This window comes from Mytilus galloprovincialis, chromosome 11, assembly GCF_965363235.1.
Source record: "Mytilus galloprovincialis chromosome 11, xbMytGall1.hap1.1, whole genome shotgun sequence".
Classification (NCBI taxonomy): domain Eukaryota; kingdom Metazoa; phylum Mollusca; class Bivalvia; order Mytilida; family Mytilidae; genus Mytilus; species Mytilus galloprovincialis.
The window spans coordinates 70,152,470-70,296,648 of NC_134848.1; the positions used below are offsets into that span (position 1 = coordinate 70,152,470).

The window sequence follows — 144,179 nt, forward strand, 5'->3', positions numbered from 1 at the left end:
GCAGAGGATATACCTAGAAAACTATAGACTATATTCTTTTTATACTTTAAACGACAAAATTATATTATGTCTGTACCCCTGTGACGTTTACATTCTGACGTCAAACGTGCGATTATACGTCAGAGTTAATGTTAATCTAAACCATTCGGTGCAAGTACTTAAAATCTTTCAATCTTTTATGCTTATGGGTTGATTTAACATAGTTTTTTACATAAATAAAATTTTAAAAATACGGAAGCAATGAATGAGGTTGTTAAATTTGATATAATGACTTGTTGTGCTTCTTTGTTAACTATTTGTTCGTTTTATTGTGATTAAGATTATAACACAATGTTGACAGCTGTACCCCTTATTTTGACATTTATACCCATTATGTGAGTTTGTTTTGTTCACCATCGTTGTCAATATAATGGAATTTGATGCGACTGTCGTAGAAGTGATTAAGCGCTATAAAGCCAGATTCAATCCGCCATTTTCTACATAAAAAAATGCCTGTACCAAGTCAGGAATACATTATATGACAGTTTTTATCAATTCGTTTGATGTGTTTGAGCTTTTGATTTTGCCATTTGAGTTAGACTTATATCTAGAAATTGACTATGAGGGTCGGTAAAAACCAAAACTGTACGACAACAGTGATGATTTCAGCTTCCCAATTGTGACCTTTTCATTTTTAAACCAATATTTCCAAATGATGAAGTTGAAATCATAACTTCCTAAATTTTACGGACGCCACCACGAGTTGGTTGACCGTTATGGAATATCTGTTATAATGATGATATCGGACATGTTCCTTATGTCGTAACTACAATTCCCTTCCCTTTTCCCGAATGTGACTTCCTGAATTAGACTATTTACCGGCTTTGTAATAACATGAGCAACACAACGGGTGTCACATATGGAGAAGGATGTGCTTACCCTTCCGGGGCACCTGAAATCACTAACAGGTTTTGGTGGGATTCGTGATGCTGTTGCATCTCTATGACATTTTCACCTTTTGTGTTAGTTTGTTTTGTTCACGCATCGTTGTCAATAATATGGAATTTGATGCGACTGTCGTACAAATGAGAAGTTTAGCGCTATAAAACTAGGTTCAATTCACCATTTTCTACATAGAAAAATGACGGTTCCAACAAAGGAACATGACAGTTGTAATTCATTCGTTTGATGCCTTTGAGCTTTTGATTTTGCCATTTGATTAGGGACTTTCCGTTTTGAATTTTCATCGGAGTTTAGTAATCTTATGATTTAACTTTGTTTACTTAAATTTTACTGTTATCGTAGTAGGATATTATTGTTATTGGCAACATAAATAATATACTGTACTAAAATATTGAAACGTAAATGAACAAAATAAATATGGTGTTTAACACAAAACAGTAAATCAATCGTACTATTGTATTTTTTTTTGTATTTTTTATAAAAACGAATGGACAGGTTTTTGTCATTATTCTTCTTTATAAAAACGAATGGGCAAGTTGCTGTGACGTGTCATTTTGTGATTTCAAGCATATATATCATACATATGAAATTTACGATGCATTCATTTTATGAAGTGTTCTGCGCATGAAGCTTTTGTGTATGTACCTTTTTTTTTTAAAAATAAAGATAGTTAAATGTGCCATGGTTTGTTTCTAGAATTTCAACCATAAGTATAAAGATTTTATTAGTTTTTAAGTAAGATTTTCAAAAAAGCATACCCGAGTGACATTCAAACATCAAGGATTTGTCGTCGGGAACCTCGGACAGAAATTACATCTATATTCCAAAGGTTAAGCTAGCCATAAGATCCTGTTTTAACCACCATTTTATACTTGTTTACCAAGTCAGGGGTATGATAGAGGTTTTGCATTTGTCAGATGTGTAACAAGTAAACAAAATTTAAAAAAGCCAAACTCCGAGGAAAATTCAAATAGGAAAGTCCCTATTCAAATGATACAATCAAAATCCAAAACACATCAAATGAATGGATAACAACTGTCATATTCCTGACTTGGTACAGGTTTTTTATGAAGTAAATGGTGTTTAAAACCTGGTTTTATAGCTAGCTTTTAGTTTTGCCATTTGATATTGGACTTTTCAATTAGAATGTTCTCTGACGTCGGAATAAGTTGTTATTGAACTTTCTTTCCAGCATATTACACACTCTCCAATTGTAGTTGTATTCCTTATTTCTCGCTTTAGATATCTAATAATTTTAGACCTAACATGAAGAACCTACCCATTGTAGTATTTGTTCGTTGGTGTTGAGTTGTAACTTGTACTGAATATACATGCAATTTTTTTTATTTAGACGTTAAAGGGGCACTGCGGTTAAATCATATAAAAAAAAGTATATTCAAATAACGGTACGTCTGAAATATACAGTTAATACTTTACGTACTTGATAATATAAAGATATAAGAAGATTCGGTACGAATGTCAATGAGACAACTCTCCATCCAAGTCACAATGTGTAAAAGAAAAACCATTACATTTTCAAAGTACGGTATTCAACATGGAACCTTGGCTCACACCGAACAGTGAGCTATAAAGGGCCCTTAAAAAGACTATATAAAATCATTCAAACTTGAAAACCAACGGTATAATCTATATAAAAAAACGAGAAACATTTATGAACCACATCAACAAACGACAACTACTGAACAGCAGGTTCCTAACGTAGGACAGTTGCAAAAAAATGTAGCGGGTTGACACGTTTTAATTGGTACCAACCTTCACCATTACTCGAAAGTGTAACGTCACAAAATAGAAATAGTTTCGTGTGTATTTTAGTCTAGTCACCATCTAATTAACCTTCAAGATGACCACCGGAGGCTGCCTTTTGTCATATAACCCGATATAAATATAATCATAAATATAAATATATACCGATCTCATTTAATTGAATTTTTCATGTTATAAGTTAAGTGTTACGTTTTACCTGTATAACAATGATTTTCTTTTGTAGATCAAATCAGTCAACAAAATGGTTCACCTTTGTTTCGTTTTTGACATTCTTGTCCTTTTAATGGCTGAACACGATTTATACACGATTTATACACGGGTAACCAATCTTTAGCTATTTGGTTGAATTGAAGGTCACATGAATACGGATTCAATGAAGTCACTTGCAAGTGAATAATTCATCAGCAAAGTTTCTTTGCTTTGTTTGACATAATTGAACCAAATTAGTTACTAAAACGAAGGATTATTTCTTTATTTCACTTATATTAATGTTTGACCTAACAAAATCATATTCTATTCTCTTTTGATATGTCTTAGCTAGTGCATATCATATGACCAGTATGGGGTACAAAATTATCTTTTTTACTTAAAGTTTGCGGTGCATGTTTGGTTTGTTTAATGCAGTATGTGGAAAAATAAAGTTTAATACAAAATATTAAAGATGCATATGGACTTTGTTTCAATTTTAGTTTAAAATTTATGTTATTTGTGTTTAATAACAAGTTAAGACGCAGACAAACATTACTGACTTTCATGCCAGGTCTTAGTAGATTGCCATAAATTGATTTCTGACGTTTACTATGAACGTACAATGTAGCTCATCTTAATAAAGACAAAAGAAAAACAAATTGAGAAACGTATTATTTAGTTGTATTTTGTGTTAAATATTTCTTATCTTTTGATAATTGTTATACACTTCTCTAACGCAGTAAGCAGAAATCAAGCATTGATGTGTAAAAAATAATAACTACATTTTTTATGGTAACTCATCCAAATACTTAAATTGAAAAACAGAAAACACTGATAGGTGCAAAACGAAATGGAGCTAGGTTGTTATATGTCTGCCTAAATATTTCCACATACCATTTGCCATAACCGTTGAAAGAAGACACTAAAAATAAATATGTTCGTTAATGTTTCAAGAAAATTGTGTTCTTTATGGAAACGTGTGCCTGTTAAATCAGTCACATTCTGTTTTTAAAAAGAAGATGTACACATTTACAGGAAAAAACGTCACATTTTAATATAGGTTAAACTGGTTAAAATATGTCAGAGATAAATTTTGGGAACAAAACAATATGACTATAAAATAAGTGCGATTAAGTAAAATATTCCTTAGAATGTTTAGATTAATATACAACACAATTGACAATATGTGTGTACCATGAGCTAATCATGATTGTATCATTTTTCATCGATCACTATTCTTTTTGAAATAGGATTTTTGTACAATAATCGAATTGACAATGAAGATGGGAACATTATTTTCGTTAATTATGATTATATACAAAATACATCAACATACAATATTCGTTTTAGAAATGGATCAAGAGTAATTTACGAAAACGCTGAAATCGGTGTATCTTCGATTATGATAAGAGTACTTTTGCGTTTTGATATACGTAAGAGTCAATGTCATATAGTATTCATCGGTAGAAGTGTATTAAACGGAATGCATATGTCTTTTAAGGATAAAGTTTTGAGCACATTACCACATATTTTTATTCGTAAACGGTGCATATTTTGCACGCCTGATTTACGTGCAGATATGAAACGATTGACATTGTATGATTTGGACGTTCTTCGTCCAACTTTTCAATGAAAATTGTTTTTAGTATACAGTGTGCTTTTTCTCATTTACTTTTTGACCGATCTAATATACTAGTGCATTAATCACTAGATAATACACAAAAATAACTATTTATCAATTTTCACTAATCGGCAAAGCTTCAAGGTGAGCAGGAGATATGTTTTCCAATATGAGTTGGCAATATTGGCACACACAAATACTAAATGTTATTTTTTTTCTTTAATAAAACGGAATGACTTTGAAAAGTGATTCAATGTACATAACAAAATATACATCAACATCTTAAATAACTTATATTGGTTTAAAAAAGACATAACTAAGTTAATCATTAAAGTATCGTATCAATTAAAAGTAGTCATGATAGGTTCCTTAGATTATGCTAGTAAGCAACGTCGTATATACACAAATGTCGAAGACTGTATATTGGATTGCTAGATAAACATTAGAACAGGCAGGATCTTTTTGATTGCTTGGAAGAAACTATTGCAAACTGGCATAGAACAGACACAGTGATAAATCTTGTTATAGCTTCTCACTACAAGATAGCCACTAGATTATCAGTATGACTAAATCGTTAATATATGATGACGAAAAGAAATATCTAAGAGTTATTGCGTAAATTTGGAAGCTTCATGAATGAGTTGAACGTAGAAAACTGTATGGGCTTAAAATGCAATTGGGTATAGTTCAAAACCTTCTTTAGAACAGTCCGAATAATGTGTAGTAGACCAGTTCTTTATATATCTGCCCTGTGATTCGAAGAAAAGTGAGGTAAGGTAACTTCGGGGTATTAAAACTCATAATTCGAAGATTAACTAACAACACCAATTGTAAAAGAGATGAAAAAGGAAAACAAACAATTTATACTCTCACTTTTAGTAAACAAAAACAAAATAAAATCACCACCAAATTTTGGACGAGATCCATCCTCCTCCATACAGATAATCAGATTCTACTCAAAATGTATATATTCTTTTGTAACAACGTTAACCGTCATCAGATACATGTTAAAACAGCGCACTAGCATTCGATTCTTAAATGTATCTAACCCTATAAGGCATCTAAAAATTAATCAGCCAGCGGTAACAAAATATATCTGTCATCAACTGTTCTAAGGTAGGACTGTTAGGATCAGTTCTAGGAGAGGGCTGTCTATATAGAGAATAACAAGTCAAACGGTAAGTTAAGGCAGTGGAACAAGTGTGAAATTCGTACCTGACTAAGTCATCATTACACATTCGGCCCAATCGACTTGCGTATTTAATGAATGTTCCAACCGATAAACCACAGAAACATGTGTTCGTTTCTCTTACAGTGGAGATCACTTTTAACCTCACATTAAAACTGTTAGAAAAATCTGTCATAGAACTTTTGCATCAAAATTAAAAAGCAGCAGAAAAGTAGTCATCATCCTGCTAGACTCTGCAAAACGTTTGACAAGGTACCCCATCATCGCCTCCTACACAAGCCGGAATACTATGGTGTCAACCCTAACACCAACAGATGGACTCGCTCTTTCCTACATAACAGAAAGCAAAGCGTAATACTAGAGGAAGCTGTCTCCACAAAAGTACCAGTAATCTATGTAGTACCCCAAGGAACATGCAGTCCGTGGTTCATATTACTGTTCCTTGTCTACATTAATAACATGCCAGAAACAGCATTTACATCAGAGACCAAATTATTCATCGGATGACAGACTACTCTTTCGTACAATCCCCAACCAAGCAGACAGTGAATTTCTTCAGAAAGACAGGGAAAACAACAGGCAGATTAGATTCAATGCAAACAAAATGCCTTGTCATTCGAAATATCACCATAAAATCGACCAGTGATACAAACATCATATCAACTACACGTTCATACTCTAGACGCAGTAGTAGTTGAAGCAAGCAACTATCTTGAAGTGACCTTCAGCAACAACCTAACCTGAGATAAACACATAGACAATACAGTAGGCAAAGGTAATAGAACGTTTAGACTTATACGTAGAAAACTTCAAAGGTTGTACATCCCTGTATATAAAGGCAGCTGAAAATGTATATCCATGGTAAGACCTGCAGTGGAATATGCAAACAGAGTATAGGACAAAACAACCCAAAATAAATTCAAGGCAATTGAACAGGTACAGAAAAGAGAAGCACAATTTGTGAATAACAACTACACAGACTGAACACTTGGCTGCATCACAAATATGGTCAAAAATCTAAAATTGGAAAGCCTCGAAGAACGGAGGAAACAAACAGACTATGCATGCTATTCAAGATCCAGCACGATCATATAGGCATAGACCGTCAACAATGTTTAACCCCAAATGATAACCGGACCAGAGGTAAAAACAGCTTCTACAAAGAAAGAACAAGTATAGACGCCAACGGCCAATCTTTCTTCCCGAGGAGAATTAGGGATTTGAAAAATTACCAACATCATTTTCATCGGCCAACACCATTGAGGGATTCAGAGCTGTCATAAAAGCTTGCTCTGAAAGGAAGTAGGAAACACCAGTTGTACATTATTTTAATTTTATAATATTGCGAACGTTTTAAATGTAATTTGTAAATAGCCAAGAGAGAACTTTCTGTGTAGTCCAACACTGCGTAAAGTTTTCGCACGGAACAAATAACATTCAGTTTTGAATCCGGTTCCTTACCTGGAAGAAGAAGAAGAAGAAACTTTCCTAGAATAGTTCTAACTAGAACAGTTCTAGCCTAAAACTGTTCTTAGTAGAACTGTCAGAATGAGAACTAGGTAAAACTGATAAATAGTTCTAGGCATAGAACTGTCAGGATCAGTTCTAGGCATAGAACTGTCAGGATCAGTTCTAAGCATAGAACTGTCAGGATCAGTTCCAGGTAGAACTGGAAGGATCTGTTCTAGGGTAGAACTGTCTTAAACTGTTCTAGGTAGAACTGTTCAAATAAGTTCTAACCGTAGAATTGTCAGCAGAACTGACTAAATCAGTTATAACCGTCAAACTGTTAGCAGAACTGCCTAAAACTGTTCTAGCCGTAGAACTGACCAAACGTGTCAGGATTGTAGAACAGTTATAAATGAATTCACTGCAGTTAGGGCAGTTAGATATTTTTTTTTATTATATATTATATTCTTTTGACTTATTTATATTAAAGACAAAGAGTTCTCAAAACTATTCTATAGATAGCACTGACTAAATCAATTCTAGCCGTAGAACTGACTAAACACATTATCATGTTTCTTGACTGTGAGATCATTATACATGTTATACATGAATTATCACCAACCTTTCCAACTTACAATGACCAACACACTGCACTTCAAACATGAACGGTTTTGACTTCCAGAGCGCATTACTCGTGTTTTTTTTTTTTTATCAAACTATAGACGACTGACCGTATAGAAATAAATGGTTATACGCATCATTAAGGTATACCGTTAGAACTGTAGATTTAGCTTTTTAAAATAATGAATCTCCCTGAAATATCTGCGTCGAACACGGATTGATTATTTTGCCACAAAGAATTTTTGACAAAATTTTAGGTATAAATTTTTTGTTTCATTAATTAATATAATTTCTCTGAATGTCATGATATACAACATACGAAAAATTGAATGGTAAATACGAGAAAACATATAGAAAGGATATAGCTTTTCTAGTCATGACACAACATTAATACATGTACCAAAAGGCTTATGTAAAACGCATGCACTGCTGTTTTTCTACTTAAAGTCACTGTGAGCTAGTCGAAATAGAGCAATATTCGCCGGTCCTAAAAATATGACCGAATTATTCTTATAAAATAGAGAAAAACGTTCTATCTTGTTGATTGCAATAAAAAAAAATGTTACCTTACATAGTTTAAAAAACATTTGCGGGGTAATATATCATCAATTTATAATTATATTACCGATTCTAATATGTGTTGATAGAATTAAACGATCAGCTGAGACATCCAATACCCCACGCTTTTTATGTATTTTGAATTATAGTAATATACCCTGTCATATACTTTTTACACAATAAATGTATGCTGAGCCTATTTCAGGAAGAGAAAAGTGTAATTGAAAAATATCACAAGAATGGTAAAGTATAAAAACTGTGATTTTAATTGCATCTATGGAAAATATCGAAATTTATATTCGCTTTGAACAGAAACTTTTGATTTTATCAGTAAGCTGATGATTAGCAACCTTCAGATATATACAATCTCACCTTTTTATCTGGATCTTACCATACATTTTTAAGCTCTTATCTCTACTACTGATTCACTGTGTATCATCGCCACCGGAAATTGGGTACTAACGAAGCGGAGAGAAATAGAAAAAAAAGTAAACAAGTTAAGAATTCATCCAATTTAAAGCATTTCCACTCATTTGATGAGGGTGCCGCTTAAGAAATGATTTTCTGATATATTATTCTTTAAATTATTAGGCCGATAAGAACAAAATTAATTCAAGATTTTGTGTAATACCCCAAAACTTGCCACTTAGTACCGGAAAATTTCGAGGTCGATCGTCCTCTGTCGCTCCATTCTCAAGATATTGAACTGTTTTTCATTATTTTTCTAGACACATTTTTAGATTATTATAGTGTGGCATTATATTTACTGAAATTTGTTGTCAAAAACATGTTTTTTTAAAGAATATGGACAAAAACATTGTTTGTTTGTTGTACGGCGAATTGCAGGACGTTGTACGGCGAATTGCAAAATAACAACTTTTGTGTGTACGGCGTCTTGCAATATATCATATTTTTAAGAGGAAATTAATCACTGTTTAGATAAAATCAAGTGACGATATTTTGTTGATATCAAAGCTTTATAGGCTTATAAATATACAAAATGTCAAATATTATTAAATACATGCCGTTAATTCAGTTCAGAAGGCCTCTGTTGCGTACCGCTTTTCGATTTTGTACAAAAAGGTTTTTTCAACCATATTATCCTAAATACATTTATATATCGTTATACTACTAGCGACTGTTGTCTTTTTGTTTTAGTGTAAATTCAATAAAATAAACCGTCCATTCATCGTTTGTTGGTGCTAGCTTTAAAAAAACAGTGGAGATGTGGTATGATAGCAAATAAGATAACTATCCATCAGGATAAAATAAAGTATATGCTATCGTACGGCCTTCAACAACGAAAACTCCTACGAAAACTCGTACCTTATATAGCTGAGACTACTATAACAGTTATAGTAGTCTCAGCTTGTAGTCTCAGCTTGTAGTCGGCTATAAAAAGCACTGACAGAAAAATGTGGAAGGACTCAACAAGAAAACTAACGGCCTTACTTATATACAGTGTAACACTGAAACAATTTATGAAAACAACAAATAAGATAGAGATGAAGCAACGAAAATCACCGAACCACAGGATCGAAAATTCGGACAGGCAAAATTAAGAAAATACTTTGTTTTCATCGAAAGTAAGGAGAAAAAAATCGTGAATTGCATTTCGAATTAATTTTCTTGTCTGTTTCTTTTTGAAAATATATAATTTGTATACATCTTAAATGCTGTGAAGCAAATGGTATTTCTATCTAATGCATTTTATCTAATGCATAATTAGATGGGGGGGGGGAGGGGTCCGTTAACATGTTAACAACACCTCGATTTTGGCAAAAACTGTTAACAACAAATTTTAAATGCTGATAAGAGTTAACAGCAACTTTAATTTACTTTTTCCAAACGAACTCAAAAGCAATGAAAAGGGGAAGTGCATATATTTTCAATGTATACAAAAGTTTGAAAACCACTGTACAAAGTCGCAGAAATGCCAAGCTCCATAAGGAATCTTATATAAAGCTGACTAATTTTCAGAAGACACACGCAAGTACCATATTTTTTTATTGACACATGGACAGACAATTAAACGGATGGAAAAACAGACGGAGTGATTGACTCCAAGAAAAAGGACCATGTCATGAATAATCGAAAATGCTTCAAAAAGCAAAAGGGAGGCTTCTTCTGGTTATGTATATTGTTGAGTAAATGTTTTATGTCAATCAGTCGTAGCAACTTGGGTTATCGTCATGACGTAGGAAAGTAAAACAGAATGAGTGAATACTATAGGGCGGGGCTCTTATAAATTATGGTTACATCTCAGTCAGGGTTTTTCATACGACTCATTGCTTACATGATTTTATTAAAAGGAATTACATCTCCAAGTCCTAATTAAGAACTGTGAGCTAAAATAAAAATCTACATCATTAGCAATTTGACATCAATTTGAGAACCAAGTCCTCATTTTTCGGCCTCTTCTACCAGGCCACACTGTTCAGTTATTTTACGAATTGCAAATTGAAAAGGTACTTTATTTTTCACAATTCCGTCCAGGTACTCTGGGTCAATATAACTTATCAAACATTTCATATACATCTCAATTATTTTCATCATAGGACTGACCACGGTTTCAGCTGGATAAGAAGTGGCCTTTCCTTTTAACGTTTTGGATACATTACAAATAGAAGCCAGATATAACTACATTGGTTAGACGTATAAAGAGGGGCATGAGATATCCCTAAACATGTTTAACACTGCCGCATTTGTTGCACCTGCATGTCCGTAACCTTTGCTACATTTGTATATAGTCTTGTATTTATTTCATTTTTTAAATTTTGGTTCATTTATATGTTTCAAGAACAAACATTGAACTCCTACCCCCTTTTTGTAGTTAAATGATTGCTCACTTAGGAGACAGCTTCAGGTATATCAATACACAAGTACAAGTTTAGTTTCGCATTATAGCCATGGTGAATTTTCTAAATATGAAAGTTTTTGTACAATTGAATTGATTTTGGATATTTGGATAATAGTATATCCTTCCTAGTGGGTTTATATGAACATTTAGATTGTTTTTAGCATGTTTTATAAGCCATTTTTCAGTTTGAACGTCCATACGTTCCTATCCGTACCGCCATAGATTTAGAAATTTTGTATTGTTTTTCAACAAAGATTTGACGCTCGATCTTTTCAATTTAATTTTATGGAAAAAACAGCAGAAATGCATATGATTTTTTTTTACCTTTTGATAGATATATGTCTATGGTTTCAGGAAAGGTATCACTCTTATTGATTGAAATTTTCCTTCGGACCAAATTTTTGAGATCTTTGTGACATGTTCAACCCCCTATTTTGCAATATTTGGTATCAAATAAATGCTGGTTGTTGCCATGGTTACACAAAAAAAAAAGATTATATTTCACCATTATTACTATTGGAAATCAAATTTATGGACGATTCTCTTTCCATAAATATACACATGCATAACTCAAATAGTAAGCCTTATTTATTAGGAAGGAAGGGAAAGAGGGTGTTTAAAAATTATGAGTGTTAATTCTAAGTTTTTTGTCCTATCTGTGAATTAACACCACACCCTAGTGCATAATTTTCTCGTTGCGTTGGGTTGTTTCTTCTATATATTTGGTCGGGCTTCTGTTTATCTGACATTTTCCTCATTTCCATTCTCAATTTTATCAAGGATTTACTATACTCAAATATTTTTTAAAGATATGTACAGTTACATATATGCTGTTTGTCACTCCTTTGTGAAAGCAACAGAGATGGACAGCAAATTTTAATGTGATTCTTGTAAATAACAGTTAACAACATTGCAAATTTTAACAAAACAGATTACAAACAGTGGGTTAAAAACAGTTAACAGTTTTCAAAATTTATCAGTGAAATAACAATTTAAAACAAATTAAAACCTTGAAAGGACAAAAACAGTTGAACATAAAAGGGTACCCCACCCCCCTTAAATATTTGAACTTAATACTTTATTTTCTTTGAAAGGACGGTAAATAACTATTCTATAATTAGCAAGTTGCCATACAGTTGAAAACAAGTTGCCATACAGTAAATTTGTCAACACGAGCAAGTTGCCGTACACTAGACTTTATTTCTTATGGTCTATATTCTTTAAAATACATCTTTTTGACAACAAATTTCAGTAAATATGATGCCACACTATAATAATCTAAAAACGTGTTTGGAAAAATAATGAAAAACAGTTCAATATCTTCAGAAGGGGGCGACAGAGGACGATCGACCTCGAAATTGTCCGGTACTAAGTGGCAAGTTTTGGAGTATTACACAAAATCTTGCATTAATTTTGTACTTATCGGCTTAATAATATAAAGAATTATATATCAGAAAATCAATTCTTAAGCGGCATCCTCATCAAATGAGTAGAAATGCTTTAAATTGGATGAATTCTTAACTTGTTTACTTTTTTTTCTATTTCTCTCCGCTTCGTTAGTACCCAATTTCCGGTGGCGATGATACACAGTGTGATTGCATAGTAAGTTATATCAGCTTTAAATAATCCCCTACAAATAAATACAATATACAAATTTTCAAGATGACAGCAATTAATATATATAATTCAGTACAATATGAAAATATATACAATAAATATATCATGTTTTTAAAAACGGTAACAATTGGTTACGAGTACACGTTAACATGTTTAAGATATAGTAGCTATATTAATCAAAGATTTTTTTATATAGCGTATATAACCATGTACATTTCTGAAAAGGATTGTTTTGTTCACCACTAATTTCGTCTGTTCCAAATAAAATATGTTCTATGGAAATAGCAACTACAAATGTAAGTGTTGAATACTGGTTTCAAAGAGCTCATGTAGTGATTTCTTAAATTTATGTAGTGGAAATTCTAAGAAAAAATGAATCGAATCTTCTAATGGACACCCACATTCACAACTTGGGTCATTTACTAAATTGACTCTGTATAAATCAGCTTTTAAAGGACTTTAAAAAGACATATATAGTTAGTGCCTCGAGACACCCTTCTTATATATCAGGTATTTCCTTAAAGTATTCTCTGAATATACAACATACGAAAAATTGAAAGGTAAATACGAGAAAACATATAGAAAGGATATAGCTTTTCTAGTCATGACACAACATTAATACATGTACCAAAAGGCTTATGTAAAACGCATGAATTGCTGTTTTTCTACTTATAGTCACTGTGAGTTAGTCAAAATAGAGCAATACTCGCCGAACCTTAAAACATGACCGATTTATTCTAATAAAATAGGGGAAAACGTTCTATCTTGTCGATTGCAATAATAAAAAAACAAATGACCTTACATTGTTTAAAAAACATTTGCGGGGTAATATATCATCAATTTATAATTATATTACCGATTCCAATATCTGTTGATAGAAACAATCAGCTGAGACATCCAATACCCCACGCTTTTTAGCTCACCTGGCCCTTTCTCATCACTTGGCGTCCGTCGTCCGTTGTCCGTCGTCGTCGTCGTCGTCGTCCGTCGTTAACTTTTACAAAAATCTTCTCCTCTGAAACTACTGGGCCAAATTAAGATAAACTTGGCCACACTCATCATTAGGGTATCTAGTTTAAAAAATGTGTGGCGTGACCAGGCCAACAAACCAAGATGGCCGCCATGGCTAAAAATAGAACATAGGGGTAAAATGCAGTTTTTGGCTTATAACTCAAAAACCAAAGCATTTAGAGCAAATCTGACATGTGTAAAATTGTTTATGAGGTCAAGATCTATCTGCCCTGAAATTTTCAGATGAATCAGACAACCCGTTGTTGGGTTTCTGCCCCTGAATTGGTAATTTTAGGGAATTTTTGCTGTTTTTGGTTATTATCTTGAATATTATTATAGATAGAGATAAACTGAAACAGCAATAATGTTCAGCAAAGTAAGATTTACAAATGAGTATACATGACCAAAATGGTCAGTTGCCCCCTTTAGGAGTTATTGACCTTTCTAGTCAATTTTTAACCATTTTTCGTAAAGATTAGTAATCTTTTACAAAAATCTTCTCCTCTGAAACTACTGGGCCAAATTAATCCAAACTTGACCACAATCATCTTTGGGGTATTTAGTTAAAAAAAATGTGTGACGTGACCTGCCCAACCAACCAAGATGGCCGCCATGGCTAAAATAGAACATAGGGGTAAAATGCAGTTTTTGGCTTATAACTCAAAAACCAAAGCATTTAAAGCAAATCTGACAGGGTAAAATTGTTTATTAGGTCAAGATCTATCTGCCCTGAAATTTTCAGATGAATCAGACAAACCGTTGTTGGGTTGCTGCCCCTGAATTGGTAATTTTAAAGAAATTTTACTGTTTTTGGTTATTATCTTGAATATTATTATAGATAGAGATAAACTGTTTACAGCAATAATGTTCAGCAAAGTTAGATTTACAAATAAATCAACATGACCGAAATGGTCAGTTGACGCCTTTAGGAGTTGTTGCCCTTTATAGTCAATTTTTAACTATTTTTCGTAAATCTTAGTAATCTTTTACAAAAATCTTCTCCTCTGAAACTACTGGGCCAAATTAATCCAAACTTGGCCACAATCATCTTTGGGGTATTTAGTTTAAAAAATGTGTCCGGTGACCCGGCCATCCAACGAAGATGGCCGCCATGGCTAAAAATAGAACATAGGGGTAAAATGCAGTTTTTGGCTTTTAACTCAAAAACCAAAGCATTTAGAGCAAATCTGACATGGGTAAAATTGTTTATCACGTCAAAATTTATCTGCCATGAAATTTTCAGATGAATCGGACAACCCGTTGTTGGGTTGCTGCCCCTAAATTGGTAATTTTAAGGAAATTTTACTGTTTTGGGTTATTATCTTGAATATTATTATAGATAGAGATAAACTTTAAACAGCAATAATGTACAGCAAAGTAAGATTTACAAATAGGTCAACATGACTGAAATAGTCAATTGACCTCCTAAGGAGTTATTGTCCTTTATAGTAAATTTTTAACAATTTTTATAAAATTTATAAATTTTTACTAACATTTTCCACTGAAACTACTGGGCCAATTTTATTATAGATAGAGATAACTGTAAGCAGCTAGAATGTTCAGTAAAGTAAGACGTACAAAAACACATCACCATTACCAAAACACAATTTTGTCATGAATCCATCTGTTTCCTTTGTTTAATATTCACATAGACCAAGGTAAGCGACACAGGCTCTTTAGAGCCTCTAGTTTATGTATTTTGTATTAAAGTAATACATGTATACCCTGTCATATACTTTTTACACAATAAATGTATTCTAAGCCTATTTCAGGAAGAGAAAAGTGTATTTGACAAATATCGTAAGAATGGTAAAGTATTAAAACTGTGATTTTAATTGCATAGATGGAAAATATCGAAATTTATACTAGCTTTGAACAGAAACTTTTGATTTTATCAGTAAGCTGATGATAAGCAACCTTCATATATATACAATCCCACCTTTTTACCTGGATCTTACTATACATATTAAGAGTGTATTTGTTTCTAACCCGAAATTTTGTCATCGATGACTATCGTTTAGTAAACGTTAAGCTGCTAGAAACAAATACATCGTTTAATAAACTTTATCGACCCCACGTTGTCAGACAAAAATAGATTACACTCACTTAGGCAGCAACCATTTGATTTTCGGGGGGGGGGGGGGGGGGGGGGGCTATGGTTTATTTTCTGGACAAATTTTTTTTTTTCGCCTGTAAAACAATCTATTTTTTTTGCGACAAGTCGAAAACAATTTTTTTCTTTCAATTTTAGCATTACATATAGTGGCAGCTGCGGGTGAAACAAACAATTTTTTTTTCTCAGAATCAAAAACAAATTATTTTTTTCTCCAAAAAATGGAAACAAACTTTTTTTTCCAAAAAAAAACCATAGCCCCCCCCCCCCCCCCCCCCCAGAAAATCAAATGGTTGCTGCCTTACTGTAAACAAACAGGTAAAAGTGCGGGAAATAAATAACCAGGACTTTGCGAAAACAACACGTGCTCGTAATTATTTAAACGACAGATGCAGAAACAAATTTATCGTTTACACGTCTCAACGATAAACGATCAACGACACGCGACTATTTTGCGCGTACATCGTTTATGTAAACGATGTCAACGTTGACCAAAAAATGTAAGAAACAAATGGATTAAACGACTACGCGCGTAATTGTTTACTTCGTTTAGGTTAGAAACAAATGCGCTCTAAAGCTCTTATCTCTGCTACTGATTGCATAGTAAGTTTAGTTTAAACATATCTTTTTGTCTAAATATACAATATGATTGGATACAAGTTATATAAAATAATCCCCTACAAATAAGTACAATATACAAATTTTCAAGATAAAAGCAATCAATATATAATTCAGTACAATATGAATATATATACAATAAATACATCATGTTCAAACTTAATTGATTCTTCTAATGGACACCCACATTCACAACTTGGGTCATTTTCCTAATCGCCTCTGTATAAATCAGCTTTTAAAGGACTGAAAAAAGACATATGGGTCATTTTCAAAAAATGTCGAATTTTGAAATTGAAAAAAATATTAAAAGTTACTTATTTAAACAACCCTCTACATAAGCAAATCAAAACAAACAGTACTTTAAGAACAACATATTAAAAGATGCAATCTTAATGATGTCATACAAGAATATGTTGAAACATTTTTTGATCGGTGGTACATTATTTTGTCTATCCTGTTACCATTTTCAAAAGATATTTTGGGTTATTAAGAAAAGGTTTAGATCAAATGTTAAGCTTGTTTTACGTAGTCTATTAGATGGTTTTCAAGAGAATAAACTTCTATATATATTCATTCTGTAATATAATAGATTATTTGCCAATATTCCAGGTTGTACTGAAAAATGCCTCTAAAAATTGGTTTTCAAAGGTTGTAAAAATTACCACAAGTAATGCAAGTCTAAGATAGCAATTTATATTGTTCGGCATTTTTTCACCATTTCAAATAAACCCAACATCAAGTAAACCTTTCATAAGTTAGTTAACTTTTCTCTTTATTTCATTGGTAACAGGAACGTACGTTTCTGATATATCACTATACAAAAGTCTATCCTGTTACCTTTTTGTCTATCCTGTTACCGATATCAGTATTGCACTTGTGAATGCTTAATTGGGAAGATAAAGACGTTATAACCTTAAGATGAGTTCAAACAACGAAATATTTCATTCGTTTTGCAGCTATATGTTAAGATAAAGAAATTAACGACGTTTTTGTCTGCAATTGTCTATCCTGTTACTGTAACCATAGCAACCATAGTAACAGGATAGACATAACAGGATAGACAAATTTCTTCGTTTTTGATTGCTGTTGTGAAATAACTACTCCCTTTGGTGAAGTGATTATGTTTTTCTATTGTGAATTTGGTTTCCAGCACGTAATTGCACTTTTTACAAGTATAATGTTGGTGTAATTAATCAAAATTGGTGGTTACAGCATAGACATGAAAAAAAGTACGCTCTATTTTTTTTACTTAATGTCTTGAAATTTCTTTTCTCTACAATACCGTTCAAGAAACGAGGCGTTTTAAATGTAAAGATTACTTTGCACTTATGAGATCAACACTGACTGATTCAATATTCATAGGGAGAATAATTTAATGGCTGATTTAAGTAGCGGTAACAGGAAAGACATGAACCTCCTGTACGCTGATTCAATTTAGTTTGTAGATAATATGTTACATACAATGATAAAGAAGCTACGATTTTTCGTTAGTGTAATATTTAACGTTCTTAAAAAGTCCCTTTTGCAGATATCAAGGCGATCAGAAAATCGCAAAAAAATCATTTGAAATGTGTTTTTCTGACAATGTACGCAGACAAATACCCCTAAAATCGGTCTTAAATGCAGTTTAATCTTATCAAAATAGATGTAAGGTGTGTTTATTATTAATGTTCTGAATCACAAATCCGACAAGCTTTCATTTAAACCATTACAACTGAAATTTCCATTAGAAATAAAAAATTTAGCATGGGTGTACTGAAAAATCGACATTTTTTGAAAATGACCCATATATTATAGTAAGTGCCTCCTCCCTTCTTAAATTACCCTCCCCTTTCTTGAGAGCGTTTGTAATAATGCATACCCGTAGCCAGGGGGGTTCGGGGGGTTCGGACGAAACCCCCCCCCCACTTGAAAACAAATAAGCACTGTTAAAGTCGATGCTTGTTAGAATTGTGACTGTTAAAGTCGAGTTTGTTAGTCCAACGAACCCCCCTTTGGAAATTCCTGGCTACGGGCCTGTAATGTCACATGATTCTACAGTATTCGCTACATTCATCTTAGTTTTACTGTACATATTTTAATAACCTATGCATGCATGTTTTTATAATTTTATTTTTTGCCATCAAGTCCAATATATATATATCAGGTATTTCCTTATTTTACAACCGTATTAATCTATTTTTAACAAACAAAGGGAGATAACCTTTATTGGATTATTATAGATAAGTTAAGCATAAACAAAGTCAACATTTCCTACCTACTGTACCATGTGTACTGTATTGACGTGTCAACATGTTGTGTGATTGATATCTATGTATTTCAAAGGTATGTTTTATTACTATTACTAGCTGTTTTTACACTTTTAAGTTGGTGCGAGCACCAATATCTTTACATATAAAAATGTCCAAACATAGGTAAACTTAAACTACGGATATAAAGTATTGAGGCTCAAGTTGGGTATTTTCATATTGAATGATTAAACATTTAAAATCAATTAAAGAGATACATGTACATTGATATTAACTTTATACGAGACAAGAAGTACATGTATGTTTACATGTACTAAGTTGCTGATTGTACATGTAACATTATTAATATGATACATAGATACATGTGTATTGCATTTCCTTTTAATGTGAAAATTTATAATGTGCTATAAAATCATACTGCAAGGTTTGTGTGTGAATGACACGCTGTCCACCAATGACCATAATATGAACAATACACATTCAATTCAAAATAAATCCATTATGCAACTGAAATGTTTGCTGCAAGCTTGCGGCAAACAAAACGTTTGCAGGAACATAGAAAATAGTGTTTGCAGTTGTTTGCCTTTAGCTGCAAACTTCCGGCAAACATTGCAGCTTTTTGCGGCAAGCTTGTGGCACGTTTGCAGAAACATGCTTGCAGAAACATCAATGTTTGACGTCAGATTGCCAAAAAGTTTAGATGATAAAGAATGTTTGCCGCAAGATTGCAAAACACTATGACTATTCTATATGTTTGAAGCAAGATTGCAGAACAATTTGACCAATCTATACGTTTGCCAGAAGATTGCATGAATTACAAAATATTGACTGGGCATTCCTAGTTTGCACTTAATTCCTGGAAGCTAACAATTTCAAATTGTGGGCTAGGTCATGTTGATTGCATTTCATAATTTCATGTCACATATATAAGAAAGAGATCAAGGAGGCATGTTGGTTCAATACTATAGGATATTCAATACGTAATTTTGTAAGTACAAACAATTCATAGAACAGCATGTTTTAATAAAATAATTAATATCACTATCATACATAATTATGTAAGCTCTATGTGTGTTTCAAAATATCTAGCTATTATACGTTTGAATTTTGTAACTGATTAAATGAGTACTGTACCATGTTTATCAAAATTAAGTTCAATTCTGTAATTTGCAATTATTACCTAGCTTTATACACAATACACATTTGAGATTTATCCTTTTTCATTTTTTAATACAGGTAAGTGATGTCATTTTAGAATTACTCCTGCCCCCTTTTTTCAAAACTCAAATGCATTTATGTATTTCCTTAATTCCAAAAATTTGCAAGTATTATTTCAATGACTGTTTGTATACAGGCAGGATTTTTTTTAAAATTTGAGGTGTAATTTGAAAGAGAGTAAATAGAAGGTGTCTAAATACATGACATTGGTATATGTGTAGTTCCTGCAAGTTTGCCGCACGTTGCAACAAACAATTGCAGCAAACAAAAAAGTAAGACTATTTTCATATTACCGGAGTATTGCTAAGGCGACTTCTTAATTGCCATTGGCCGGGGCATTCAAAAAGACGAAAGACAAACAACTTTTATACACAACACATAACATAGAAAACTGAAGACATCTCAAGACGAATCTCATGAAACCTGCGGGGTATGTTTCAATTGCTCCGGATGAATTAGCATGCAGATTCTGCTCAACATGTTTCGGTACAAAAGCAACATAATGTTATAACATTTTCACAAACGTATAAAACGTATAACTATCGATCAACAGGAAAAGATAATAAATATTAGAAGCAACCAAATTAATTATTCTTCAATTTTTCTCCAAATTTAAATTTTCAGTTGCTATTTTAATACTTTTCAATTATAAAACTAAAGGAATATTACCGTATATTACAAGGCTTTTGACCATGCAAAGTAAAATACAATTAAAGCATTAGGGCATGCAGTAACAAAATACATTTACCGTTGAATTGAAAAAGAAAATACATTTTATAACAGCTGTCACGATGCATTTTACATGCATATGACTGTTGCCTATGTTTTGAATGAGTGATTCCTATAAATGAAAAAAGAAAAAAAAAAACGTCTGCTGAAAATCGAATAAAACAAATGTTAAAAAGACCAAAATAAAGTACGAAGTCGAAGACCATTGAGGACCACAAATTCATAAAAGTTTTCCAAAATACAGCGAAGGTAATCTAAATGTCTTTTAAATGAGAAGCAGGAAAGTGTCATGTTTAAATTATTGTTTATAATAATTGATTTTATATAGGAAGTATGATGATATGTATATGTATCCCATAAGACCATGTTTGCCATGAGAATGAAGAGAACCATTAACTGGACCAGCATGGGTTTTCTCCGGAAGTTGTTGATAACTATACCACTGCTAGTAGTGTGTATACTTATCTTCAGGACACAGTACTTTAAAATGAGAAGGTAACAAATTATTCTGGTTTTGTCTCGCCTTGACGGAGTCAAAAAGCGTGACAAACATGACTAAGGTACAGTTTACAATGAAAGTTAACAACGTGTTATTTTGTGATTAGGTCATTAAATGGAGACCACTAGCAAAATGACTAGTGGTAGGCCAATGATTTTTGGCATACAGTTGTATTAGTTTTGGCACATTCGATTTCCATAGATTTGTCCCTGCCCCTACTGTCATGGTCTATTGGTTTCGAAACTTTCCTTACTTAACATGTATTTGTGAATAGGTTTGTTAAAAATGAACTACTAGTGTTAGGGCAATGATATTTGGTGTGCAGTTGTTTAAACTTTATAATACATCACATTTCCATGGGGATTATGAAGCCCCACCCCCTCAATCATGAGGTATTGACTTATAAGTCTTTCCTTACTAAACATTTATGAGTTTTGTGATTAGGTGAGTTCAGAGACATATAATACAAGTATATGTCTCTGGTGAGTTTAAAAGAAACTACTAGTGGCAAGTCAGTGATATTTGGTATGCACTTGTGTTAACATTGGTGCATCTCATTTCCATGCATATCATTTAACCTGACATCCTCAATCATAGGTAATTGACATAGAAACTGTTCCTTCTTTCTTAACACGTACATGACGTAAGAGTTTCTGATTAGGTCAGTATAAAGGGAACCACCAGGGGTAGGTCGATGATATTTGGTATTCCTATTTTTTAGCATTTGCAAGTCGCATTTCAATGAAGATTTATCGATTACGCCCCTCATTTACATTTATATTCTTTTCACTCTTAAAGTTTTCATAGTTTACAAGGTACAAGTATTTTGTTAAGTCAATATGTAGTACCTGGCAACAGTTTTATAAGAATTTGCGTTTCTCGTTCCCTGGGAGATTAGTCGGTCATATAATTTAAGTCCTGTTTCTAATGAAATCTAAATATATATAATCAACAACAGAGTAGCAGGCATACTCGGAATAGTCATACATAGAATGTCACGAGGTTAATAATTTCTGTTAGCACTTATTCCTCTATATTACATCGGAGAGTGGATTGACACCACGAGATAAAACAGTAATATTTGTAAGCGCGTGTAAACAAACCCCTTTAATATATGATACATATAAGTAAAGACGCTTTTGATATATTTGATATTTACAAGTGCGTATTCTGCTTACCCTGAATTACTATACCTAATACCTTATCACATTTTATTTATTATTGTTTGTTATGTTTATGTGTTATAAATCATATATACATTATACAATCCCGTGGTGGATCCAGAAAGGTGTGGTGACGGGGGTCGGAACCTCTCCTTTAATGACGATCAATGCTTTTGAATGGGGACATATGGTTGGAACCACCTTATTAAATTGATGGATCTGCCCCTGCAATCTGATTAAAAGCATTACTAGAGAACACTATTTCAATTATATTGATACATTATAATATACATTCATTGTATATATTTTATTATTTTAGCTCTGTAGCCAGGACTGGTGATGCTATAGGTAATAGTTTCATTATATACTCCTTTGAACGATTTAGTATAGACATACATCTATATGTACATTTAAAGCTATGTCAATATTCTGCATCTTTGTCTCTAAAGATGTCTCAGACATCTATATAGTGATGGCGATGTCGATGTCCGTCCGTTCGTCCGATTTCATTTTACATCACAACCAATTCTACAATACATATATTTTACCAGCAAAATTATAATGTTTTCTTTGAAAATTGAAGAATAGATATTTTAAAACAATTAAACAGAAACATAAAGATGGACATCTTGGTGCATTAATGCATTAATGGAAATGACTGTGTATAGAATTTTTCTCCGATATGAATAGACGTTTGAAACCTCAGTTTTTTAAAAATCGAACCTAGCGAAACGGTGTACAACTTTGATATTTAACTAATTGTAATAAAAAAAAATATCAACCTTGTTTTTTTGTTTTTTTTTGAGACTTACGGAACAGTGTAACATTTTATTAATAAACTTATTATATTAGAAATATATAGTCAAGAGTATATAAATACTAAAAGGGACAAAAAAACAATATTGAGTGCAATGCTCTGCATGAAAAGATATGGTTGTACATTGTACGAAATTAAACCAAATTGTTGTGAATTAAAAATTGTTTAAACTTTTTAATTCAGTATTATAGAGTTAATGGCTTAAGTGTTGGTTCTTGAAAAAGAAACCATGAGCCCGGACGGCGAATGGTTTGTGTATTGAAAGCATACAGAGACACTATAATATTTGCTTAAGACAACGTACACATAATTTCATGATATAAATTTTTTTAAGCAGATTATGAAACACAACAAGGAAAAATAGACTATATTGCTCAATATCTAGATGTCCGATGGACTGTGAAACAAAATCTACATACGTATGCCAAACATGTGTTAGTTTTCAAAAATACTGGAACACACACTATTGAAGATAAATCATGGAAAATATATTTTCATCACATTCGGATTGTAGAACCGAAAATTGACATGATTGACGATCGATATCAACATAATATTCTTCTTGGACAATCAGGCTTGAGAGTTTCGCATGTTTCCGGTTTGTTGTATAACATATTTCCAGATGAAGACCTATATAAACCATTGAAACCTTCTGAAGAGTTATCGGTTCCAATAATGTCATCACATTTTCAACTATCTAAAACTGACTCATTTCCAAACTGGTACGTTACCGGGCCTAATTTAGCACCCCAAGTTATAAAAAGTACCGAGGGAGAAGAATTGGAATTTGTTTCCTCATTTAATCACCCAGATCAGTGGAAGAGAAGTAAAGAAGATGAACACAATCCGTATACTGCGAAAGATCGATACAATATGAGTAAACACAGTTTTAAGGATTTAGCTAAAACGAGGAAAACTATCATACCAACTCCAGAGGAAGTCCGTGTGTCGGAAAAGTCCGTTGTATTTGATGCTTCCGAATGGGTTATATTGAGTTCTGTTGATTTTCCATCCGAAGTTCAGTTTCTAGCTGGTAAGCAAACTAATAATAATTTAATAAAAAAAAACTTCGTTATCATCATCTTGCATTCAGATCAAAGTTTAAAGCAATACTTTTATAGGTTTTGCTTTGTCTTCATATTGACCTCAGACAATTGCCTCTGTAAATATGTTGCATTATTATGCCAACCACATTTTAAGTAAGTAGAATATAATGAGCGTAAACGAGGAGTTAAGCAGATACAATTAGGTTTATAAGGGTATATACATGTACAGATATATCTAGTCTGGCTTTGTAACAGGACTATCAATATATATGGGAGATGCCTTTTTTATTATAACTTTTTTTTGTATTTCGTTATGCACAATGTACATAGTGCTTGGGGTATTGAATTTTCAAGTTATTTAGTACGGCTTTCAATTTTTAAATTCATTGAATTATATATTAATAGTATTTCTTTAGATAAACTTGCGATGAAAATTGTACAGAAAACAGATAAAGACAAATTCATTCAGTTTTCAAAAGGATCGCCAACATTCCATAAGCATATCCAAGAACAAAATGATGAAGCCTACGAACTGCGAGTCGATGCCGAGTTACAGAAAATATCTATTACATCACCTACAAGTCATGGGGCCTTTAATGGTTTACAGTCATTACTTAGCTTGATAGACGAATCACTCCATTCCAAAGAGAAGTCTTTACATGATGTACATATAAAGGACCGACCAAGGTTTACATATCGAGGTCATATGGTTGACTTGTCCAGAAATTTTCATGGGAAAGAAACAATAATGGAATTACTGGATATAATGGCTATGTACAAACTAAATAAATTACATCTTCATTTGTCAGACGACGACGGGTGGAGATTACAAATTCCTCAGATACCTGAACTGACAAAAGTGAGTCCTGCAACATTATTTGTGTATATATTCCAAGTCAGAAAGTTATAACCCAAAAGTCGTTACAAAAGATTAACCCGTCCCTCTTCCAAGTCAGAAGAGCAAATTTTTAATCCGTCCTTCAACATTCTTTGTGTACCGATCCCACTTGAAGTCCGAAGGCTGTAACCCAAAGGTTGTCGTTGCAAAAAAGTTTGACCGTCCTGCAACATTATGTATGTATCTATCCCAAGTCAGAAGGCTGTAATTCAAAGGTTGTCATTACAAACGATTACTCGCCCCTATCCCAAGTCAGAAGTCAAAAGTTTAACCCGTTCTGCAATATTCTTTGTGTACTTATCCCAAGTCAGAAGGCTGTAACCCAAAGATTCAATTTGTCGTTGATGGCCGTCTTTCATAAGAAAAGTATAGTTAACTTCTGAAAAGCACATTTGTTGAATTCCAGAGAAACACATAAATCATGCTATATATACCTTTAACACTTACTTTAATTTTGCGTCTATCACTTTGAACATATTTCATGTATTTGTTTATGTTGTAGCTTGGTTCAAATAGATGTCACGACGAAAAAGAGACTACATGTCTGATGCCGTCACTTGGTTCTGGACCTCATAAAACTAGTCTCGGTTCTGGTTATTATACTGTCAAAGACTATCAAGAAATCCTAAAATATGCCAATCGACGACATATTCAGATTATACCGGAAATTGATATGCCAAGTCACATGCGCGCTGCACTTAAATCGATTACACTGCGTCAACAAAATCGCAAAGATGAAGGAGACTTGTATAAAATGACAGACAGTGAGGATGGGAACAATTATCGGACTGCTCAAGGATTCAACGACAACTCCGCGAACCCATGTCGTCAGGGTCTGTATAACTTTATTGATGTAGTCCTAGGAACACTCGTATCCATACACAAGGATATACAACCTTTGACCTTGTTTCACCTTGGAGGGGACGAGGTACCCGCACGTGCGATGAGAGATATGAAATGTTCTGTAAATCGAAACGATATAAAGCAATACTTCATTGAGAAGATTGTTGGCAATACAAAATTCAACGAATTATCGTATGCTGTTTGGGAGGATGGACTTTTGAAAAACAATACACCATATTCTCTGAAAAGTTTAGGTGTAAAAGAAAGGTAAACTATTTGAATAAACTACTTATTTTACATACTTAATTCTTATCTAAATACAGTAAACAGTAAAATCACAAAAATACTAAACTCCTAGGAAAATTCAAAACGGAAAGCCATAGTAATCAAATGGCAAAATCAAAAGATAAAACACATCAAACGAATGGACAACAGCTGTCATATTGCAAGTGATCACTGCCTCGGTGGTCTCGGGATGCACGTAGCGTGCTCACCTCTGGTCGGCTAGGAGTCCGAAAATGTGTTTGAAGGATCGGGAGTCTGATAAATGTATCTGAGAGGTCGGAATCTGACCAATGTATCTGAGAACATTGATATGTATTCTGCGGACTGTTACTTTGTGAGCTGGAGGAGCGAAAACTACTTGGAATCCAATACAATCAATGTTTATCTATGATGTTTAGGACATAGTCTCTTACTTTATCATTATAGTATAATGTCTCGGTTAAAACTTTTTATCTATTTTTGTGTATATCGGTCTGAATCTTTGTCTTGTTTTTGAAAATTAACGGTTAAGACAAAATTTTACAAGGGGGGGGGGGGGGGGGGGGGGGGGGGTCCAGTAGCCAATGCTACTCAAAATTTGTTTGGGCTCCTAGCTTTTGAAAAGAATGTCCTCATATTGCCAATGCAAATTTCCATATTTTGTCTGTTGGGCCCCCGGAGTGAAATTTTTAAGCTTATGTTCTTTATTAAATATAACCGTTTGAATTAATTCGGCGACATGAACGTGGTATTGGGGAACAAATGAAATTTATACATATGTACTATGTATATAATACCAAATACTCTTCTGTCTTTCTTGAACTTCCAATCACACTTTTACATTCATAGATTTATACATAATTATATTAAGCAGTGAGTTTACATTTATAATGTTCTATTTATATTTTCTTTTAGAGACTTGTATGCCTTTGTATGGACAGAACATCATAAAGCGTTGTTTAAAGTAGCAAATGCAGGCTACAAGGTAAGACTGTTAATGAGAGTGTGGATGGGGTTGTATATTGGGGAATAATGCACCAAAAAAATAAAAATAAAAATAAGATAAGATAATATAAGAAAACTTTACTTTGATTCGGCATAAGTACAAATAAGCAACACAAGCTCTAAGGAGCTTTTGACCGAATATAAAAACATATAAATAACATAAAAACAGTGCATTTAGACATTTAAAACAACCTGTAATACAAAGTTGAAATCTCACATACATAGCATGCAATAAAAATAAGCAACAAATTTTCAAATGAAGTAAAAACATACTTGACCAGAGCAACCTAAAGCAGCATAAATAATAAACGGCTCAAGAAATTAAAAAGAAAAGGTAATTTTGAACTTTCTTTATGTCAACAGCCACTGAAGTCCAGTAATACATGGTAGATTATGTCTTGACGTATAATTTTAAATCGTTATATACATGTATGTATAGCTTTTTTAAAATAGTATAAACAGTCTAATGGTCTGTATAGCATTTCATAATGTTTTAAAGAAAACACGAAGTTCTACCGTTTCTTCGATGTTGGTACAGGTTGTTTTAGGAATGTTTAATGAAAAACGACATGGTCATTTTATTTCAGGTAGTTAATTGCCGAGGAGCCTATTTATATCTTGATCATCCTTACGAACCAGATCCAGAGGAAAGAGGTTTATACTGGGCTACTAGATACGTCAATACTAAAATGGTATTTGGGTTTGATCCATTCAAAGGCAAAGAAGGTTATGGGTCCCTGGACAAACCAGAAAATATTGTAGGTAAGTCAAAGGCAAAGAAGGTTATGGGTCCCTGGACAAACCAGAAAATATTGTAGGTAAGTAGTTGGTATTAAGTATAAAATCATATGTATTAATACCCCGCTTTAAAAAAAAACTTTACCTCTGTCCGTCCCTCTGTCATATAAATATTTTTCGTTGCATCTTTCTCAGGAACTAAATTACAAGGATTTTCTAAAATTTATTTTCAGTGTTTACATGCGTTAGCTATGGTGATGTATTTCTAGATTCATCACTCAAAAACTCCAGTTTACCTTATTTTTTTAGCTGGCAGGGCATCATTAGTGAGAAGTAGCTCACAAATTCAATTGTTCATTAATAGTTTTGTCTCCCTCGTTTGATGTTTACGAAGGTTTACCTAAAATAATTGTATTCACGAGTACTAACGGTAACCTATAATTGTTAACTCCTATGTCATTTAGTCTCTGTTAGATAGTTGTCTTATTGGCAATCGTACCACATCTTATCTACAAACTTATATGTTGTTTATCAATTTATGTATCAGAAAATTCATAGAAAATAATTGGAAAAGCTAAAGAGGATTCTTCTTTCACAAGCAAGTAGCGTATTTAAACGACATTTGTATTTTGGTGTTTGTCGAAAAAGGTAAAATCACAAAAAAACTGAACTTAGAGGAAAATCAATTCGGAAAGTCCATAATCACATGGCAAAATCAAATAACAAAACGCATCAAAAACGAATGGACAAGAACTGTCATATTCCCGACTTGGTACAGGCATTTTCAAATGTAGAAAATGGTGGATTAAACCTGGTTTTATAGCAGTAACCCTCTCACTTTGATGACAGTCTCATCAAATTCCGTTATATTTACATTGATGAGCTTACTAAACAGACACAATAAATAAAATAGTCAAAATATGGGTACATCAGTCATCATGAGCTTGATGAACAGCTCTAGTTGTGGTCAACTGAGACCAAATAAAAAAGTATGTGTGGTTCCAGTTACATCTGAATAAAAGTTAGGGTAGGTAGGTAGGGATATTTTTTTATTTTATGTTTTTTTTTACATTGAGTCTATGGGAGCAACATTCTGACTTTAACAGTGCTTAATAAAAAATGACAATAAAATCTTTAGGGTAGGCTATTTTTAAGCCGAAAAAATAGAGACGGTGGGGTTACTGGAACCACACATATATTTTTTTTATTTGGCCTGACAATTTAGATGCAATGATCAAATTTTTTTTTTACAAACAACGGTCTTGTGTAATTGCATGTGAATTAATGTTTATATTCTGGAGTTTAGTATGACGTTCGTTATTACTGAACTAGTACACACTTTTATTTAAGGGCAAGCTAAAGCACTTTTGCGAGTGCGGAATTATTCGCTGTGTTGAAGACCTATTGTGGCCTTCGGCTGTTTGGTTGGGTTGTTGTGTCTTTAACAAATTCCCCATTTCCATTGTCGGTTTTAGTTATGTTTTTCAGTACCTCTTGGTGTGTTTCAGTCACTTCACGTATTAGATATTTCTCACAAAAGGATATGAACGCTTTAAATGCATATTGAAATTGAGAATGGAAAAGGGGAATGTTTCAAAGAGATTACAACCCGACCATAAAGCAGAAAACAACCGAAGGACATTGAACAATGTAGCGAGAAAATCCCGCACCCAGAGGCGTCCTTCAGCTGACCCCTTAAAAATATGTATACTAGTTCAGTGATAATGGACGTCATACTAAACTCAGAATTATACACAAGAAACTAAATTAAAAATACAAGACTAATAAAGTTAACAAAGGCCAGAGGCTCCGGACTTGGGACAGGTGCAAAATTGAGGGAGGGTTAAACTTGTTTTTGGAGATGTTCATATAAAAAGATGTGGTATGGAATTTCACCAAGGGAAGCTACATCCACCGTACTGAAAATCAAATGTCAATCAGCTAGAGACATAGGAAGAATTCCTCCAAAGCTAAAAATGCTAACCGGCACATACATTCTGCAGTCGCACAGAATCAAAATGTATGAGCATGAAACAGACCCGATGTGTCTTATATGCCACCAAGGGGACGAAACGCTTGAACGTTTATCTAGAATGCGAAGGACTATCCGGTATCAGGAATTCAATTATGGGTAAGTTAGTGCCGTTCTGAAGGGTTCAATAAATGTAGACTTTCATGAGCAAGCATCAAAAGTAAAGATGCAAATTCTTCTAGACATTACAATGCTGCGGAAAAATCTGAAACTGGACACAAAATTAATGGCCAAAATAGAATACTGTAGCCGCCGACTTCTCTTTTTGTTCCACACCACCAGATATAGTTTCCTGTTAAAAGGATGGAAATAGGACAAGAACAACGTAAAGGTGTAATAACCCAACAACTGTGATACGGAAAATTAACACAGTGTAAATAACCTGTATATAAAACGAAAATTCAATGGTATTGGACTGTTACTGCACTATATATATAGCACGCAGGTGGAGGACATTTACTGTTAGACACACTGGTGCCTATGAAGACACTGGTATGGTTTTCCTATATAGGAGGTTAAAGATACAGAGGTAAGGTAAAGATTGCCAATTAGACTACTCTGCACAAGAGACAAGATGCCACAGAAATTAACAGCTATCTTTACATTTGTTTATATTAGGCATGCAATCTCAGCTGTGGACTGAATTAATTAGGACGAAGGAACAATTTGACTATATGACATACCCACGTCTACAAGCAATGGCTGAGCGGGCATGGTATAGGGCAGAATGGGAAACAACAGCGGATCAGACAGAGTTTGAAAGGGACTGGATAAAGTTTGCCAACAGTCTTTCATTTAGGGAACTCCCTAAATTGGACAGAATGCACGTGAATTATCGTCTACCCCCTCCAGGTGCAATGTAAGTATTAGAACAATATATATTGATAAACACACATCCGTTGAACTCTTTTCAAAACAGGGAAACACTGATCACTCGTATATATGTGTCAATTTCCTAGCAGTGAATCAGCAGTGAATCACTTAACACACACACATTTTGATTGTATCCAACACGCAAACATTGAACACACGTAAATGTAGTGTTTCGTTTGCCGATTTTCCCAACATTGTCAATGATTTGATTTGATTTTTGGTGTTTTTACGCCACTTTTAAGCACCACATTTAGGCTATTTCGTGGCGGCCAGTATTTATTGGTGGAGGAAGCTGGTTTCCAACATTGATACAGTGCACAAACATCTTGTTTTGTTTAGCATTTCTCCTATAGTGAAACAATAACACTCGTATTGTTTTGTTTTGGATTAAGTCATATGTCCGATAAGGAATGATTGCATTTTAAAAGGATATAATTTATTGTTACTATTAATAAACGTCTCAATGTGTTCATTTTCGTCAACCTTGGTTAACAGATTGTGGTCTGTTTAAAGTGTAAATCAATTAATTCACTAAAAGCTTAATCATGCTCTGATACACGTACTTTAGAATCAAAGACGGAATCCTGCATGTGAACTCTGTGTTCCCTGGACTTCCCATAGAGTATAGTGTCAATACAGGAAGTCTGCCTCTAGTATGGAACAGGATAAAAGGAGGAGAACGAATTACCGAAACAATTAGTTTACGAACGTTGTGAGTATCTTTAACTTGAAAAAAAACATGAATAAGTGAATAAGGGCAACAGTAGTATATTACTGTTAAATAGTCATAAATCGATTAAGTAAAAATCCATCTGGATTACATAATAAAAACGACGGAAAGTATTAAACTACTAGTACAGGTCAGTATAAGAAGAAAACAACGTAACAAGTACAACACAAACACTTAACTGAAACAAAGACAAACGCCAGCATTCATAAACGGACTATTTGATAACATCTACCATCTTCCATACTTGGTACAGGACATGTTAAGAATAAATGGTGGGTTTATTAAACCTGGTTTTAATGCTAAACAAACCTCCAGCTTAATATACAGAAATGTTACAAATCTGTACCACAAAAATGGAAACATCACGGTACAGGTATGCAACTTACAAATAAACGGAAGAACATTCAGGACAGAGAAATACATAAAATGTAAGAAAGAAATGAAAGTGATATAACTAACCGAAATGATCAAATGGTCATTTTCAAGCTAGACTCTGGGACAACAGACTGTAGCAGGAAACATAATTGAGCACTGCCATACAATTAGACAATCATACTTTTCTTAGAGGTAATATTGGGATGACGTCTAGCAATACAATGAGAATTTGTTCAATGTGTTTTCAAAAACTTCGTGAACACTTTCTTATGTCAGTTATTTTTCTTTACTTAGATCACCTGATGGTAAACGTCACAGCAGAGAGGTCTATGTTCGTCCATAAGTCCTTTATATGAATGATAGAAGGAAGCAATAATACAATGGAACAAGAAACAAAGAGTCTGGACATGGAAAGATGGAGCATCTTCGGGGGAAATGCTACTGTAATTAATCATGTTCTTCAACGAAAAATGCTTTCAGGTGCAATACAACTTTAAACATTGCCATATGCACATTGTTATGATCATGAATGTGAAATATAAGTATGCTTTTACATTTCTACAAACATTTCTACAAATGATAGTGAGGGTATATATTGGATGCTCATATGTATGCTTTGCATGTAATATATGCTAATATGTATGTTATGCGTGAATGAATGTTAAATATTTATGTATGTTCTGCATGTAATATATGTTAACGTGTATGTATGAAATGCATGTAATGTATTTTACGATGTATGTGTGCTATGCCTGTTATGTATGTTACAATGTATGTGAGCTATGCATGTAATGTATGCTTATATGTATACTTAGTATGCATGTAATGTATGTTACAATGTATGTGTGCTATACATGTAATTTATGTTACAATGTATGTGTGCTATACATGTAATTTATGTTACAATATATGTGTGCTATACATGTAATGTATGTTACAATGTATGTGTGCTATACATGTAATGTATGTTACAATGTATGTGTGCTATACATGTAATCAATGTTGCATGTAATGTATGCTAATATGTATGTTATGCATGTAATGTATGTTTTATATGTATTTTATACATGTAATGTATGTTGATATGTATGTTTAATATGCATATAATGCATGTTATGTCTGTTATGGGCAAGTTACTATTTTGTTTGATTCTAGAGTAACTAGCACAAGTATGTTATACATGTATGACCATGTATATTTATGTGATGTTAAAAAATCATTGTCCTCAAAATATAATGTGGATAATATTTAGTGCATTTTTATTTTTAAAATTTTTTTTTTCACATTTCAATTGCTATGCAAATTTTTAATCCTATCCATTTTCACACTAGTATGACACTTCGGAGTATTTTGCTTGATTGCATTTTCATTGTCATACATTTGTGTACAAGCTTGAAGGTATAAGGGTATGTAAAGGTAATTGTTGTGTAAGTCAGTTATTAAATGTGTATATATACTTGTATATTTTTATATCCTCTATGCAGAATAAAAAGGGTGGTTGATTGAAACGTTTAGTATATATGAATGTGCTAGGTTTTAAAATACATTCCAATTTATTGTGCTATAAAATGTTATGTTTAATATTATATGCATTCCAATTTATTCTGCTATAAATATATTATGAAGAATACATTTATAAAGCTTGTATTTTGTGCTGTTTTGTAGTATTAGTTTGTTGGTAATTTGGTCGTCTTTTTATTCTTTTGACATATTGTCTCTCTGTATTTTTCTCTCAAGGTTGGTCAGAGTTGCTAGGTCTGAGTTGTTGCCGTGTATTCTTTCAAACCGAGGTCTTTAGATAGCATACATTTGTACTACAACGGAAATAATACTGTCCTTTCCGTAATAACCTCATTTCAATTCGTATTCGGAATTATCACCCTACATTCCTTTCAAACAATTATGCAGAGTATAAAATAGCAATTGAATTAATTGTTTACTTTTTTTCTCATCCTGAATTTGCAAGGACAGAACAATTCAATGAATGTACTTACATGTATAAGTTATAGTTTTGGGTTGCCTTGTTATCGGTTCTCCTTCTTCAAAATTGTTTCTTATTGAATTTGCTGAAATAGTTTCATAGGGGGTATGTCTTAATACATTATTGGCTATTATCTTATAAACCGGTTAAGATTAAGAATTAAAATCTACCCTCGCAAAACAAAAGAGGAAAATTTACTACTTATTTCCCAATTGTATTAAAAAGTTTATACTTTTCTTCAAATAAACGAGAAACCTAATCAAGAAAACCTGATCAGCAGGACAACATTGTCAATTGTAACTTCATCCTCGGGTATTACTAAAGTTGTTCATTTAATATGTGTAAATAGGATCGGTACGTACCGGAGAACGCATTGCTTAGTTCAAAAACTTGGGTGTGCAAGCAGGATAAGATCTTCAAAAACGTATCTGAAATTGTGAGTCCATTCAGTATGGTTATATGGTTGTTATGTACTGCTGATTCTACACATTATAAAAGAGAGAAATCAACAGCAATGTTGATAAAAAATATGCACAACAATAAATGGTTTTCTACAAAAGAGAGACGAAAGTAGCCGAACCAATAAGTCAGAAATAAACAGAAAAAGACACACAAGAGTACACAAAACACAACATTGAAAACTAATATAACGGCTGAGTAATATTGAAACCACCCCCTGAAAAACATGCACCACATGTGACATCCCCAAAGGAGGTTCAAGATAAGTTGGAGTATATTAGTAAACAACATAAATAGTACCAAAAAAAAAAAGAATTTAAATTCAATTTTATATGTAATAATAGGGAGTGGCCACTGTTGAAGATTCAGTATGTCAGCCTTTACCTAGTTTAGCTATCTTGACAATGTGTTGTTCTTTGTTGGTTTTTTTCTGGAGGGACGGTTGATGGTGGTTAATGTGGTATGTTGTTTTTACAGACAAAGTCAGTCTTGGTTTGTTGTGTCATGATTTCCATACTAATAAAGCCTCACTAGGAACCAAATGATGTAGAGCATGCAAGGGGTGGTAATTGAGCAGCTGAGAAACCCATTTCATATACATTGAACATTTGAATAAATACCCTATCATGTATTGCTTGACATACAATAGGCCTATAGCTGTCTTGTTATACTTCATAAACCTTTTTTAAGGGATAAATTTATTTTACAAATACGATGCATATTTGTCAACCGCTGTCGTACATATGTCGCATCTTTGAAAAAATATAATGATAATTTATCACATATACAAAGTCCTCCCCCCCCTCATTTTCCCCTTATTTCTTGCGAAATATATATGTCTTTAAGAAATGTATAAAATTCACTTAAAATATTAATATGCCAATATTTATTGAGAACCAATATTTCTAACTTTCACTTGGTACAATGAAATAACAATAATATTATGGAGATTTAAAATACGATTGCACACATTAAAATCAATATGAATATTATTGAATTGAATTTACCGGCGAGTGTTCCTAGCTTTGAAAGTCTTTTGCAGAAACAGATATCGTTTACAAAGTTTCAAATACATATGTAGTACACAGTACACAAACCCCCTAAATGGCCTTTAAAAGGGGTGGATGATTGAATATCGGAAAGATTTACACATTCTAAGGTAGGTAATCGCTCAAGCAATAACTTATTTAATTTTTCTGCTATATTATTTAGTTTATTGAACGTGATCACCATCCGTAACTATAATATAACTTAAGTTTATTTATTACCTATTCCTGTCTAACATGAATATGTTTGATAATCATTAACTATGCAGGTAAGAGTTAAGTCGATATTATTAACTGGCCGGATATTTTCTGTTGATTTAATTACTGAGAATTCATTTATTTTCGTGGGTACCAATGTTCGTGGATTGAGAAAAACTTGCATTTTCGTGGCTTTTTTCCTAGTTTTGCCAAAGTCTGCATACACTTTTATCGAAAAAAAATAATTCGTTTCACATTGGAATTCGTTGCTCCTCTGTAACAACGAAATCGAAGAAATTGGTATTCAACGAATATATATTAGTCTATAGCAGTGAAAGAAAATGCGTATGTGGACCCTTGTGCCTCTTTTTTTTTACCTGTACCTAAGTCTCGTGTACATGTAACACTTTGATATATCAACCCACTCGTGGGGGTAGCAAATTATTTTTTAGAAGTTTAATTTGAAGTTAATACGTTTGCATTTAAATGTAATAAATTTCCAAGTATGATTAGACAGACGATTGCTATTTAAATAACTATATATTAATTGTTTTCTACCTAGCATGCATAGTAAACCTTGGCTACACATTAGCATTTAAATAAATGTGTTACAGAACACGGAAGTTAATTCGAGCTGGAAAACGAGCAAAAGTTCAACTCGTGGCAGCACACACCAAATTTACAACAAGTCAGGTTTTTTTTCGAATGAGATTCAATGCGAATGACTAAATTTGGGAGATAATCGAGAAACTGTGTAGGAACTCTAAGACTTATCTTGGATTTATTCAAAACACAAAATTAATGTGAGATGACTAGCATATTTAACATGTTTTCTTTTTAGTTCTAATTATTGACAATTTTTGTATTTGTCCGGTATAAATGTGATAGAATATAATTTAGCCCAAGTCCAGTGGCAAATATAACAAACACTTTTCGAGAAAATGTTTTAACAAATAATAAAATAAGTAATGTGAATACAGTGAACGGAGCAGGATGGAGTGTGCAAACTTTGAATAGTCACGTGATGAGGGTTGGATTTGTATCAGGCTACAAAACAGCTCAGTCAACTCAAAGAGTTTGTACAATGTTCTGGTAAGTCCTTTCTTAAAAGTTACACACACATTAACTCAATATTTAGTTTGTAGAATGCCAATGAGACAACTCACCATCCAAGTCACAATTTGTAAAAGTAAACCATTATAAGTCAAAGAACGGTCTTCAGAATTGAGCCTGGACTCACACCGAACAGCAAGCTATAAGGGGTCAAAAAAAAAATAATGCAAAACCATTCAAACGTGAAAACTAACTGTCTAATCTATATATATAAAAAAAAAAACAAGAAACGAGAAACGCTTATAAACCACATCAACAAACGACAACCACTGAACGCCACTTTACACCATATATACTGAACCACAATCGCGATGCAGAAAGGTATCATTCAATGACGAAAGCCATATGTGCATAAATTATGTGGTTTAGTCTTTAAGGTGGTACCCAACACTTTCACTAAAATTAATTTGGCTCGTTTAATTTTCATAAAATTTTGACAAAGTATTTACTTTGACCCTTAAACAAAAATATAAAAATTTAAAAAATTTTGAACCAACCGTTTTTTTTTAGAAATATTACACTGGTTATATAACAATTTGACAACCACCAATTTTGATCATTGAGAAGCTTAATATTCCTTTAACAACGCAACGTAATTAAAACGTTTAGCTGACTTTACAGAGTTATCTCCCTGTAGTGTTAGGTACCACCTTAATATGCAGACAAGGTGTCACTTTTGCAACATGCACACTAATATAAAAATCAATAGAAATATGATAATCTTGTCGAAGGAAACACATCAACTCATGATATAAAATGCTTCTAATCGACATGTTAAATGTTCTACTTATAATGTATACGAATATACTTAATCTTCACATGCAACTGTCTCTACCCTTGTATATGAGGTGGCTCATTTCTGGCATTTAAGGGTATAAAATATCTCCCATATATTTCAGATGATGAACTACAGACTCTGTGTAGCTGTAGGTGAGAAGGATTACTATGGGTCTAAAACTGACACAATTTCGGAATCTAGTGATAGGAGTATTTGCCATAGCAATCTCTTTACATTTCATTAGCATTAGTGATATTTTTCATTACCCCTGGTAAGTTAAATTTATAGGAGGATATGAATGGGATTTACTGAGAAAAAACAATTAAAAAAAATTGGGAATGGAAATTGGGATTGTGTCAAAGAGGTAACAACACGACTAAAGAGCAGAAAACAGCCGAATGCCACCAATGGGTCTTCAATACAGCTGGGGTGTCGCATCCGGACACGTGCTTCAGCTGTCCTTAGACAAAAGTGTGTACTTGTTCAGTAATCATTGACGTCATACTTGTCTCCAAAATGTAGAAACGAACTAAAATAAAAAAATCATACAAGACTAACTAAGGCCAGATTCTCCTGACTTGGAGACAGGTGGAAAAATGCATACAATTTTAGGAACACAATATATACAGAATAGAGAATAATGTGGAGCTTAAAATAAAGGAAAGTTTAAGAAAATAATGGGCTTGATATACAAACAAATTGATATCATTATTGAAAAAAAAAGAAAAGAGATAAAAACGGTGTATGATTAGATATGAGAAATACAGAAATGAATCCCCCCAACCCCCCCCCCCCCCAAAAAAAAAACCAAACAAACAAAAAACGGTCTCGATTATTCTTCGAAACCTTCTTTTATATATATAAAAATGGATAATATTATATCATATTCACTTGTAAGTCAACCTCTTTGTTTACATATGGTTTAAGATTTTACCTTTCAAAGTTCCAAATTGAACAGTAGATGAGTATTATAATTATATAATTATGATAACAATGCATCTTCGAAGGGTCATAGTATAAGTACTTGCTAATTTTTTTAGGACCACTCAACCAAAGTCTGCAGAAACAAGGTAAGTAGGGTGTGTTTGAAATAATTTTAAAAATACACATAAACACGTACACACACATAATGCTTGCTTGTTGTTCGCTATAGCTTTAGACTGGTTAATTAACAAACAAAACGCAGAAATAGAAATTCTTACAACTATTAAACTAAAAAAAATGCATAAACAAAGAGGGGGGCAAGGGGTTTAGCTGTTATGCTGTTATTGGACATTTTAATTCTTTGTTATCTGTTATTCTGAAAATATGTTTGCTGTTAGCTGTTATTGTCTTATTCTTTGTTAGCTGTTATTGGGTTTTTAGTTTTTTTGTTATCTGTTATTGTGATAATGCATTTGCTGTTAACTGTTATTGAAAATTGGGATGTTAACATTTTTGGGACAGCCAAAATTCGGTAGAAATTGAAGATATTGGACATTGGAGTCTACCACTACTAATATGTTGGTCCCATATTCGGAGAAGGGTTCCATTAACATATACCCATCACAAAAGTGAGGTCCAGGACAATTCCATTATATATTATGATTATCCTTCGTAAAGCTTTTATATTATATGGTACATAGACTCAGCTCTTTTCAAAGCAGAACCAAATACATTGTACAATGAAAGTTCCCACCATGTACTGGGTTCCAAAGCTGCACAAAACTCATTACAATTAAAGATGTATTTCAACTTCAAGCCATAGTTCCCCTATTGAATTATGTATTCTACTTACTAGTAGACTTGGTACATTCAAAAACCTGATAAAAAGTGTTCAAATAAGGACTTTGAAAATAGTGGAATAAATTACTTTTTGAGTGTCAAAATTGGTCCTACTTGATAAATTGCATGCTTATAATTGGTGCTTTTGATTTTTCTACCCTATATGCAACTTTGCCTCATAGTCTTATTCAGAAAAATTCACACACCTCATTAAATGGGCATTTAAAAAAGTCAGAATGCGAATATATATATTCAAACTCTTTTAGATCATTTTTTTAATAGCAACAAACACAAGAACTATGTCAATTGGACCTACTTTGATACCATAATTGCCCTTGAATTTTTACTAGATATAATTTTTGTCTCTTTGACATATTCCTCATTTCTATTCTCAATTTTATTACACATTATTTAAATTACAAACATGTGTGAGTTTCGATATTTGTACAAAAATAAATGCTGAAAAAAGTATTCCATAACAAATAAACAGCTACGCCATGAGTGCATGATACGCCCGTCACCTTTTTGAAATATTCGATAACTTCTCAATGTCATATCAGATATTTATAAAAATCAGTCAATATATATCATGTATATAAACAATACATCAAAGTTTCATGAGAACTGCAGAGAACATTTTTGAGTTATTGTCCGAAAACTGGAAAATACCATCTTTTTTAATGAATAAACCCCTTAACTGAATAACATTAAATCGGAAATAAAAAAAATCGAAAGGGCGCTTACAACAATAGATATAAACAATTCAGCCAAGTTTCATGAGAACTGCTGAAAATGTTTTTGTGTTAATGTCCGAAAACTAGAAAATTACCCTTTTAATTAGTAAAAATCCTTAACACGGAAACGTAAAATCTAAAATTTATAAAATTGAAAGGGAGCTCATGTCAATAGATATAAACAATTCACCAAAATTTCTTAAAAATTTGTGAAAGAATTTTTGAGATATTATCAGAAAACTGAAAAAAAAACACTATTTTTTTAAATCAAACCCCATTACTCAGAAACTTAAAATCTAAAATTTAAAAAAAAAAAAAAACGATAGGGAGCTCACGTCAATAGATATAAACAATAAACACCTAATTAAATGGGCATTCAAAAAATCAGAATGTGAATATATATCATGTATATGTTCAAACTCTTTTAGGTCATTTTTTAGTAGCAATAAACAAAAAAACTATGTTAATTGGACATGCTTTGATACTATATATGCCCTTGAATTTTTACTAGATAACATTTTTGTTCGCTTTGGGGATTCCGTATATCGTCAGATTATCGGAATTCCAATGGGGACTAACTGTGCACCACTTATTGCGGACCTGTTTTTGTATTGTTATGAGTTACAATTTATGACAAAAATAAGCAAAGACCCATCGAAACAACATCTGATAAACAAATTTAATAATACTTTTAGATATTTGGATGATATTTTGGCTCTCAATAATGACGACTTCAGTATGTATATTAATGAAATTTATCCTGTTGAACTTACTTTAAATAAAGCTAATACTAACAATGACCACTGCCCTTTTCTCGATCTTGATATCTATATCACTAATGGAAAGCTGAATACTAAAATTTATGATAAAAGGGATGATTTTTCATTTCCTATCGTTAATTATCCGTTTTTAGATGGTGACGTTCCCTTGTCACCATCTTACGGTGTTTATATATCTCAGCTTGTACGATTCGCTCGTGTATGTAACAATGTTTTAGATTTTAACGAGAGAAATTTATGTATTACTGAAAAATTATTACACCAGGGTTTTCGATATCACAAACTAGTCAAAACATTTACTAAATTTTATCATCGGTATAAAGACATCATTCGTAAATATAGCTCAACATGCAGACTTCTAATACGTTCAGGTATTTCACATCCAATTTTTTATGGTAATATTCTTTATAAAGCACAAAGGTATCAGTATTCACCTCAGAAACTTACAAAACCTTTGAATAGACTTATTAAGAAGGGATATAATTACCATACTGTTGTCAAGTCATTAAAGATTGCATATTTTGGCGTTAATATTGAGTCACTGATAAGGTCTTTGCATCGGAACTAAACACATTTATTCTAAAAACAGTTGTTGACATGACACGGGTTATGTTCTTCTCATATATGTTATGATGGTATGATACTAAACCCCTAACGGGAAGGATTGTGCCTGATGTTCATATGATGAAATCATAATCTTTCAGTCAGTTTAGTTGAAGTCTGGAGCTGGCATGTCAGTTAACTGCTAGTAGTCTGTTGTTATTTATGTATTATTGTCATTTTGTTTATTTTCTTTGGTTACATCTTCTGACATCAGACTCGGATTTCCCTTGAACTGAATTTTAATGTGCATATTGTTATGCGTTTACTTTACTACATTGGTTAGAGGTATAGGGGGAGGGTTGAGATCTCACAAACATGTTTAACCCCGCCGCATTTTTGCGCCTGTCCCAAGTCAGGAGCCTCTGGCCTTTGTTAGTCTTGTATTATTTTAATTTTAGTTTCTTGTGTACAATTTGGAAATTAGTATGGCGTTCATTATCACTGGACTAGTATATATTTATTTAGGGGCCGGCTGAAGGACGCCTCCGGGTGCGGGAATTTCTCGCTACATTGAAGACCTGTTGGTGACCCTCTGCTGTTGTTTTTTATTTGGGCGGGTTGTTGTCTCTTTGACACATTCCCCATTTCCATTCTCAATTTTAATTTCCCAAAATTTTATGTAAATTGGTTAAAGAATGTTTGAGTTAATGTGCGACATGTTGACGACGGACGGACAAGAATATACCAAATACATATCTAGATACATAATTTTGAAAACCATGTTCATAGAAAATGGAATTCATTACAAAGGATTATACTAGTAATAAGAAATACTGGATTTGTCAAGGACACGACTTATTTTAATATTTTATTTACTGTTATCTGTTTTTGTCCATTTTAATTCCTTGTTATCTGTTATAAGCCAAATCAATTTGCTGTTTTGCTGTTATTGGGACCCCCCTTGCCCCCCTCAACAAACTATACAAGATTTTGAAAGAAGAAAAGAAACTCAGTTTTTGGAAATAAAAACTTTCTTGAAATAATTTTCGTCGGATTTTGTAGTCCGTTATTTTCTGTTGCTGGTCATTTTGTTGTTCTTTACTATACGTTGGTGTCGTCCTTTTTCGTCTTTCGTACACTGTTTCAAAACATCTTCCGAATCCTGGAGAGCATACCTCAGACTTGGTAAGAATGTTTCTTAGACCGTTTAGTTTATATTGTTTAGATGGTATTAACGCGTGTACAATTATAGTATATTTACTCATGAGATAATTGTACATGTTTGACCTCGTATATTACCTTTCGCGTTCACTATACCTTTCGGGTACTTCAGTAATCGAATTGGTTCACATGCACAGACAACCATAATTAGTTATATTTATTGCTCTAACAGTATTTCCTGCCAAGTAAACTTATATCTGTCTATATATGTTCGTAGGATCTGATTTGCTTACGCGTTTTTATTCTACAACAGAAGACGGTATCGCGGGTTATTTTCGCGGGTGTAAAATTTCGCGATTTTCATTGAAAAAGGTATAAGAAATATTTTGGCGTTTATTGATTTGCCGGATTCAAAATTTTTGTCTATAACTTTGCATGTATACTTTTAAATTGGCGAAATTTATTTTCACGATTTTGTTCTATCCGCGAAAATTTACACCCCGCGAAAATACCCCGCCATACGATATTTCACAGATTATAAAGTTGAATTATATTGAAATGTGACCACGAACGTCTGATCGTACAATGGTATTCTTAAGTTCAGTGTGGTTTGCTTTATATAACTCTATAATCTAAAGATACACTATAATATATATACAGTTATAATCTATTATAATTGTTTGTAGTCAAATTCCACAAAGAAATGACATCACCAAAAGAGACATCAAACAGGAATCGCAAGTAAAACAACAGAATGGTTCATGTAAGTTAGTAACTTAAGAAACATTCATACAAACACAAAAAGTAGCAAGCCATGCATACATTAATAAACAGTATTTGATCTTTAAAATGTAATGGAGGCGTGAAGGCAATTTGAGAGAAAGAATGAAAGAAAGAAGGAAAAAGAGAGATGTGAATTTCGACTTTGGGCTCCTTTAATCTGGTTCCACATCAGTGCACAATGTTTATTAAATGTGTTTTGGAGTAAAAGCAGTGGGAACTATCTGCAATCAAACATACGGGATATTAGGTACAGGGAAGGCATGATTTGTTATAAGTCTATTATGGATAACAGCCTGTTACACAATTCCAAAGGTGGACTCAGTACCTTGTACCAAAACAAGGAACGCAACAAAATCGTTTGACATTCAACAATGAGCAAAAACACATAGTAAGCTCTAACAGTTTTACTCAGTTGTATTTATATGATGTCAAATGTGATTATCTTTTATATATAAGTCTATGGTTTTTTTTCATACATTTTTTTATTTCATTTTTTTCTTTTCTTAGTGAACGTTAGCACTGACCAAGAGTTAATAAACTACTTAGCAAATTACCTAGATGTGATATGGACGGTCAAAGACGATCCACATTACAATACTGAGCACATATTATTCTTAAAAAATACAGGACCAAAAAGGATTTCACAAACAGATTGGAAAATCTACTTCTCTCAGACGAGCATCCTGAATCCGAATCTGAAAAATATAAATGATTCATATCCTAAAAATGTTGCAGTCGGAGAGGATCAAAATTTCATTTTGACGCTCGTTTCCGGTTCACTCTATTGCATTTATCCACGCAACTCATTTTTCATATTTTTCGAAGCAGGTAGAAAAATAAAATTTCCACTTAGAGCCACCAAATTACAAAGATCTAGGACAAATTCATTTCCTAATTGGTATGTTGTCGGTTCAAAATCAAAACCACAAATTATCGAAAGCACCAAAGGAGAAAATTTAAATTTTGTAAAACCATTTGGAAGTCAGCTGACATCGAAAGAACGATATACAATAAATAATAATCACACTGACTTAAAGGGGACTCACAAATATGTCGTCCCTTCACCGGAGGAGATAGTTGTAATATCTAATAATACCATAATGTTCAAACCAGAGGAGTGGATTATACAGAAATCTGACGAGTTTCCAGACGAAGTGAAGTATTTAGCAGGTATACGATTTATATAATCACTGATCTATATACATCATTCTATACATCTCTTTCTTATCAGTTCAACTTGCCGCTTGTGTATACATTTTGTTTCAATCGGCAATCCTTGGGTAAATCCTTTACTCTTCTAGATGGAGGTAAAATCCGCTACTCTTCTAGATGGAGGTAAAATCCGCTACTCTTCTAGATGGAGGTAAAATCCGCTACTCTTCTAGATGAATGTAAAATCCGCTACTTTTCTAGATGGAGGTAAAATTCGCTTCTCTTCTAGATGGAGGTAAAATCCGCTACTCTTCTAGATGGAGGTAAAATCCGCTACTCTTCTAGATGGAGGTAAAATCCGCTACTCTTCTAGATGGAGGTAAAATCCGCTACTCTTCTAGATGAAGGTAAAATCCGCTACTTTTCTAGATGGAGGTAAAATTCGCTTCTCTTCTAGATGGAGGTAAAATCCGCTACTCTTCTAGATGGAGGTAAAATCCGCTACTCTTCTAGATGGAGGTACGGAATCCGCCGAGTTATGACTGATGCAATTTTAGATGTTTTAAAACTCCTAGGTAGGACAACTTTATGCCTGTCTATAGGGTATGTTGTATTGTGCTGAACCTACTAATTATTTGACCTTGTAATTACATTCGATATTTATAATGTATATTGAAATTCGATTGAATGATAAGGGAATACATAGAAAATGCACAACCGCTTACATTGTACATACATCAAAACATTCTCTTTACATACAGTTTGTAAAGACATGAATAAAATATGTGTTGCATCCCCTAAACAAATGAAATTACTTATGTAGGAGAAAAAGTCAACACAAATAAATAGTAAGAGATACCATCACCAAAAGGACAATCAGTGGAGGAGTAAAACCAAGAACGAAGATCCACAAATTACTACACAAAAAACTTAATATTGTCAAGACAAAACTAATCAAAATCCATGGATTAAATCACTTTTCGATAATCTTTACTACGGCAACTTGATTAGCTTGATTATCGGATAAAAAATCCTAATACACAACAATAAAAAACTAGTAACGTGTTAATAAATTGGAAATACGCTATTATATATCAGTTGTTAGGACACAAAACTACCTAATTACGTACTAAATTAACTTTGCTACTATTATAGATGCTATAAAAGTAAAAGTTGCTACAACCCCATCTCTCAATAAAGTGATAAAGTTGATTAAAGGGAAGCCGATCTTTAAGAACACTAAACCAGCAGAAAGTGATGAAGCATACGAGCTAAAAATTGACACCAAGTCGACACAAATTCAGATAACAGCTACAACCGGTCACGGTGTATTTAATGGAGTTCAAACGTTACTCAGTTTGGCAGACAAAAGAACAGGATCTGGTCCTATTTTAAATAGTGTGACTATAAAAGATAGACCAAGATTTAAATACCGTGGTGTTATGTTGGACGTTGCTAGAAACTTCCATCCGAAGGAAACAGTCTTAAAACTTCTTGATCTGATGGCTATGTATAAATTAAACAAGTTTCATTTTCATCTGAGTGATGATGAAGGCTGGAGGCTAGAAATACCTGATATACCGGAACTAACCCAGGTACAGTGTATTTTATTTCAGAAGCGTTGGTATGTTTCAGAACCGTGTTATAGAATTAACATTTTTTATATGAATTTGAAGACAATTTAATTAAGTTATATATATAGACTACAAAATCTTCTGAGCCGTCATTTTTATCTTAAATATCCATCTAAGTCTTTGAAAATGAATTTTCAATGTTAATACTTTAATACCAGTTTGCTTGAAACGTTTTGCCTGTGTCAGTAAGATAATGTTTTCCCGCTTAATGAAGACCTATGCGATAACCTGTTATTGTATGCATGTTGTCTGTTGAACTAAATGGATTGTCTCAGAGGTAATCATATCAGATCTCCATGTTTTTATAACAACTTTGATTTATTTTGACAAAAGATTCCCTTCTTCTTGTTATAAATCAAGAGCCTGTTATTCAGTGGTTGTCGGTTATAGGTTTGGTTCATAGGTGTTTCTCGATCCCGTTTTTTGATATGAAATAGACCATTGTTATTCATGTTTGAATTGTTTTACACTTGTAATTATGGGGGCTATTATAGCTTGCTGTTCTTTGTGAGCCAAAGCTTCGTGTTGAAGACCGTACTTCTACTTAAATTGTTCACTTTTTTATACATTGTGACTTGGACTGAGAGTTGTCTTATTGGCACTCATTTAACATCCTCTTATTCATATTCACTATATTTTTTTATGTAGTGTAAGGTTCGATTTCAATTTAATTTTTAACAGTTGACGCTATGTAATTTTGCTAGTTTTTTGTCTACTCTCAGCAAACTACTTTTAACTTGTTTGACTTTCATATTTTAATTAAAGAAGCTGTTGTACAACATGCAATGTTATTTTTGTAGTTAGGATCTAAAAGATGTCACGACGAATCAGAAACGTTATGTCTCATGCCTTCGTTCGGATCCAGGCCTAATATTGACGATCAGGGTCCTGGATTTTACAACATAAGTGACTACAGGGAAATTCTCAAGCATGCAAATGAACGCCATATTCAAATTATACCGGAAATAGATATGCCAAGTCACATGCGCGCTGCATTAAAATCTATTTCCCTGCGTGCAAGCCACAAAGGAACACCACGTGACCAGTACAAAATGACCGACAAGACTGATGGTAACAACTACAGGTCGGCCCAGGGATATAATGATAATATTGCTAATCCATGTCGTGACGGGCTCTACGCTTTTGTAGATACAGTTATAAGAACTGTTGTTGAAGCACACAAAGACATACAGCCATTAACGTTGTTTCATTTTGGAGGAGATATAATACCTAAACCAGCACTACAGGGTATGAAATGCAAAGACAACAAAACTGATCTAATGCAATTATTTATTCAGCGTTTTTTTCAAAAGAAACAATTTACCAATGTCTCTTTTGGAGCATGGGAAGACAGTTTTTTGAAACCGGACAAAACACCGTATACTATAGAGAGCATGGGAAATATTGCACAAGAAAACAGGTAAAAATTGGTTTTCAGAGACAATTTTCATTTTTAGCTCACCTGGCCCGAAGGGCCAAGTGAGCTTTTCTCATCACTTGGCGTCCGGCGTCCGTCGTCGTCGTCGTCCGTCGTCCGTCGTCGTCCGTCGTCCGTCGTCGTCCGTCGTCCGTCGTCGTCCGTCGTCGTTAACTTTTACAAAAATCTTCTCCTCTGAAACTACTGGGCCAAATCAAACCAAACTTGGCCACAATCATCATTGGGGTATCTAGTTTAAAAAATGTGTGGCGTGACCCGGTCAACCGACCAAGATGGCCGCCACGGCTAAAAATAGAACATAGGGGTAAAATGCAGTTTTTGGCTTATAACTCAAAAACAAAAGCATTTAGAGCAAATCTGACCGGGTAAAAATGTTTATCAGGTCAAGATCTATCTCCCCATAAATTTTCAGATGAATCGGTCAATCGGTTGTTGGGTTGCTGCCCCTGAATTGGTAATTTTGAGGAAATTTTGCTGTTTTTGGTTATTATCTTGAATATTATTATAGATAGAGATAAACTGTAAACAGCAATAATGTTCAGCAAAGTAAGATCTACAAATAAGTCAACATGACCAAAATGGTCAGTTGACCCATTTAGGAGTTATTGCCCTTTATAGTCAATTTTTAACCATTTTTCGTTAATTAAAGTAATCTTTTACAAAAATCTTCTCCTCTGAAACTACTGGGCCAAATTAATCCAAACTTGGCCACAATCATCTTTGGGGTATCTAGTTTAAAAAATGTGTGGCGTGACCTGGTCAACCAACCAAGATGGCCACCACGGCTAAAAATAGAACAAAGGGGTAAAATGCAGTTTTTGGCTTATAACTCAAAAACCAAAGCATTTAGAGCAAATCTGACATCGGGTAAAAATGTTTATCAGGTCAAGATCTATCTCCCCATAAATTTTCAGATGAATCGGTCAATCGGTTGTTGGGTTGCTGCCCCTGAATTGGTAATTTTGAGGAAATTTTGCTGTTTTTGGTTATTATCTTGAATATTATTATAGATAGAGATAAACTGTAAACAGCAATAATGTTCAGCAAAGTAAGATCTACAAATAAGTCAACATGACCAAAATCGTCAGTTGACCCGTTTAGGAGTTATTGCCCTTTATAGTCAATTTTTAACCATTTTTCGTAAATTAAAGTAATCTTTTACAAAAATCTTCTCCTCTGAAACTACTGGGCCAAATTAATCCAAACTTGGCCACAATCATCTTTGGGGTATCTAGTTTAAAATATGTGTGGCGTGACCTGGTCAACCAACCAAGATGGCCGCCACCGCTAAAAATAGAACATAGGGGTAAAATGCAGTTTTTGGCTTATAACTCAAAAACCAAAGCATTTTGAGGAAATCTGACATGGGATAAAAATGTTTATCAGGTCAAGATCTATCTGCCCTGAAATTTTCAGATGAATCGGTCAATCGGTTGTTGGGTTGCTGCCCCTGAATTGGTAATTTTGAGGAAATTTTGCTGTTTTTGGTTATTATCTTGAATATTATTATAGATAGAGATGAATTGTAAACAGCAATAATGTTCAGCAAAGTAAGATCTACAAATAAGTCAACATGACCAAAATGGTCAGTTGACCCGTTTAGGAGTTATTGCCCTTTATAGTCAATCTTTAACCATTTTTCATAAATCTAAGTAATCTTTTACAAAATCTCCACTGAAACTACTAGTAGCAACAAGAATGTTCAGTAAAGTAAGATCTACAAACACATCACTATCACCAAAACACAATTATGTCATGAATTTATCCATGTCCATTGTTTAATATGCACAAGACCAAGGTGAGCGACACAGGCTCTTTAGAGCCTCTAGTTTAGCTGACCTGGTCCAAAGGGCCAAGTGAGCTTTTCTCATCACTTTGCGTCCGGCATCCGGCGTCCGTCGTCCGTCGTTGTCCGGCGTAAGCTTTTACAAAAATCTTCTCCTCTGAAACTACTGGGCTAAATCAAACCAAACTTGGCCACAATCATCATTGGGGTATCTAGTTTTAAAAATGTGTGGCGTGACCCGGTCAACCAACCAAGATGGCCGCCACGGCTAAAAATAGAACATAGGGGTAAAATGCAGTTTTTGGCTTATAACTCAAAAACCAAAGCATTTAGAGCAAATCTGACATGGGGTAAAAATGTTTATCAGGTCAAGATCTATCTGCCCTGAAATTTTCAGATTGAATCGGTCAATCGGTTGTTGGGTTGCTGCCCCTGAATTGGTAATTTTGAGGAAATTTTGCTGTTTTTGGTTATTATCTTGAATATTATTATAGATAGAGATAAACTGTAAACAGCAATAATGTTCAGCAAAGTAAGATCTACAAATAAGTCAACATGACCAAAATGGTCAGTTGACCCGTTTAGGAGTTATTGCCCTTTATAGTCAATTTTTAACCATTTTTCGTAAATTAAAGTAATCTTATACAAAAATCTTCTCCTCTGAAACTACTGGGCCAAATTAATCCAAACTTGGCCACAATCATCTTTGGGGTATCTAGTTTAAAAAATGTGTGGGTTGACCTGGTCAACCAACCAAGATGGCCGCCACGGCTAAAAATAGAACATAGGGGTAAAATGCAGTTTCTGGCTTATAACTCAAAAACCAAAGCATTTTGAGGAAATCTGACATGGGATAAAAATGTTTATTAGGTCAAGATCTATCTGCCCTGAAATTTTCAGATGAATCAGTCAATCGGTTGTTTGGTTGCTGCCCCTGAATTGGTAATTTTGAGGAAATTTTGCTGTTTTCGGTTGTTATCTTGAATATTATTATAGATAGAGATAAACTGTGACAGCAATAATGTTCATCACAGTAAGATCTACAAATAAGTCAACATGACCAAAATGGTCAGTTGACCCGTGTAGGAGTTATTGCCCTTTATAGTCAATTTTTAACCATTTTTTGTAAATTAAAGTAATCTTTTACAAAAATCTTCTCTTAAACTACTGGGCCAAATTTAACCAAACTTGGCCACAATCATTATTGGGGTATCTAGTTTATAAAATGTGTCCGGTGACCCGGCCAACCAACCAAGATGGCCGCCATGGCTAAAAATAGAACATAGGGGTAAAATGCAGTTTTTGGCTTATAACTCAAAAACCAAAACATTTAGAGCAAATCTGACATGGGGTATTATTGTTCATCAGGTCAAGATCTATCTGCCCTGAAATTTTCGGATGAATCGGATATTTCGTTGTTGGGTTGCTGCCCCGGAAATGGTAATTTTAAGGAAATTTTGCTGTTTTTGGTTATTATCTTGAATATTATTATAGATAGAGATAAACTGTAAACAGCAATAATGTTAAGCAAAGTAAGATCTACAAATAAGTCAACATGACCAAAATGGTCAGTTGACTACTTTAGGAGTTATTGCCCTTTATAGTCAATTTTTAACCATTTTTTCGTAAATCTTAGTAATCTTTTAGAAAAATTTTCTCCTCTGAAACTACTGGGCCAAATTTAACCAAACTTGGCTATAATCATCATTAGGGTATCTAGTTAAAAAAATGTGTCCGATGCCTCGCCCAACCAACCAAGATGGCCGCCATGGCTAAAAATAGAACATAGGGGTAAAATGCAGTTTTTGGCTTATAACTCAAAAACCAAAGCATTTTGAGGAAATCTGACATGGGATAAAAATGTTTATCAGGTCAAGATCTATCTGCCCTGAAATTTTCAGATGAATCGGTCAATCGGTTGTTGGGTTGCTGCCCCTGAATTGGTAATTTTGAGGAAATTTTGCTGTTTTTGGTTATTATCTTGAATATTATTATAGATAGAGATGAATTGTAAACAGCAATAATGTTCAGCAAAGTAAGATCTACAAATAAGTCAACATGACCAAAATGGTCAGTTGACCCGTTTAGGAGTTATTGCCCTTTATAGTCAATTTTTAACCATTTTTTGTAAATTAAAGTAATCTTTTACAAAAATCTTCTCTTAAACTACTGTTTAATATTCACATAGACCAAGGTGAGCGACACAGGCTCTTTAGAGCCTCTAGTTTATTTTAACGAATTTCAGATAAAATATTTCCCCCTATTCTGATTGCTATTGTGGCCCAAGTGGTAAAACATAATTTCTTCGACACCATTTCAATCGTTATATTTCATATAGTCTGCCTATAGGAGTAAAAAAAACCAGACACAGTCGAAAGGCAAACATAACTTTGTTGAAAGCGCTTATAAAGGACGATATACATTGCATAAATTATACAGCTATACTTTTTTTCACTTGTGCATGAACACTAAGTAAAATAGATGTGTAAGCATGCAAGAATTGTCCCATTGACATTGGCACTCATACTACATCTTCTTATTTCTAAGTATAGCTGTCATTTTCTATTTTTCAGAAGTGTGTATGCCTTTGTATATCAGGAAGAAAATACAGCATTGTTTAAACTGGCCAATTCAGGATACAAGGTACATGTAAGGGTTTACCCATGAAAATTACAATTCATTCCAATGTAAAGAGACTTAACCACCTTGTCAGAGTACGTACATTTGAGAGTGTCTGTTCCTTTACACTTCAATATGTGTATGAACATTTCAAAAATTGTTGATGCACAAAATTATTCGCCATGAACATTTCGTGTCTTATTTTATAATTTGTAAATTATGAAGTATAAAGCTACATACATGTATGTGCAATGTAATTTAGTAGATTTTTCAAAGTTTGCGTAATTTTCGAAAATTGAGTAAGCAGGGCATTCTTTATCAATACCAAAATTGATCTGCATAGGAACAACTAAAGGTCACTATACGGATAATATTCATTTATACATATTTTAAGTACATGACGTGTACTTCTGCGGTATATTTATGTTGATTGTATTTCATTATCTGACAGGTTATAAATAGCCCAGATTCCCTTTACCATTTTGACCACCCTTACAATAAAGACAAAGACGAAAGGGGATCGAAATGGGCTACTGAATTCATCAACACTAAAATGGTATTTGCATTTGATCCATTACAAGGAAAAGATGGATATGGAGAATTAAAGAAACCCGAGAATATTGTTGGTTTGTCAACATTTATAATAATTGTATGTCAAAATTTGTTTTAGGGCCCTTTTAAGACGTTCTGTTTTTGAATTCATGTCAGATATTCTTTTATTTCCAATATCTTATAACATATAGTTTCAAAAACTATATTCGAAAATCTTATAAAAACTAATCCTTGTTTGTTTTCACACTTTTTATAAGAGGAAAGGCTGTCAATACGTAAAGTTTGTAAAATAAGCCAAGCAGACGTACTTTAGGGTTTTTTCATATTGTACATCCTTGGAGATTTTATTGGGTAAAAGCACGAGGAGGTCGATCACCTCACCTGGAAATATATTCCTGATTCAAAATATATCAATCTCTTCGAAGTGGATGAAAATAAAACTGCTCAAATGTATGATGTGATCAGACCAGGCCTTGAAGTCATAAAACTTTCGAGTCATTTTTTTGTACTCATACTCCAAAATTAACCAATCAAAATGCTGGATTCCATTTTTCTAGCAAAGTTTTAGGACTTCAATCCAGGGATCGAACTGACGACCTCCCATATTATGAATACGCCTTCTAGAGAACATCGATGCGGTTAAAAGGAAAACAAATAATAACATAAAAATCTGTAATATTTTAAGATCAGATAGTTCTGAAAACAAGTCTTCTCAAACAGAGTTAACCTTCTTTAACAATCTTTCAAGAAGACAGTTCACAATTTGATGCATACCTTCTGAATACCAATTAAGTTTTAACTGCTAGATTTATACGAAGTAGATCGACAAATAAATACATGTATTGCTATAATGAATGTAAAGATTGTTTAAGATCAGTTTAGGTATACAGTCCCACATATTATCATGTTGAACGATCGCGAACTGTTACTACACTTATCTAATAGATACTTATACGACGATGCAGAAATCCTTATTGATTTAAAGTTCCTTTTTTACATTGTTCGTCAGCAAAGACTTTTTCTATGAATGCAAATGTCATAAGAAATCTTATCACATATTTGTTACGAATACGTTGGGTTTTGCATATGCAATAGCCTCAAAATTGCCCGGGGCAAAAAAGACGATATTGATATTGTGCCCTGATTCCAAATGACGTCACGTCATTGCGTCCTTAACGACACTTTTGTGATACAAAATTTAAAATTTTACCTGTTATGTTTCATTAAATTGTAATAATTGAACTTTGTGTCTCTATTCTGCAGAACTTAGATATGTGATAAATAGATTATAAAATGGCCTTTTCCATATTGGCCCTGGTATCATCCCTCGACCCATATCGGCCCTCGGCTAAAGCCTCGAGGCCGATATGGGAGTCTCGGGATGATACCAGGGCCAATATGGAAAAGGCCATGTTATAATCTATACGTATTACCCTACCAAAAACACATATACCTGACTCCTCGCCGTTCAAACGATATACGTGCCTGAATGCCTGTTGGTCTCTCATTTCAGTATTCTTCGATTTTTCTTTAGTTTTTCTGTATTTCTTTTTTTTTAATTTTTGTCTATTATTTTCCATTCTTTATATTTTAGCACCTTATTTTTTCATTCTCTACCCTTTTTTCCCTTCATTTTCTCTCTATTCCTTTTCCTTTTTGTCATTTATTACACATTTTGACTATATTATTTTCAATTCTTGAAACCCCATTAAATCTTCCTATATCGTACAATAAAAATTAAAATCACAAAAATACTGAACTCCAAGGAAATTCAAAAAAGAAAGTCCCCAATCAAATGGCAAAATCAAAAGTTCAAACACATCAAACGAATGGATAACAACTGTCATATTCCTGACTTGGTACAGGCATTTTCTTATGTAGAAAATGGTAGATTGAACCTGGTTTTATAGCTAGCTAAACCTCTCACTTGTACGACAGTCGCATCAAATTCCTGTCACCGATGCGTGAACAAAAAAACAGACATAGTATTCACTATAATAGTATTCATAATCTTTAAGGTGTACAGGCTCACATGTGGACAGCACTGGCACAAACAACAGACCAGCTAGAGTATATGATGTTTCCCAGACTGATTGCCTTTGCAGAAAGGGCGTGGCATCATGCTGCTTCATGGCATGAAACAAACAACGTGACAGATATGGAACGTGAATGGATAGAATTTATAAATCATCTAGTCTATAAAGAATTTCCAAAGTTAGATAAATTAAATGTTCATTACAGAATACCGCCACCTGGTGCAATGTAAGTTTGATTTACATGCATCTAAATATGAATTTAATCAGCTGTAAAAAACAGTATAAGTTCAAAAATTCATTGTTATCATAATTATAATACTCATATTGTACTGTTCAATTTGGAACTTTGAAAGGTAAAAAACAGTACAAGTTTACTGTTACATTGTAAGTAAATTCAGCTATAAAGTGTCTTAAAAAGTAGATAGATATAGGAAGATGTGATGTGAGTGCCAATGAGACAACTCTCCATCCAAATAACAGTTGAAAAAAGTAAACCATTATAGGTCAATGTACGGCCTTCAACACGGAGCCTTGGCTCACACCGAACAAGCTATAAAGGGCCCCAAATTACTAGTGTAAATCAATTCAAACGGGAAAACCAACGGTCTAATCTATATAAAATAAAACAACGAGAAACACGTATAATTTACATAAACAAACGACAACTACATGACTACTGTACATCAGATTCATGACTTAGGACAGGTGCAAACATTTGCAGCGGGATTAAACGTTTTTAATACATTTAATGAAAATCAATATGCAAATGGTGGATTACAGTCATCTTAATGAAGGATATTATTGGATGTATTCTATAACAACCAAAATATTTTGATGTTTTATATAAAAAAAAAAAAAAGTAAAACGAGGGGCCAATATAAGGGGACATAACTCAGATGATTAAATTGTACAAGGAATGTATTTTAAATGTTCAGAATTATTCCTGAATGAATAAATGCAACAGTTGTATACCGGTGTTCAAAAGTCGTAAATCGATTGACAGACAACAAATCCGGGGAAACATTTAAGACAAAAAAAAAACAAAAAAAACACGAGAAAACTGACCATATTATATTTTTCGATAGCAAATGATAAAAGATATCTCCAAATTGATCAAGTTGATACGATATTCCTGTGCTTGTATTTTCTATCATGATTTCCTTGATAGAAGATTGCTACTCACAAGGAACGTAGCTATTAAACCAAGAGTTCTAAATGGTGAACCTCCGTAAATTTTACGGACCCCATCACGAGTTGGTTGACCGTTATGGAATAACCGTTTCACAGATGATATCGGATATGTTCCTTATCATGCTTATGTCGTAACTACAATACCCTTTCTCTTTTCACGAATGTGATCTACCGAATTAGACTATTTACCGGAGTTGTAAATAAAATAAGCAAACACGACGAGTGCCACATGTGAAGCAGGATCTGCTTACCCTTCCGGAGCACCTGAGATCACCCCTAGTTTCTTGTGGGGTTCGTGTTGCTTAGTCTTTAGTTTCTATGTTGTGTTTCCTGTACTATCATTTGTATGTTTGTCTTTTAATTTTTAGCCATGACATTGTCAGTTTATTTTCTATCTATGAGTTTGACTCTCCCTCTGGTATCTTTCGTCCGTCCTTTGCTATTTCCTATTTCAAAGTAAAAAAAATATATGTATTGTTCATGTTGCTAATTATTCACGAAAATACCAAATATGAGAAGTTTGAAAAACATGAGAATTGATAAAAACAAGTGCAAAGGGAAAACTTGATCTGAATTGAATTCGGTTTGCATATTATAAAGCCTTTATAGTTGTTATTCCGTATCTAATTAAGATTGGCTTTTCATTTAGAATAAAGGGCGGAAAACTACATGTAAATACCTATTACCCTGGGATGACTATTGAATATAGTGTAAATAATCCAGGTCAGACTAAACAGTGGTATAAAGTTACAGACGACGAAACCTTATCGGAACCGATTATACTTAGAACATTGTAAGTCTGGCTCATATTTATATTTTTTATTCGTCATTTGCTGTTTCAGAACCTAAAGGACTTTACGTAAATTCGTTATTCACACCCAAAATGGAAATAAGTTACATGTAACGTCATTGGTAATTTCCAATTAATATATCATCAATCACGAGCTTCGGTGTTCACTTTTGAAACAGTTCCCAAAATGTAATTTTGATTCTGAAACGGCTAATAGCATTGGTACTTTTTCTATTAGAACATGTTAAAAACTTTTGATAATGCATTTCTTCTTTTGTAAAATTAGGTAGTTATTTATATCTATCGTCAGCTCTCAGATACGCATCACATACAATCGGGGGAGTATTGCCACATTTTCATGATCTTGAAAAGTATCGCTTACACAATTGACTAAGTCACTTTGTTTTACGGTATGCATGACTGCAATTGCGAGAACTAATATCGTCAGATAGTTAGCAGGTACAATATATATCCAACAATCAGAACAAATATATATTGACACCAAGTAAAGACAATCGGTTATCCTCGGGTGGATCCGATACTCGAAGGTACGGAATCGTCCGAGTTGTGACTAGGCTGGTCTTCTCCCTTGACACGTACGGGTATTAAAGCCAAACAGATAAAGGACAGAGAACCAGTCTAGAGTTGTGAAGAATACAAGAAAACAATGGTAACTCTGTTTCCCTGAAGTTGCCAATCTCTATGATGAACTTATCCCAACTAGAGCTCAAATATGACCGTAAATTGACCTATAATGGTTTACTTTTATAAATTGTGACTTGGATGGAGAGTTGTCTCATTGGCACTAATAATCATCTTTTTTGCTTATGTGTCCGTAGATTATGAAATTACTGAGGTAATTTTTCTCCTCTCTTTTAGACTTCAAAATATTCTCTGCTGATGTTGACATATTCTTTTTTAAGAATGGATGATGTTAACGACAATATCTTCCTTTCATTCCAATCAAACGAAACTTTGAATACCAGAGGCAACTATTGGTATTAATTTTGATTTGCATCTTTTCATTTTGTCTATTCTAAATTCACAAAGGAAAATGATTTTAAAAACATAGACATAATGAATGTAGGATTTTTCAAACACATATTCTCATTTCGTACTTCTTGGTAAGCAGACCTTGCGAGAGTGAAACAATAGTGTTCCTATTATATAAAAAAGAAGATGTGGTATGATTGCCAATGAGACAACTATCGACAAAAGACCAAAATGACACAGACATTAACAATTAACCCTGTGAAAATCACATTTTCTTATTACATGTCTTGCTGTCTGAATCGACACGACAGATGTTCGTCTAGTAAGCTTGAATGGGAAAAAATCAAAGTTTAAAATTTATACAAATATTTCAATGCATCCAATGGCATATTATTCAAATTTCTAGATCGCAACTTAACTGTATAATGTTTGAAATGTATCTTACAAAACTGGTCTCAGTGGCGGATCCAGAAATTTTCATAAGTGGGGGCCCACTGACTGACCTAAGAGGGGGCCCGCTCCAGTCACGCTTCAGTGATTCCCTATATAAGCAACCAAATTTTTTCCCAAAAAGGGGGCCCGGGCCCCCCTGCCCCCTCCCTAAATCCGCCTCTGCGTCTTTATAAACAGATTGTTTATTTTAATGTGTTGTCAAATCTGTTTTCCTTCCGTTAATACATATTGTATCTTATTGAGTTAAAAAACATTCTTTTTTCTACTATTCTTTTCTTTTAGGTCAACAGATGGTAAACGCCATAGCAAAGAAATAGAGTTAGATAGATCAATTTGGTAATTAACTCGAATAATTCTGCGCTCTCTAGTGGCGAATAACATCATGGAGTTAAATTAATGTAGCAATCGGAGATGAGCGAGAGATTGGCGGAATATAACGACTTACATTATTCGGATTTATTATACTGTAAATTCAGAATTTTTTTTTATTTTTGCGAAAAATGCCACAGAGTTGTCAAAGCAGCAATAAGTCATACTCGCATTTTGAAATATTTTATATGAATTAAACGGGAATTATCTCAGAATTGTAAAATTTTAAACTTTAATTTTGTGTTTCCTATATTATACCACATGTCCCTTTAATATAGCTTCAGAAAATCGATATCAGGATTTAACAATTTACTGCATGTACTAAATACGGAATACTGCTCGGCATTGCCAATGCATCTAAATCTATAGATATTGGAATAGATAAAGAAAAACATGAGTTGTTTGCAAAATATTTAGTTTCAATAATAAAACAACAATATAACAAATCTTAGAGACAAACATTTAAATTACAACAAAACAACTCTAATTTTGTGTATGCAAACCAACTATCAGTGTAGTATGAGTTACATGTTACATGTATATAGATGAATAAATACAAAGAAATCAGAATGTAATACTTTGAGATTATATCTGTATTGTATATGGTTTAACAGCAACTGGGGCATGTTCGGTTAAAAGTCTTGGTGATATACCTCAAAAAGTATATAGCACAGCGATAAAAATTGTTTTGTTTTGTTTACGTATTAAGAAGTTATACTACAAAAATGATAAAAATAGAACCGATTACAGTAATCTCTGCATTGTTCTTGATAGAGCATCATCGCTATTGCTGTAAATACTTGATTCTGTCAGAGTTCGTTTCACTTGAGAATTCTTACTTGTGTTTTTGTTAATAATACTTGGAAAAGACAATTGATTTTCTGAGATACATTTCCGAATGTTTTGAATATTCTCGGTCGTTTTCCTAGGCGAACGATCAGTATTTATAAAAGTGTCATCATCGTCGTCGTAAACGTCAGGTCCATTTGTTAAATCTAACATAGAAGGAGTATTCTCCCCTGACTGGACAAGAGGTGAATCGCGCAAGTCCGGAAGTGATACTGAATTTCGTCTTGCCTTTCTTCTTGTTAGAGGAGATTCCATATTCCATGTTCGACTTTTATCAGTCTTTTCGGATATTGAGGGTAAGATAAGATCTGGTGACAAAATAGTATTTGCACACTTTTTGCTACGGTTTAGTTTTACAGACGATAATGTCAAAACGTGGTCGGAGTTATCGTTCTTGGATGACGTTTCCAATTGAAGAGCAAGAGACGAATCAACTGGTCCTCGTTTTAGTAAAAGTTTCCTCTCTGTTCTGGGTGAATAAATCGAAGGAACCGGATCATGTCCTAGTTTCATTTGTTTTTCTTTCATTTTTGCTTTTGGTATATTTGCTTCAAACTGCTCTATTATTTTGATTATTTTTTTATTCCCACACTTTATTGCCATATGTAATGGTTTTTGTCCTGAAATATAAAAACAAGCTTGAAAATAAGTACCAGTAATGCATGAAATAATTATTATTTAACTTGACAAAGTGGAAATGTATTTGTTTATTTTGTTTTATGTTCAACCTATCTGTCGCTACACATACATGAATTATTGAACTGATGAGTTAAAAAAAAAACCAGCAAGTTTCAGTCAAGAATTCAAAGGAGATGGACATTATATTTCCAAATCACTCGGGATGTCGCAGTGGTCAATTGATACTAGTAGTTCATCCACAGCACCCATAGCTTGTCAACACCAAGGCTGTGAGATCGTAACACGTACTTTGCAAATGCATTCAATTCCAATCCTAATTTTGATTAGGATTTCCAGTTACCCTGTCCAAAATTCAGTGTTTCTCTATGAGCATTCCGGCTTCCGCAACTTATATAAACTAACAGCCATGATAAATTTAACAGTGTTAAAATGAAGTTCAATACCAGCAACCAATCAGCATTCAGTTTAGTCAAGAGTGCTGAAAATGACGTTCACAACGAACAACCAATCAGCATTCAGTTTAGTCATGAATGCTGCAAATGCCGTTCAATACCAACAACCAATCATCATTTATTTTAGTCAAGAGTGCTGAAAATGACGTTCAATATCATTCATTTTAGTCTCGAGTGCTGAATAAGTCAAGAGTGCTGAAAATAACGTTCAATACTAACAACCAATGAACATTCATTTAATCATTGATTAAGCCGTCAGTATATGACATTTGTTTTGGTACCATACGATAAGGTTATGAGCTTACATTCAAGAAATCATAATATTTTTTTCTTTATTTCTGAAGGATAATTTTGATTTCTCTAATCGATAATTTTCGTTTGTTTCCTTTAATGATACAACGATAACCAAAAAGTGTGTGTTTTGTCTACCACCATCAATGACGTCACGGCTATGGCTCCGTTTGAGACAAACTGCCGCTACGACACAAAAAGTTAAAACGTTGGATAACAATCCTCTATTATCATTGTCTGAAAAATGATGTGTACATTCAGAATCATACGAAGTACATAAATTTGATAGCAGTTGATTTATAGAAATTCGTGTTGTTTCTTGTTTGTGTGTGTGTGTAAAATGTTATTCGTAACTTTGATTGAAAATTTATAATACTTAATACAACTTTTTTTTAAAGAACCGTGAGCGTATTCTCTATGGAAATTGGACGGCTATTTCTTTTTAAACACTTTTTTAGACTAGGTACCATTAGTAACGTGTTGTTTCGTGTTCTTGTATCCTAATAATTGTTCATTTAACATACTGTACACATGCTTTTATCGAAACTAATGAAGATGGAAAATATTTTCCGGGAATAGGCCGAGAGTTACGAATCTTTTTAACCATGTTTAGGGGCCAGCTGAAACACTCCTTCGGGTGGGGGGATTTGAAGATCTGTGTTGAAGATCCATTGGTGTCCTTCGGCTGTTTTCTGCTTTTTGGTCGGGTTGTTGTCTCTTTGACATATTCCCTATTGTCAGTTTCAATTTTAATAAAAGAGGAACATATCTATGAGCACTACCCTGATTTGGCAATTTCAGAATCTAAAGCATCATAGGTAATTTCATTGTTCGTACCCCAAAATAAAAAATAACGTCATTTCATTGGTTAAATTGCCAATGTTTATGACATTTTTAACCAATTAGGATGTTTTGTTGTACACTTTTGTAAATATTACCCAGGATGCATTAAATTCTTAAACTCACGCATTAACCTTTTTTCTACACAAGATACCGTGGACTTACCATTACTATTATATATTTCTAGTAAACTAATACCAGCTGGATGTTCTAATATCCGTTTAGTTATAATATAGTCAATGCTTTTAACTGCATGCGACAAAACGGAATTTCCATCAAAGTCAAACATTTCCAGCCTCGATGTGGGATCACTAATGATATAGTCTGCTATTGTCGTTCTCCGTGCCAAGCATGCGTGCATCATTGCAGTTTTCCCGGAAGAATCCTGTAGATTAAGGTCTGCATAGCGTTCCAAGAGTAAATCCATAATAGCCATTAAACTTGAGTCCGGTATTTCACTATAGCACAATTTCATCATGGGCGTCTGTAAATCCTGCGTGACGTCACGTACATTAACCTCAAATTTCGGGTTATTGATTAAAGTTTTTATTTTTTCAGTGTCTCGTCTTTTTATAAGTGTCTTTAAATTCTTTATGAATTTCTCATTTTCTGATTCCCCCATCATTCACATTATCTGAAATATAAATTGAATAGTTTAAATATAGAAATCATAGAAGAGATGTGATAATCTGTGTTAATTTATAGGACAATTGGACAGCAATCCAAAAATACAAGAATTAGAAATCAAACAACATCTAGAAGTCAACACATGTTCTCCAACAAGAGATAATGTTTCTATACGTGTAGTTCTATGAACAGATGTGTTGAAACGCAACCGTCTGATGTGTATACAATGAAAAGTAACTAAAAAATGAAGATTACCAATGAGACAAATATCCACTAACCCAATAGCGTGTACAGGCTATCAAAAAGTCATAAACCATATTTTTTTTTAAAAACGATACCGTTTAGGAATGCAAATTTGAATTACAGTTAATGAAGATCTCGAGGCTCCTGATGGGAGAAACGTACATGTACCCACGCACATGTATTAATATTAAACATAATTCAAGTTTCTTTGTAATAACATAATGCATGTGTAAGGTAGTATTTCACTGTAAATTTCTGAGAAATATTGAATAAACAAATTGATACATGGACAGCTAATCAGAAGATAACTAAAAGTTTGAAAATGATAATTTTTATAAAAACATGTTAAGAAAGTGTTATATTCCTTAAATACATGAGATAACAGTATCCTAAAGTTTAGAAGGTTTTGCTACTAAAGAAGAAAATAAAATAGTTTTAAACCTATGAAAAGCTGTAATTCCGTATTTTGATTAAGATTTAAGTTTTCCGTACTTGCTCCTGTCGTTGATTATATGTCGCGCATCTGTATTCTTTAATTCTTTAAGCCATTTTCTCTTTTCTTTATAAATTCTGCCTGTTATTCTCTATTCGTCATATTTAAGCACCCAATTGTTTTCTTCTTTTATTTTCCCCCCTTTATTTTGCACTTGTTGCCCAATCTCCTCTATTACGTAACCCCATTCAGAGCCTCAAAAGTCTTGACACTACGTCCCAAATTGTTTCTACATAATGACGTTCCTGCATTTCTGTTTTAAAGATTAACGACTATTACGGTTTTAACAAGATGACTTAAACTTATTCAATGATTTGTATTTCTCTTTAATCTGACAACAATAGTTATTGTTGATATTTAATCGGATTATTAGTACATGTAATATACAATGTAAAAACAAGCAATACACACTTTGTATAGGACGCGCTATATATACATGTACATATTCAGTTTTTTAATTATTTCATTGCAAAAAAGTAATAGCCTCACGGATTAAAATGCAAACATAGTATACACATCAAACATATAATACATGAAAAAGAGTTAAACAGGTCGAGTTAATATTCAAAATATAAGATCATATAAGTATATACTCGACAATTGACCACTGTGGATCTTATTTTTGCATTTCAAAGGGTTGCTTTATAAAGCCTACAACACTAGACAATATATCTTTACTGGGATCTTAAATAGTTTGAAGTTCAGAATTTGAGTCAATCTGGTTAAAATTATGATAATGGGTTTTAATTGAATGTATATGGGGGTCTCTAATGTTACTGTTGATTACATGCACTGTATTAACCCTCTAGGTAAAGCCGACGAGGGCCTAATGGAAGTTATAATATTTAAAACAAAAAGCGTAGTTTGTCGTGTGGTCAGAACACCTAACAACCGATCACAGAACACATAACAACCGATCACAGAACACATAACAACCGATCACAGAACACATAACAACCGATCACAGAACAGGCGGTGTTGACATATACAACAGAAGCAGGAGTTCGAATCCTGCAGAAGTCGAACACAATTGTTGACAGCAAATTTGCTGATCTAAGACTATTCGTCTTTATTTCAAATGATAGACATAAAAGTGTTTAAATGCAGATTCTTGAAATTGTTCAATTCAATGAAACTAAAAAAAATGCTTATTTTTAAATTATTGAAATTTCATGAAATTTAAAAGTGCGTATACCATATAGTTGAAAGGTACATTTATTTGCTTCTGGTTGTTTTCTACCTATAACTAATTCATAACAATCCTTTCTACTGTTTTATTCCTCATGGGTATTTGCTAATTAGAAATTGCTCACATTTAATGCAAAACAAAGGATAGTTCGAGTTAACGTTATGTAAAGTTCATAAATTATGCATCTTAACATTAAACATTAAACACATTTTGCTACAATTCCGTCAATGATAACTGATCCATGATATATTCAATTTTACAAAATGTTTGAACAAGAGACAAAGACACAGTTGAAAACATTAATCATCTAGAATGCATTACAGTATTAATGACAGCGATTGTATCAATTTGAAGGGAATCTCTTTGGAATAGTATCTACAGTTGTTATGATTTGTTTATCGAACCAAGGAAAACATTTGAATCTCTTCGGAATAGAATCTACAGTTATTATGATGTGTATGTCCATTCGGAATAGAATCTACAGTTATTATGATGTGTATGTCCATTCGGAATAGATCTACAGTTATTATTATTTTCAAATGATCAATTAAACCATTTTTTTGGACTCTGCGTCATTACTGTTGGCGGCCATAATGAAATTGGTGGCCATTGTGGATTTTTTTTCATGGCTCCATATCCAAAAACGTTTATAAGCATCATAACTAACACTGTGTAAAGTGTAATGCCTTTACCATAAAGTGATCAATTGTCCCAAATATTGCACTTACCTGCTGGACTATATGTATGATTTGTATGTCCAACAAAGGAAATACTTTGGTAATTGTAAACACAACTCTTCGGAATATAATATATTATTATGATAATTTGTCTAACCAAGGGGGGGGGGGAACAGTATTTGTGAACAGAACGTATGAACTCAATTAACATTAGCATTAACGAATAAGATCAATTGTGGATCCAGAATTTACGGCCGCGTTGGTTCCTTGCAAAACATATATATTAAAAATTAAATACACAAAAAAGAGTTTTAAAAGCAGCATTCTTTTGTCTAGTGCTTTTATCCGTATATGTTTATATACCCAACATCATATAATTAGTATTGAAATCATTTAATGGGAAAAAAACGTGGCAATAATTAGAAACCTGAGAAAACCCTGGTAAAACTCTGGTATGTGTCATCCCTGATTGATTTCGTGCAGTAAGACTAGCAGTTTGTTTCTTTGATAAATCAAACATCAAACGTGTTCAGCGAACCATTCAAGGCTTGCCACAGTTCTCACTAAAACTGTGTTAATTGACCATCAAAAATTAGTAAAAAATCGGTATTTAAGTCCTGCCATTCGGCTAAATTCTAATATTGAAAGCCCACAAATTATAATTTTACGATTTGAAGAAAATCTGATAACACAAAGTTATGTCCTAAAGCAAATGTGGTAAATATCTTTTAATATGTCACGAAACAAAACTACTAGACGGAACAACAGATGAGATCAAAATCCCAACGCCGCTAAAAGAGACAACATCAAACAATACGCAGCCTGAGTTAGTATACAAAGGGTCGTCATTTAGGGAAGTTAACTAAGACCTACGCGCAAGCTCACTGCCCCTTTTTATCTGTCTAGACGATGTCTTCTACAACTATAATTTAAAAGGAACCAGGAACCGGATGTTCAGTGGTTGTCGTTTGTTGATGTGGTTCATACAAGTGATTCTCGTTTCTCTTTTTTATATAGATTATAGAGATTTGGGTTTCATGCTTGAATGGTTTAACACTAGTAATTTTGGGCCCTTTATAGCCTGCTGTTCGGTGTGAGCCAAGGCTCCATTTTGAAAGTCGTACTTTAACCTATAATAGTTTACTTTTACAAATTGTGACTTGAATGGAAAGTTATCTCATTGCACTCATACCACATCTTATATCGATATACAAAATGAAATCTGCACAGTAAATAGTACCAATTTGATAATACAAGGCTTATAACTAGGCATGTCAGACGCGCCTTTCGTCTAAGCGTTTGAATCTAAACAGTAGGAAGGGAAGTTCGAACACGAAGATAAAGAGCATTGAAAACAAAAATTAACGAACGGTCTTAGTCAGTTAATGTCTGGTGAATGAAACACATTGGCATTTCGAAATATTTTGTTTTACAAACATTTTAATTTTACCTAGGATTTAACAGGGTTCACCACCGTATATATAATTGTTTTTTTTCAAAAAGGAGCATACTTATACTTAACCTCAGTCTGAATACAACTGGGTTAAGACATAAGCCTGTTGTTGTTTTCTGACATTCTTTTGTTTCTAATGGAATGTTAAAACATAATGCTCGTTTTCTGTTTTCCGGAGCCTATTTCAACTTACAGAACATTTTTTTGCAAATATTTGAAGACCGTATGATAAATTTAGGAGTATACGCTGCTGGTTTTCTTTCTTGATGAGGGGGAGGACAGGGGTAAGGGAGACAGGGAGAAAGGGGGTAGGAGAAAGGAGAAAGGGGATAGGAGAAAGGAGAGAAAGGCTGGGAGAAAGGAGAAAAAATAAAAATCTCTCCTTCAAAAGGAGATGTTTTATTCTAATGGGAGAAAGGAGAAAGGGGGTAGGAGAAAGGAGAAGAGGGTGGGAGAAGGAAGAAGGGTACCCCCTGTCCTCCCCCTCCTTGATTGTTCAGTCATTTGCCTTCTGGAGTCTACTTAAGATTTGTGACACAGTGTTTGCACATAGTTCATGTAGTTGAAGGCTATATGATAAGCTTAAGGATATAAGTTAGTACTGAATGAACGTAAGCGGCCTTGGATTTTCCATCCGATTGCGTGTAGATCAGACAGTTTAAAATGCGTGACGTCAAATTAAAAACGAACTATAATCAAATTAATCCGCCGTAAGACATAAATATTCCATTCCATCTAAGGATCGGTTTTTTGTCGACAAATCAAAAACAAATAATAGTAAAGTGGTCATTAAACTGTTATTACTTTAAACAGAATGTGTAGGTTTATCTTTATGTAATAAAGATTTGTTAAAAAAAACTCAACACAAGGTCATGAATTCGAATATTGTAAGAACATCTCTGCAAGATCAATTTAAACAAACATGGTATTCAGATATTCAAACGAACTCGAAAACATTAAATTATCGCCTTTTTAAGGAACTTTTCGGATTCGAAAAGTATTTAGACATTTTGGAACCCCGAGATATTTATACTTTATGTCAATTTAGACTCATTAACCACAGATTACCTATAGAAAGTGGAAGATGGAAAAAAATTCAGAGAGATAAAAGAATATGCGAACTATGTGACTTAAAAGATCTTGGAGATGAATTCCACTATGTAATGAAGTGTAAATTTATGTCTATAGAAAGACAAAAGTATATCGCTAAAAAGTATATTGATTATCCAAATATAATCAAATTTAAGGAAGTAATGAATATGGCAAAACAATCATATTTAAAAAAGCTATGTACATTTATAAGGCATATTAATTCATGTGTGTGTTCTCCTGGCTAAATTCAACTTATATTTGTAAATAGTGTACATATTATGTTTTCTGTAATTTATAATTGTGCTATTTGTTACATGTAACTTCTGTATACCATTGTATAGACGAAGGTTTGTCAGAATAAAGATATATATACAATATCTCTATCTGATCTAATCGTATCATTTAGCTGTGCCTTTGCCATGTATTTATTTCATTCTACATTGGCTAGAGCTTTAGGCGGTTGGGGGTAGGGGTGGATGTTGAAATCTCACATTGTTGCGCCTGTTCCAAGTCAGGATACTTATGTAGAAAGGGTTTGTTAAAAATGCAAACCAACACAAGGTCATGGATTCGCATATTTCGATCTAATCATGTCGTATTACATATTTAAGGCTCATAGAGCTATGGTTATTTACCAAATTGTTGAACAAATCAGTGGCCAATGTTACTGTAAAATAGTGTGAGTTATACGATACAGAACGGCCAAAATGTGTAAGTTATACGATACAGAACGGCTAAAATAGTGTGAGTTATACGATACAGAACGGCCAAAATAGTGTGAGTTATACGATACAGAACGGCCAATTTATGAAGATGATAGGATGTAAAGATTCAAGCTTTCTTTGCACGAGACATCACATTTAACGTACTCATTCCGACCGCAGGTGGCTTTGTATTTATACGTCCCAAGGAGCAAAACGGACACCTCTCTTCAGCAAAGGACTTACAGCCAGATTGTGAAGTCAAAGAGAAGACATTTTCTTAAACTTATCAAATAATTGAAGTCCAAAACATACAAAATGATGAACATTAGAGTGGAAAATATCCTAAAAGAAAGAACACATAACTGGTTCAAAGTGCCATGTTTACACGCATGATATTTTATGCCTTTGTCCGTGTGACCCATTTTTTCACATTCTTTGATTTGTGATGCTTGACACATTAGCGTTCTGTGACTTATATTCTGTTTTATGACAGATTAATATTTTAAGTTTTACATGGAGATCGATATACAATATCTAAAATTACAATCTACAAATGCAGCTTTAACTTCTAACACGTTGGTCATAAAACCAACAGAGCATCCATGTAAAACTGTAAAACATTAACGACAAACGTCTTGCAATAAAAAATATACCGAATCACATGTAAAAAAATCTTTGATAATGTATTACATGTAAAGCTTTTAAATTATTCTCAATAACGCTGAATATCATGATCTATATATAATCAATCTTCATAGATCTGCTAGTCTAACACGTTCGGAGCAATTTCGTATTAAAATAATTAGCATTGCAATACAAATAACACGTTCATATATTAATTTGTATTGTTCATTTTAAATTGTAAAGTGACAGGTAGGGCAACTATAAAAACTTGATGGACAAAAAACTGTTTAGAGATTTCTAATTATAAACATTTATGTGGACCTAATAAGTTTAGCTTTTCGTATATCGAAGACGAATAACACTATATTTTTGTTTGCCCATCTTTACAAGATGAAAGCAGAAGATTTATTCCAAATTAACTAATTCTCAGACACAACATTAACTTTGACCACTGAACCATGAAAATGAGGTCAAGGTCAGATGACATCTGCCCGCTAGACATGTACACCTTACAATCATTCCATACAACAAATATAGTAAACCTATTGCATAAAGTATGAGAAAAACAGACCAAAACACAAAAACTTAACTATAACCACTGAACCATGAAAATGAGGTCAAGGTCAGATGACACCTGTCCGCTAGAAATGTACACCTTACAATCATTCCATACAACAAATATAGTAGACCTATTGCATAAAGTATGAGAAAAACAGACCAAAACACAAAAACTTAACTATAACCACTGAACCATGAAAATGAGGTCAAGGTCAGATGACACCTGCCAGTTGGACATGTACACCTTAAAGTCCTTCCATACACCGAATATACTAGACCTATTGCTTATAGTATCTGAGATGTGGACTTGACCACCAAAACTTAACCTTGTTCACTGATCCATGAAATGAGGTTGAGGTCAAGTGAAAACTGTCTGACGGGCATGAGGACCTTGCAAAGTACGCACATACTAAATATAGTTATCCTATTACTTACGGTAAGAGAGAATTTAACATTGCAAAAAATCTGAACTTTTTTTTCAAGTGGTCACTGAACCATTAAAATGAGGTCAGGGACAATGGACATGTGACTGACGGAAACTTCGTAACATGAGGCATCTATATACAAAATATGAAGCATCCAGGTCTTCCACCTTCTAAAATATATAGCTTTTAAGAAGTGAGCTAACACCGCCGCCGCCGCCGCCGCCGTATCACTATCTCTATGTCGAGCTTTCTGCAACAAAAGTTGTAGGCTCGACAAAAAGTATTTCTTTATACAATTTTAGCTTTCACATTTGACTGTATAAGTATATATATATATATTCTTTTATATGTTATCTCATCCGAAATTTTATGCATTTATAATGCATTTTTATTTTTGTTATTATGTATATTATTTTTTTTAACTTCTCTGTAACCTTTGTACTTGCTTGGTTTTATGAGAATAAACTATCTATCTATCTAGTAAGGGTGACTTGGAAATAGACAGAATATTGTACCGTTTGGTCTGACTACCCAACCTGCAGTTAAACCAGCCAAAGTATCCCTTCTATTCTGCGGTCCGGTCAAAGAGGGGACACCCCAGTCGACGTCTCATGTAGATAAATCAACATGCTTTATTCACATTAAAAACCCTTGCAATAACTCTTTGGGAGGTCCATGGGTGGCAAAAAGTGTGTCCTTATCCAATATATCCATATTTCCTGTGATAGTCCAAATCTCCATTCTTTCATCACAGCCGACACTAATATTTTGACCTGAGCGTCACTGATGAGTCCTATGTAGACGAAACGCGCGTATCAAAATATAATCCTGGTACCTTTGATAACTATTATAACAACAACCAGTTATTTCTTATATTTGTTTATTAATATTTTCTCATCTTAAACATCAATGAAATATTTGCTACTGAATTGAATTGCCAAGACCCAATCAATATTGTATCAATAGTGCTATAGTTACTGGATGTTGAATTCCATTAGCTGCATGCATTTTATTCTAGAACTATTCATTACAAAATGTCTACCCGTTGTTAAAAAATTTAAGGAATGCCAGACTGTAATATTTTTTTCTGTCTATGAAGAAATAACATAAAAAATTTGGTGTACACTGAATAACGCGCGTAGCGGGTTATTTAACAGTGTGCACCACATTTTTTTTTATGTTATTTCGAATAGACAGAAAAAATATTACAGTTATTTCTTATAATTTAATTCTAAATTCCATTTTAAACCTTAGAAAACCATGAAAAAACGTTGATGACGTCACGGTCACATGACTAAATTATGTCTATCGGCTCATAACAAAATAACGTCAGCCAATCAGAAGACGCGTTACATCCAAAATTAAATTATAGATGATTGTTATACACTTTCGAATCTGAGACATTGTCCAAAAATCTAGGGGGGGGGGGGGGGGGGGTGCGGTACGAACGCTCTTTTTTCGACGATCAATGCATTCGAAAGGAAACATAGACGCCCCCCTTAAAAATGACTGTATCATTATTAACAAACTGTCACGAATCTTGACTAAACAACTCTCTTTTTTTCCAGAGAATTCTTATATATGAAGACTCAAGAAGCATAATTGTTCAGTCTCAACATTGGATTTTCCGATGGGTTGATCTATTAATCTATTGAAAAAATAAGAAATAATCAAAGACACATTGTATAATATAGAGTCGAATCATCTTTGTCCTCTCATAAGGTTTTGAATGTCTTCATCAGTTGCAATTACCATAAGTGTAGAGGATCAAGTACTTATGTAATAAATTGATCCGAAAATATGTTATTTTTAATTATGTTAAGAGGGAAAAATCGTTTACATACATTAGAAATCGACCACACATATTTGAAATTTGGGGCTTTTAATTTGTTTTCAATAATAGATTTCTAACACTTCTGAAGGAAAGAGCTACACAAAATGTACTATTAACAGCGATGGTAACATAAATTTGTTAACGATTCGTTTACAGTTGTTGATACATGTACAATGTATATCCCGACACTCGTTTTGCGAGGAAGCCTGGGGAGCTGGTTGTCTTTCATTTCAATTTTCACAACTCATTCGCTTTCCTAAAGTGAACTCAACCATTCATATAGACTTTTGTATTTGGTTAAAAATTCCTTCATGTCGAATTTGATTAACCAAAAAAAATAAAAACCTTAATAGGTGATTTTTAAGAAAAAAATATATATATTGCATTTTATGAAATGCAAGAAGATGAGGGAAGTACATACAGGAGCAAATACCAAGGTAACTATTAACAGACTTACCCTTTTGGGATCACCTTAGAGTTTTAGAAGGGTTCGTATTGTTCGGTCCTTACTTTTCTATGTTCTAATATTTTAAGGGCTTGGTTGTCTTTTAAGCCGATTTTGACCAAGCGTTGTTGGGTTTCTTTTCGACTTTTAAATGTCCCTTGTTATTGCCTGTACTATTTTAAACGTTACAAGAGAACACAGAACCACTGAACAAAACCTCACAAAGAAGTCATTAAGTTCGGTTTCTCTAAATCAAAGATTTCTCTGCAATTAAATATGCCAGGAAATGTACTGTCGTGGTACGGTTTACATGTGTAGTTTAGTTGGATTTGTTTTCTTCCGATGGTTTCAGGTTAGGTATAGGGATTTGCTTTGCAAATTAAAAACGTTATTGTGTTCAACGATTTTTTTAAAACAAAAAATATGTCCCCAGCCAATATTGATAAGCTTATTAAATGAAATTGGGTGTGATCGACATATTGCAATTTTGTGCCGCAAAAAACTAAATTTATCCAAAGCATTTCCCAAAATAACTCGAGCTTCATGTAATTCACCGGAAACTAACTTATATACCCAGTTCTCACGCGTTGACATTACCTATTACGTACGTCAACACAGCGTAGATTATCGACTTTAAAATATTTCAACAGACAACAGAGATTCTTCTTTTATATAACTGCGTTTGCTAATTACAGACTAGTGAATGTAACGAACTAATTACCTAGTATGTAATTGGATACCAGACATCACTTAATGTACAGTTAATGATGTGGTCATTTATAGTCGTTCTTTGTTAACTGTCTAATAAGATATATATTTTTGTATAATAGATTCCACCACAACAAATCGTGGATTCCGATTTTTTAACCTTTGTATACATATAGATTCTTCCACTGCATCGTTTGTAATATGATATATTTCCACTGGAGACATTTAAAGTTAAAAATATAAAACGCGAGTCTTGCCGAGCCTTTTAAATATTCAAATTATAACTATTGAGTGTAAAGAAATGTCGTATTGCACGAGATTTTGGGATAACAATTGCTCTTATGGTTGTTGACACACATTGCTTACCTGTATAAATATTTTTTCGTATCAAACTAAAAGACGATATGCAGACATTTGAAAATACTTTAATAATGATCTGTGAAATAATTTGTTCTTTTGTAGATGAATCATATGCCATGTTACCTTTTTCGTTTACTCACAAACACATAAGTCTATTTGAATATTGAATTATGACCAATGGAGAACTGCGAGCAAATAAAAAACAATAATAAACTGGCCGAGGAAGCTAATAAGAGATCTAGAGCAGTTTACAATCTTTTCTTGAAATATTGAAACAATGTGATGGCATTGAAAATGAAAGGCACGTGGACAGTGAAATGTTCATTGCGTGCTTGTCTGTATTGTAGGAGTGCGTTGCTTTGATTTTCGTCTAGGTCAAAATAACAAATACATTAAAAATTGAGCAGCAGCATCACGTATACAGTTTAATGTTTTATAGCATTGTGCACAATCTAATTAAAAAGCGATCTCTCATCTCTCTCACTGCTCCCGTTTTCTGACAGTTCGCGTTCTCCCACGCGAAATATCAGAAAACGGGCGCGATGAGAGAGATGAGAGATCGGTTTTTAATTAGATTGCATTGTGCATATAGTCAAAGTGAAGAATATTATTGTATATTGAGATGACAGCAAACAAACACCAGTCTATTACATAGAAAGTTACCCATCTCCAAAAAAACACATCTCAAAGTTCTACAAACCCTAAACTCATTGGAAATTTATTGGTTATTGATGACAAGTTATTTTGTAACATAACAGATGGACAAACAGTTTCAAGTTTTGTCCTGCTCACATTCAGATGTGTTTTGTTATACATAAACAGTATCTTTAGCGATATCAATGCAAGTCAGTATTCTACCAAAGTAGTTTGTAGGTGGCGATTGATGCACTCCCTACACATTCAAACCTTCTAGACAAAATTTAGTCCGTATCCCAGATATAGAAATTAACAGGTTTAAAAATGACACAGTATCATAATTGAATTTTTCTACATTTAGTTTAAACATATTTATTTATAGTGAATTTGGAAGCAAACTATTACAACTTATATTAAACTCCTTCCACTTTCCTATGCGAGTGCTGTCTTGTAGTGGGCTTATGCTGCTCTTTTTTTAAATTTCCAAGGGCGTTTTTTACGTGTATATTGATCTCTCTTAACACGGGTCAGTCATTCATCGTCCCCTTCCGAAGGCTATCATAGTTTCTCAGTACCATTCTCGCATATGGGGCCAAGGCAGAACCTAAGACATTTTTGCGGTCGTGCTATTTTAACCCTGTTATACAATTCATTATTAATCCATTCACTTTTTCATCAAATACCAGTCAATAAAAAAATGCACAATGGTCAAATTAAAAAATAAAATAAAACAATACTCAAATACATGAACCTAAACATTGAGTAATGTGATATCTACTCAATACCAATAGGCGAAATCAGGTGCTCCGATAGGGTAAGCATTTGCATCTTCACACTTACACCTGAATATTAACTCATGCAACGCGACAAGGTAGGAGCGGAATAAACTCGGGAATTCCGATACGGCTAACAACTCTTCTCCCACATACATATTTGTACACAATCATTCAATAACGCGACACTGGTCAAAAACGTATGTGATATGTAAGCATTTTCTGCTCTAAACAATTGTTAAGAATCAGAAATCAGGTGTGAACTCATAATCTCCAGCAGGGTAGGCAGTTCGTGCATCACAAGTAGCATGCAATGTGCAACCAAAAATTTGATAATATGGTATCACTGAACAAAAAAAAAAAGCCGAACCTGATTAAGCTACATTAAATGTGAAATTCGGATTTCTGTGTGATTAAATTGGATATTCTATAAAATTGGACCCAATACTATAGAATATCCAATTCAATTACACAGCAATCCGAATTTCACATTTTATAAAAAATGGAAATATCGCCTTTGTCGTAAGCGACCTTCGTTGTCAATTCCATATGTACATTGTAAGTAAAGACTTCAAAGTTAGAATTATTTATTGAATTAAAGGACATCTCCATATTGCGGATTGTAAAGTTGAATGTTAATGGTAAAGTTTTCTGATATTTTTAAAAGTTTCTGTATGGGAATCAGATCTGTCTCATAATTTGAAGTGAATATACATTCGGAAAGAATGGGAAAGCCTAAGGTTAAAGATTAATTTCGGCATCTTGTACGTTGTAACTGAGTTGATACAAAAAATAGAAAAGCGTAACTTTACCGTCACTGTCACTGAACATCAAACTGACTCTAACAAAAATTGATATAATTGAAATTTAAAATATCATATTGAAGCGCTAAAATGTTTAAAGTTAATCTACATGTGTCAATTAAGAAAACACAAATTGGCAAATGTATTGCATATAATTTAAATGGAAATATTTGAACCGAAATTTGAAATATAACAATTTAAATTCAATGATGGTACAAACAAATTTAAGATTGTCAATTAGTAATTATTATAATTTGAAATATTTTATGAAAAATATTTTTAATTCTGACTTACCTGTTGATATTAACACCTGAAAAACGCAGGTCACATGTTGTAAATTAATTTCACATTAGAAGTAATTCATCATCATCAGTAGATAACTAATTAACATCATTTATTATTGCCTTGTAACTGGTCCCCTGTTACTGTTTCCCACCTTACACTGAATATATCAATAATAAATATTTGAGATGTCAGACTTTTCTGGCGATGTAGACATTTAGAAAATTATTAATAACAAATCTCCTCAAATCCAATATACTGCGAACGATCAATATAACAGTTAAATACATCGTCTGGGTAGTTTGGGGCCCCGAAAGGGAATTATAAGATCAAATACCTGTTTTAAATAACAGATTTAAACCCATAACAGGATCAAGTGTTATGTAGTTATAACGCCTTCTAACATAGCAAAAATGTTTGAACTAATCTTCTTAATTTCGTTTCTTTCATTATGCCTGTAGCTATAATTGATAGAATAACTACTGTAACATTTTGTATTTTCTTATATATCTATATTACATGTATAATAATCAATACAAAATACCAGGTATTAAGCTAGATTGGTAGTACATGTAATTTGATTAAAATTTTCACTGCATGATATTTAATTTATAAACCGATAGTATATGTTTTAGGGTTCCATTTATCTGTTGAATATGCATACAAGTGTGGACACAGATGAGTGTGGATAGTATGTTTGACAGTGTTTTATGATAAATGTAGTTCTATGATTTTCCTATGCATGTTATTAACTGATCTTAACTGTGTTGCACGATGACAACCAACCTGAGCATTAGGAGTATTGTTTATTTTATATTTAGTTTAGTTTTTATGTTCAAGATGGGCATGGAAGAGACACTAATTGCATTAGTTACCAAATGATTATGATAGAATATGTTCCACATCTTTAATGTTGGATACATTTTATAGCTAGTGAATATGTATATTAAGATAAAAAGCCTATATATATACACTAACTAGATGCACCTGCTAATTGGGATTGCCAGATTTAAACGTTATCCCTTGGCAAATGCAGTGCATTACTAGAACACTAAAAAAAGCACTCCTAAAAAAAGAGGAACATTGTATAGGATAAGCTCAGTCAATGTAAAATGCATATGTCTATAGATATAAGAAGATGTGGCATGAGTGCCAATGAGACAACTCTTCAACCAAGTAAAAAATTGTAAAAGTAAACTAGCAAATTATAGGTCAAAGTACACGAATACAGTCAAATCACAATTTTTCATTAAAAATATAAAATGTATTTTTTTAATAACGAATTTCAGTAAAACGTCTAGCTGTTTGAGATAATTTGAAATATACCAAATACTCGATTTGTATGTCAATTTTGATAAAATATTCTTAGTATAACATGTTTTTTTTTAAGAAAAAAATATTGTTATTTTTTTTTTCAATTGTGACTGTCATTAGTAAACTGTATCATTGATATACAATGTATAGTCGTCGAGTACAAACTGACTAATGAACCCATGTGCCCTCAATGGTATTATTTAATTCCCTGTAGATTATAAAGGATTTATTCACTCTGGACAATCCCCAAATTGGTTAGGTGATATCCAGAGTTCATTCAATAAAATGTATTGTTATCTAACTTCTTTTCGTAGAACCCCGAGTCTAAACATATGTATGTATGTATGTACTCGAGATTCCGCCAGTTAAGACGCACCCCTTGATTGACTGCAAGGGTACAGCGGATCCATGTACAATCCTTAAGGATTAATGTAGATATGTGTCCTTTACAATATTATCCAACCACCAGAACAATCTCTACCCAACGCCACCCAAGGGAGCGTCTTGGACACCGGAAAGTCTGTTATTATGGTGGAGGAAGATTGATCTCCAGGTCAAGTAGCGAACAACTTTGACCTACCGAGGCCCCCGAAGTATCCAATCTAGTTTTAACTCCGGTCTGGATACCAGAGATGTGTGTGGGAGGGTGAAAATCACCCTACTGATGTACTGAAAATTCGACGCCTCGAGTGAGAATCGAACACGGGACCTTAAGTACTGAATCAATCGGTCTAAACCACTAGACAACGAACTCACACACGAGTCTAGAAGATGGGAAAACTGTATAAATTGTGACACACTCGTCGTAACACGGCAGATTCCGTACGGATAGAAGGAGAGTGGCAGAGTCACCCGAGGATTGTCGATTGAATTGTGACAGAGAATGTTATTAGCAGTACTCCTTTTACTGCATACACAATCGAAAAGTGTCGTCCTAAACCCGATTGGAAGTACCATCGTTGATATTAGATGGACGGCAGGATGTTTTTGCAAGCCTTTAGACTAGTGCACTTTGAGCCTGCTTCTAATTTAATTTTTAAATTTCGTTTTCTATGTATTGTTCTGCAGACTTGTTCATCTATTTTTCTTTGTTTATTTGGTGTTTAGCCAGGAGTTGTCAGTTTTTCGTCTACGCATTCTCTTATAATGTTATTAATCTTTTGTAGAACTTCAAAATAGTTTTAAAAGACGAAGTGTCGGCAAACTTAACAAAATTACAATAAACAAAAGGAAAAGCAATTTCCAATACTCAAAACAAATGTCGAATCCAATCAAACTCAAGATAATACAAACTAAAAAATAAATAAAATTAAAATCTAACGTCCCAGATTTTATAATCCATGAGCAAGAAACAATCTCATATGCACTTTCAAACATTTAAATCGATATCAAATGAATTACGGCGATATTAGGGGTTTAAATTATTCATGTCAAGGGTGGTTCTGTATCATTAGTTAACCGATCACTCGAGTGAATCGGCTAAATTGATTAAGTTATAGATATTTCATATCTTTTGGACAGTTTTGTGGTGTTTCGTAAATTATACCATAGCTTTTGTTGAAACCCCCGGCATTAACCTCACGAGACGAAGTCGAGTGAGGTTGCCGAGGGGTTTCAACAAAAACTATGGTATAATTTACGAAACACCACAAAACTTTCCAAAAAATATGAAATATCTGTTTTAACCTATTGTATCTTTCGCTGTAAAAAAAATGTATATTTCATATATTTTTGTTTGTTTACATCGAAATCATTTAAATAAAAATCTGTAAAATAACCCTTTTCGGACCTTACACTTAAGGCTCCGCCTACTTTTTAAAACACGCGCGGGCTTCAGAAGCAGCGGGTATTCAGTTTGAAAATATTTTTTGACCGCGATGGATGCATCTTTACAGTGGTAGCGAAAAAACTGTTAAAGATGTTCTGGATAAGGACACCAGAACTTTCTAGTACAGATTTCTGATATTTTGGAAGATCGCTGCAATCCCAAACTTACGTACAATTGAACTGCAAAGGGTAGGTTTTTTTAATTTTATTATTTGTTTTAAAAATGTTCTAAATGTTTTATTTTTTTAAATTAATGATTTTGAGGAAATTAACTTCACAAGAATCTGTCTGAGAGTTTGTATGAATTATGCCACTTTTAACATTAAACCAGAAGTCAATGAGGGAGGGTGGAGAAGTCCTGATCCCGCATTCCCGAGCTTTAAAACACGAAATCCCGAAATGCCAGGCTTAAAAACACGAAATCCCGAGGTTCCGAAATTCGAAAAAAAAGAATTCCTGGACCCCGAAAGGGTCAATTCCGAAATCCCGGGTTTAAAAACACCCGATCCCGGAGTGCCGATAAAGGTCATATCCACCCTTGCTTTGGCGTACATTAATTAAATGGGATTTCAAAATATTCTCGATTAAATTCATTGACATGCGACGATATAATTTAAAAAAAAAGAAATCGCTTCAGTATATCTAATATATATATAACTCGTCTAAACATCAACCCAACAATGTTAGATATATATTCCTGTTTAGAGTAAACAGACGCTGTCTAATTTTAACGGTCAAACATAGAGTATAGCCTCATGAAAAGTCTAAATGTCAGCAGTGTTTAATAAACCGGGTGTGGATCAAACACTTTTAAAGTGGGTGTGGGGTAAAGCATGCCATCATTTGAAAATATTGTTAAATAGATTATCCGTTTACCATATTTAATGTTCTTTAGGAGGCGCGTGCTTCCTCCCCCCCTCCCCCATCCCCCCAAAAAATCACCTAAAAACTAAACCGCCTTGCCATAGGTTACATTGTACAGCTATAGGTTAATAAATGATTAAATCCTATGTCACTGGATCTTTTAGTAAGAGTAAGAAGGGGCATGTCTCTATTGTTTTCTTGGGAGTTATCCTTCAATAAATGATGACATTTTAAAATGTTAAATAGTTATTTCATTATGGTAAAATACTGGTACATGTATTAACTTTGAAATTCTAAGCAATTTACGGAATTGGACATTTTTTTTTACTTTCTAGAGCGGAGTACTAAAAGGTCAAGACCTACAAATATACACCCCACCAAGTCACCTTAGAAAAAAAAAAGTCTGATCTACATTTATAGGGGCGGGTGGGATGGGTTATGATTTTTTGTATGTGCCAGAAAATGTTGCTCGCGATTTATTGTTTATTGAATTTTTCATCTTATTAATAAATTATTTTTTCAATATTTAACACTCTAAAGTATTGGGGAAAATTGGAGACATAATATATTTTGCTTTGTAATTTGCGTGACAAGAATATTGTTTGTCGTCCAATTTGGGATCACAATATATCTTTAGAAAAAACATACCCAATCCCCGTCTTGAACATCTTTGATGGAAGATTGTTCTTAGTTTATTTTTACATGTAGTGAAATTGGATAAAAAACAAGGCCACTCGATCATATTAAAAAGTGCATTACTTTGTGTGATATAAATAAACCTGTTTTCGTTGCTGTATTTTTGCCGATTACAAATCCAGTGTTTCATTTATCAAAAGGTTCAAGTTTTGGCAATTAAACATGCGAAAGACAATATAGTACAGTGATTCATACTGGCATATATATACAAGGATAACCCGGATAATTCAGGCGTTATATTCGCTGATCTACGATGGCCTCCAGTGGTAGAAAATTGGACAAGGAGAAAGAGATCGAAACACATGAGTAGACCTATATCAATTGGCTAAAAGATTGCTAGTTTCTAAATGTCAAGTGGCAAATATTTCATGCATGTTCAAATTTAGCCTGGACGATTATACATATACATGCAACGTTTTTATTTTTGGACGCAAATAACATATTAATTAAAAAAATATATATTTTAAAATGTAGCATGATTTGCCTCTTCTATAAAACAAAGTATTATAAACTGCATTTAACAGGACGGATATGGAATATAAGTACTACATAGTGAAGATAAAAATTATATTAGCGACTAAATTTATCAGTACAAAATATCGATAACGAGGAAACAAAGAACGTATCCTCGATCTTAGGAGACGGAAAACACTTATTATATAAAGGTCCTGATATAATCTTTCGAAGAAAAACACACGTTATACAAATGTTTTACACGCAATTCTTCCTGTTTGTTAACGAAGCTGCTTTTTTCTATTCAAACATTTGAACATTTAAAAAAAGTGCTAGTATTGAAAAGTACCGTATCATGGCTTCTCTTAAAATACAAATTGACGACAATTCTAAACGAAACGTTGTTGATCATACAGATGGACACAAACAGATTGAAGGTGCAATCAACATTTCGTGGACGCAGTTGTTCGCCATGTGTATCCTGATGGAAGTGATACGTAAATGTATACTTTGCTTGGTGGCATTTGGTTTAGGCTTCACTGTAGCTTATCTAACAATTGGTGGTAAGACAAGTTTAATAGTACTTTGATTTTTTAATAGTGTGCATATTTTCTTCTTAATTGTATGTTTGATACCGAATTGCACTTGTTTAAATTTATTTTCTGATATTCATTTCACGAGTGACGCAGGGAGCTTGACATTATCCGTTTGTTATATTTATTTTCAATTTTGGTTTCGTCTCGGTTCTAGTGATATATGCCTTACATCTTAAGAAATATTTATAAACGTCTGAACATATTTTGTTTTCCGCTTTCAGAAAATTCTGTGAAATTAGATAATCGCACCATTGACATGATCTCGTATCCCGCGCGGCTTCATTAAACTCATTATTATTCATACTACCCTAGGCCCGTGATACATAGAATCTATTGTTGTCTATTCAAGGGGACTTAAGCTGTAAGCCAAACCATTTACAGAACCTACCAGGACTGGACCAACAGATATCAAACATAACAAAGATTCTTGGTGAAATTCAGATGGAGTCAGCTGAAAGCAAGAGAGGTACATTACTGTAATAAATTGAAAATTGAAATGAAAAAAAAAAAACAAAAGAAAAAAAAATAACAGCCAGTCATTTACACACAGGTTATAATGCTGAATTTGACAATAACCAGGTCAATGACTCTACTTGTAGAGGTTTTGTCCCCGAAGGTACATGTATCGCTAGTCCTACAGCCAGCACTTTTTTATTGACTTGAAGTAGATATTATTTTCTATGTTTTTGTTTGTAAAGGCCTTAGATTGTAACACTTTTTAGTGTTCAGGGCAACTAGCATGTATTTATGATATATTTTTGAGAAATTTAATGGATTTGAAAGCAATTGAACATCAGACAAGTGTGTACAAATAAGTCGACACACACGTATTTCTGAACAGACGGAACAAGCCAACGTCGGCAATGTGTACAATTTCATAAGGCGAATACGCGAAATCGAAAGTAGGCTGATTTTAGGAAACTAATGATAAAACCGAAAACGTGAAATAACCGAATCTGTTAACCATTACCACTTGATGTCATTTTGAATTATTTCGATTCTAGATTTCTTCTTTCGTTTAAAAAATGATAAAATCGAAAACACAATGCAAAGTTGCCAACAAATAAGACCTTAAAAAGAGCGCGATAACCATTAACTCTGGACTTATAGGTCAATCAATATGTGAAAATTCTTTTCCCGCATTTCTTTGAAATATTGACGTAAGGGGACTTTCAAATGAAGTTTTTATGGGGGAACATGAACATTTGTTGTTATTTTAGAATTTACAGACACTTGCGTCCGATATGTTGTTGCCTATTAAATATTTCTTTTCATCCTGTCTTTGTGATATTTGTTTAAGTTCTGTCAAGGCCAGTGTACTCATTTCCATAAACCCTTTTATTAAAGGTCGACTTTTGATGAAAAATTACGATGACTTTGATTAAAGGCACCACGGAAAAGATATCTCATGCAGGCCCCTGCTTAAAAAAGATACTTTTTATAATAATTGATTTTGATTGATTAACTGGTGTTTAACGCCCCTTTCGTAGGGATACGTTATAATTGGATGACATCCCCAGCCACGTTAGAAATTCACAACCCCAGTGTTGACAGGCTGGTGATAAAGAAGATGAATGACTTACACCACCGACCACAATAGCTCGGACCACGAGGTCTCTTATTAAATGATATAAAATTTCTTTTCTTTTCTTTTTTTTTTATTCATGCTTGGTGGTTGAAACGAATCAAATGACCATACTGCAAATATCAAACTGTTTTTTTTTGTAGTTGCAGTTACAATGTGCTTACAAGGATACCACACAGTTTCCGAGAATAAAACTCTCCAGTTTTCAGACGTTCGGGAGCTCTCAGGAATTACCGGAAATGATGGTGTATACGTTTGTAAATACCAAGGACTATATCTTATATCAGTAACCGTTGTTTCTGACACGAGTGATGCGCAGTTTATGTTGTTTCAAAATTCAGATCCCAAGATGAAAGGGTTAGTGTCTAACGATCCCCCAAAACGACCTAACTCAAGTTACTTTGAATATGGCGCCACAATCGTTGCTGCACTCCAACTAGACAGAGATGATAGTATCAGAATTGTAGCGGAGAAAAAAATGATGATAAGCCCGTATGGTACTTGTTTAACAATTGTAAACTTGATGTAAATTGTAAAATGCATTGTTACATCCAACCAAAATTGTAAACTTGATGTAAATTGTAAAATACGTTGTTACATCCAACAAAAATTGTAAACTTGATGTGAATTGTAAAATACGTTGTTATATCCAACAAAAATTGACAACTTGATTTAAAATGTAAAATACTTTGTTATATCCAACCAAAATTGTAAATTTGATGTAAAATGTAAAATACTTTGTTATATCCAACCAAAATCGTAAATTTGATGTAAATTGTAAAATACTTTGTTATATCCAACCAAAATTGTAAATTTGATGTAAATTGTAAAATACTTTGTTATATCCAACCAAAATTGTATTCTTTTGATTATTAAATTTTACAACTAGAATTTGCTAATATCATTATATCTGCAAAGAAATACCACAACACGAGAAGTCAATGTAAAACATGCTTACCACATCAAAATTACAACCATTAGCAGAACGTACAAGATTATTAATGATGTAAAGGAAATCATACCATCTTGTTGCTGCATCATCTGGCATGGTTGATCTGGCATACTCATTAAAACAGACTTTTAAGAACTAGGAAAAACGATACACTCACATACAGACATATGTATTTGGTAACACTTTTTGAAATTTTGGTCTTCAGTGCTCTTCAACTTTATATTTCATTTGGCCTTTTTTTTCTTCACTTTTTTGGGGAGTCGAGCGTCACTGATGAGTCTTTTGTAGAAGAAACGCGCGTCTGGCGTATAGACAAAACTCAATCCTGGTATCTATAATGAGTTTAATTATTATGCATGCATCTAAGAACTCTTAAAAACATTCATACTTTACTTTTACATAACACAATGTAATCAGCTCCATGTGATATTGTTCAGGCACCATCCATTGACAGTTTCATGGAACAGAATACTCCCAAGCTTTTTACAACTTTGTTTTTTTTTCATTGCACTAACGTCATATTTTGGGTTACTATATATATATAAATACAAAAAGTCCACGTATGCAACACTACGTAATCCAGTCACGACGTCTCAGTACTTACAGCTGCAAGGACGTGACGGATCAGCTAATGATTACCCGCCAGGTGAAACATGTAACGCTGCTTAGATGATTCAACAACAAACTATAGTGAACCCCATTGGGGATGGATGATTGTCATATGCTGCCCAAACGTCAGAGAGCTATGTATGTCGTAGTTTGAGTGCGATTTGCAGTCATCTACTACCGAGTTACTGATTCATATTCTAGCAACACATCGTCGAGGTTAAAGGGCTGCCTAGTTTATCAAACTGGACCGAAAGCAGCCGTCGTGAAGTCCATAAGAAAACATCAAAAATAGTGTAAAACCAAACAAAAAAAAGCTCACGTAAACCAATATGACCCACTACCAAACTGGCTCTTTCAACTTGTTCCTGATCAACTGCACAAGGAGTATTGTTAATACTGAACACTAGGTTAATTTTTGGAGAGAAAAAAGTATTATAACAAAAATACAGAACTCCGAAGAAAAATCATAACGGATATTTGTAACACTAATGTGTTCCAGAAGGATGATACATGTTACAAACATTTTAAATATAAATAAAATATAGACAATTATAGACTATAGCGAGAGATTTAATGACAATATTAACCTTATGTTGCAATTAACTACTTATTCAAAATTATGCCCAGTTAAATACGGATGACCACATTTATTTTAATGTTTCAATATGAGATTATCTAAATTATGTCCTGTTGAACTTTTCCTTTAATTGATTTAATTCCGATAAGAGAAGTAAAGGCGAGTTTGAATTGTAAATGGGATCATTACAATTCATATAATAACTTTAATTCACATTGTTATAGAATGATATAAATATGAACATGTTTGTAGTTTAGACAGATTAAAATTTCCATCGTACCTAGTCGTTTTACCTTGCTGCTCAATAGACGTTTGTTTGATACCGTTCTGAGTCCTTTGCTACTGTAGTAAATTTGGTGCCGTGACCAGGATCCTTAAACCAATTCAGATAAGACTTTTTCTTGTTTGCTAATTCAATCTTAGTAAAATGGCCACTCAAGAGCAAATTGAACAAATGCTCGTTGAGCAGCAAAGGCAAATGACTTCGGTCACGAATCAATTGACAGGGCTAACATCTGTTGTCTATACTCAAAGTGTGGCCCAAATTGTTAAGAATTTTGAATATTGGATAAAAGCAATCGAAAAATATTGCACTTTAACTAGATTGGGTGATGGGGATATACCAAGGGTGGAATATCAATCTTGCACCGGGCCTGTAGGTGATTTTATTAGGCGTTATCTGGCTGAAAGAGAAGTTGGATGGAACTAAAACCAAATCTCACAAGAAGGTTCGCTGAAATAAACGATCGGCATCAAGCTTTTGCCATTTTAAGGAAAACAAAACAGAAACCTAACGAGTTAAATAATTTGATTACGCATAATGAACTTGACCCCAAAGTATAAATTGGACTTTATATTTCGCAAAAGTTTTTAGATTCCGATGCACATACTCGAGCATCTTCGGAAGTCAAAATCATAAATTTCGTTTTCTGTTTATTAACTGCAAGGTTATTCGTTTCCAAATCATATTGGGCCAACATGTTGATTCCATTGACTTTACTAATATTCGGTGAACTTACTGCTAGGTTATAAACAGAATATATGGGTCATTTTCAAAAAATGTCGAATTTTGAAATTGAAAAAATTATTAAAAGTTACTTATTCAAACAACCCTCTACATAAGCAAATCATAACAAACAGTACTTTAAGAACAACATATTAAAAGATGCAATCTTAATGATGTCATACAAGAATATGTTATAACATTTTTTGATCGGTGGTACATTATTTTGTCTATCCTGTTACCATTTTCAAAAGAAATTTTGGGTTATTAAGAAAAGGTTAAGATAAAATGTTAAGCTTGTTTTACGTAGACAATTAGATGGTTTTCAAGAGAATACACTTCTATATATATTCATTCTGTAACATAATAGATAATTTGCCAATTTTCCAGGTTGTACTGAAAAATGCCTCTAAAAATTGGTTTTCAAAGGTTGTAAAAATTAGCACCAGTAATGCAAGTCTAAGGTAGCAATTTATATTGTTCGGCATTTTTTCACCCTTTCAAATAAACCCAACATCAAGTAAATCCCTCATAAGTTAGTTTACTTTTCTCTATATTTCATTGGTAACAGGAACGTACCTTTCTGATATATTACTATATAAAAGTCTATCCTGTTACCTTTTTGTCTATCCTGTTACCGATATCAGTATTGCACCTGCGAATGCTTAATTGGGAAGATTAAGACGTTATAACCTGAAGATGACTTCAAACAACGAAATATTTCATTCGTTTTGCACCTATATGTTAAGATAAAAAAAATAACGACGTTTTTGTCTACAATTGTCTATGCTGTTACTGTAACCATAGCAACCATAGTAACAGGATAGACAAATTTCTTCGTTTTTGATTGCTGTTGTGAAATAACTACTCCCTTTGGAGAAGTGATTATGTTTTTCTATTGTGAATTTGGTTTCCAACACGTTATTGCACTTTTTACAAATATACTGTTGGTGTATTTAATCAAAATTGGTGGTAACAGCATAGACATAAAAAAAAGTACGCTATATTTTTTTCACTAAATGTCTTGAAATTTCTTTTCTCTACACTGTCGTTCAAGAAACGAGGCGTTTTAAATGTAAAGATTACTTTGCACTTTTGAAATCAACACTGACTGATTCAATATTCATAGGGAGATTAATTTCACGGCTGATTTAAGTAGCGGTAACAGGAAAGACATGAACCTCCTGTACGCAGATTCAATTTAGTTTGTAGATAATATGTTACATACAGTGATATAGAAGCTACGAATTTTCGTTAGAATAATATTTAACGTTCTTAAAAAGTCCTTTTTGTAGATATCAAGACGATCAGAAAATCGCAAAAAAATCATTTGAAATGTGTTTTTCTGACACTGTACGCAGACAAATACCCCCAAAATGGGTCTTAAATGTAGTTTAATCTTATCAAAATAGATGTAAGGGGTGTTTATTATTAATGTTCTGAATCACAAATCCGACAAGCTTTCATTTAAACCATTACAACTGAAATTTCCATTAGAAATAAAAAAGTTAACATGGGTGTACTGAAAATTCGACATTTTTTGAAAACGACCCATATTTCAAACTGACCCAGTGAATCTAATAAAGGAATTGATATCACAACAACCAATTTTTCTTCGTTTATCAGAGTTGTACAAGTTAATGTTTTGTAAAGATGCCAAAGATCTTCTTTCGGGTCAAAAGGTAGTCTAAATTGAGCACTTAATTTGGACTTTACTTCTAGCAATAAATTTCTTTAATCTGTTGACCTAATAACTGATGGTGACAAATGACCAAGCGACAACATGTTAAGTTGAAGCTTAAGATGCTGTAGGTAATCTCTTGCTATACCTATAAGTTCATGTAGGTCCGTTAAAGACCTATCAGATTTTGCATACAATCTCACAAAATTGTCTAAGTCTTGTACATCTTGAGAAAGCTCTAAACTAAAATTCTTGACATTATTTAAATTATTGATTATTTGATTCATGCTTTTTCTAATTTCCGTAATTTGACCTTGAGACAGCTTCATAACCGAGAGACATGCGTAATGTGTTTTTGATTTTCAGCTAGTTTATTTATATTATCTTGTATTGATTCAAGATCCTCCGAACTAATTAGTCCGAACAGAAACGAAAGTGTTTTTCCAACAATAGGGAGTGCACGTTTACCTCGCTTTGGTTTTACTTCCTGAAGCGACTTTATATCTTTCAATTTGTTAAGAAAAAAAAGTTTGTGTTAAATTTAAATTGGAAATTTCGTGTTTTAAAATACTGATAGTATTTTCGTATCTCAAATATCTACCAGGGTCTCTTCGTTCCTGTTGCCAATACTTCAATAGTTCCTCAGACATACCATTAGCTGTGTCTGACAAATGTTCCTCAAGCGTCGTTATTAACGTTTGATAGGGGGTTAAACTTATCTCAAAAACAACTAGCCATCTTGCTCGCGTCGTAGTTATCTCTTTTATTTTTTAAAAACAACATTTTCTCTTATGAAAAACATTTTAACAGGGCATGCCAAGAGAACTAGGAATAATCTGAGCTTCATCATTCTGAAAAATAACATTTATTTATAAATTATTTATTATTATTTTATTTCAAGCAGAGTTTGGATTGGTTATATCACATCCGTTTGTGAAAATGAGGGAGGATTAATGAACTCAAACAGTTCTTAAACTTATGTATAACGGGGCTTTCTTGTGTGTGTTTGAGGACTATGTCATTATTTCGGATCTACGTATCCGGGATCGTAATTCATGTTGCCCGTTAATATAGGGAACTAGCTATAGTATATATGCCACCATAAAGTCACTGTTAGAATTGAACTAAGTCTCCTTAATGTTCACATGTTTAATCTTATAAAAGTACATGTATATATAATATATATTCACAATTATAACTTCCAATACACAACGTTACTAAATTCCAGCTCTATAAAACAACATGTTACTTCAAGCTACTACTCCAATATAACTGACCAATACATAAAGTTTCTCACAAGATTCAGCTATACACATGTTCTTAATTTATGTAAGGCATTGATTAATGGTCTTAGATTATTTGGATAAACTATTGCAGTTCAACTGTGCAACTAAAGTATCGTATAAAGTGTCACATTAAACAAGATGAAAGATCATTAAACTGATTAAGAACTGACCATCAAATCTTAGATGGAATTGATTACGCCACATCACTCCCCGCTAAACAAAATTCGTTTTCACTCGAATTAAAAAAAAATCATACCAAAATATAACATAAGTAAAAAAATAAGGGGAGGCAATGTGAACATTAAAAAATAAAACTTTTTCTTTTAACTAAAACTACTGAAAAAAATCTAAACTAATTATAATAAAAAAAAAAATAATGATAATAGCTATACCATGTAATTTATCAATTTACGTCGTGAATAGTTGTGGAAAACTTGCAAAAAGATTACTCTTAAAATCTAAATTAGCAATTATCCTTTCAACTTCAAACTCTTGATATTCATAACTACAAAAGAGGCACTAAACAAAAATCATAAAAATATATAACACAAGTTTGACAATTATTAATCTATTCAAATACATTATGGTAAGGTCTTTCCGGAATTTTGACCGTTAATCCAAGCGTAAACAAAATGATAAAATAATTAAAAGCATCAATTAAAATCAACTAATCATTATCTCTGGGCAATCCCATTCAGAAAATCAGCATCTCATTAGCTGCAATTTTCACTTCTATGTGACCGTATCACCATAGAACTACCAACACTGTAAATCATCTTCACATGGACACTCCCATGAACCATGGGTGTACTGAAAATTCGACATTTTTTGAAAACGACCCATATTTCAAACTGACCCAGTGAATCTAATAAAGGAATTGATATCACAACAACCAATTTTTCTTCGTTTATCAGAGTTGTACAAGTTAATGTTTTGTAAAGATGCCAAAGATCTTCTTTCGGGTCAAAAGGTAGTCTAAATTGAGCACTTAATTTGGACTTTACTTCTAGCAATAAATTTCTTTAATCTGTTGACCTAATAACTGATGGTGACAAATGACCAAGCGACAACATGTTAAGTTGAAGCTTAAGATGCTGTAGGTAATCTCTTGCTATACCTATAAGTTCATGTAGGTCCGTTAAAGACCTATCAGATTTTGCATACAATCTCACAAAATTGTCTAAGTCTTGTACATCTTGAGAAAGCTCTAAACTAAAATTCTTGACATTATTTAAATTATTGATTATTTGATTCATGCTTTTTCTAATTTCCGTAATTTGACCTTGAGACAGCTTCATAACCGAGAGACATGCGTAATGTGTTTTTGATTTTCAGCTAGTTTATTTATATTATCTTGTATTGATTCAAGATCCTCCGAACTAATTAGTCCGAACAGAAACGAAAGTGTTTTTCCAACAATAGGGAGTGCACGTTTACCTCGCTTTGGTTTTACTTCCTGAAGCGACTTTATATCTTTCAATTTGTTAAGAAAAAAAAGTTTGTGTTAAATTTAAATTGGAAATTTCGTGTTTTAAAATACTGATAGTATTTTCGTATCTCAAATATCTACCAGGGTCTCTTCGTTCCTGTTGCCAATACTTCAATAGTTCCTCAGACATACCATTAGCTGTGTCTGACAAATGTTCCTCAAGCGTCGTTATTAACGTTTGATAGGGGGTTAAACTTATCTCAAAAACAACTAGCCATCTTGCTCGCGTCGTAGTTATCTCTTTTATTTTTTAAAAACAACATTTTCTCTTATGAAAAACATTTTAACAGGGCATGCCAAGAGAACTAGGAATAATCTGAGCTTCATCATTCTGAAAAATAACATTTATTTATAAATTATTTATTATTATTTTATTTCAAGCAGAGTTTGGATTGGTTATATCACATCCGTTTGTGAAAATGAGGGAGGATTAATGAACTCAAACAGTTCTTAAACTTATGTATAACGGGGCTTTCTTGTGTGTGTTTGAGGACTATGTCATTATTTCGGATCTACGTATCCGGGATCGTAATTCATGTTGCCCGTTAATATAGGGAACTAGCTATAGTATATATGCCACCATAAAGTCACTGTTAGAATTGAACTAAGTCTCCTTAATGTTCACATGTTTAATCTTATAAAAGTACATGTATATATAATATATATTCACAATTATAACTTCCAATACACAACGTTACTAAATTCCAGCTCTATAAAACAACATGTTACTTCAAGCTACTACTCCAATATAACTGACCAATACATAAAGTTTCTCACAAGATTCAGCTATACACATGTTCTTAATTTATGTAAGGCATTGATTAATGGTCTTAGATTATTTGGATAAACTATTGCAGTTCAACTGTGCAACTAAAGTATCGTATAAAGTGTCACATTAAACAAGATGAAAGATCATTAAACTGATTAAGAACTGACCATCAAATCTTAGATGGAATTGATTACGCCACATCACTCCCCGCTAAACAAAATTCGTTTTCACTCGAATTAAAAAAAAATCATACCAAAATATAACATAAGTAAAAAAATAAGGGGAGGCAATGTGAACATTAAAAAATAAAACTTTTTCTTTTAACTAAAACTACTGAAAAAAATCTAAACTAATTATAATAAAAAAAAAAATAATGATAATAGCTATACCATGTAATTTATCAATTTACGTCGTGAATAGTTGTGGAAAACTTGCAAAAAGATTACTCTTAAAATCTAAATTAGCAATTATCCTTTCAACTTCAAACTCTTGATATTCATAACTACAAAAGAGGCACTAAACAAAAATCATAAAAATATATAACACAAGTTTGACAATTATTAATCTATTCAAATACATTATGGTAAGGTCTTTCCGGAATTTTGACCGTTAATCCAAGCGTAAACAAAATGATAAAATAATTAAAAGCATCAATTAAAATCAACTAATCATTATCTCTGGGCAATCCCATTCAGAAAATCAGCATCTCATTAGCTGCAATTTTCACTTCTATGTGACCGTATCACCATAGAACTACCAACACTGTAAATCATCTTCACATGGACACTCCCATGAACCTCCAACTAGTATAAGCAACCCTTCTCGGTTAACTTAACTACACCCAATACGCCCACTCTCGTAATAACAAGAGATTAAAAACTAGCTTAATCAAACATGTGTAATACAAAAAAAAATGCAAAAAGAAATATACAAGAAAACAAAAATAAACCTAGGCATAAAACATTCTGAATGGATAAAAACATTTATGAAAACTTAAAGTTATTTACAAACATGAAAATATTGTCCACATAACTTCTTCGGTTTGAACGTGCGGAGCCACTTCTTCGAATCTTTCATCAGGAATTTGTCATTTATAACGGTTCTTTGCCGGTTTCGGATCGACGGATACGCCAGTCCACTCTGTTATTTACATTGTACATATATATATACATTGTTACCAACACAAAATTTTCGATATACACGTTACTGCTAGCTATATATAGTCTGTTGTAACATCTCAGAGTCATCTCAGGTTTCTATTCATCAAAAATTCTCACAGGCGTTCTTCTTCTAATGTTCTTCAAAGTTCGAGGATAATACGTTTCCATAAAACCAAGGAAACAAAATGACTGACACAAAAGTTTCACAAATATTTACAAGTCACTTACATTAATACGTATACAAAGTCATCCTAACTCAATTCTCCGTGGCATACATTTCTCACTTCAGTTATCCTATAGTTTCTCTTGAACGGAAGCCCAAATTGCTTCTGTTTTCGGCACACGCCATAACACATGATAACTTTGTAATTCGTCCAGATTTCAGACACATCATAACTCCGGTTACTGACATATTGACCACGGGTACCTCCACCAGATATAACGGGGCTTTCTTGTGTGTGTTTTAGAAACTATGTCATTATTTCGGATCTACGTATCCGGGATCGTAATTCATGTTGCCCGTTAATATAGGGAACTAGCTATAGTATATATGCCACCATAAAGTCACTGTTAGAATTGAACTAAGTCTCCTTAATGTTCACATGTTTAATCTTATAAAAGTACATGTATATATAATATATATTCACAATTATAACTTCCAATACACAACGTTACTAAATTCCAGCTCTATAAAACAACATGTTACTTCAAGCTACTACTCCAATATAACTGACCAATACATAAAGTTTCTCACAAGATTCAGCTATACACATGTTCTTAATTTATGTAAGGCATTGATTAATGGTCTTAGATTATTTGGATAAACTATTGCAGTTCAACTGTGCAACTAAAGTACCGTATAAAGTGTCACATTAAACAAGATGAAAGATCATTAAACTGATTAAGAACTGACCATCAAATCTTAGATGGAATTGATTACGCCACATCTGCAACAAATATTACTGGAGAATATTCCAAGCTTCGTCATTCTTGGAAAAGAATATGTATTTAAAATAAAAGTCTGGCCTTTTACTTATATGATTTAAACTCGTTTTAAAGACATTATAATTAGAGGCATATTCCTCTTTATATTGTATACCCATTTTCTGGATGAAAATATGCTTTAATAAACCTATATATTTGGTTCTTGTTATTATGTATAGCGCGTGATTAAAATCGGAAAGGTTGTCAAAATTTATTTCTTCAAGAGGTAAGAGTCTTTTTATAAAATTGTCCTCGACTTTTAATTTGTGACATAATTTCATAAAAGTTACGTAATGGCATTGTCTTATTATTCTAGCTTCACAAATATCATCAAGGATTTATTTTAATTCGACTAAGGTACATAAATTATCGATTACAACTAAATTATTTTTAGTAGCCCATTCTTTATTTAATAATTGAGAGCGAGTGGATAAATTATCGGGAGCCTTGATTGCCCATTCATCTACAACTAAATACATGCACGGCATGTTATCTATGCAAAAACCAGGGGTGTCGAACAGATGAATGTATTCATTTTTAGTTTCCATTCTGAAAAACACAATTTATTAATGTTTAATAATTATGAATATATACTTTATTTATTTATCTATTTATTTTATTTCATTTTTTATTTGGAACAGGCAGCTAAGACCGCTTTAGCCAGAAGAATATTTAAATCAGTCTCAGGAGTTTCATTTGTCTTTTTATATTCAAATGCTCCGTTACCGTGTGCCCCACTTGCCATTTCGAGTATTATAAGTAAATGATGTTAAAGAATATGTCAGATTATCAGTTGTTCTATTTATTCCTAGTTCTGTTGTGAGACATTGCAAATAATGATTTTTACATATGAAAACAACATAATTGAAGGCTTTTCTGCTGGAACTACGACATATTTATCTTGGAAAGAGGATAAGCATCCATAACATCCGGATTCTTGAAAGGGTTAGTAAATATTGTGCTCATAGTACATCGTAGTATTTAAATGCGCTTATGAATGCTTGATCGAATAGCTTTGTTCCATTCAGACAAAGTTTCAAGTTCTGGTTCGTCTGGTTCGCGCTTTACCCATTTTCTTGCATAGTCCTCAACCGCATCCATCAGTAAACTGAAGATCTTTTTCCAGTTGATGAGCTGGGGAATTCTATATTTTGGTCTCTTGGCTAACAACTCAGTTGTTCATTTGTGACGATGCCAAGGTCACCAGTAATGACCAGCTGGACTATAATTGTATTGTGACGATGCACATGATCAATAAAACAAAGATTTATTTACTCCAGTCAGATAACTTTTAACTGTTGTCATTTCTCTCATTCAACTTTACATTTTATAAATGTAATACCAAAAGGAAGATTTCTAGGTTATTTCTAGAACAATAATTGTATTCAATGACAAAACGTTTTATTTATTATAAATCTTTGTTCTGATAAACGTTCGTCAATAGAATGGTAAACAGAAGTTACATGTAATAAATATCAAAGGAGTAGGTCCGGTAAGGACCGATTTTGGCCTCAAATTTCAGGTTCATCTGACGAAAGATTTTGACCACTTTTTAAACACTTAAGTGTCTATTTTATTTGAATTAATTAGTTTATGTGAAAGATTTTAACAGATTTAGTCATTAAAAACGATCCGATTCAAGCTCAAATATGAAAAATCTACCTAATATGCCGAAAAATGTCACTTTTCAGATGGTTTTTGGTAAAAATGAAAGTGGCCGCATCCGTGTTCATCCTCAACCTTTATATATGTTATGTATTATCATAAAATACAACTTACATTTCAATATTAAGGATAAACACGAATGCGGCCACTTTCGTTTTACACGAAAACCGTCTAAAATTTAACTAAAATGCTAGAATTATGAGGATTTCAGTAATTTAGCATGACTTAATGGTGCTAGTACCGGATATATGTGCATTGTATTGTCAAAAACAGCCCATATTTATGTAGCAGAAGCATTCTACTGTCCAATAAATAACAATACTAAAGGTTTACATTTTCACAATTTTGTAAAACTGCTATATTTTGGGGCCAAAAAGGGGTCTTACTGAACCTACTCCTTTATGAATTAGAATAAACATAATTAGTATACTACTTAAAAAATCTAAGTTGAATTTAGCTTCGAGAATACACAGATGAATTAATATGCCTTATAGATGTACATTACTTTTTAAAACATGACTGTTTTTGTCATATTCGTTACTTACTTAAATTAATTAAATGTTTACTCTTTCGAAGCACCTAATATCACCCATAGTTTTTGGTGGGGTTCGTGTTCTTTATTCTTTAGTTTCTTATGTTGTGTCGTGTGTACTATTGTTTGTTTGTTTGTTTGTCTTTTACATTTTTAGCCATGTCGTTGAGAGTTTATTTTTGATTTATGAATTTGACGGTCTCTCTAGTATCTTTCGACCTTCCTTTAAATTGAATTATATTTCGATATTCAATATATTTTTATCAATTTACTTTTGTCTTTTTATAACCATTAATTTACACTTCATTACATAATGGAATTCACCTCCAAGATGTTTTAAGTCACATAATTATTATAGCATATTAATCTATTGTAATAAAAAATCATAATATCTAATAAAATTTGTAGATTTAGCTAACAAAGTCCTTATATTTGTATAAAGTAACATTCGTTTATAGTGGAAAATTGTTTTAACGTTGAATAGGCTACAATTAAAAATTGCTTGCTGGTCCCTCTCTGTGATTACCATTATATTACGCTGGTTCATTTTCCAATCAATCTGTCACCAAGGGAAGATAAATAAATCGATTTTCGTTCATAGTCTTTTTCAAAAATGATGAACGGTTCTTTATATTGGTATGTAATCATTTTAAACGTTTCAAATTTATGAAATTATATTCGTACATCAATGTTTTTGATACACCAATAACAAAAACTGAAATATATTGAATTGATACATTTTGTAATTATTCAAAATTATATCAGAAACCTAAACTTAATTATAAAATAATGAACCTGTTAAGGGTAGAGAATACTCGCATAACTTTTTCGAATTGGCACATAATACAACGAAATGTCACTCTTGCATACAAATGGCACATCAATATAATTAATTATCTGCGAAATCGTCCCCCACCTTTAATGATGATTCTAAATTATAAATATAACCAAAAGTTGTTAATCTAAAGATAGTTAAGACTAATGAAAGCTAACCCAATGTAAAAATATTTCTTTGCAATTTTTTAAAACTTCCTCAGAAAAATACTCGAGCCACTTGACTTTCATAGCTCAAAATTAACGTTTTTACACAATATTTGAATAAAGTAGTTGAAGATTATTCGCTTCTCAAAGTGTAAGACGCAATAAAAATCGTATGCTTGCACCATCCTACCGAAATACGGATTTAATTAAGTCCTGAACATTTCGACATTTCTTCGTATATTTTGAACAAAACCGGTTTTAACCAAATCACAAGTACGTGTTAAGATCCGACTAAATACCTATTTTCCTATATGGTCAGGTAAAGTTGCTATCAGATAATTCGCATATTTTTTTTATCTGTCTGAATTGTTTTTCCATGTACCACTTTGTATCGGTAATCTGTGGTTAATTCATCTATATTGACATAAGTATAAATATCACGAGGTTCCAAAATGTATGCATACTTTTCGAATCCAAAAGGTTCTTAAGAAAGGCGGTAATTTAATGTTTTGAGGTCGTTTGAAAATTTGAGTATCATGCTTGTTTAAATTGATCTTGGAGAGATGTTTTACAGCATTCTTTAATCGAATTTCATTTAAAAAAAGTTTGAAATAACCATACATCCAAAATGTTTCTTAAAAAAGCGGTAATATAATTTTTTTGAGTGGTAGAATAGTTTCAATTAGAAAAGTTTCTATACATTTCTTCCCCCAAAAAACTTAACATTATTTCCATAAGATAAACTAAGCATTAATTTGTTTGTTATTGCTGATAGTTTACTAGGTTTTCTACAAATTGACTTTGGCCAGTATTAAATCATTCGAACTTTGATATCAAAACTAATACCTTAATTCCCCATATACAACACAATGTGGGGTAGAAGATTTTAGATGGAGAATAAGTTTACACAATTTCAAATGAACCCTTTCTAATATATCATTATTTTCAAATCCCTATATTTTACAGCCGTAAAGTAAAAGAAGTTTAACCAATTTATCAAATTAATCTAATTGATTATTGAAAAGCCATGCTTTCTCCCCTTTTTGATAACTTCATACGTAGATTTTTTTGCGAGATGCTCCTTATTTGATTTAAATGACCATTTGTTTTTTTGGGGCTCAAATTTCAGATTCATCTGACGAAAGATTTTGGACACTTTTTAAAATCTTAAGTGTCTATTTCATTTGATTCAATTAGTTTATGTAAAAGATTTTAAGTGATTTAGTCATTAAAAACGTTCCAATTCAAGCTCAAATATGAAAAATTTATCAAATATGCCAAAAATGTCACTTTTCAGATGTTTTTTTGTCAAAAATGAAAGTGGCCGAATCCGTGTTCAGCCTCAACCTTTATATATGTTATGTATTTTCATCAAATGCAACTTACATTTCAATATTAAGATTGAACACAAATGCGGCCACTTTCATTTTAGACAGAAACCGTGTAAAATTTAACTAAAACGCTAAAATTGTGACGATTTAAGTAATTTAGCATGACTTAATAATGCTAATACCCGATATATGTGCATTGTATTGTAAAAAAGATCCCATATTTATTCTGCTTTCAAATAAATAACTAAAAGTTTACATTTTAACAGTTTTGTAAAACTGCTATATCTTGGGGCCAAAAAGGGGTCTTACTGGACCTACTCCTTTTGCAAGTAGCAATTGAAGTTCTCTGGCATTCAGTCATTTAAGAAAGTATCGTGTGCGTAGAGAATTGCAAACAGTTTAACATATATTTTTAGTGCAAACACAGCTTTTATCATTCTCCGTTTGAATAATTTGGATGCAATATCTTTAAGTTAACTAACAATTGAAATTTAATTGTTTCGAAGGAAAATATAAAATAGAAATAATTCATCTATTTCCTTGTAAAGAGACGGAACATTTTTTTTTAAATACATGCATTTATTTCGAGGAAATACAATCACTTTAGTGCGAAAGAAACCTAGCAACAAAACGAACCGATGCATTTATACTAAAACATTGCTGGGTTCAAAATAGATATGAAACATTCGCTGCGTAATAAATTGTTTTTTTTACATGTAATCTACAGTTGCTAATATATCAATTAAAGATTTCTTCAAAAACATATTCACAAATTTGAAAAGTAATATTTTTTTTTAATTTGATAGAAAAACGATTTTAATGTCATCATTCTGAGGTATTGTTACTTAGAGAACAGTTAATCAATGCAAAGGTGAACATATTTAATATATCTAAATCAAAATACAGAGAGATCAATTATACAAAATTAGGTCCTTGTATCTGTGATGAGTTCTTTTTAAACAGGTGCTCTTTTGGAGAATTAATCAAGAACAGAATAATTTGCAATAAGTGCAGAATATAAGGCAAAGAAAATAAAGAATAGAGAAAAATATAGTGCTATTATATAAAGAATAAGGAATGGTATTGTAGTTACGACATAAGTAACATATCCGCATGCATTATGATGTATATGAAATAACGAAAATACATACCACAACCATATTTAGTCATTTAAAATAATCAGTACTATAAACCGAGAGGGAAATTCATCACGTATCATCTATGAAAAAGTAACACTTATAATACAATCATGATATAATCTTTAGATCAAACACACAATGGAGACCATTGTTTTACTCAGAACAGTGTCTTATTGTTACTACAGCTAACAATACTTTTTGTTTCCATTTAAAAGATAATTTAGAGACGTTCTCAAATAGAAACTATATGTACATAGTACAATATATATGGTTACTTTTAAAAACAAAATATTAACAGAAATGAATGAGGAATATGAACTTTCCACCAGACAAGAAGATGATCATACCTATGATCATATAAAGATTGAAAATTCTATCAATTTTACGTGGAAGCAGTGGTGTCACATTTTAATCCCAGGGGCGTAGCTACCTAAGGCTCGACTAGGCACGTGCCTATACATAAATTTGCCGATTATACCCCCTTTGAAAAAAAAATAAAATTAGAAATTAAAATTTTAATTCTAATGTGTATAATTATTTATACATAACCCACTAATCCCGATTCTAGTATCCTGGTTTAGTACGATAACTCGTGCATAGGTAAACCAAATTTCAAAATGTATACATTTGTTGTTCGTTCGAAACGAAAGAAAGATGAAGAAGAGAGTCCAAATTGTCAGACTTAGACTGCAACTGAAGATAGTGGAGAATCATCTAAGACTGAAGCTTCTCCGACAAGTAATACATCGTCATGTACACAACACCATCATCCTTTCCCAGATATCGGGTCTTTACAACACCAACAAACAATACCTGACTTCTTGGTGTCCTTTCGACTTATAAATCTATCTCTTCTTAATATACACCGACACCTCAATGTTGATGTTGGTGCGAGTATAACTAATTTTATCGGCAGAACAAACCGTCGACTTGACTTTGATTAAATGTATCATTGTCTTTGTGTATAAAACTGAATCTGGAAGTAATTAGTCATTAAAGTTCAAAGAAATTAGATTTGTTTAACCAATTTTTGGCCAAATTTGAGATTTTAAAAGATTCGTTCAAAAAAGTTGAAAATCTTTTCCTTTGACCGTCTCTGGGAGCCTTAATCTAAAACTAGTCTGATCTACACTGGGCATATTGTAATATTTTTTTTTTATTTCAGATTTTTGATTGTACACTACTACGTTAATTCAGGTGTTAATGTAAAATTATTCATAATTTTTCGAACTTTTCTTCATGAATATTATCATGATAAAAACCAGTAAATATGATATTTTTGTACACAAAATTATGCAACTAAAATGCTGAAACCCGTTTTCTGTCGGGGGGGCTTTGTCCCCCCCTGAACCCATACGACCTATAGGGGCCTTAAGCGGCCCCAGACCCACTGCCGATTTGTGTCTACAGTTGATTTGATACCTAACTAGGATTATCCTGATCATTATAGTGTGTTTAGTGTCAATTGGCCTAGGATTTACTGTTACTCGTTTCACTATTTGTGGTAAGGAAACGTAGCAGTATTTAATTCTTTAAAATGGTTGATTTTGGGGCCTTTATAGCTGACTATCACGTATTAGCTTTGCTTATTATTGAACAGGGACGAAAGATACCAAAGCGACAGTCAAACTCATAGATCCAAAACTAACTGAGAACGCCATGGCTAAAAAAGACAAACAGACAAATAATAGTACACAAGAAAAAACATAGAAAACTAAAGACTATGTAACACGAATCCCACCAAAAACTGGGGTGATCTCAGGTGGTCCAGAAGGGTAAGCATATTCTGCTCCACATGTGGTACCCGTCGTGTTGCTAATTTTATTACAAATCCAGTAAAACGTCTAATTTGGTAGGTCACATTCGTGAAAAGGGAAGCGGATTGTATTTACGACATTAGGAACATATCCGATATCATCTGCTAAACGGTTATTCCATAACGGTATAAACCATCTCGTGATGGCGTCCGTAACATTTATGAAGGGATGGCTGAGTCATAGATGCTATTTCTGTGTCATCTGGTCTCTTGTGGAGAGTTGTCGCATTGGCTATGATTCCAAATATTCTTTTTTATAATCAAATGCATTAGAGTGTCCGTAACGATATTGGCATCGACAGAAATTTAAACTTTCTCTGGCAAACATCGACAGGCATATAGAGTTATCTTCAAGGAAATTAAGATTTCCTGAAAAGCAAGGTAACTTGTAAGTAAGTCATCAAATATAGTACAAATTATTGTATCCCAGCCTTCGCAGTGTCTGTTTCGAGGCTTTTCAAATTTCGTTATTCAAAATTTACGATGCCCTTTCAGTGATAAAGCTTAATTTTTGAATGTTATCTACGTTTCTCAAATAAATAAACTACATTGTAGATGGAAGGCAAAACGTTGCTTCTACTTAAAATTATTATGCTTTTATTCCAGTGACAGTCCAAATTTCCCGCTACTTATCAAGTGCAACCTTATTTGAAGAGCCGACCTACTATATTAATGATGACCGTTTCAAAATAATAACCCTTTTAAAAGAGTTATATATAGATTGATAGTTTAAAAATACAAAACTTAAAAGGGCAGAAAAAACTAGGGGTTGGTGTGCTTGGTTTTGTTATATAAGATATAATTGTAAATTTGGCGGGAAATAAATCTCTCTACAATATTTTACACTTTACATTGGCGCCTTTAAAAAAATATAAAAAAAGGATGAAAAAAAAAATGAAGAGCTTATTAAATTTTCAAAGATGACATTTGAAACTATATGTAATCAAATTATGGAAGAAAAGTCAGGTTTAATGGAGACAATTTTTTTAATCTCAAATCATAGATAAAACCAGAGGATTGACCATATCGTGTAAGAACTTAAAACAAGAGGAGAGAACATAATTAAGGTAGATAATAAGTATATATTTCATTAGATATAATTTTCTTATACTTTGCCAAAATGAACATTTTACTATGCCTTTTCCAAAAATAAAATATAAAGTGTTGGTAACCTTTCTATTTTTCCAAGCTATGAGTCGTTGATAGATTGTATAGGAAAAAAACACATTTGTGTTAAAAAAAATATGAGTATACATTGTGTAAGATAGGTTTCAAAATATGTTTTAAGAAAATAAAAAGAAAAAAATGGTGCCAACGAACTTGTTTTCTTGCTACAAGTAAAAATTAAAAATTTCCCTTTCAGTCCAGTATATATATATATATATATATAAGTACGTTTGAGTCAGTGACAACTCTACAACAGATTTATCCATCGGATCACCAGCAATGATGGTGATACATGGCTGTGTACATTATGTATATACAACTCGTCTAAACATCAACCCAACAATGTTAGATCTGTAAATTTGCTTTCGCAAATATATATATATATATATATGTCTTAAAGAGTTATCTCTCCTTCAATGGCTTATTTAAAAAAAATGATTCTAAAACACAAGATTTGATATTTGATCAAATATGAAAATTGCTTTGATAGATTTTTTTATGAAAAATCTTATTTGTGTGCTTTAAAAAAATATGAGATAAAATTAAGATATAAATTGTGATAAATAGGTTTCAAAAGATGTTTTAAGAAAATAAAAAGAAAAAAATGGTGTCAACGAACTCGTTTTCTTGCTACAAGTAAACAATTAAAAAAATCCCTATGAGTCTAGGGTACATATTTTACTAAAAGAGTTATTCAATGGCTTTAAAAAAAAATGATTCTAAAAAACACACAAAATTTGATATTTGATTAAATATTTTATGTTATACAATAAAAAAACAAGTTTTCTTTATATAAATAAACAGTCATAATTTTATCCATCTGATGAGTTAAACCTTTTTCAACTTATTTGTATAGTTCGTTCTTATGTTGTACTGTTATACCACTGTCTCAGGTTTGGAGGAGGGTTGGGATCCCGCTAACATGTTTAACCCCGCCACATTATTTATGTATGTGCCTGTTCCAAGTCAGGAGCCTGTAATTCAGTGGTTGTCGTTTGTTTATGTGTTACATATTTGTTTTTCGTTCATTTTTTTTTACATAAATAAGGCCGTTAGTTTTCTCGTTTGAATTGTTTTACATTGTCTTATCGGGGCCTTTTATAGCTGACTATGCGGTATGGGCTTTGCTCATTGTTGAAGGCCGTACGGTGACCTATAATTGTTAATGTCTGTGTCATTTTGGTCTTTTGTTGATAGTTGTCTCATTGGGAATCATACAACATCTTCTTTTGTATATTACACATAAGTTGCAAATCTGTCTCCAAATGTACAGATTTGGGCAAATAACTATAACCGTTTTGTACAATCCAAGATGGCGGTATGACATCAATCTACATCAAAAAGCTGTTGTATGTATGTTATGTATCTTCTTCCTTTAGTAGGAGCACCACCATGGGTTATGGTGTAAGAAAGACGTCATTCAACACAATGTATCGGTACAGATTCATTTTGAACATTTGCTTATCCAGTTTCCCAGCCTGGCCGTGACGGGTCTTACTACCAGAAAGTTAACCTTCCCCAAAACAATAAGTACAATGTAATAAAGCATACGAACACACCCAATCACCTGATTCGATCGGGATAACGTCGATAGTCCGACACTCATAAGTCCGACACTCAATGGTCCGACACTAAATGGTCCGACACTCAATAGTCCGACACTCATTTGTCCGACACTCAATCATTTTCCTTGTTCAATGAACCATAAAATAAGGTCAGAAGCCTATAATTTTGCACACAATACAGAAAGATCACATCGATTTTAATAAACATGTGTACAGAGTTTCAAGTTGGTCTTCAATATCATTATACACTACCTTGAAAAACAAGAGTGGACACACTGAAATGTCTTGCATGTAAAACGTTAAATTCAAATTTAAATAATATATGTCAGGGGCGGATTCAGCCATTTACAAAAGGAGGTGTGGTGTTCCCAACCCAGGATAAAAAGTGGGTGGTCCAAATACAAATCCCGATACAAATGCATTGATCGGCCATAAAAGGGGGTTCCAACCACAACCCCAACCCCACCCCCTGGACCCGCCACTGAATGTACATGAGGTCAAGTTGAGATAAACCCTTTCAGACAAACGTACACTCATCGTTAGTCCGACACTGACGATTTCCAACTTTCGTTTTTCGAGTGAAACTGTGAATATAGAACATCGGGATTTTTGTTTTTAATTGAACATTGCCTCTACAAACTACTTAGCTTATATTCTTATACATTTCACCAATAAAAAAATCAGAATTTGTATGAAATGAAAACTACATGTACTGTAAATATAACCATATATGTTGGATCGAAATAAAAAACTAAAATACCGCGTTATAACTCAAAGATGGCAAGTCTTATGCACACACAATCAAGACATGGACAATATCACGATTTTCATACGGTGTGAATTAATTTCTTACATTATTTTCTCAAGTTGTAGATGTTTTTGGACGAACTTGCACAGTTCTTTAAACACGTATTTTTGCGGGTCATTTAATGCGTCCCTATTTAATCATTTAACTAATGAATCTTTGAAAAATAGGATATTAAAAAACTGGAATTTATATAGAAATATATAGTAAACGAAGAACTAAGAATCAGTAAAATGTCATTGTAGCAAAATTGACATCGTTTTGAGTTTTATATTAATATGCACAAGCCTTCAACCCATGTTTTCAGATCTGTTAATTTAAAGCTTAACTGATTTTACTCCGTTTTTTTTTTAAAATGGCACAGATAAACTCGACGTCGTGCAAAACGTCTAAAGCAACGTATTAGCGCAACGGTGTATATTTTGTAGACTATAACGCATACATACATGTGCTACTAAATATGATATTTAATTTGTGTGAGTGCAGTTTTAGTAGATATAAAATTCGGTCAATTGACAACATAACCGGGGAGTTCGAAAGAGGGGCAATATGCAAATGGAGCTGAAATAAGCCAATCAAATATTCGGATAGCTGATGCTGATGTCATCATGAAAAGTAAATTATTATTGGCCAGTCTGGAGAAAAGTGCAGCGTTCTCAAACCATGTGGCATTTGAACTAAGACGTTTGAAGAAGCATGGCTTATGTTGTCCAAGGTAGTCGAGGTGGAAAAATCTAAATACATGAAGGATACAGGTACCAGCAAAACAGAATTAGATTAAACGCAATTCACTGGCGGTGTTGGAGGAACACATGCAGAGCCCCTTTACGAACTGCAGTTTTTGACATACAAAATGCACCAAACAATATCGACGTTTTATATGTAAATTGAGTACATTTCATGTATTTTATTCCTCAACATACTTTTATAAATAAAACATAATTGCCTCTTGGAACCAAAGAAGTAAAATGAGAAACTTGGTCTTTATGTAAAAATGAATCCCTTTTTTTGGGGTGGGGGGGGGGGGGGGGTGGGGGGGGGGGGGGTCCGATTATTATCATACATTTCATCATGACAATCTTTCTATTTGGTAAATTGTATTACATCCTGACCGGTTTTTACTTTAGAGATATAGAAATTACTCTAGAGCCTAAAAGAAGATTTCTGCGCGCATATCTTTTTTAATTATTTCTTAGGTTTTTGAAGATAAGTACTTATACAGACTACATAACTTGCGACTGACTATCTTTTAGGTTTCCGAGCATGATCACCAAGAAGACCAGGACACAATCGACTCTGCATCAATAAGACAAAGAATGGTAAATCATGTATCTGCAAATCCAGAGGTCTCCGGAAGACAGGCTTATGACAATGTTGTTCAGCAAGTCCCACGGAATGAACGGGATAGTATCCCAACATACGATTGCCTAAGATCATCACTTGACAGGACAAGAAGGAAACACATTCCCCCAAACCCAGCCACAATAAATGATGGGTCTATCAACGGGCGCTGGTGTCTTACCAACGATGGTGATCAATTCCTAAGTAAACTAGATAATGGATGGGGAATTGCTGTTTTCTGCACTAGGGAGGCACTTATGTGTTTGGGAGATTGTAATGACATATATATAGATGCTACTTTTAAGTCTGTCCCGCGTCCATATATGCAATTTTTGACAATACACGGGTTCTTTCGTGACAGGGTAATTCCATTTGTTTATGCTTTAATGATAGATAAGCATATTGGCAGCTATCGACAGATTATGAGACACATTAAACGGCGTTACAGAAGGTTAACCAACAATGATTTATCGCCACAAAACATTGTTTCAGATTTCGAGACCGGAATGATAACTGCAGCGGAAACAGAATTTCCCCAAGCTAGGATGTATGGCTGTTTCTTTCATTTCTGCAGAAGTATCTGGAGGCGACTTCAGAAAGAGGGATTTCGAAATGCCTTTAACAGACGTCTTGCACTGAGGAGATGTATGAGAAAAATGATGGCCATAGCGTATCTTCCATTGGCGGTGGTTCGACAAAATTTCCAGTTGTTTCGTCAAGATGCAACTACTCAACGACTATGTCACAATTGTCCAGGTCTAAGGGAGCTATTAACTTATTTCCAACGAAATTACCTAAATGGACAGTTTAGCCCAGTTATTTGAAATGTCTACCAAAGAAATATGAATAATATGACAAACAATCATGTCGAATGTAAGTATATACATGTATGACAAATTAAATCATAAAAGCATATGCTTTAAGGTGCCTATTAAAAGTTTCGATCAAAAGTGCCGTATTTTTTTATATTTATTCTTTACAGAAATTAAATCAAATTGGTCGAAAAAAAATAGGGGGTCACGGACCATTTAAGCTCAAAATTTTACTTTTAAACAGGTATGTGAAAGGGACCATTTTTCAATGAAATGATAGGGAAAATAGAGGTGTTGACATAATTTTATCGGATTATCAAAAAAACGTTCTATGACACTTAGTCCATAACTGTAAAATAAAAAGCTGAAATATAGCTTCAAAGAATGAGCAAATAAAAAAAATAGGTCACCGATAAGGAAAAAAATATATTTTGCCTTCAAACCCAAATTTTGGCGGGAAAATGGTAAAACTGGGTGAAATGTCATTTTGACCCTTTAACAAATACGGATTATAACGAAAATATTCTATTATTCACATAACTACAATGATTTGGCATTTCTAATCAATCAAAATATTTAAAAAACTTATATCGAATTTACGACTAATACTTTTGTAATTCATGCGTGAAATTATGCGCAGTCGAATAGTCCCGAGCCACCTTAATGACAGTCCGTTACGGTATGTATCCCCAATCTATGTAGTATTAATAATTTGATTTATCAGTATTAATGGCCCCAATAAAAAAAAATGGATAGCGATTCTGTCGCTTATGATCAGCCGTTGTTTTTCATAAAAGCTTAAATTCAGTATCTCATGATTGTAAGAGTTTTTCTTTTGTATTTCACTGAATATAAAAATGAAATGTGTTATTTAATCCTTGCTAACTACTAAATCAGAATTGGGTCACAAAAAAACTTTCTGTTTTTCCTTTGAAAATTCATTATAAATATTTTTCAGCTTTCAACAAGAGATGGAACGCAGTAGTTGGCAGACGTCATCTAAACTTGTGGTACTTTTTGAAGAAGTTAAAAACAGAAGAGAGAAGGGGAGCCTTGTCCGTTGCAGCCGTTAGACGAGGCGATCGACCACCCGTTCGAAAGAGGAAGTACCGCCTTCTTCAAGAAAGGATAGATCGTTTAACGAATTCCTACAGAAATGGACAGAGAACACTTAATCAGTACTGGGACGCCATGGTTTACACTGTTGCCCAATTAAACTGAAATGACTAAGACGTAATAAAAGTTGAAATAAAACATATCTTACAAGTTTGTGTTCGTAATTCTAAAAAGTCCAGCAGAACGTGACATTCTTAATTGACCTTAAGACCAGTCATTACGCATCTACATTTATTTCAAATCTGAGTTTACTGTGGCTTTCATCTATTACACCCACCCTCCTTTTTTACGATTGTACAAAATGTACATGGGCATTATATTGTCTAGTTCGTTCGTCTGTCCGTTCATTCGTACGACCGATTGTCCAGATGTTCGTTTGTCCGTAAGTTCGTTCGTCTGAACAGATTTTTAGTCGGTGTGGTTTATTATGAAGCAGTACTCGTATCAACTTGAAACTTAGTACACATGTTCCTTTGACGAGGTTTTTGTTAATTGTATGATAAATTGGGTTTTATCTCAGTCTTATTATTCACTTAACATAGAATTGGCATAATTTTTAAAAAGTACATTGCAAGGTTAAAGATAGTTAAGGCCGTAAGGTGGCCTATAGTTGTTAATTAGTGTATTATTTTGTTTTTTGTGAAGAGTTGTCTCATGGAAATTACATCACATCTTTTTGTATTTAGTGTCTCGTTGGCGACTTCTGTAACAGAAAGAGAGACTGGGATAGTTCAGATTTTTGCAATGTTAATTTCACTTTTATTATAAGTAATATGTTAACTATATTTGGAGTATGGAATGCGGGTTGGACCCCCTTTTTTTGGCCGATCAATGCATTTGTATCGGGACATGTACATTGGGTTGGAAACACAGACACCCCCCTTTTTTAAATGGCTGGATCCGCCCCTGACATTGATCATTTAAATTTAACGTTATACAGGCAAGACATTTCAGTGTGTCCACACTTGTTTTTCAAGGTAGTGGAAAATGATCGAGTGTCGGACTATTGAGTGTCGGACTATCGAGTGTCGGACTAATGAGTGTCGGACCAATGAGGGTCGGACTAATGCGTGTCGGACTATCGGGACGACCCCATTCGATCATCCTCAAAAATTAAAAAAATGCATAATATAAAAAAAAAAATTATATACAAATTATAGGATAAGGTCACCCCGGTAGCCGCACAAATGCATAGACAACGAACGGTAAACCGGAGAGGACATACATGGAATCCAAACCGATACCGCTAAATGCCCAGCTATATTCCTGGTAGAGGAAAGCCGAAAATTCTACGATAAAGGATCTCGGAAAGAAACTATCGATCCATTAAGGGAACAGCTAAAATCCTCAGACATCAAGTAGATTGGTCTGATAGTTTTCCACATGGAAACTACTAATGAATCCCATTTGACTACATGTCTCAAACAAACCTGAAAGTATCTGCAGAAACCTTCCTCAACAACAAAATATAATCCTAATCATAAAGTATACGATGTAAGGATAACAATATTTATCCATGAAACCAATTTGACAAAACAATTTAAATGATGTTGAAGGATTCTCTCTGCAAATATTTTCACATCCGCTCTCATCGGCATGCTCGACTCAATCTGTTACATGCTTGTTAATAAGGAGGTTCTAGGTAACAAATCCAACCTTGTGATAATAATGAAGTAGACAATATGTGTTTGTTCTCTATTCAAGGACACTTCAGCTGTAAGCAAATCGAACTATATATATATGCAATTCGACAACACTGGACCAGCAGATAGCAAGCATAACAAAGACACTTAGTGAAATTCAGACAAAGACAGCCGATATTACTAGACAAGGTACTGTCATGAAAATATAACTTTATTAGTTAAATTAATCAGCAGCAAACTAAACACACCAGAAAGACAAACAATCGGAGGACAACAAGTTGTATAACCATATATTACATGTTGATTGATTCTTTAAGAAAAATAACTTATACAGTCTTTGGACTATTTTCTCGCAGATGAAATTAGAGATTTGACTCATAAATGTCATATCTTTTTTTTCAGTTCTAACTAGACAATAATAAGGACCAGCTGAAACCAAACTCCGATTCCAGGATTTTTTTCGCTGCGTTGAAAACTCATGTGTAGCCTTGAACTGTACCCTGCTCTTGGTCTAATTATTGTTTCTTTGACACATTCCCCGTCTTCATTCGTAATTTTAGTATTTTTATTTCCGAAATTCCCCGTAATCTCGATTATTAACTGGTTGACTTAATAAATAAACAAAAAAAAAAAAAAACAGATTACCGTTAACGAAATGAACAGGAGAATGATAAAAAGAAAAGCAATCAATTCAGAATATCGGATTGATAGAAAAACATTCTTCTAATGATAAGTACGTTTGTTTGACTGTATGTACTAATTTGCACATACCGTAAGGACACATACAGGATATAATTATTTGAATGATATATTTTGCATGTACTTTTTTCTTCTTTTTTGATGCATTGCACTTCCTTTGAGTCAAATCACCGATTTTTATTTTTTCAGTTTCAGTAACGATGTGCCTAAAAGAATACGCAACATTTTCACCGAATAAAACTATCCGGTTTCCAGACGTTAAAGCGATATCAGGAATTACTGAAATCTCGGAATTCAGACTTCAAAATAATGGTGTTTACGTTTGTAAATACCCAGGACTATATCTCATTTCAGTAACCATAGTTTCTGAAACGTACAATGCGCAGTTCATGTTGTGTAAAAATTCAGATCCCAAAATAAATGGATTGGTTTCAAAACATCCCCAGCAACAGTTTGACTCAAGTCACTTTGAACACGCTGTCACAATCGTTGCTGCATTCCAACTAGATGTTGGTGACAGTATCAGAATTGTTGTAGGGACCCAAATTATATATATTGCTCCATATGGTTCTTGCCTTACAATTGTTAAACTAATGTAAAATATCATGGGTATCTTTAACTAAAAGTGTGTTCTTTTCATTAAAAAAAAAAAAATACGACCGCATCATGTTTGCATGATATTAGTGTAATGAATAATGTCGATAGTCAAGAAGAAACAGTTACTGTTGATCTTACACGTTAAGCCGTGGTGGTGTCCTGGAATGGAGTAAACAAAAAAAAAAAAACAACGTTTTTTTACCCTATATCCCGTAATTGTGTCCATTATTATTTTTTTTCTACAAACTCTTTCCTGACACTTCTACATGATTTCATGAAAACGTACTAATATTGATCTGCTATTCACTGATGGTTGCCAAAAAAAGATACGAAAGATACCAAACGGACAGTCAAACTCATAAATTGAAGATAAACTGACAACGCCATCGCTAAAAAAACAAACTAAAAACAAACCGACAAATAACAGCACACAAGGCACAATATAAAAATCTAAACACTGAGCAAAACGAACACCACCAAAACATCGGGGTGATCTCAGTTGCTCCGGAAGGGTAAGAAGCCCCTGCTCCACATGTGACAATGTCGTATTGCTCAGGATATTACAAATCTGGAAAATAGTATAATTCGATATGTCAAATTCGTGAAAAGGGAAGGGGGTTGTAGTTACGACATAAGGAACATATCCGATACCATCTGTGAAACGGTTGTTCCATAACGGTCTACCAACTCGTGATACCGTCCGTAAAATTAACGAAGGGATGATTTCAACTTTACCATTTGGAACTCTTTGGTTTTATGGCCAAATTAATATCGTATCAATTGGGAGATATAACTTCGTATGCAGGTGCTGCTGTAATGTTGCTACATATAAATGGAAAGTTAAGAATTTGTAGGCTGAAATCATCTCTTTAGTGTTTGCTTCCTATACAACGTTTTCCAAAAGCATTTTCTGTATTTTATAACTTCTCCTAATTTAGGCACACCTCCAGAGAGGCACACTCATAACGCACAGTCTTAAAGTAAATACATTTTATAACTATCTAAAAATACCACATGCACACAAATTACATTAAATTGGGATATAGCAAAGCAGTCCACACCTTTTCAGAAAGCTAAAACTTGTAAAGTTTTGTTTTTAACCGACCCTCATTATCAATTTATAGATATAAGTCAAATATGAGGCAGACTTAATCCTATCTGTTTTATCCTTTATTTCTAGTTCGATGGGATAGATTCGTTCCACATAGTCACCAAATTTTGAACAATTTAGCGAGAAAACATCATTAATATAGCGGAACGTAAAGTTAAAGGATATTGCTAACTTCTTATCCTTCTTTCTAAGAAGTTCCTGTATGAATTCAGTCTAACGTTTCTTTATACGTTGACATATTTTGGGAACGCTGAATAGAAAGACATTCCTACAGGACAAAATATGAGCACTTTCTGAAGGCTTGTTCATTTATCAATGTGAACCTATGTTTAAACGAGTAAAAGAGATAAAAAGGAGTAAGCACTTTCCATAAACGTTTATATATGGACTTATTTGTTGTCGCGACCCTGTCAACGCTTAGGATATATTTTATTCCCGCACGCAGCAGGTGCATCCGACTCCAATCTTAATTGAAAGGAATGTCGTTTTTCATAGAAGCTCTGTGATCCTCAAGGAGGTTTTTGGCTCCCTCCACAAATAAAAACTGACGGTCACGAAATATCATATGTAGCTGATAGTGGCTAGAATCACAAATCAATCAATCAATCTTTCTTTTATGCAGATATATTCCATATGTCGTCGCCAATTATACCCTTTTTTTCATGGAATTTATTTTGAGGGCAACTATGATTTTTATTATTTCTTTCTCCTTTCACTCTAGGAAGAAATATCATTAAGTTTTCTTATAATTGAAATATTATTGTATTGAAAAATATAAAATAGAAGTTATTGACCTATGTCCGGGTTATGCTTTGCTCTATTCTATATAACAGATTTGTGAATATATTCTCACTTATTAAAGTGAAAGTAAATTGAAACGTAGAAACAGTTTGTTTTTATTTATTACGGATCTTTTTTCCATTCTCACTTTACTGTCGTTACAAACTTAAATTTCGGTTTAAATCACATACCTTCAAATAAGACAATTTCTGACATTTGGTAGTACGGTTGTAAAAAGGAATTCTTATGAACATTAAGATGGCAATTCTCTAAGTATAAAATTCTAGATCCACGACTAATAAAATGTTTCGTTTTTACCATACTCACTATATTGTGACAATCAACAACAAAAATGGATGCGATATTAGAAGAATAACAAACGATGAGTAGCATGCACAGTATTGTATGTGAGCACACAGAACAAGTAGTTAAAGGTAACAACTGATGGCAATAAAAATCCCCAAAAATCTATTTCCATATACTAAACACATGACATTATTAACCCTTTTGATGTGCCGCTATGGAAATATGTGTCTCTTTAAAAATTTTTTTAGAATAATACAAAAGAGTAAAAACAAAATTAACTTTTACGACTTTAAAAATAATAAGTATTATATATTCTAGGAATCTGTTTAAACAAAAAACAAGGTATAACGTAATTTTCATCAATGTACATGATGTATATGTTATATCATACCATACGCAAATATATCAAAGTTGAAATTCTTTTAAAAGCATGAAAGGGAAAAAAAGACGATAAAGTCGAAAAAATTGGTTGTCCCGAGATAACACAAAACCTAATGCCCCTGTAAAAAGAATGACTGATCAGTGCCTTAAATATGTATAAATTTGACGTTACTAGAATCAATTACTCAAGTCTGATTTGTAATGTTAAAAACATAAACGATTTCGTTTGTCGGTTAACTCTATGTATGTCAGGTTTGAATTTAATATAATTGTACACACTAATGTTTCTTTTTGATATAGCCTTCCTTAATTTCCGTTTTTCCATTTTCTCGTTTTATTCCTTTTAAATTTTGTTCCATTTTCTCTATTCTGTAAACCCCATTCAGACCTTCATACATAATTTGGTCCCGATTTTAATTGTTCATTTCAAATTTTATTAACTATTAGAAATTAGTCGAACTTTAATTAATTTGCACTTAACGTTATCTGGCACCATCCACAATTCCTTTTCTTTTTCAGTCGTTTAGTTTCATCCCAAATGAATGGAGCCCTGTAATCTAAACTGGTATGATTTTTTAAATTTAAACTGTAAAAACAGTGCGAAAGCGTAAGTTACTGGAAACAAGTGATAGTAGGAAAACAATGTTCGAAAAAAAGTGATGACAGGAAAATGAATAACTCATTCTATGTTTTTCATTTATGCCCTCTGGGGAAACTGTTCTCAACTTTCTTATCCAAAATCTTTCCCGAGCGATTCTGTCGACCTTCGACCAATCCTCATTTTGGTCTATGATTGTTATGGTAAGGTTTTTGAGATCAGCTTGGGCGTGCCCAGGTGATCTCAAATGACGACTTAGGGGTATGTCAAGGTGATTTCAAATAACAACTTACGGGTAACGCAAGGTGATAACACTTTAGTTTATGGTTATCAAACACCAACGACAAGAAAGTTAACTGGCGGTATCCGACAAACCTTGTAATTGTGTCATATATCTTTTAATTTCACACTTACTTTTACTTTGTGTTGTATTCCGTGTTGTAGTACTAAACGGTTTCCTTGATGACATGATTAACAGAGGGCACAAGCATTGCTTCAGTTGTATGAATTCAAGGGTATTCGTATATTTTTGTGGCATTTTACAAACGTCTCATTCAAAACATGTTATAATAAAGATGATTATTTAAATACAATAACTTTTTCATAGAACACTTCTGGTTTATGCATGTCAGGGGATATTAAAAGTTCAATTTAATCGTAACAAGAACGGAAGGGAAGGTTTGAAGAAGTTGAATTGATAGCGAGAGAGAAAATTATATTTCTATGTCTTTTCATTTATGGAGCAAAAACTAAACATATACGGTCCAAAAGGCAGAATGTTATGAGAGGATAGGGACAGTTTAGAATACAACGTTTTATTTTCAAGAGCAACCATGTTTAAACCTATTTATTTGCGTATAGTAGTATGATTACACAGCCGCAAACTACAGTGCATACATACATTTTTACCAGACATAAGTGAATGACATGACATGTATGGCATTGTTATACTATTGATATTATGCGAATAAGACATAGTAAAAATTTACAAGTTAGTGATGTGAATATTCAGTATATGATACGTCTTATGAATACTTTGGTGTACATTATAATCTAATCATTTTCAAAATAAATTTAATTAAACAACTTTCATAGACCCCCCCTCCCCATCTGTTGACAAATGACACGTGTTTGTATTTGTATCTTATATTGGAAAGCTTGTAGTTTGCTTTCTATAGGACATTCAAAAGTTAGTCTATAATACATATTTTTCCATTTTTCGTCACTAATTTCTATATTAAAACTTTCTTCCCACCTTTGTTGTGAAATAAGGGAAACACTTCCCCGATCGATAAAAAGTGAATTCACATCTTAAGCAAATAATGTGTTGATAGGCATTTTTTTATTCTCATGCTCAAAAACGAATCCAAATCAGTAGATGCAATTAGGTGACATGTGTGATATTCTTGTCTTTTACTTATTGTTGTTACAAATACGACTGTAAGATAAATTTTAGATTTAATGTGCTTTCGATACAAATATATACCATATTGAACGACATCAATCTGTAATATTTAAAATGATACAAAATGTTGTATAACGAGCCACGGTTGTATGCAAAGTTTTAGTTAACACTGCGACATAGCTCATTTACAGGTACTGTTAATGCTTTTAGCTAAGTTGTTTTACGGAAATACTGTTTAAAATATCGCCTCGATATATCTGGTGATACTTTAAAGTTGAGCAAGAAAAATCTTGCGAAGTTTCTTTCTTCTTCTTTAAGTTGTGACATCGACGTCATTTTAGAATGTTAGTGCCTATGTCGAACAAGTATTCAGTAACGAGCTCTGTTTTTCATCTCCGCCAGCATCAATTACCCGATAGAAGTATTAAGCAATTGTTAACTTTAACATATTTTCTATGTATGAATACAAGTCTGATTGTTTTTCTGTATCTAAAAGTTGATTTCAACATGTGATTATTTACTTTCTTGCTTCACTATAATTTTTCATACAACCAAAGAAGAGAACCTTGAACTTACTGATATAAACCCCGTCAATACTGCGTATATGTTTGACTAAGTGTCTGTTGCAACAATTATTACTTGAGCTTTTGTTGTGTCCTTCATGCCCTCATATTATAAATTTTAAAAGTTGTCCAATAATTAAGATGAAAATTAATGATTTGAATTTAGACAAAATTAATAAGAATTAATAAATTAATTGAGTAAGGTTATTCTCCAGTGTTTCTCTTTTCAAAACATCGCAAATATGATTGCAAATTGAACAAATTGCATGATCAGATAGAAGTATTTTAAGGGAAAAGCTACTATTTTTATCATATCATATCTGAAAATAGACAAATTGTGTAATGCTAATACTAAACTGTTTCGTTGAAACATCACAAAAATCATAATTGTAAAAGGAAACTGACTAAATGGTATGACCAGAATTTTAAAGTGTGAGTGTTACGAACGTGTCAACTTCTTTTATGTAAGTGTATAAATGTATAAGGAAGTTATTCTTAGTAGTGACATCAGTGTGTATCATATGAACCTGATAAGGTCATGTTCAAATTTTTTGTGCTTGTGACTTTTAAGTTTGGATAAACTAAACGACTGAAAAAGAAAAGGAGTTATGGATGCTAACAGATAACTTTAAGTGAAAATTCATAAATTGAAAAATTTCTATTAGTTAATAAAATTTGAAATGAACAATTAAAATCGGAACCAAATTATGTATGAGGGTCTAAATGGTGTTTACAGAATAGCGAAAATGGAACAAAATTTAAAAAGAATAAAAAGAGAAAATGGAAAAACGGAAATTAAGGCAGGCTATATTTAGAAGAAACATTAGTGTGTACAATTATATCAAATTCAGAGCTGACATACATAGTAACGTCACGCATGCTGTTCCTACAACTCCTAGGATTTAAAACAGAATCTTCAAAATTGCCTCCGCAAAACAAAATAAAATGTTTACAAACACTAACCACTATAAAAACTAATTCAGTATATGTTTTCCTTTATGTTCTTACAGCTCTTGGTCATATGCTTAGTAATATCTTGAATATTTGAGGATTAAAACAACAAAGCTATGTGAAAAAACGTTACATTTTTGAAAAACTGTTTTAACTCTTATGCATAGTGATCCTATTTCTTATTCTTTGATCTTCCTGAAACTTGGCAGAAGCAACGAAGTGTGTCAGTTCTTGGTTATATTGAATCCGTCATTTTTTCGCCTTTGTCTTGACTCGGTGGCTGCGTATTTAGCTGGAATTAGAAAAATGTCCAACGACGTTTTTTGTTGTTTCAACGGCTGAAAGATAGTTTTATAAGTAGACATAGCTAAAAATGTCTGAAAAATGTGAGATAATTATAACATCTACCGAAAGTACAAACATTTGCCGCCATGATCGTGAGTTCAAAAATTGTAGATTCTACAAAACCATCTCTACACATTCGTTTTTCAACCGGTAGCTATTATGTCCAAGTTGATATTTCATTTGTCCAAACATTCAAGTAATTCGGGTATTTGACCTGATATTTCAATAAGTAACTTTTAATTTACCAAAACAAAAGTTAGATTCACGAAAAGTACATAAAGTCTAAATTCTTTTTTTATTAACTGCATGTTTAGGTCTAACAGGAATAAAATGCTACGTAACATTACAAAACGGTAGCCATTTTGTCCAAACGTCAAAAAACGTCGAAAAATAAAAAAACGCTTTTTTTCGACGTTACATGTGCTAACTTGTTCCACTTGAATATTCCTGATAATTAAAACTAATCGTGTAGTGAAATTTGAAAAAGACATTTTGATGGCTGTCAGATAAAAACGATGCATGTTGTGCATGGAATGGAGGTAACTGAAAGACTTATCGGAAAAAGGCGACACAAACAGTTTCATTTAATTAATGCAACTCCGTATTCTACGGATGATTCAGGAGAAGGTTACTACATTTTAAATGTACATCAGACGTTAGAAAACTGAAGTAAGTAACTTCAAATGACTAGGAAAATAATTTTGAAGATTATGTTATAGTAATTTTTATTAATGGTTGTATTTCAACAAATTATGAGTAAAGCTAAATACAATTCAATTCAAATCAATCAAGTGCAAATATGTTTTTATTTACTTGCATAAAAAGTGTATATTTGTTTTAGGGTTGAATCAAGATATGAAAAATTTTCAATGACAAATGATATGCACCATGAAATTTTAGCAGCCTGCAGTTAAAGTTTTGTTTTAATTAATTTATTGAAAATCGTATACTTCTGTCCCATTTTTCCTTCCTTCAAGTTCATTGCATACGACAATACAACATTTTAAGGTGGTAAACATTATTTAATCGATTTAATTTAATCGTCTGGCGTATTAAATTATAATCCTGGTACCTTTGATAACTATTTACACCACTGGGTCGATGTCACTGCTGGTGGACGTTTCGTCCCCGAGGGTATCACCAGCCCAGTAGTCAACACTTCGGTGTTGACATGAATATCAATAATGTGGTCATTTTTATAAATTTCCTGTTTACAAAACTTTGAATTTTTCGAAAAACTAAGGATTTTCTTATTCCAGGCATAGATTACCTTAGATGTATTTGGCACAACTTTTTGGAATTTTGGATCCTCAATGCTCTTCAACTTTGTACTTGTTTGGCTTTATAAATATTTTGATATGAGCGTCACTGATGAGTCTTATGTAGACGAAACGCGCGTCTGGCGTATTAAATTATAATCCTGGTACCTTTGATAACTATTTACACCACTGGGTCGATGTCACTGCTGGTGGACGTTTCGTCCCCGAGGGTATCACCAGCCCAGTAGTCAACACTTCGGTGTTGACATGAATATCAATAATGTGGTCATTTTTATAAATTTCCTGTTTACAAAACTTTGAATTTTTCGAAAAACTAAGGATTTTCTTATTCCAGGCATAGATTACCTTAGATGTATTTGGCACAACTTTTTGGAATTTTGGATCCTCAATGCTCTTCAACTTTGTACTTGTTTGGCTTTATAAATATTTTGATATGAGCGTCACTGATGAGTCTTATGTAGACGAAACGCGCGTCTGGCGTATTAAATTATAATCCTGGTACCTTTGATAACTATTTACACCTCTGGGTCGATGTCACTGCTGGTGGACGTTTCGTCCCCGAGGGTATCACCAGCCCAGTAGTCAACACTTCGGTGTTGACTCGAATATCAATAATGTGGTCATTTTTATAAATTTCCTGTTTACAAAACTTTGAATTTTTCGAAAAACTAAGGATTTTCTTATTCCAGGCATAGATTACCTTAGATGTATTTGGCACAACTTTTTGGAATTTTGGATCCTCAATGCTCTTCAACTTTGTACTTGTTTGGCTTTATAAATATTTTGATATGAGCGTCACTGATGAGTCTTATGTAGACGAAACGCGCGTCTGGCGTATTAAATTATAATCCTGGTACCTTTGATAACTATTTACACCACTGGGTCGATGTCACTGCTGGTGGACGTTTCGTCCCCGAGGGTATCACCAGCCCAGTAGTCAACACTTCGGTGTTAACATGAATATCAATAATGTGGTCATTTTTATAAATTTCCTGTTTACAAAACTTTGAATTTTTCGAAAAACTAAGGATTTTCTTATTCCAGGCATAGATTACCTTAGATGTATTTGGCACAACTTTTTGGAATTTTGGATCCTCAACGCTCTTCAACTTTGTACTTGTTAGGCTTTATAAATATTTTGATATGAGCGTCACTGATGAGTCTTATGTAGACGAAACGCGCGTCTGGCGTATTAAATTATAATCCTGGTACCTTTGATAACTATCCACACCTTGAGGTAAATAAATTCATGGTAAATAGACATCACAAAACTAATAGAGACATACATGTATATAGAATCAACCAACTACATAAAAAAAGCACTGAAACTTACTTTCAAATTGAATAAATCTACGTTAAAAGTTTCAGAAAACCCTTTTTGACGTCGTGGTGGTGTAACGTCGTGTTGTAGGAACATCGTGCACAACGTTAGAGGTAACCGACAAACGAAATCGTTTATGTTTTTAACATTACAATTGGACTTTAAGCTGGGGTCATACATTCACGATTTTTACTGCCGTCCTTGACAGGACCATTCCCGATTAAAATTTGTCAAAAGTCTGATCAAGATCCTGTGAATCGTGGATGGAAATTCGATTTGTATCTTTCGCCAGGTAAAATTCGACCGAGTCTGTCACGACTGCGTCCCGATTCTACCGAATGTAATCCGACAGAGATCAGATAGTGACAAGACAGTGAACCGACGCTGACGGAAGTTATCCGTTCGAAAACTGTCGGCATAATCGGGATGATCGGGTACTGTCGGAACGCAATCCTATCACGGTCCGCTCTATCGCATTGCAAACGGCTTTGTCTGGTCTCAGTCGTATTGTATTCTGTTATTGTCGGGACTTCTCCAGATCATTCCCGTTCCACAGGACACCGTCCCGAATACACAGAACATTGTTAGGAATTCGATCCGATACAGCAGAATCTGTCACGACATAGGCACGATTGTAATCCGACTAGAAAAAATCGGCTGAGTTTCCCCGAATGTAACGGGACGCACCTAATGCGGGGTTCACACATTGCCGATTATTGCTCCCGTTTGAGATCAGACAGCGATACGACACGAAAAGTGAAAAAGTCGGATTAGTATCCTCAATTATCTGGAATGTCCTATTATTGTCTGAACGCAGTCGTTTTAGTTCGTAACAGATTCCTACTGATCGGGAAGGGTCCGAATAGTTCGGCAAAGCATCCCGACAGTTAGGTGCGTCCCGTAACATTCGGGGGAACTCAGCCGATTTTGTCTAGTCGGATTACAATCGTGCCTATGTCGTGACAGATTCTGCTGTATCGGATCGAATTCCTAACAATGTTCTGTGTATTCGGGACGGTGTCCTGTGGAACGGGAATGATCTGGAGAAGTCCCGACAATAACAGAATACAATACGACTGAGACCAGACAAAGCCGTTTGCAATACGATAGAGCGGACCGTGATAGGATTACGTTCCGACAGTACCTGATCATCCCGATTATGCCGACAGTTTTCGAACGGATAACTTCCGTCAGCGTCGGTTCACTGTCTCGTCACTATCTGATCTCTGTCGGATTACATTCGGTAGAATCGGGACGCAGTCGTGACAGACTCGGTCGAATTTTACCTGGCGAAAGATACAAATCGAATTTCCATCCACGATTCACAGGATCTTGATCAGACTTTTGACAAATTTTAATCGGGAATGGTCCTGTCAAGGACGGCAGTAAAAATCGTGAATGTGTGACCCCAGCTTAACTGTCGGGGTGCTTTGCCGAACTATTCGGACCCTTCCCGACCAGTAGGAATCTGTTACGAACTAAAACGACTGCGTTCAGACAATAATAGGACATTCCAGATAATTGAGGATACTAATCCGACTTTTTCACTTTTCGTGTCGTATCGCTGTCTGATCTCAAACGGGAGCAATAATCGGCAATGTGTGAACCCCGCATTAAGTTAATAATTTTCTAATCAGACTTCAGTAATTGATTCTAGTAACGTCAAGTTTATACATATGTAAGGCACCGATCAGTCATTCTTTTTACAGGGGCATTAAGTTTTGTATTATCTCGGGACAACCAATTTATTCGACTCAAGGAATTATTTCGATTCTAATAGGACATTAACAGTATTCTTATAGGTCGAAGCGTACGAAAATACTGTGCAAATGTTTGGCTTTTCCCGTTTCCTCCCCTAGGAGTCTGTGCATTATATTTCATATTTGATAAGTTTAAAAACTATGAGCAGGGTAAATATATGTTGTTTTATAAAAATATATAATAACAGTTTATGTTAGCTGCTTAAAGTCATAAGAAACGAGTGACCGGTGAAAAATAATGTTCTTTCAATTCTTGAACTAATGCATACAAACATCCTAAACTTCGTCTTCTGTGCTCGAATTTATCATTTTTTTCGTGTAAATTTCGTATAATTGCCAATTTTTTTTCTCAATCGGTCAGTGTTGTTGTGAAAATATGGCAGGTAATTAAAGTTCGTGTTTTGAAGCCGAAGTTTAACCCGCACCTTTTTGTCAACAATTGACGAAAAATAAACAAAAAAGCATGGAAATTGAGCACGTGTTTAACATGTAAATTCAGATAATAGTTTATTTTAAGGACATCCATGCGTATTGTGGTCACCGGATTTTTACGAGATGGGTCACACTGAGGTCACCTTGCATACGGAAAATATGTCGGGGGAATAGCTTGCTAGAAGGAAGCTATTCAAATAAAGTAAACTTCTTCTAAATATGAATAAATTAAAGAATTTTCTTCAGAAAAAAGTATATGTACATAAGTTTTATAATGAAAACTATCCATTGAGTTATAAAAATCATATGCATTAATTTTTTTTGATTTGAGGTTTCGTATGACTTTAAATGTATATATTTTAAAGGATAACGATGGAAATAACGTTAATATACACAGTAAGTTCGTGCGCATGTGTCAAAAATATTTTGCTCATTAAAACACGGCTTTGTTTACAAAGCGTAATAAGGACGTCATATTAGAATTTATCGTCTTTTTTTTATTTTCATGCAAAAACACTTGAGGTTTATATAGTACGTAAGAGAAAATTAATAGTTCAAGTTATCTTTATAACAGAAACAAAATGTAGTTTTAGTTGTATGAGGGGATGCATGGTTTACCTTTTAAAAGAATTTCAACTTTGACATGTATGCGTATGGTAGTATGATTGCCACAGATGCATTGCTTGGTCAGTATTATAAAACCTGTATTAAGCATAATACATGTTTTCATCGATATGTTTGCGTATGATAGTATGATTCTCACATATCCATAGCTTAGTCAGTATGATAAAACCTATTTTCGGCACAATGCATGTTTACATCGATATATTTTTTGTGTGATAATAGGATTGGCATAGATGCATTGCTTGTTCAGTATTATAAAACCTATATTCAGCCTAATCATAATCATTTTATATGTGATGAACCCCTGGGTTACAACAAGTATACATATTAAATATACAAAAAATCATCATTGAAAAGGTTAATATACTGACGACTAGTAATAATTATAAAAACGCCTGGAACCAGCATAATATACTGGGTAAATTTAGTACATCTTTTCCGGCCTGTTTTTTTTATTACTGGTATCTTTTTTAAACAAAATGATTTATCTACATTTCCAAACATCTTTTTTTGTTTAATTAACTTGGTTTACCCATAGTTTTTGAATGTTATCATACCTTCTAAATAAAAACGAACACTTCAACATATAATTCTTACAAAATTGTTGAAATATTACTTATCTTGTTAAACAACAAGGGTTTGTTTTGAGTATATTCTTCATTGCTGTACTGTAACATGTGTAAGTAAAACATAATTCATTTTGAGTTTAAATACCGTGTCTACCCATTCCATACTTACTTAATCATACCATGATACAGTCATGGAAGTATTATATTGACAATATAGCAATTTCCTATTTGCCTTGGCAGTTTTTACAGATAATTTGCAAACTCAGGTCAATGAAAGAATCATAACATATTTGTCTTCGAACCATTGGATTCCATTTCAGCAAGGTATGCAGTTTGAAAAACATCCATATATTCATTCCTTTGTAAGAAGTGAAAAAACAAGTTGGACGACTGTAGCTCAGTATTTCATATATGTTCTTAAGCTTTGTAAAGTATACAGAGGTTTAAAGATAAAATATGTCCCTAAACATGTATCTCAGTAGTTTAATTGGGTTATTTTTTTCTACTTAAAATTTAACATCCCTCACTTGTACCAGTCAGGAGAGGGTTGGATCTCTCTAAAATGTTTAACCCCACCACATTCTGTGTGTATCATTGTCCCAAGTCAGAAGCCTGTAATTCAGTGGTTGTCGTTTGTTTATGTGTTAAATATTTATTTTTCGTTCATTTTTTGTACATACATAAGGTCGTTTGTTTTCTCATGTTTCTCGTTTTAATTGTTTTACATTGTCATGTTGGTGATGTTTTCCTTGATAAATAGAAGGGTTCCGTCATTGCGGTAACGAAACTTCGTGTCCAGCACGAATAAGCTCGCAAATGACAGGATTTCACCGACGAGGTTATTCTTTTTTGATAATACGAATGTAGTAAAGTTTCTTGGTGCCTGTATGGTTCCGAATGATCTTTGTATTGTTATGGAGTACATGCAGATGAGTCTGTTTGGGGCTCGTCATATTTAAACTGACATTGAATTTTCTGAGAACGAAAAGATGAAAATAATTAAGCATATTAGCGCTGGTCTTCAATACCTGGATGCAAATCATATAGCTCATCGAGATATGAAAACACAAAACGTACTCATATACTATTATTATAATAGTCCTGAGAAATCAATACTAACAAAAGTCACAGACTTTGGTCTCAGCACGATGAAAAACGAGACAGGATCCTCAATTTATATACACAGACAAAAAAACGTGGGAATGCCTAAATAGGCAGCACCAGAAAACCTCAGAGGAGAATCCCTCAATCTCGAAAGTTTAAAGATGGCTGATATGTTTTCCTTGTCTTTAATTAGTTTTGAGGTCGTATTCGAGGAGGAACCCTTTTACAGTTTGAATCTTACACAAATGATGAAGCAAGTGGGCGAGCAAGGGGTCACACCGGATATGCCAGTTGAGGTACCAGTTGACAAAAATATCATTAACCTGATCAAAAGTTGTTGGAACCGTGACCCCACAAGACGTCCATCTGCAGAACCATTTACGGAGAAGTTGTCGATCATTAGGTACATTTATAAAGAACTTTGAAACAATGGTTAACGTCATTCAATGTGATTTATGAGATTCGGACCAAAATATCAATCGAGTATAAACCAAAGTTAACATAAAACAAAAACTAATTAGTAAATATCTACATTTATGAATTAAAAAAATATTTATTATCAAAGATCTATAACTCAACAAATAAATTATTTCTAAAAAGTAAAATCACAAAACTCCGAGGAAAATTCAAAAAGGAAAGTCCCCAATCAAATGGCAAAATCAAAAATTCAAACACATCAAACGAATGGATAACAACTGTCATATTCCTGACTTGGTACAGACATTTTCTTGTGAAAAAATGGTGGATTGAACCTGGTTTTATAGCTAGCTAAACCTCTCACTTGTATGACAGTCGCATCAAATTCCATTATATTGTCAACGATGCGTGAACAAAACAAACAAACACAATAGGTTAAAATGTCGAAAATAGGGGTACAGCAGTCAACATTGTGTTATCATCTTAATCACTATAAAAACAACAAATGTAACGAAAAAGCACAAAAAGGCATACATCAAATTTAACATCCTCATTATACGATTTTATTTATCTATGTAAAATCCACCCTTAAAGGATGGAAGGTTTTAAGTACTGGTATAAAATTGCGCTTTTGAAATTCGCACATGGTTTGAATTATAGATAATTTACTTTTAATTATTTTTGTAGAAACATTCGTGTGTCAGGAGCATATCTGACAATTAATATGTTAGTCTTGCTTCGTGGCCCCGTTTATTCTAAAATCGAAAAAAAAAATGTAAACCTAAATGTCCTTTAGATATTTACAAGAAATTAGTATATCAGAATATTTACGTTTTAATTTGTGTCATATGTTTTTCCTTTAAACATTTTTCATTACCTGCAAAATAGAAAATCTGCAAAAATAGTCGAATATTGCAATCTTTATGATCTAGCTGTTTATATATAAATAAAAATGAATTAAAGCTTTTCCAAATAAGATATATACATTGATGGACATTACGTTATACCTTGATTTTTGTTTAATTTCAAGATTCCTAGAATAAATATTCTAATTATTTTTAAAGTTGTAAAAGTTTGTAATTTGTTTTAGAAATCTCTTGTAGTATTCTAAAAAGAATAAGGGACACATATTTCCCAAGCGGCACACCAAAAGGGTTAATAATATCATATGTTTAGCATATGAAAATTAATCTTGAGATATTTTGGAATTTTTATTGCCATCAGTTGTTACGGTAAATTACTTTTTTTTGGTACTCACATCCTATACTGTGCATGCGACTCATTGTTTGTTATTCTTCTAAAATCGTACACATTTTTGTTGTTGATTGTAACAATATAGTGAGTATGGTAAAAATAAAACATTTTATTAGTCGTGGTCTAGAATTTTAAACTTAGAGAATCTCCCCCTTAATGTTAATAAGAATTCCTTTTTACAATTTTCACACCAAATGTCAGAAATTGTCTTATTTGAAGGTATGTGATGTAAATCGAAATGTAAGTTTATAAAGACAGTTAAGTGAGAAACGAAACTGATTAAAATCTGTAAAACTGTTTCTACGTTTCAATTTACTTTCATTTTAGTAAGTGAGAATATATTCAAAAATATGTTATATAGAATAGAGCAAAGCATCTGGTTTACACTGATACAGTTCTATTCAAAATAAAGATCGTTATTGCATTTTACCAATATGGACCTATAGGTTGCACTTAGTAAATACAGCTGTTTCTCAAACCACGCCTCTTTTGGGGAGATCTTGAATATGCATAGAAAATTAATTTTGTTTACATACTGGTTCCAAGTTTTTGCTCTCTGTGTTTAATCTGACAGAGACATAACTTGGGAATGTTACCAGTAAATATACATGTGCATATCGTTTATATTGAAACCTATGGTAACCCTTTATTCGAGGTAGTAAAGAAAATAAGTGTTAGTTTAAACTCTGAGAAGTTCAGGGCATATAAACGTTGAAAATATGCCGCACAGCCCTATATTTTGGCCTTTGAAAAAAATTGAAGTGCATATGAACTTTCAATTCTAGGATAAGATTTTTTTCAAAACTTCACAGTAAAAGTGGTACAGTTTTAGCCGTAAAAGGAGTTCCTATGGGAAATTGCATTGTCAATATTTACAGAAATGCAACCTATATTGTGTTTGACCCTATGAAGTGTAATTACAGATATTTTCATATTTATTGCAAGAAACTGTAAACTTTTCTGTTTGTCGTAAAAAAATATTTTTTTTATTTTAAACGATAGGGAGCTTCTAATAGGTGGACAACTTTTCCTCTTAAAACGTTGTTCTCTCCTGGCACTCTGGCTCCCTCCACCTAAAAAACTGACAGCATGCGAAATGTGCCGTTAAAGGTGTTATAGCACCATTGATTTCCCCTTTAAGTCTTGGTTAAATATGCACCTTTCAAAAAAAATTGTAGGATTTATCTTTGTTTCAAATATAGATAAATTTTACTGATTAATGTTGTATCCTCTACTATAAACAACATTTCATTGCATGTACGAAAATAATCATCACTGAAAGTTAACCAATAAAATGCTGGCCCCAATTTTCCTGTGTAAAGCCGCCCCCTCAGTGTACGAAATATTCTCTGGAAATACCAAATAAAAAAATAGTGCATTGAAACACCCAAGATATATGTGTAGATGTATGACTCAAATTGTTTTTTACTGCAAAGAGATGTACGGTTTATTTTCTTCAACTGAGAACCTATTTTATTGGTTTTCATTGTCTCGCTCTAATCTTCGATTTTTGATTTTGATCAAATATGATTACGTTCTAAATGTTTTATAACCTCACAATCAAAATTAAACATTTTTTTGTAGTTTTAATAAGAATTACTGGCGAATATTATTTTAAGAAATCTGTTTGGGAACATGTTTTATTTTTAAATTCCATATGTTTGGACCCAACAAATGTTAGATGAATTGTTACCAGATATTTTCCCCACAAATTATTATATTTTTCTTCGAAATTAAGCTAAATTGAAAAGAAGTAAATGTACATGTACATGTGTTTAGAAAATGTTTAGAAAAATAAATTCCATGAAAATAAATGGTATAATTTGTTAGTGATTCATGCCACATATGATATTTCGTGACCGTCAGTTTTTATTTGTGGAGGAAGCCAGAACCCTTGGAAAATGACATTCCTATTCAATTAATATTGGACTCGGATGCACCTGCTGAGTACGGAATTCAAACTTATATCCTACGTGTTTACAGGGTCGTGACAACAAATAAGTCCATGTATAAACGTTTATGGAAAGTGCTAACTCCTTCAAATCTCTGTTACTCGTTTAAAAATAGGTTCACATTGATAAATGAACAGGCCTCTAGGAAGTGCTCCTATTTTGTTCTGTTTTTGTATTCAGCGTCCCAAATATGACAACATATAAAGAAATGTTAGACTGACGTCATACAGAAACTTCTTAGGAAGAAGGATAATAAGTTAGCAATATCCTTTAACTTTACGTTCCGCTTTATAGATGATGTTTTATCGCTAAATAATTCAAAATTTGGTGTCTATGCTGAACGAATCTATCCCATCGAATTAGAAATAAAGGATACAACAGATAAGATTAAGTATGTCTCATATCTTGACTTATATCTATAAATTGATAATGATCGGTTGAAAACAAAACTTTAAAACTAAAGAAAGGATTTCAGCCTCCAAATTGTTAATTTCCATTTCTATGTAGCAACATTACAGCAGCGCCTGCATACGAAGTTATATCTCCCAATTGATACAATATTCCAGGGCAGATATTTCCTATCATGATTTTCTTGATAGAGGGCTAGGGTTTGCTGCTAAAACTGAAGCTATAAAACCAAGAGTTCCAAATGGTAAAGTTGAGATTATCCCTTCATACATTTTACGGACACCATCACGAGTTGGTAGACCGTTATGGAATAACAGTTTAACAGATGATATTGAATATGTTCCTTATGTCGTAACCAAATCCCCCTTCCCTTTACACGAATGTGACTACCGAGTTATACTAATTACCAGATTCGTAACATCTTGTGCAATACGACGGTTGCCACATGCGGAGCAGGGTCTTTTCACCCTTCTGGTGCAACTGAGATCACCCCAATGTTTTGGTTTGGTTCGTTTTGTTTATTGTTTAGATTTCTATGTTGTGCCTTGTGTGCTGTTATTTGTCGGTTTGTTTTTAGTTTGGTTTTTAGCGATGGCGTTGCCAGTTTCTTTTCGATTTATGACCTTGACTGTCCCTTTGGTATCTTTGGTATCTTTTTTGGTTACCATCAGTGAATAGCAGATCAAAATAAAGGAGAACCAATCAATATTAGTATGTTTTCTTGAAATCAACAAGAAGTGCCAGGAAAGAGTTTGCAGAAAAAATAATAATGGACGATTACGGGATAGAGGGTAAAAAAAACGTTTTTCTTTTTTTAAATAAATACAATAACATGAATAATAGGCCAAATGGTTAGTTGAGAATAATGGGATTCTTCCGTGTAAAAATTATAGAATAATAAGCAAGATCACTAAGAATAGTCGACAGAAATGTAATTAAAAGAAAAAAGAAAAAACTATTTTTGAAAAATCAAATAATAAAGGACTCCATTCCAGGACACCACCACGGCTTAAGGTGTAAGATCAACAGTAAATAGTTATCAAAGTACCAGGATTATAATTTTATACGCCAGACGCGCGTTTCGTCTACATAAGACTCATCAGTGACGCTCAGATCAAAATAGTTAAAAGCCAAACAAATACAAAGTTGAAGAGCATTGAGGACCCAAAATTCCCAAAAGTTGTGCCAAATACGGCTTAGGTAATCTACTCCTGGGGTAAGAAAATCCTTAGTTTTTCGAAAAATTCAAAAGTTTTGCAAACAGAAAATTTAAAAAAAAAAGACCATATAATTGATATTCATGTCAACACCGAAGTGCTGACTACTAGGCTGGTGATACCCTCGGGGACGAAACGTCCACCAGCAGTGGCATCGACCCAGTGGTGTAAATAGTTATCAAAAGTACCAGGATTATAATTTTATACGCCAGACGCGCGTTTCGTCTACATAAGACTCATCAGTGACGCTCAGATCAAAATAGTTAAAAAGCCAAACAAATACAAAGTTGAAGAGCATTGAGGACCCAAAATTCCCAAAAGTTGTGCCAAATACGGCTAAGGTAATCTACTCCTGGGGTAAGACAATCCTTAGTTTTTCGAAAAATTCAAAAGTTTTGTAAACAGAAAATTTAAAAAAAAGACCATATAATTGACATTCATGTCAACACCGAAGTACTGTCTCTTCTTGACTATGGACATTCTTCATAACACTTATATCATGCAAACATCGTGTGGTTGTATTTTTTGAAATAAAAAGAACACTTTTTTGGTTAAATATACCCATGATATTTTACATTAGTTTCACAATTGTAAGGCAAGAACCATATGGAGCAATATATATATTTTGATTCCCTACAACAATTCTGATACTGTCACGAACATCTAGTTGGAATGCAGCAACGATTGTGACAGCGTGTTCAAAGTTTCTCAATGTTGTCAATAACAATTATACTGCTTAAAATCAAATACGAATCTTTACAGAAGTGAATGCAGCGTTGATTAAACATTGATTGAAACATGACGAAACCTTTTATAAGACAAAAGGATCGGAAATTGTCTTGAATATAGTATTGTAGTTGTATTTTAGTAACATCAAATTCTGGATTAGGGAAGGCGGCCACCATGCGATATATCGCATTTAAACTTAAATAGGAAGGGTTTGGATTTATTCCTATTTATTCGCCTGGGGATATTATCAAATGTAAAACAATAAAAAAGCAGGGTTTTCTAATTGATGATGTCCTTGGAAAATACGATTTAAGTCCTAACCTGATAGAAAAGTGGGAAAGAATGAACGAAAAGCTCATTAGCTGTTTAAAAAATAAATTAAATTATTTTGCACATTGAGATTACAAGTAGCAAGACAAAAAAGATTTAGAAATGCATCTACAATTTTAAACAAAGTGGTGATTTATTTAGAACACGAGCCGTATTTTCTTGCAAATTAACCAAAAACAGTATGCTTACTAATCTGCTTCTTATCCCTGTAGTGTGGACCATCTTGAAATTATGTGCACTGATAATTTAAACTCGAAATCAAATCTATCAACTTGGCGCTTGTCCTAAATTGGCTTTTGTGTCTCGGTGAAACTCCGCATGATTACAAATGTATTAGTTTTACACTCGGTTCTGCTTGTATTCCAACTACATTGTGTAGAAGAAGTATAGCCACCACAATGTTCTAATTCGCACGAGGTGCCACGCTGCATTGTGTCTATAACTATCAACATTTTGTCTTTTTCGCCTCGAAATTGCCTTTTTTCCTAAGCGACACCGTAACTTAATATTTATTTGTCTTATTTCTCTTTTGAGGCTTCATCACTGGTGAGGATGAAACTTGATTGTTGAAAACATTTGGCAAAGTTTTTAGCAAGGTTCCTTATCGAACGTTAGAATTCTTAACATGACATACGTCTGATAGTGACGTCACTCAGTTGAAAGGTCACAAACACGTACAAGGTTAAGAATACGAAACATTAATAAATGATAATTCAGGCAAAGATTGAAGTGTTAATGATACCCTCAGATATGCTAACTCTACCAGTAGTGACATCGGCCCACTTGTTGTCAAATATCTTTTCATAGATGAAAGGATTTAAAATTTGTGTCATTATTAAAAAAAGAAATGCTCGAAACAAAAAGGTATATATATACCATGCTATTTATTTTTAGCTGACATTTGACAATTTATTGAAGGGGGGGGGGGGGAGCAATTTTTTTTTGTGTTAACCTGTTTTTTCTTTTTCAAGGTGTTGTTAACTGTTATCTGAGAACAATTAAAGCTGTTAACTGTTTTCAACCCACTTTGTTAACTGTTATCAGCATTTTTGCATTTTTTGTTAACTTTTTTTGACAAAATCGAGGTGTTGTTAACATGTTTACGGATCCCCTATTGCCCCCCCCCCCCTCCCCCTCCTCTTTATTGATACATTGTTTACATACATTTTTATGTTACAGGGTAAATTGAATGTTGAAAAGAGACAAATATCTAGAGCAAAACAGAGGGAAATAATATTCAAAGGAACGAAAAAAGGACTTCATCATAAGGTGTAAAATAAAGTATAAATATATCACATTCCTGTCATTTTTGACAATAGAATGTATTTCAATAATAATTAAATTCAGTTATTGTAATTATATAACTTGGTATGCCTAATAATGATTTAAATTGACAACAACAAATGGAAGTTTTAAACGACCTTGACTGGCTATACAGCCCTTGCACGGTCGGTAATTTTAATTTAAATTGACGGTGTGTTCGATTCATTTTTAACCTGGTTTTTTTCATATGCTAATAAGTTTAGCCCGCCAAATGTTAGTCCGTGCGATTTACCTCGTGTGGTTTGGTCATTTGGATTCAAACCTTACACGGAGCTTGACCAAAGCTATAGAATTTACCCGCCTTCCCATTTTCCCATTATGATATTTTTTTCTGCTTTTCATTTATTGTTTCAGTTTTGGAAGAATGATCATAGAACCAGCGTCATGGCATATATGACAGTCTGAGTTTGAAGCTTTTATGTATTGTGAATGGTTGGACTGGCGGGATGTACTTTAAGCTGCTATGGACTACCCAGTGGCTCCTGATACAACTGTGTTACTGCTGGATCGCCCTTCAGTAATCCAATCGTCATCAAGTTTTGATTGACAAGTTGGTTGTGTTTCTTTGTTGCAATAAATGCCATGACACATTTAGCGCCAAATGAAACCTATTTTCTTTAATGATTTTGATTTAAAGTTTATTTGTTGGATTCATTACATCATGAGGTCAAACAATGAGAATACAAATTTAAACAATACAAGTTCACTTACATTTTATCTAGGCCCCCCTTTCAATCTATGTGTTTGTGTATATATATTATATCAAAAACTGCTCTTCACGTTATACATATTTCAAGATATTATTGTAAATTCAAAGATTTTTGCGAGCATTTATCATTGCGATTTAGTCATTGATGACAAAAATGCAATATCAGTTTTTGTGAGAAAAAAAACCCTCTTATGCTGTATTACAAATTTGAATATGCGAGTTACCATTATTGTAATTATAACTCTGTCGCATTGTATCGATAATAAAAACATCGCAATAATTTCTGAATGTACAGTATATTGGTAAACCGACAACTCTATGTGGCTCATAGTTTAAGTCCATACGACATCTGTATGTACCTCATGGTTTAAGTCTGAACGACAACTCTATGTGGCTCATAGTTTAAGTCCGTACGACATCTGTATGTACCTCAAGGTTTAAGTCTGAACGACAACTCTATGTGGCTCATGGTTTAAGTCCGTACGACATCTGTATGTACCTCATAGTTTAAGTCTGAACGACAACTCCATGTGGCTCATGGTTTAAGTCCGTACGACATCTGCATGTACCTCATGGTTTAAGTCTGAACGACAACTCTATGTTGCTCATGGTTTAAGTCCGAACGACATCTGTATGTACCTCATAGTTTAAGTCTGAACGACAACTCTATGTGGCTCATGGTTTAAGTCCGTACGACATCTGTATGTACCTCATGGTTTAAGTCTGAACGACAACTCTATGTGGCTCATGTTTTAAGTCCGTACGACATCTGTATGTACCTCATGGTTTAAGTCTGAACGACAACTCTATGTGGCTCATGGTTTAAGTCCGTACGACATCTGTATGTACCTCATGGTTTAAGTCTGAACGACATCTGTATGTACCTCATTTTTAAGTCCGTACGACATCTGTGTGTACCTCAAGGTTTAAGTCCGTACGACAACTGTGTGTACCTCATTGTTTAAGTCCGTACGACATCTGTATGTAGCTCATTGTTTCAGTCCGTATGAAATCTGTATGTACCTCATAGTTTAAGTCTGAACGACAACTCTATGTGGCTCATGGTTTAAGTCCGTATGACATCTGTATGTACCTCATGGTTCAAGTCTGAACGACAACTCTATGTTGCTCATGGTTTAAGTCCGAACGACATCTGTATGTACCACATTGTTTCAGTCTGAAAGACAACTCTATGTATCTCATGGTTTAAGTCCGTACGACATCTGTATGTACCTTATTGTTTAAGTCTGAACGACAACTCTATGTGGCTCATGTTTTAAGTCCGTACGACATCTGTATGTACCTCAAGGTTTAAGTCTGAACGACAACTCTATGTGGCTCATGGTTTAAGTCCGTACGACATCTGTATGTACCTCATAGTTTAAGTCTGAACGACAACTCCATGTGGCTCATGGTTTAAGTCCGTACGACATCTGCATGTACCTCATGGTTTAAGTCTGAACGACAACTCTATGTTGCTCATGGTTTAAGTCCGAACGACATCTGTATGTACCTCATAGTTTAAGTCTGAACGACAACTCTATGTGGCTCATGGTTTAAGTCCGTACGACATCTGTATGTACCTCATGGTTTAAGTCTGAACGACAACTCTATGTGGCTCATGTTTTAAGTCCGTACGACATCTGTATGTACCTCATGGTTTAAGTCTGAACGACAACTCTATGTGGCTCATGGTTTAAGTCCGTACGACATCTGTATGTACCTCATGGTTTAAGTCTGAACGACATCTGTATGTACCTCATTTTTAAGTCCGTACGACATCTGTGTGTACCTCAAGGTTTAAGTCCGTACGACAACTGTGTGTACCTCATTGTTTAAGTCCGTACGACATCTGTATGTAGCTCATTGTTTCAGTCCGTATGACATCTGTATGTACCTCATAGTTTAAGTCTGAACGACAACTCTATGTGGCTCATGGTTTAAGTCCGTATGACATCTGTATGTACCTCATGGTTCAAGTCTGAACGACAACTCTATGTTGCTCATGGTTTAAGTCCGAACGACATCTGTATGTACCACATTGTTTCAGTCTGAAAGACAACTCTATGTATCTCATGGTTTAAGTCCGTACGACATCTGTATGTACCTTATTGTTTAAGTCTGAACGACAACTCTATGTGGCTCATGTTTTAAGTCCGTACGCCATCTGTATGTACCTCATGGTTTAAGTCTGAACGACAACTCTATGTGGCTCATGGTTTAAGTCCGTACGACATCTGTATGTACCTCATGGTTTAAGTCTGAACGACAACTCTATGTGGCTCATAGTTTAAGTCTGAACGACAAAAGTGTGTAGCTCATAGTTTAAGTCCGTACGACATCTGTATGTACCTCATTTTTTAAGTCCGAACGACATCTGTATGTAGCTCATTGTTTAAATCTGAACGACATCTGTATATACCTCATGGTTTACTGAACGACAACTCTATGGGGCTAATGGTTTAAGTCCGTACAACATCTGTATGTACCTCAGGATTTAAGTCTGAACGACATCTGTATGTACGTCATGGTTTAAGTCTGAACGACAACTTTATGTGGCTCATGGTTTAAGTCCGTACGACATCTGTATGTACCTCATGGTTTAAGTCTAAACGTCAACTCTATGTTGCTCATGATTTAAGTCCGTACGACATCTGTATGTACCTCCTGGTTTAAGTCTGAACGACAACTCTATGTGGCTCATGGTTTAAGTCCGTAGGACATCTGTATTTAGCTAATGGTTTAAGTCCGAACGACATCTGTATGTACCTAATTGTTTAAAACCGTACGACATCTATATGTACCTCTTTGTTTGAGTCCGTACGACATCTGACTGTAGTTCATTGTTTAAGTCCGTACGACATATGTATGTACTTCATTGTTTAAGTCCGTACGACATATGTATGTAGCTCATTGTTTAAGTCTGTACGACAACTCTATGTGGCTCATGGTTTAAGTCCGTACGACATCTGTTTGTACCTCATAGTTGAAGTGCGAATGACAACTGTATGTAGTTTATTGTTTAAGTCCGTACGCCATCTGTATGTACCTTATGGTTTAAGTCTGAACAACAACTCTATGTTGCTCATGGTTTAAGTCCGTACGACATATGTATGTACCTCATGGTTTAATTCTGAACGACAACTCTATGTGGCTCATGGTTTAAGTCCGTACGACATCTGTATGTACCTCATGGTTTAAGTCTGAACGACAACTCTATGTGGTTCATAGTTTAAGTCTGAACGACAAAAGTGTGTAGCTCATAGTTTAAGTTCGTACGACATCTGTATGTACCTCATTTTTTAAGTCAGAACGACATCTGTATGTAGCGCATTGTTTAAGTCTGAACGACATGTGTATGTACCTCATGGTTTAAGTATGAACGACAACTGTATGTGGCTTCTGGTTTAAGTCCGTACGACATCTGTATGTACCTTATGGTTTAAGTCTGAACGACAACTCTATGTAGCTCATAGTTTAAGTCCGTATGACAACTGTATGTACCTCATTTTTTCAGTTCGTACGACAAAAGTGTGTAACTCATAGTTTAAGTCAGTACGACATCTCTATGTACCTAATGGTTTAAGTCCGTACGACAACTGTGTGTACCTCATAGTTTAAGTGCGTACGACAACTGTATGTAGTTCATAGTTTAAGTCCGTATGACATCTGTATGTACCTCATTTTTTAAGTCCGAACGACACAAGTGTGTAGCTCATAGTTTAAGTCCGTACGAAATCTGTATGTACCTTATGGTTTAAGTCTGAACGACTAATCTGTGTGGCTCATGGTTTAAGTCCGTACGACATCTGTATGTACCTCATGATTTAAGTCTGAACGACAACTCTATGTGGCTCATGGTTTAAGTCCGTACGACATCTGTATGTACCCTGTGGTGTAAGTCTGAACAACAACTCTATGTGGCTCATGGTTTAAGTCCGTACGACATCGGTATGTACCTCAAGGTTTAAGTCTGAACGACAACTCTATGTTGCTCATGGTTTAAGTCCGTACGACATCTGTATGTACCTCATGGTTTAAGTCTGAACGACAACTCTATGTGGCTAATGGTTTAAGTCTGTACGACATCTGTATGTACCTCATGGTTTAAGTCTGAACGACAACTCTATGTGGCTCATAGTTTAAGTCCGAACGACAAAAGTGTGTAGCTCATAGCTTAAGTCCGTAAGACATCTGTATGTACCTCATTTTTTAAGTCCGAACGACATCTGTATGTAACTCATTGTTTAAGTCTGAACGACATCTGTATGTACCTCATGGTTTAAGTCTGAACGACAACTCTATGTGGCTCAGGGTTTAAGTCCGTACAACATCTGTATGTACCTCATGGTGTAAGTCTGAACGACATCTGTATGTACCTCATGGTTTAAGTCTGAACGACAACTCTATGTGGCTCATGGTTTAAATCCGTACAACATATGTATGTACCTCATGGTTTAAGTCTGAACGACAACTCTATGTTGCTCATGGTTTAAGTCCGTACGACATCTGTATGTAACTCATGGTTTATGTCTGAACGACAACTCTATGTGGCTCATGGTTTAAGTCCGTACGACATATGTATGTACCTAATAGTTTAAGTCCGAACGACATCTGTATGTACCTAATTGTTTAAGTCCGGACGACATCTATATGTACCTCTTTGTTTGAGTCCGTACGACATCTGACTGTAGCTCATTGTTTAAGTCCGTACGACATATGTATGTACCTCATTGTTTAAGTCCGTACGACATCTGTATGTAGCTCATTGTTTAAGTCTGAACCACATGTGTGTGTACCTCATGGTTTAAGTCAGAACGACAACTCTATGTGGTTCATAGTTTAAGTCTGAACGACAAAAGTGTGTAGCTCATAGTTTAAGTCCGTACGACATCTGTATGTACCTCATTTTTTAAGTCCGAACGACATCTGTATGTAGCTCATTGTTTAAGTCTGAACCACATGTGTGTGTACCTCATGGTTTAAGTATGAACGACAACTGTATGTGGCTTATGGCTTAAGTACGTACGACATCCGTATGTACCTTATGGTTTAAGTCTGAACGACAACTCTATGTAGCTCATAGTTTAAGTCCGTATGACAACTGTATGTACCTCATTTTTTCAGTTCGTACGACAAAAGTGTGTAGCTCATATTTTAAGTCAGTACGACATCTGTATGTACCTAATGGTTTAAGTCCGTACGACAACTGTGTGTACCTCATTGTTTAAGTCCGTACGACATATGTATGTACCTCATTGTTTAAGTCCGTACGACATATGTTTGTACCTCATAGTTTAAGTGCGTACGACAACTGTATGTATTTCATTGTTTAAGTCCGTATGCCATCTGTATGTACCTCATGGTTTAAGTCTGTACGACAACTCTATGTGGCTCATGGTTTAAGTCCGTACGACATCTGTATGTACCTCATTGTTTAAGTCTGTACGACAACTCTATGTACCTCATAGTTTGAGTCCGAAGGACAAAAGTGTGTAGCTTATAGTTTAAGTCCGCACGACATCTGTATGTACCTCATTTTTTAAGTCCGAACGACACAAGTGTGCAGCTCATAGTTTAAGTCCGTACGACATCTGTATGTACCTCATGGTTTAAGTCTGAACGACAACTCTGTGTGGCTCATGGTTTAAGTCTTTACGACATCTGTATGTAACTCATGGTTTAAGTCTGAACGACAACTCTATGTGGCTCATGATTTAAGTCCGTACGACATCTGTATGTACCCCGTGGTTTAAGTCTGAACGACAACTCTATGTGTCTCATGGTTTAAGTCCGTACGACATCTGTATGTACCTCATGGTTTAAGTCTGAACGACAACTCTATGTTGCTCATGGTTTAAGTCCGTACGACATCTGTATATACCCGATGGTTTCAGTCTGAACGACAACTCTATGTGGCTCATGGTTTAAGTCTGTACGACATATGTATGTACCTCATGGTTTAATTCTGAACGACAACTCTATGTGGCTCATAGTTTAAGTCCGAACGACAAAAGTGTGTAGCTCATAGTTTAAGTCCGAACGACATCTGTATGTACCTCATGGTTTAAGTCTGAAGGACAACTCTTTGTAGCTCATAGTTTAAGTCCGTATGACAACTGTATGTACCTCATTTTTTCAGTTCGTACGACAAAAGTATGTAGCTCATAGTTGAAATCCGTACGAAATCTGTATGTACCTTATGGTTTAAGTCTGAACGACAAATCTGTGTGGCTCATGGTTTAAGTCCGTACGACATCTGTATGTACCTCATGATTTAAGTCTGAACGACAACTCTATGTGGCTCATGGTTTAAGTCCTTACGACATCTGTATGTACCTCATGGTTTAAGTCTGAACGACAACTCTATGTTGCTCATGGTTTAAGTCCGTACGACATCTGTATGTACCTCATGGTTTAAGTCTGAACGACAACTCTATGCTGCTCATGGTTTAAGTCCGTACGACATCTGTATGTACCTCATGGTTTAAGTCTGAACGACAACTCTATGTGGTTCATAGTTTAAGTCTGAACGACAAAAGTGTGTAGCTCATAGTTTAAGTCCGTACGACATCTGTATGTACCTCATTTTTTAAGTCCGAACGACATCTGTATGTAGGTCATTGTTTAAGTCTGAACGACATGTGTGTGTACCTCATGGTTTAAGTATGAACGACAACTGTATGTGGCTTATGGTTTAAGTAGGTACGATATCCGTATGTACCTTATGGTTTAAGTCTGAACGACAACTCTATGTAGCTCATAGTTTATTAAAGTCCGTATGACAACTGTATGTACCTCATTTTTTCAGTTCGTACGACAAAAGTGTGTAGTACATATTTTAAGTCAGTACGACATCTGTATGTACCTAATGGTTTAAGTCCGTACGACAACTGTGTGTACCTCATTGTTTAAGTCCGTACGACATATGTATGTACCTCATTGTTTAAGTCCGTACGACATATGTTTGTACCTCATAGTTTAAGTGCGTACGACAACTGTATGTATTTAAATGTTTAAGTCCGTATGCCATCTGTATGTACCTCATGGTTTAAGTCTGTACGACAACTCTATGTGGCTCATGGTTTAAGTCCGTACGACATCTGTATATACCTTATTGTTTAAGTCTGTACGACAACTCTATGTACCTCATAGTTTGAGTCCGAAGGACAAAAGTGTGTAGCTCATAGTTTAAGTCCGCACGACATCTGTATGTACCTCATTTTTTAAGTCCGAACGACACAAGTGTGTAGCTCATAGTTTAAGTCCGTACGACATCTGTATGTACCTCATGGTTTAAGTCTGAACGACAACTCTATGTGGCTCATGGTTTAAGTCCGTACGACATCTGTATGTAACTCATGGTTTAAGTCTGAACGACAACTCTATGTGGCTCATGATTTAAGTCCGTACGACATCTGTATGTACCCCGTGGTTTAAGTCTGAACGACAACTCTATGTGGCTCATGGTTTAAGTCCGTACGACATCTGTATGTACCTCATGGTTTAAGTCTGAACGACAACTCTATGCGGCTCATGGTTTAAGTCCGTACGACATCTGTATGTACCTCATGGTTTAAGTCTGAACGACAACTCTATGTGGTTCATAGTTTAAGTCTGAACGACAAAAGTGTGTAGCTCATAGTTTAAGTCCGTACGACATCTGTATGTACCTCATTTTTTAAGTCTGAACGACGTTTGTATGTAGCTCATTGTTTAAGTCTGAACGACATGTGTGTGTACCTCATGGTTTAAGTATGAACGACAACTGCATGTGGCTTATGGTTTAAGTCCGTACGACATCTGTATGTACCTTATGGTTTAAATCTGAACGACAACTCTATGTAGCTCATAGTTTATTAAAGTCCGTATAACAACTGTATGTACCTTATTTTTTCAGTCCGTACGACAAAAGTGTGTAGCTCATATTTTAAGTCAGTACGACATCTGTATGTACCTAATGGTTTAAGTCCGTACGACAACTGTGTGTACCTCATTCTTGAAGTCCGTACGACATATGTATGTACCTCATTGTTTAAGTCCGTACGACATATGTTTGTACCTCATAGTTTAAGTGCGTACGACAACTGTATGTAGTTCATTGTTTAAGTCCGTATGCCATCTGTATGTACCTCATGATTTAAGTCTGAACGACAACTCTATGTGGCTCATGGTTTAAGTCCGTACGACATCTGTATGTACCTCATAGTTGAAGTCTGAACGACAACTCTATGTGGCTCATGGTTTAAGTCCTTACGACATCTGTATGTACCTCATGGTTTAAGTCTGAACGACAACTCTATGTTGCTCATGGTTTAAGTCCGTACGACATCTGTATGTACCTCATGGTTTAAGTCTGAACGACAACTCTATGCTGCTCATGGTTTAAGTCCGTACGACATCTGTATGTACCTCATGGTTTAAGTCTGAACGACAACTCTATGTGGTTCATAGTTTAAGTCTGAACGACAAAAGTGTGTAGCTCATAGTTTAAGTCCGTACGACATCTGTATGTACCTCATTTTTTAAGTCCGAACGACATCTGTATGTAGGTCATTGTTTAAGTCTGAACGACATGTGTGTGTACCTCATGGTTTAAGTATGAACGACAACTGTATGTGGCTTATGGTTTAAGTCCGTACGACATCCGTATGTACCTTATGGTTTAAGTCTGAACGACAACTCTATGTAGCTCATAGTTTATTAAAGTCCGTATGACAACTGTATGTACCTCATTTTTTCAGTTCGTACGACAAAAGTGTGTAGCTCATATTTTAAGTCAGTACGACATCTGTATGTACCTAATGGTTTAAGTCCGTACGACGACTGTGTGTACCTCATTGTTTATGTCCGTACGACATATGTATGTACCTCATTGTTTAAGTCCGTACGACATATGTTTGTACCTCATAGTTTAAGTGCGTACGACAACTGTATGTAGTTCAATGTTTAAGTCCGTATGCCATCTGTATGTACCTCATGGTTTAAGTCTGTACGACAACTCTATGTGGCTCATGGTTTAAGTCCGTACGACATCTGTATATACCTTATTGTTTAAGTCTGTACGACAACTCTATGTACCTCATAGTTTGAGTCCGAAGGACAAAAGTGTGTAGCTCATAGTTTAAGTCCGTACGACATCTGTATGTACCTCATGGTTTAAGTCTGAACGACAACTCTGTGTGGCTCATGGTTTAAGTCCGTACGACATCTGTATGTAACTCATGGTTTAAGTCTGAACGACAACTCTATGTGGCTCATGATTTAAGTCCGTACGACATCTGTATGTACCCCGTGGTTTAAGTCTGAACGACAACTCTATGTGGCTCATGGTTTAAGTCCGTACGACATCTGTATGTACCTCATGGTTTAAGTCTGAACGACAACTCTATGCGGCTCATGGTTTAAGTCCGTACGACATCTGTATGTACCTCATGGTTTAAGTCTGAACGACAACTCTATGTGGTTCATAGTTTAAGTCTGAACGACAAAAGTGTGTAGCTCATAGTTTAAGTCCGTACGACATCTGTATGTACCTCATTTTTTAAGTCTGAACGACATTTGTATGTAGCTCATTGTTTAAGTCTGAACGACATGTGTGTGTACCTCATGGTTTAAGTATGAACGACAACTGCATGTGGCTTATGGTTTAAGTCCGTACGACATCTGTATGTACCTTATGGTTTAAATCTGAACGACAACTCTATGTAGCTCATAGTTTATTAAAGTCCGTATAACAACTGTATGTACCTTATTTTTTCAGTCCGTACGACAAAAGTGTGTAGCTCATATTTTAAGTCAGTACGACATCTGTATGTACCTAATGGTTTAAGTCCGTACGACAACTGTGTGTACCTCATTGTTGAAGTCCGTACGACATATGTATGTACCTCATTGTTTAAGTCCGTACGACATATGTTTGTACCTCATAGTTTAAGTGCGTACGACAACTGTATGTAGTTCATTGTTTAAGTCCGTATGCCATCTGTATGTACCTCATGGTTTAATTCTGTACGACAACTCTATGTGGCTCATGGTTTAAGTCCGTACGACATCTGTATGTACCTCATTTTTTAAGTCTGTACGACAACTCTATGTACCTCATAGTTTGAGTCCGAAGGACAAAAGTGTGTAGCTCATAGTTTAAGTCCGCACGACATCTGTATGTACCTCATTTTTTAAGTCCGAACGACACAAGTGTGTAGCTCATAGTTTAAGTCCGTACGACATCTGTATGTACCTCATGGTTTAAGTCTGAACGACAACTCTGTGTGGCTCATGGTTTAAGTCCGTACGACATCTGTATGTAACTCATGGTTTAAGTCTGAACGACAACTCTATGTGGCTCATGATTTAAGTCCGTACGACATCTGTATGTACCCCGTGGTTTAAGTCTGAACGACAACTCTATGTGGCTCATGGTTTAAGTCCGTACGACATCTGTATGTACCTCATGGTTTAAGTCTGAACGACAACTCTATGTTGCTCATGGTTTAAGTCCGTACGACATCTGTATGTACCTGATGGTTTAAGTCTGAACGACAACTCTATGTGGCTCATGGTTTAAGTCTGTACGACATATGTATGTACCTCATGGTTTAATTCTGAACGACAACTCTATGTGGCTCATAGTTTAAGTCCGAACGACAAAAGTGTGTAGCTCATAGTTTAAGTCCGTACGACATCTGTATGTACCTCATTTTTTAAGTCCGAACGACATCTGTATGTAGCTCATTGTTTAAGTCTGAACGACATCTGTATGTACCTCATGGTTTAAGTCTGAACGACAACTTTATGTGGCTCATGGTTTAAGTCCGTACGACATCTGTATGTACCTCATGGTTTAAGTCTGAACGACATCTGTATGTAGCTCATTGTTAAAGTCTGAACGACAACTATATGTGGCTCATGGTTTAAGTCCGTACGACATCTGTATGTACCTCATGGTTTAAGTCTGAACGACATCCGTATGTAGCTCATTGTTTAAGTCTGAACGACAACTCTATGTGGCTCATGGTTTAAGTCCGTACGACATCTGTATGTACCTCATGGTTTAAGTCTGAACGACAACTCTATGTTATTCATGGTTTAAGTCTGAACGACAAATCTATGTGGCTAATGGTTTAAGTCCGTACGACATCTGTATGTATCTAATGGTTTGAGTCCGAACGACATCTGTATGTACCTAATTGTTTAAGTCCGTACGACATCTATATGTACCTCTTTGTTTGAGTCCGTGCGACATCTGACTGTAGCTCATTGTTTACGTCCGTACGACATATGTATGTACCTCATTGTTTAAGTCCGTACGACATCTGTATGTAGCTCATTGTTTAAGTCTGAACGACATGTGTATGTTCCTCATGGTTTAAGTATGAACGACAACTCTATGTGGCTTATGGTTTAAGTCCGTATGACATCTGTATGTACCTCATGGTTTAAGTCTGAAGGACAACTCTATGTAGCTCATAGTTTAAGTCCGTATGACAACTGTATGTACCTAATTTTTTCAGTTCGTACGACAAAAGTATGTAGCTCATAGTTTAAGTCCGTATGACATCTGTAAGTACCTCATTTTTTAAGTCCGAACGACACAAGTGTGTAGCTCATAGTTTAAGTCCGTACGAAATCTGTATGTACCTTATGGTTTAAGTCTGAACGACAAATCTGTGTGGCTCATGGTTTAAGTCCGTACGACATCTGTATGTACCTCATGATTTAAGTCTGAACGACAACTCTATGTGGCTCATGGTTTAAGTCCGTACGACATCTGTATGTACCCCGTGGTGTAAGTCTGAACGACAACTCTATGTGGCTCATGGTTTAAGTCCGTACGACATCTGTATGTACCTCAT

At 33.7% G+C, this 144,179-nt stretch overlaps 3 protein-coding genes and 1 long non-coding RNA gene across 5 annotated transcripts; 3 read left to right on the plus strand and 1 right to left on the minus strand.

Annotated features, from left to right (window-relative positions):
- Window positions 1–28,077: 28,077 nt before the first annotated feature.
- On the plus strand, window positions 28,078–33,703 carry LOC143052721 (chitobiase-like). The gene is made up of 4 exons (XM_076225820.1): window positions 28,078–28,122; window positions 30,693–30,933; window positions 31,516–31,659; window positions 32,347–33,703. The coding sequence occupies exons 2-4, from the start codon at window positions 30,695–30,697 to the stop codon at window positions 32,393–32,395; spliced, it is 432 nt and encodes a 143-aa protein (XP_076081935.1). The 5' UTR covers window positions 28,078–28,122; window positions 30,693–30,694; the 3' UTR covers window positions 32,396–33,703.
- Window positions 33,704–35,512: 1,809 nt separating this feature from the next.
- Window positions 35,513–58,619, plus strand: LOC143052719 (chitobiase-like). 2 transcript variants are annotated; one of them, XM_076225817.1, is made up of 13 exons: window positions 35,513–35,651; window positions 36,717–36,828; window positions 37,749–37,898; window positions 38,668–38,697; window positions 43,295–43,371; window positions 43,899–44,561; window positions 45,699–46,138; window positions 46,978–47,597; window positions 51,975–52,044; window positions 52,472–52,646; window positions 54,591–54,834; window positions 56,449–56,592; window positions 58,318–58,619. In XM_076225817.1, the coding sequence occupies exons 3-13, from the start codon at window positions 37,795–37,797 to the stop codon at window positions 58,373–58,375; spliced, it is 2,625 nt and encodes an 874-aa protein (XP_076081932.1). In that variant the 5' UTR covers window positions 35,513–35,651; window positions 36,717–36,828; window positions 37,749–37,794; the 3' UTR covers window positions 58,376–58,619. The 2 variants fall into 2 exon arrangements, with proteins under 2 accessions (XP_076081932.1, XP_076081933.1); XM_076225818.1 differs by lacking the exon at window positions 35,513–35,651 and adding an exon at window positions 35,762–35,807.
- Window positions 58,620–58,802: 183 nt separating this feature from the next.
- LOC143052720 (uncharacterized) lies at window positions 58,803–75,679 on the minus strand. The gene is made up of 3 exons (XM_076225819.1): window positions 75,414–75,679; window positions 61,641–62,109; window positions 58,803–59,873 (listed from the first exon to the last, which is right to left on the minus strand). The coding sequence occupies exons 2-3, from the start codon at window positions 62,098–62,100 to the stop codon at window positions 59,149–59,151; spliced, it is 1,185 nt and encodes a 394-aa protein (XP_076081934.1). The 5' UTR covers window positions 62,101–62,109; window positions 75,414–75,679; the 3' UTR covers window positions 58,803–59,148.
- A 5,015-nt stretch (window positions 75,680–80,694) lies between these two features.
- On the plus strand, window positions 80,695–83,627 carry LOC143052722 (uncharacterized). The gene is made up of 3 exons (XR_012971216.1): window positions 80,695–81,118; window positions 81,501–81,617; window positions 82,880–83,627. It is a non-coding gene; the product is annotated as an uncharacterized LOC143052722 (long non-coding RNA).
- Window positions 83,628–144,179: the final 60,552 nt, after the last annotated feature.

Bases quoted from the DNA above. Each gene is read 5' to 3' on its own strand.
- LOC143052721 (XM_076225820.1), top strand. From the start codon at position 30,695: ATGCAATCTCAGCTGTGGACTGAATTAATTAGGACGAAGGAACAATTT. The intron at 30,934-31,515 runs GTAAGTATTAGA...CACGTACTTTAG, and splicing joins CTACCCCCTCCAGGTGCAAT to AATCAAAGACGGAATCCTGC. The intron at 31,660-32,346 runs GTGAGTATCTTT...TTCTTTACTTAG, and splicing joins ACAATTAGTTTACGAACGTT to ATCACCTGATGGTAAACGTC.
- LOC143052719 (XM_076225817.1), top strand. From the start codon at position 37,795: ATGGGTCTAAAACTGACACAATTTCGGAATCTAGTGATAGGAGTATTT. The intron at 52,045-52,471 runs GTACATGTAAGG...ATTATCTGACAG, and splicing joins TGGCCAATTCAGGATACAAG to GTTATAAATAGCCCAGATTC. The intron at 56,593-58,317 runs GTAAGTCTGGCT...CTTTTCTTTTAG, and splicing joins CCGATTATACTTAGAACATT to GTCAACAGATGGTAAACGCC.
- LOC143052720 (XM_076225819.1), bottom strand. From the start codon at position 62,100: ATGATGGGGGAATCAGAAAATGAGAAATTCATAAAGAATTTAAAGACA. The intron at 59,874-61,640 runs GTAAGTCCACGG...TTTATATTTCAG, and splicing joins AGAAATATATAATAGTAATG to GACAAAAACCATTACATATG.